This window comes from Schistocerca serialis, chromosome 3 (assembly GCF_023864345.2).
Source record: "Schistocerca serialis cubense isolate TAMUIC-IGC-003099 chromosome 3, iqSchSeri2.2, whole genome shotgun sequence".
Classification (NCBI taxonomy): domain Eukaryota; kingdom Metazoa; phylum Arthropoda; class Insecta; order Orthoptera; family Acrididae; genus Schistocerca; species Schistocerca serialis.
This window is the reverse complement of record NC_064640.1, coordinates 277,424,081-277,568,259: the sequence shown is the minus strand read 5'-3', so window position 1 is coordinate 277,568,259 and position 144,179 is coordinate 277,424,081. Positions and strand designations below refer to the sequence as shown.

Sequence of the window (144,179 nt, the reverse complement as noted above, 5' to 3'; positions counted from 1 at the left end):
AATGTGAGTTGGCAGGGGAGCGTGCTGAGATAGTCCATGCATTTGTGGTCTCGCTGTCTCCTGATGGCGAGGTGGTTAATGGAGCTGCGTAGCAAACAGGAGATCCCGGGTTCGAGTCCTGATTCGGCGCACATTTTCACTCGTCGCCGCTGATTCCGCTAAAGGCCCGATGCAGCTGATATCATTTCCTTCCCTTTCTCTCCCCTCCATCTTCAGTTTACATAATATGTATCACAGCTGAAGATTCCGAATGGTGCCTGTTCTTCCGGACATGTCCGAAAAAACAAACACCACGCATTCATATAAAAAATATGATATTGCAGTGCCTGTGTTGTCAAGGTGGCGCTGGGTTGGAATGTGAGTTGGCAGGGGAGCGTGCTGAGATAGTCCATGCATTTGTGGTCTCGCTGTCTCCTGATGGCGAGGTGGTTAATGGAGCTGCGTAGCAAACAGGAGATCCCGGGTTCGAGTCCTGATTCGGCGCACATTTTCACTCGTCGCCGCTGATTCCGCTAAAGGCCCGATGCAGCTGATATCATTTCCTTCCCTTTCTCTCCCCTCCATCTTCAGTTTACATAATATGTATCACAGCTGAAGATTCCGAATGGTGCCTGTTCTTCCGGACATGTCCGAAAAAACAAACACCACGCATTCATATAAAAAATATGATATTGCAGTGCCTGTGTTGTCAAGAATAACGATGCAATGTTCCTTCGGACGCAAGAACGACGGCATGGAAGTTTTCACTGTCGTCATTCCAATATACAGCTGATGGTTGTTCATATTCGCAATTGCAGATATGTTTCAAGTATTTCCCCACAGTACCTGTTCCTTCGCTCCGAAGGAGCATTGCATCGTTCTTCTTAACAACGCACTCACTCCGTCTCTAGGCCACAAGTGGCCCATCGGGACCATCCGACCGCCGTGTCATCCTCAGGTGAGGATGCGGATAGGAGGAGCGTGTGGTCAACACACCGCTCTCCCGGTCGTTATGATGGTTTTCTTTGACCGGAGCCGCTACTATTCGGCCGAGTAGCTCCTCAGTTGGCATCACGAGGCTGAGTGCACCCCGAAAAATGGCAACAGCGCATGGTGGCCCGGATGGTCACCCATCCAAGTGCCGGCCACGGCCGACAACGCTTAACTTCGGTGATCTGACGGGAACCGGTGTATCCACTGCGGCAAGGTCGTTGCCTCTTAACAACGCAGGCATTGCAATATCATATTGCAGAGGAAGGTAGTAGGCATCTTTGATCCGAATTTCAAACTTCTTCATCGCAATTGGAAACAAACATGGGTTTTCGTATAAGTGGTCGTTTAGTGGTGTTCCGCAGTGTATATTGTGAACAACAATGTTCCTATAAAACTTCTTTCGAGTATTCCCGAAGTTACCGTTGTATCTGTAGATTTCGTTCCGTTAAGAACAACGTGTTGAATTCTATCTGCTAGGAACTCCTGAAACTGGTCACAAATCAGGTACGATACTCGATCATCTCGTATTTCACGAAACTACAGTGCCCAACTATATCGAATGCCTCGCGAATGTGAAGGAAAACGGCATCAGTCTGAGCCTTTACCTATGGTGCTGTAATGTGTGAGTATAAAACATATTTCATTATTCTTCTACAGGTTGAGTCAGGACTATAATTATATGCTGTTGTCCGATGATCCATTTTTAAACTAGAATTACGTGAGCCTTTTCAATCGCTTGGTACCCTTCGTTCTCCCAGCGACCTACGATAAACTGCTGTTAGAATGGGAGCAAGGTTCTTCGCATAATCTGTATAGAATGTCATACGTATCTCATCGGGTCCAGATACCTTTCCACTGTTGGTCGATTTTAGTTGAGTTTGCTTTCCGCAGTCACTTATCTCAATATCTACCGTTTTGACGTTCGGCAGACTATACAACAAGTTAGTTGTATATCTGTTGTGCAAATTATGCAGATACTACGTGCCTATTGACCAGTTTACTTACTAGATTGATTACCAACGATCGTCCTCTCCTTTATGCTTCGTGCAATACAAGTTTTAAGAAAACATGCTAGTAGATTAAAATGGCTGCCCCACAATAGCGATATCTTGTAGAATCCTTTCCACAAAGAGCCGGCAGCCTCTAGTGAATGAAAGCGAGTATTGCACGCTGTTAGGAAGGTGTCTATTTTAGTTACTCGTTGGTACAAATTGCTTGGAGATAAGATGTAATGCTCTCAGTATGATGGAGTACTTGTCAGGTTCACAATTCCTATGCTAATACACGTATTCGTCTTGTATGGAAAATAAGATTCTTTCTACCTTTCGTTTTTAACCATTAATATGGAACAAAGAGAACATCATTGGCTGACTGCATTTTACGACGAATGTCACACATTTCTGTTACTTACCATCACTCGCTCAAATATTTTTTTGTCAAGTAAATCCGTTATTGGTCGTTTGCTGCAACATTCTTCGTTTTTCTTCTCCCAGACATAGTAAGATGGCGCAGAGGATAAGATACTGGTTTTGTATTCGACAAGAGCGTAGTACAAATCCTTTTTGGCTATCTTTGTTAACCTTTTTCATTGTTTTCCTACATAATTTAGGTTAAATGCTGGGATACTTAAAGACTACAGCCAATTTTCTTCCGTATTCTTTCCAATACCAGCTTGTGATCCATCTCTAAATGACACTGACTTTGTCAGGCTATAAAACTTTTAAATTTCTTTCCACTGAAGTGTTGTTGGCCATTTACTGAATATTTTATTTATCACATACTTAGCTGCTGGCATTAGCTGAAATAGGACTTCTCACAGAAAATACGCTTACATGTCAGGGAGTGTAACATACTCAATCGGATCTGATTCAAACACAATTTCCTTCAACTTCGGGATTAATGTGACGCCACTAGAGTTGCTAAACTCATACAACTATCTAGGTGTAACAATATGGTGGTGTATGTACCAGTCGTAGTCAAAGAAACCGGTTAACTCTGATTCGTCAGTATGATACTGACAAACTGTTATTTGTCTACGAAAGAGATTGTTTACAAAACACTTGTGTGTCCTATATTGGAATATCACTCAAGTGTGTGGGATCGATATCAGATCGAATGGATGGAGGACATCAAACATATACACTAGAGAACCAAACAAACTGGTCCACCTGGTATCGTGTAGAGCCCCCACGAGCACGCAACAGTGCCGCAACACGACGTGACAGTGACTCGACTAATGCCAGAAGCAGTGCAGAAGGGAGGTAACACCATGAATCCGGCAGGGCTTGTAACGCTACCGCCCTGCTCGGACGTACGTTAGCTCTATAAAGCCTGTACTGTAATAAGTTCACGGGCTTCACCTTATAAACAAGGATTTTAGTACATTAGTTGACCGCGTGTACCTAATAGAAGCAAGATCGGACTTATATTCAGTCAATAACTACAGTGATGCGTCAAGCAAATGTAAAGTATAATTACCCTTTAGCATAGACAAGAAGTACACACAGTAGATGCTAACTATAATTAATAATTCGGTCGCCAGCCTACTTAGGCAATGAGTAAGTTTTTCCTTGTACTAGTGGGTGCGTGTACAAGCATAGTAACACGTAGTAATGATGCGTTATATGGCAAAGTTTGGAACCAGAAAAATCCACTGAACTAAAGTTTTCTCCCTTTGTACTAATTTGGATGAACTACATTTACACAACACCACACAGCAGTGATTACTACGAACTACATTTTTGTATATTGATCAGACTGAAATCGGGCATAGATTGCCCTAGCGTTAGCAATCTCGAAAGTACACACACTATGTCACTATTAAGGATGGAAAAACACTAATACACTTAGGATTAATATAGACTTAGCTTTACTGGTCAGATCTGATCAACACTTTTCAAGGTTTGCAAGAATGGACAAGAGAAAGGGGGGGGGGGGGGGGCCCTGAAACTGTTATGGTCGTTATACTGAAACTATTAAGTACTGAAGGCAAATTAACACTCAAAATTATCAATCTATGGATAACTACTCTTTTGTCTTACTTCTGAATAATTTAAGTGTCATTATTTCTGTCTCAAATTAATTAAATAACATCGCTAACTCAATCCAAAAAAAACTCTCTTCCAATTTAGTCATGCTTTTGTTCTTTACCAACATTTGCAATAACACACAGCACTTTAGATTCCTTTATGGCATAGATTAATCTGCTGATAATTTTCATTAACACTAACATTAAACTTTCAGTTTAGGATACTCGGATTGCACAATACGAGGTAAGGACCCTGTCTAGGTCAATGATCAGGATCAGTAATGGCTAAGGCAATTCTGGTAAAAGTCACGTTATTATTGAACAGTTAGAAACAGTTTCGACACTGGTCCACACAGATACACTTCTAAAGATGAAATAAATGTTTGACCTGTGCAAGTCGGTGCGGTGGATGGCGGGCAGCGAGATAGCGGGCAGCACGGCACACATACAAGCACGGCTAAGGCTCACACAACATCGGCACTTTCCATCTTCTTAGCGTCGTAATCTTTTCAATTTTGTGCCTCAGAATATAGCCATGCCAAGTAGTCGTCGGAATCGGTTCATCCGAGGCTCAATGGAATCCACTTTTCCTGGATAGCCTCCTCGGTACAGTACGTGTACTTCCGACTGTTGCTCGCCTCCGACTGTTATACTGTGCCCGTTGTGCCGAACCGCGCCAGTGTGCGTTTTCCCGCCTCGCCTGCCTTCACCTTTTCCCGCTCCCCTACAGGTAGGGTATTCACCACAGGTTTTCTACTACACATATCCTAATGCATTACCTACGTATGGACCAAGTGTATAAATTACAATTTTCACATCTTGCAATAGTATTTAACATTAAATACACTTTCCTTAGATTACCACATTATTTGAAATCTAACATAAATAATAATATTCATTTCAAAAGTTGCTCACAGTCTCTTTAACATAACGATACGAACCGAAAAAAAAAAGTTCAAACCATTGCTTACATTAATTTATCTAAATTCATAAAGAAAAAAATTATTATATGTACAGTTGTCGTTACAGGCTGTCTATAAATCCGTAAGAGTACGAGGGGGTGGAGCTCTCTTCTGAACAGCTCCTTGCAAGGCATCCCCCACATATGATCAATAATGTTCATGTCTGGGGAATCTGGTACCCAGCGGAAGTGTTTAAACTCAGAAGAGTGTTCCTGTAGCCACTCTGTAGCAATTCTGGACGTATGGGGTGTCTCACTGTCCTGTCCTGCATCAGACAGGATGCTTACATACGTGTCACCTGTCAGAGTCGTATCTAGACATATCAGTGGTTCCATGTCACTCCAACTGCACAGCCCCACACCATTATAGATCCTCTAGCAACTTGTTGACATGCAGGTTTCATGGATTTATAAGGCTGTCTCCATACCCGTACACGTCCGTCCACTCGATATAATTTGAAACAAGATTCGTCCGACCAGGCAACATGTTTCCAGTCATCAACAGTCCAATGTCGGTGCTGATGAGCCCAGGCGAGGCGTAAAGCTTTGTGCCGTGCTGACATCAAGGGTACACGAGTGGGTCTTCGGCTCCGAAAGCCCATATCGATTATGTTTCGTTGAATGGATCGTACGCTGATACTCGCTGATGGCCCAGTATTGAACACTGCAGCAATTTGCGGATTGGTTGCACTTCTGTCGCGTTAGAGCAGGGCTTCCCAACCTTTTCATCTGGCGGACCCCTTCTACAGTCGAAAATCCATGGTGGACCCCTAGTCAGTCAAGGGCACAGTAACTTTAAATTTCAGAGCGAAACCCATGGGAACTGAAAGCTTCTTAATGCTAGTGCCATGTTCCCAATGACCCCCCTCCCCGAAGTATCAATAGTCTTTGGAGCTTCTTGTGATTGTTCTTCCTTTGGTCGTCCTCCCTCCTCCTTCATTTCAACTGGAAACTTGCCTTGTTGTGAAGGCGATGGAGAAGCCGCACCCTTCTTCAATGATCCCGACTAGAGCCACGGATCCATGTTAGAAGTAATAAACTGGTCATAAAACGACTTATCAAATAGGTAGTGGACTGACAAAGTAAGTTTAACATTTAACGATGCCTGGGGCCGCATACGTGCCATTGAGCGCTGTGATTGGTCGACAAAGCTCGCTCCGCGCATGAGTAAAAGGTTTCAGCGCATCTAGCGCCGTGAGCCGGGGCACAAACGACCCCCGAATTGTTGCGAAACAGTCAATCAGAGAAGCCGCATTCTCCGGCATTAAACTGTGTATGCGTTCTCACTTAGGAACCGCAAAGGCTGCTTGGGAATACGACCTGAAGTAAAAGTACACATGTTTCTCACACGAAAAAAAATAGTGATGAATTTGATTTTCACATTTTTATTCAATAATTTTACTCATTATTTTACACGATTTGGTGAAAGGTGGCCGCGGACCCCCTAGAAAGAGCCGTCGGACCCGTAAGGGGTCCGCGGACCGCATGTTGGGAAGGCCTGCGTTAGAGGATTCTCTTCAGTCGTCGTTGCTCCCGTTCTTGCAGGATCTTCTTCCGGCCGCAGCGATGTCGGAGATTTGATGTTTTATCGGATTCCTGATATTCACGGTACATACGTGAAATGGCCGTACGGGAAAATCCCCGCTTCATCGATACCTCGGAGATGCTGTGTCCCATCACTAGTGCGCCGACTATAACACCACTTCAAACTCACTTCAATCTAGATAACGTGCCATTGTAACAGCAGCAACCAATCTAACAACTATGTTGTTGTCTTATATAGGAGTCGCCGACCGCAGCGCCTATTCTGCCTGGTTACATATATCTGTATTTGAATACGATTGCCTGTGCTAGTTTCTTTGGCGCTTCGGTGTATAAACGAGCTGGCTTGTTTGACTGGAAGAAGAATATAACAGGAACGCTGAAAAATACATATCACAGGCAGACACTCGAGAAAAGCTGCCCAATACCCTGTGTAAAACTATGCAATTTATTCCTTGTTCTATGGATCATTTACGTGATTTCAGCTATGAATACTTGATTTTTTTTTTCTGCGTGCTAGTATGGGGGAACTGGTAGAACGAGTACAATCTGCATTATTGCCCGATCTCCCTCACACCCTCGCTATTCCCTCTCCTGAAACTCTTCCCCCATCCTGACCACTTCCCTTCCTCTACACCCTCCCCCGCCCCATACCCATCCCCCACCCTTCTAGACAAATTTTCCTACGTATAAAATGGCGGTATTTTCAAAATCCAAAATGAGAAATTGTCCTATTGCTGGAAGATACGAGTGCAGCCCAAATGTTTGCCAGATCATCAGACACTCCAGGATGGTGGAAATAGCTCACTTGTCCATTGTGGGAAATCCAAGATGATGGTCTTCATAATGTCATAGTCCAAGATGGTGGACTTGTGAGAATGAGAAAAGCCTGTATGCTCAACAGATTTTACCCACAACTTCAAGGTTTAGTGGACACTACTGGCTGACAACAGAATCAATTGTAACCTAGAGGAGTTCTTTAAGTAAAGCCACAGTCATAGGGGGACATAATTACAGCATTTTTTGCGGCTGTTTTTTGCGGCTGTGTTGCAATGCTATGTATGGTAGGTAGGCATGGTGTTATTTCTGAATAATTACCACGCTTTTGTTATAAACATTTGCGTCTGTGTCCTGCGTGCCACTCACAACTGTGTCTCATGTGGACAAGCACCAGCTGGTATGCACCGTGTCTGCCCACTCAAGCATGCCTCTGGGAAAGTTGTCACACGTGTGGCAGAGCGATCACCAGTAGCAGTATGTGCCCCACATTACAAGATGCAGTATTCGATCGCACCACCCTCACCTTCACGCCTCCTGTCAAACCGGTTTACCAGCATCCCAACCCAACTCACCTCCCCCATGGCCAGTGGTGTGCACCAGACTGTCGCACTATGTCTTCATAGTAATCTCACACATCATCCCTTGGTTGCAGTGGTGGGGGAATGGGGACGTTCAACAAACCTCGGCAATTAACTGTCTAGTTAAATCCATGGACAGGCCATCTGCAACTGGGAATTTTTGACTGACAGCGGAATTGTGTTACCTACAGACATGTAAGAAGAATGTAGTCTGAGAATTTTAGCCAGATACTTACGACAGCGGATGGTAACATTTGGTAGATTCCCCATCCCACTTGCCCAGTTAATTGTGGCCTCCTGTAACACAATACTGCGGGACCACCCATTCTGGCTGCAGACTTATCTGAATTAATTGGTGACCAAGATCTTATCAGGGCGTTGTGTACAAATATGCAAGTAACTCTTGAGAGGGTTATGAAGGTGATAGCAGTCTGAGGACCAGTGAGATGGCGCATTGTCATTCATAAAAAAGTCGTCGTTGTTTGCTGCAAATGGATGGTAACATTTGCTGGACATAACCCTTTTCCGTCAGCGATCGGTTCAGCTGGACCAGAGGACCCAGCCCATTCCATGTAAAGACAGCCCACAACGTAAAGGAGCCACCACCAGCTAGCACAATGCCTTGGCCAGCCTGTGTAGCCGAGCGGTTCTAGGCACTTCAGTCAGGAACAGCGCGACCACTACGGTCGCAGGTTCGAATCCTGCCTCAGGCATGGATGTGTGTGATGTCCTTAAGTTACTTAGGTTTAAGTAGTTCTAAGTTCTAGGGGACTGATGACCTCAGATGTTAAGTCCCATAGTGCTCAAGGCTGTTTGAACCATTTGAACAAGGCCTTGTTGACACATTAAGCCCATGGCTTTGTGGGGTCTGTACAACACTCGAACCTTACCATCAGCTCTTACCAACTGAAATCGGGGCTCATCTGACCAAGTCACGGTTTTGCAGTCATCTAGGGTCCAAAAGCCATGGTCACGAGCCCAGGGGAGGCGCTGCAGGTGATGTCCTGCTGTTAGCAAAGGCACTCGCGTCGGTCATCTGCTGCCATTGCCCATTAACGCCAAGTTTCGCCTCACTGTCCTAACTGATACGTTCGTCGTACGCCCCAGTTTGATTTCTGTGGTTATTTCACGCAGTGTTGCTTGTCTGTTAGCACTGACAACTCTACGCAAAGGCCGCTGCTCTCTCCCTTTAAGTGAAAGCTATCGGCCACTATGCAGTACTCGGTGAGAGGTAATGCCTGGAATTTAGTGTTCTTAGTACACTTCTGACACTGTGGATCTCGGAATATTGAATTCCCTAACGGTTTCCGAATTGTGAACATGGCCCTCCAACTTGCTCGGAATTCTGAGTATCTAATGGGCCAGTTGGCCAGAACTTGGCACAATATCCCTCAGGAGTACATCCAACAACTCTATCAGTCGATGCCAAGCCGAGAAACTACCTTCATAAGGGCCACTGGTGGAACAGTGTGATACTGTCTTGTTAAATTTCTGGACCTCCTTCTCTTGAATAAATCAGCCTGTTTTTCTGAATCTCTAAGCATTTATTTGTCTGTAGATATACGTCACATCTACCTATTTCCATCCTATTTGGATAGTTCCTTCGTAGTGAGTCTTTTTTTGTCTTATAGTGTATTTCTGTTTGACACTTAAATGTTGTCGTCTTTTTTGTCTGTTCTAGAAATACTGAGTAAGTCTCCAAAATCGTCCAGAACACAGGATGGGTAATATGTTATGGGCCACAACATCAGGGATAGCCAGATCCTGTCATCATCTAATGGTAATGTTCTGTCCAGCCCTCGGATGGATGAGCGTTTGGTGGCGCCCGAATCGCTGATCGAATCGCAGGTGCTAGATCAACCTTCTATAACAACGCCATTCTCATCCATGAAATCGCGGGAATGGGGTTCGCTGGTGGACGAGTGCATACATAAGCAATAATTCATAAAAGTTTTTCTGCAAGAATAGCTTACACTTGCATAGAACACAAGGAATGTTGTCTAACAAGTTGATGAGCCCATTACCAACCAAAATATGTTAGAATGAAATGAGGCAGCAGCAAATGACTTAGCCCAACCACAGTACGAAATACTCAGTGAAGAGATGAAGTCCATATAGTCCAAGGCATACATAGATAGTTGCTTAAGTAAGAACGAGTTCATGTAAGTACTGGGGCAACGTGCCTTCTGCCCAAAGTAACGTCATCCAAGATGGCGGCGATGATGTCATCATCTGAAATCAGTTGCTGACGTCATTCAAGATGGCGTCCATAACATCATCCAAGATGGCGGCCGTGACATCAGCTGATGACGCAAGTACCGTTAACCAAGATGGTAGGAAAGTGCCACAGCCCCCGGCCATGCCCCCCTGGTAAGAAGTTCAAGTTCCATCTGGACAATGCAACCTGTACTAACCTAAGACAATGCTGGGAAAGAAAGGTCACTTGAGTTACCTCCACTAACCTAAGTCATCCAACCGCCACCTCATTATAGGAGCTGGTGCAAAGTTTAAATTTTGGTGGGAAGATAGGTCAATTGAGCTATATCTACTAACCTAGAAAATAGCGGGTAACAAATGGCACTTGGGCTACCTCCACTAATTTAAGTCACCCGGCCGCCTCCTCATCCTAGGAAATACTGGGAAAAAGAATGGACGTGTGCTGGACATAAGTCTTTATCATTTTGCAAGTGCCAGTCTTTATTTAAACAATTAGAGACTCTACCACCATCCAGTGTGTTCGCCACAAGGTCCGGAGTCCAATTGACCTAGTACACAGTACTGCCACCAGAGGGCGCTGTCCTCCGTTCTGTGACATAATCAAAGATGGCGGTCATAACGTCAGCTGATGATGCAAGTAAAGTTATCAAAGATGGAGGGAAACAGTGTGTTTGCCACAATGTCCAGGCCTAGTACATAGTACCACCATCAGAGAGCAATGTCGTCCATTCCGTGATGTAGTCCAAGACGGTGGGGGAAAATGGTGAGAAACAGTGTGGTCAGCACAAGGTATGAACCTAGTACACACTACTATCACCAGAGGGCACTGTCGTCCGTTAGATGACATAACCCAAGACGACTGTCTGGAGGGGAAAATGACTCAGCCTGTGCTGGCCTGCTGGAGAGAAGAAGGAGTGTACTTTATTTATTTTGGAACAATTTATATAGGGATGGATTTGAGATAGTATATTTATCACACTGATTCAAAACACACACTCTGACATGCTTGGGGTCACGCCACCCAGCCCGCAGACCTGTGAACTAATCCTAAACAATTTTCTGCAGACACGCAAACAGCTCCTAAATTACCGAAAAAATTTCAGTACAGACATGCAAACTGGTCCTAAATAATGCAGTGCACTGATGTGCAGACACGAAATCAACTCGTAAACTGTCCAAACAACGCATCGCACAGACTACAGACCTGCTCGCAAAATAATGCAACAGACACTCGCTGACAACGCCTGCCACCCCTGTCCACTGGACTGCACAGGAGGCTAGTGACAGCCCCCGTGAAGTGACGTGACGTCAGCTGTCAAGCCACCCACAGGTGCCCGTTCGGGTCCTTCAAGCATGAGGCGGTGGCATCCCTTTCATACTTGACACCTGAGAAATTCCTCTCCAAATACTTGATCACCTAGGCGCCATTGCTGACGTGACCTCACACGAGTGAAGATCCATTTGCAGAGCGCAGACACTCCAAGGGCGTGTGTGCGTTGACTCCATCTGAATGGCTCCCCAAACATGCTTGCTAATTGTCAACTTTCGAAATCATGCATTGCACACCCAGTCACAAAATAATACAACAAACACCATAACAACGACTAAATCCTCAAACCATATTGCATGTCTAACGTTCACAGTGCTTAAACAGCAGGGAAAAAATCCAGCGCACAAACACTCAGCGCATGTAAAAAACGCTTCCGAACTATCATCAACTGCAGCTATCAGGGCGAGTCACCCCGAGCCAGTGCAGATGTTACATGTCTGTCTGTTTAATATGCACCAAGTGATCCTTGGCACCGCACGCACATGTGAACCTCCTCTCTACCTGTGGTCCAGGGAAAACCTAATTGCCTAGCGACTGCCCCTTGCAGACACTGCAGAAATATGTACCAGAATATCACAGGGTCCTTTGTTCCTCATGTTTCTAGTGGAACATGTGAACTGTCTCTAGCCATGCATGCATACCAAACATGACTCACGCTTCACAGTGGATTGTTCCTCCTGCTGTTAATGTATCACTCAGAAACGTTAAACGTTCACACAGCTAAAAGCCTGTGCATGCTTGCGAAAACATCCTTAATCATAAAAGCATTCTCCCTGTTTGGAAATAGATCACTGTCTAAGCATATAAAGGGGCGATTCAGAACAATTACACAAACAGAATTCGAAGCACTGTCATACAGAAGAGAAAAAAGTCATGAATTTTCGACATCCTACAGCTACAGGTGTGGAGATGTCCTAATGCAGCAGTGGCGGATGAGGGCGTCATCCCCGCCAAAGATGGATAGTATGCTTCAACATGTATTTGAACACTTGCTTTCTCCGAACTTTCCGCACATACCTTGCCTTCATCTTGTTCAAATCAGTTTACAGACGCTCCTACGTCCCAGCATAAAGGATGTCTTGTGAATGAATCTAGCATTATGATTGGCTCTTATCGAATTTAGCCACAGAATTACTGATGCCGCCGGTGTGGAAGCACCGTTCGCCTTGTTTCTTCCTTCTGCAGACGAGACTTTCAGTGGCAAAAAAACTATTTTACACAGATAGCCATATTGCCTCGACAATTAAATCTTGCTTGCTAGACTATCATATATGTTTCGCGATACTTCTCGATATCAAACACATATCAATATCGCTTGCATAGCAGTACTGCTCGCGCAGTATAATTCCAAAGATATAGACTGGAAATTATTTCTCTAGAAACCCGAAACTTCAGCTAGGTGGAGCATGCTGTAAACCACTGACTAACTAGAAACTTGTCACGTCTGTGAAGACATTTACTCGGAAACTCGGAAAAAAATAGAGAAACTGATATTTCCACTCATGAATACCGATGTTGGTGATGTAGCAGATCCCAAATCACGCCAATAATTTACAAAGTCAACTAAGGTGTTTCTCAGGTCTAGAGAATCGGCAAACGTTCCAGCGCAAACGCACCTTCATGTTCAAACTACTCAAATTTCCACGCGATTACGAAAGGTATTGTAACACCCCAAGAAACCCGAAAACCCAAATAAGAATGTCATGATAATTTAAAGTAGGGAACAGTGTTATCCTGACAGGTACAACAACTTTGACAATAATATAACACTTTAAAGTTTTGATGAACACCAATTTCATTAATTACTGAGTATGTCATGATATAAAGGTAGAAAGAAAGAAAGGTTATTTTTAATTAGCTATCAAACATCTCAGTAATAACTGCAAATCAGTAAGACAAAGTTAAGTCCAAACTAATATATCGGTCAGAGATAACATTTATTGTGAAAGAGAAATGTAAACACGGCGAAAAGGAAATTCAATTGGTCTACAATGATCCATCATGGTAATGTTAGTCTCTTGCTAGCTTGCTTGCTATCAAGTCGTGACTGAGCACCGTTTGTTATAGTACTACAAACGGAACGCTACGAGAGTGTTTCTATTAAAAAAAAGTACTATTGCGCGAAAGAGATGCGCGGACTTTGTTCTGAGTTATTCTGACTTGAGAACTTGAACTGAAGTGATAATCTGATAGTGTACACGAGTTAATGAACTTTAATTATTGGTGATATTATTGTTGGACTCAACCTTCATCAAAGTGAACAGTTGCAACGAAGAATGGACACAGTATCGAAGACTGCAATACCTGATTAGCCTTGAGCAGGAAACATTAATACGACCACACGAAGATAATACAAATACGCCGATTGTAAAAGTTGTCGTAATTGTCACGATCACCGAACTGAAAAAAATCGTAATTGATCTGATCCAGCCGGCCGGTGTGGCCAAGCGGTTCTAGGCGTGTCAGTTTGGAACCGCCAGACCGCTACGGTCGCAGGTTCGAATCCTGCCTCGGGCATGGATGTGTGTGATGTCCTTAGGTTAGTTAGGTTTAAGTAGTTCTATGTTCTAGGGGACTGATGACCTCAGATGTTAAGTCCCGCAGTGCTCAGGGCCATTTGAACCATTTTTGATCTGATCCATCGGTGTGTGTGTGTGTGTGGTGTGATGATTATAAACTAACTGCTAAGTAGGAACAATAAAAATTGTTCGTCAGTAATGGAAATCTTACATGCTGGCTCCATCATTAATTGAAGTGTGTGATAGTTGATGATCAAAATTAATTAACTGTGAATATTTTAATTGAAAGAGTGACTTGATGAACATTGAGCATTGAAAGGAGTGTTTTGCCGAAATATTACGACGCACGAAAGCAAGATAGCGTTGTAGATTATCTCTGGATTTGCGTCGTGCCGTAGTGAACAATACTGCGTAGCAACGTAATAACGACTACTGATACTGAACCCCAAATGAATTTTTCCTCGGTTCAGTGGTGGGAAACGACGCCGGTGATGAATGAGTCACTCAATACTGCAATAACTAACTAACCAGGCATAGCAAAACATCATAAAAGCATAACAACCAATGAAGATCAACCGTTCGCATTGCTGAAAAGACTGTGCGGACTCGCAAACGAACTTTCATACATTACGCGAGGAACAATTTTCCTTAGAGATTTTCAGGTTCGCCGGCCGGTGTGGCCGTGCGGTTCTAGGTGCTTCAGTCTGGAACCGCGTGACCGCTACGGTCGCAGGTTCGAATCCTGCCTCGGGCATGGATCTGTGTGATGTCCTTAGGTTAGTTAGGTTTAAGTAGTTCTAAGTTCTAGGGGACTGATGACCACAGATGTTAAGTCCCATAGTGCTCAGTGCCATTTGAACCAACCATTTTCAGGTTCCACGTTATCCAATGGGGACAACCATCTCTGCGCATCTCCATTCCACTGACTGAGCTGTAGCAGTAGTGGCTCAATATCAACAGCGACAGCAAAAGGGGAGAGGGGACGTCACACTATCCAACACATACTAAGTTTTAGTTCCCTATTCGATCGTCTAGGGGAGAACAGGGTTAACTCATCTACATTCCTGCACTCCAACAGACCTCTCCAGTCTGACAGCTCCTACCGTTAATGGGAAATGTGAATCTTCCCCCACAGGTCAACTACGCAGCGGGCTGAGCAAGCACAGGTAGAATCATCACCCAAAGAATTTGGACACATACATATTTTATCCCTGTAATTACAACTAAATGTTACCATCGCGATCTCAGTTGAATGACATTCGACAATGAGCGAAGTATCGGAAATACATCCTCCTGATGGCTATGGCTCTGGAAATAAAAATATCAGTACCATTCTTATGACTTGACATACTCTTCCCTTTGCTATCACGGTACTCGACGTCCAAGCCATACCTTTCTTTGCACATGTCTGAACACAAACACATACTTTATAAGCCTGATGCTCACGGCGAACCTATCACACACCCCCTACTACTAAGTATAATACTTCGTCAATAACTGATCACTGGCGATACGAAATAATACTGACCGAAAATCAACAATGGGTGGACATGTCTCATAAGTTTTTCCTGCGAGTGCTATCACAGTGTCTTAGAAAGAGAGGTTTAATCGTCTTACAAACTCCCAGATGTTAAAAAACCCGATCACAACAATTACTGTATGTTACTGTCAAAAACGGTCGTGGTTCTACATGTGCACGCAAGCATCAATGTTAAAAGCAATACTGGCTTTATAAATCGAGGTATGGCATTACCTCCGAACGAATGGGTTTTTCTAGACAAATACTGAGACGGTGATCATAGGAGTGTACAGTATCAGACCAACACCTCGTCGATGGTGCAACCTCATAATAAAATTACCGCATTTTGAAAGCGATTCAGCTAAGGAGCATAGCATGAAACCGGTATTTGCAACTCCCTCACGCCGCTAGATATTTCTCCAGTGTTTGTAATGCATTCTGTCTTGATGCAATGTCAGAGGGTCGATGATATGTCCACTGGGCTATAGGAAATGGTTGATTGAAAAGGATCACAAACAGTAGTAGATGGTGTGATGATTGAGGTCATAAGAAATCTACACAAGCTTTTCAGATCTCTAAAGCCACGCTATCCACTAGAAATGATGTCAGGGATTTGGAATCAAGTCTTTCCATTCAAGCACATGTCTGTGTTGGATCCTATGGAGAAGTCCATTGATGATTACAGCCACTATTGAATCATATTTCTAGCACTCACATATCTCGAAATGAGTCACGTTTTTCGAACCTATCTGCTACAGTAAAACTACCGCCTCGTTTTAGGTAGCCCCTATGCATCCTGCAACTGCCCCCGCAGACACTACGCTACCCTCCCTGCAGCTTTGCGCACGTTATCGTTCCAGTGTAAGTCAGAACTGAGTATGGAGCAGAGGAAACTATATCTACAACCTCCTGCAATCTGTGTAGAAACAGACGAAGCTTAGTTACTGCGATAGAACTGTGTTTTGACCATTTGACGGAAACTAAGCCTGCTCCTGCAACACGAAGTAGTATAAAAGACAGTATGCGAACTGGGGGAAGGTTGTGGATTTTGCTACTGCATCGTGATGCTTCTCCAAACTACATACAAATATTACAGATCCATGTCCCTTCACATCTATCTCCCCATCATGCTATAGACAGACGTGACATCCTGCAGTGGCTCACGGTGCCGGGCCCTGATAGCTGCAGTTGATGATAGTTTGTAAGCGTTTTTTACATGCACTGAGTGTTTGTGCACTGGATTTTTTCCCTGCTGTTTAAGCACTGTGAACGTTAGACATGCAATATGATTTGAGGATTTAGTCGTTGTTTTGGTGTTTGTTGTGTTATTTTGTGACTTGGTGTGCAATCCATGATTTCGAAAGTTGACAATTAGCAAGCGTGTTTGGGGAGCCTTTCAGATGGAGTCAACGCACACACGCCCTTGGAGTGTCTGCGCTCTGCAAATGGATCTTCACTCGTGTGAGGTCACGTCAGCAATGGCGCCTAGGTGATCAAGTATTTGGAGAGGAATTTCTCAGGTGTCAAGTATGAAAGGGATGCCACCGCCTCATGCTTGAAGGACCCGAACGGGCACCTGTGGGTGGCTTGACAGCTGACGTCACGTCACTTCACGGGGGCTGTCACTAGCCTCCTGTGCAGTCCAGTGGACAGGGGTGGCAGGCGTTGTCTGCGAGTGTCTGTTGCATTATTTTGCGAGCAGGTCTGTAGTCTGTGCGATGCGTTGTTTGGACAGTTTACGAGTTGATTTCGTGTCTGCACATCAGTGCACTGCATTATTTAGGAGCAGTTTGCATGTCTGTACTGAAATTTTTTCGGTAATTTAGGAGCTGTTTGCGTGTCTGCAGAATGTTGCTTAGGAGTAGTTTACATGTCTGTGGGCTGTGTGGCGTGACCCCAAGCATGTCAGAGTGTGTGTTTTGTATCAGTGTGATAAATATACTATCTCAAATCCATCCCTATATAAACTGTTCCAAAATAAACAAAGTACACTCCTTCCTCTCTCCAGCAGGCCAGCGCAGGCTGAGTCATTTTCCCCTCCAGACAGTCGTCTTGGGTTATGTCAGCTAATGGACGACAGTGCCCTCTGGTGATAGTAGTGTGTACTAGGTTCATACTTTGTGCTGATCATACTGTTTCCCGCCATTTTCCCCCACCATATTGCACTACATCACGGAATGGACGACATTGCTCTCTGATGGTGGTACTGTGTACTAGGCCCAGACGTTGTGGCAAACACACTGTTTCCCTCCATATTTGATAACAGTACTTGCATCATCAGCTGACGTCATGACCGCCATCATGGATTATGTCACGGAGCAGAAGACAGCGCCCTCTGGTGGCAGTACTGTGCACTAGGTCAGTTGGACTCCGGACCTCGTGGCGAACACACTGGATGGTGGTAGAGTCTCTAATTGTTTAAATAAAGACTGGCACTTGCAAAATGATAAAGACTTATGTCCAGCACACGTCCACTCCTTTTCCCAGTATCTCCTAGGATAAGGTGGTGGTCAGGTGACTTAAGTTAGTGGAGGTAGCTCAAGTGCCATTTGTTACCCGCTATTTTCTAGGTTAGTAGATATAGCTCAATTGACCTATCTTCACTGCTACGGTCGCAGGTTCGAATCCTGCCTCGCTCATGGATGTGTGTGATGTCCTTAGGTTAGTTAGGTTTAAGTAGTTCTAAGTTCTAGGGGACTGATGACCACAGATGTTAAGTCCCATAGTGCTCAGAGCCATTTGAACCATTTTGACCTATCTTCCCGCCAAAATTTAAACTTTGTGCCAGCTCCTATAATGAGGTGGCAGTTGGATGACTTAGGTTAGTGGAGGTAACCTGCCATTGTCTTAGGTTAGTAGAGGTTGCATTGTCCAGATGGAATTTGAACTTCTTGCCAGGGGGGGGGGGGGGGGCGTGGCAGGGGGCCATGGCACTTTCCTACCATCTTAGATAATGGTACTTGCGTCATCAGCTGATGTCACGGCCGCCATCTTGGATGACGTTATGGACGCCATCTTGAATGACGTCAGCAACTGACATCAGTTTATGACGTCATAGCCGCCATCTTGGCTAACGGTACATTGGACCAGAAAGCAGGTTGCCCCAATACTCATGTATATCTCAAAAAAGGAATTTAAGCTTGCATATGATTCTTGTCAGTCATTTACATACACAGTACTTGGTTTTTACCTAGGGACTTTGGAATCATCCTCACATGTCTCATGATAGAGGCTTGCATTAAGCCAGGTCCATCGATGTCACAATCCATGAAGCCAGGACCATTGACTCCAAGAGCATAAACATCACATAAGTCACTGTAAATAGATGTAACTTTTTCCAGCATGTATACGGATTGGTACTTCCTGAAGCACTAATTGTTGCTTAGTAGTATCAGTTCAACAATCTTCATGCATTCTCCAGCCCCTGGAACCAGTATCAGTGCAATTAACAATGCCAGAGCAGCAGCATCCATGAGCAGTGACATCTTGGTATACATGTATCATGATCTGTAATGTCAATAAAATCATTTGATCATGACTGTAAACAACCACAGAGACACACACAAACACCTATAAAATGTTTTCGCTATTTAAATGAAATTTCAGTGCAGCAGAATTGAGATGAGGACGGCTATGACCGCTATCGTCTTCATTACCATCTCCAGAGCTATTACAAGAATGTTTCATCTTTAAACTCTGATGAACAGTGACAAGGATCTAGCCTTTGAATCCCACTCTTATACAGTATAATTGTGTAGTGTGGAATAGAGGTCAGGAGATAGGTACACACATGCACACAATGGCCTTACAGGATCTCGGCCATCATTTTAACTCTGGACAGGTTGTGACTTTGAGAGCCATTACTGCCATCTTGGATCCACCATCTTGGATTGCCCACCATAGGCAGGTGGGATAAATTCACCATCTTGGACCTTCCATCTTGGTTAGCCCTGTGAGGGTGCTATAGTTTCCTGGCCATCACTTAATCCAGACAAGTCTGCAGCTAGTGAGTGTGCATTGAATGTCACCTCTCCATACTGTGAGTGCTTGCCTAAAATTCTCACATTACTTTATTCTAACATATCTCTAGGTAACACAATTAATTCCACTGTCAATCTAAAATTCCCAGATGCAGTCGGCATGTGTGGTCTTACAGATTTAACTTAAGATTCAACTGCTGAGGTGCTTCGAATTTCCCTGCTCCCCCACCATGAGACTCCCGCTGCAGCCGAGGCGTGCCGCCGGCTGTCAGTGAAGTGAGTTGGGTCAGGATATTGTAGAACCAATATGACAGGATGCACGAATGTGAGGGTGGCTCGATTGCGTGCCACATCTCGTAGGGTGACACACATAATGTCCCTGGCAATGGCTCTTGCCGCATGCATGCCAATTCTTCCAGTGGCCTGCATGGTCGAGCAGAGACAGCATGTCCACTATACCACGGCTAACGCTCGTCTATATAAGATGTGGTTCTGAGTGGTGGGCACAGTGTGGATTGAAATGTTTACAATAAAAGCGCTGTAATCGTTTAGAAATAACACCATAGCTTACTACTACTCCTAGCAGAGCAGCATGATCACATAAAAGCGCTGAAAATTTCCCCTACGACTACGGCCATAATTAAAGAACTCCTCTAGGTTACAATCAATCCTGCTGTTGTCCAGTAGTGTTACCTTGTCTTTAAACTTGTGGGTGAAATGTGGCAAGCATACTCCCAGGTCCACCATCTTGGATTGTGATGTCATAGAGGCTCTCATCTTGGATTTACCACCATGTGCAAGTGAGCTAGTTCCGCCATCTTATACTGTCCAGTGATTTGGCGAACATGGATATTGCACTTGTATCCTCCAGCAATAGGTCAACTGCTCATCCTGGATTTTGAATTTCCTGCCATTTTACATGTAAGACAGTTTGTCGAGAGGGGTAGGTAGAGGGGAAGATGTAGGGGTGGGGAGGAGTATGGGGTGAAGGAGATTTGACAACAATACATGCTAGACTCGTTCTGTCAATTTCCCCTTACTCGTGCTTGCCATTTGCAGATTACTACACGGTGCAACACGATTAAAGGGTCGCTTTTTTTAAACCCCGTAATTATCTCCCATTGCGACGCAAATGTCTGAAATTTTACCTACAACCTTCATCTGTAACTGTGCAAAAGTGTGGCGCTCTGCATTTCACCCCTCTTCTGATGCCTCTGTGATGGAGGTCAAAACTGCAACACCCAGCGCTGAAATCACCCCGTTTTCTTATGGTTGACCGAGGAAAACATTCTAGACACACTCCTGCTGAGAATCGTCAGCAAAAGTCATCAGGAGGTGCCATACAGGGCTTCAATGAAACCATCTCTTCCCCTGGGGTGGTTGATTCCCACAAATTCTGCAATCGAAAACGACAACTCGCAGTAAGATGAACAATAGAATGACATTCTTGACAACGTTTGTCTATGTTGACAGCCCTTCCCCCCCCCCCTCCTCCCCCTCCAGGACGATTGAATCCGTCTTTGAGTACCTCATGAGGCTGGAGCCCTATTGACCCTTTTGGAGTAGAGTGCGACCGTAGTTCGGGTATACAGGGTGGAATCACGTGGGATCGTTAAAAATCGTTAGACGAAATTTGAGCTCTATCCGAAGCAATAAAGGGTGTTTACGCTATTTTAACCCTCTTGTTTCCATCTCCCTGTGGCTTGACCAAAGGGAGGGGGGAGGGGGAGGGTTGCAGCATTGACACATGTGAATAAAACGGCAAACGGTATCTCTAAAACTCCCGCTTCGGTAACACCCTTGCTGCCGCACGTTCACCATTGCTGAGCACTTTAAAAATGTACCAAGATTGAGATTTCGATACCCATTCAGTTGAATGGTGCACTGCTGCTGCTTTAGTAGCTGCCTGCAAGCATGCAGAATCTAATGTATCGAAGGGGTTACCTGTCCTCTGGTGCTAGAGCAGAAGCGGAGCGCCACTCAGTTGAACTGGTGTCGAAATCTCTGTACTGGTACACTTTTAAAGTGCTCAACAAATGTGGGCTGGTGACACCTACTGTGCTGCCGAACTAAGAGGGCCTTGGAGTGACCCTGCGCTGTTTTATTCGCGCATGTGTCAGTGTTACACTCCCTGCCCCCGTGATCACGCTACAAGAGGGTACGAAACAGGAGGGCTGAATGAGTATAAACATCTTTTTCTGCGTCGGATCACGTCCAAATTTCGTCTAATGATTTTGGACGGTCCGGGTTGGTTCCATCCCGAATATCAGAGCAAAAATTGCGGTCGCGCTACGCTCCAGAAGGGCAGATCACGTTTAATGGGACTACATTCCCACGATATCGTTAGAGAAGGGTTGAACCGTCCCGGGGGTTTCAGCAGTGTCGAACGTTGCCAAGAACATCATCCTGTTGTTCATCACACAGCGCATTGTCGTGTTTGACCACGAAATGTGTGGTAAGCAACGCTCCAAGGGTAGGAGTGGTTTCATTGACGCCCTTGAAACCCTCTGAGGCTTTTCCGTGTCGATTCGGAGCAATGGTGTGTCTGAAAATCGCATGATTTCAACGCTGGGCGGCGCCGTTCTGACCTTCGTTACAAAGGCGTCTAAAGAAGGGGTAAAATGTGGGTAAGAGGGAGTGTGACGACCTTCCCATCGTCTGATACGTCCGCGGTGGCGTTGGGCGGAATTGTGGTGAAATTTGGTACCAATGTGACATCATTAACCCACCTAACACCTCACATAAACTTCTAAGCTCTGACCTTTTTTTCACACTTTTGTCACTGAGTAGGGCGCTATGCTTTTGCTCCATTACAGAGAAAGGCTTTGAGCCAAATTTCAAACTTACTCGTCGCAGTGAGAGACGTTTACGGGGTCTCAATAAAGTGACCCATTAATTACGTTGCACAGTGTAAATAGCACAGTAGACTGAATTTAATAAAAATGTACGCATTATTCTTTTAGATGGTTGGTTTAAAGAGTAAAGGGGCCAAACTGCACAGGTCATCGGTCAGTCTTTTAGACTACCCATGTTAGAAGTAAAACATATTTCAATTAAACTGCTAGTTTTAACTTAAAATTCGTGTATATAGTAGAATGAGTTGTCCAGAAGGAATGTTTCCAGTTTATATTTAAAATTTACTTTGCTAAATTTTATGAATTTGATACTGGTCCGCTTATAAGTGAAAATTTTTGCAACTACGAATTGTACACTGGCCAAAGGCACTGACAACTCTAGTGATGTTTAATGGAGGTTATTTTGGTTTGCTCTGGACATTACTATACTTTTGTGATAGTCATGGATTACTTATGAGGAATTTCTTTAGCGAATATGTGTCTCTGCTCGCTGTTGATGGCAAACTGCTGAATCTTACCTTCCGGACTGAGTGGTTTGTTAAAGCGTTCACTACGTGTCAAGTCACTCTAACGTAAAAAAGCGGCACTTGTCAGCTTAGTAGTGGTACAGCGAGCTCAGAAGGTCACGCGCTTGCATCAAGTATTTCCGCAAACTGGCTTGTAACGATGTCGCAAGCGTGAGCTCGGGGTCCTACACTCCAGCCATTTCACAAGACTTTGCAACCAACTTTTCCGCTCGAGCGCACTCGCTTTACGCTGTAGCAACCCGTATTCAGACGAATACCAGCGAAAGCAGCACCAACTCGGCCAGCTCCACTAGGTTTCTCTGTTGAGAACCCATTGCAGGAACAGTCCGATCAATGTAGTCCCCACAGATTCTCGATTGAATTTTAATCCGGGGTGTTCGGTGGTCAGGGGTGTACACTAAAATCATCCTGGTGCTCTTCGAACAACGCGCATACACTGCAAGCTGTGAGAGTGTCATCGTGCTGAGGGAAAACGCACTGCACACAGCGGTGAACATCGACCTCAAGCATAGATACCTACCTGTGTTGATCCATTGTGCCGTCCAAAATGACGAGTTCACCCAGAGTGAACCACGAAAACATTCCCCAGACCATAACGCTCACTCCTCCGGTCTGGGCCGGCCGGAGTGGCCGAGCGGTTCTATGCGCTTCAGTCTGGAACCGCGCGACCGCTACGTTCGCAGGTTCGAATCCTGCCTCGGGCATGGATGTGTGTGATGTCCTTAGGTTAGTTAGGTTTAAGTAGTTCTAAGTTCTAGGGGACTGATGACCTCAGATGTTAAGTCCCATAGCGGTTAAAGCCATTTCAAGTGCTCAGAGCCATTTGAACCTCCGGTCTGGATCCTTTCGACGATTGTTGCAGAGTGTTTGGCATAAAACGTGATTCATCTGAAAAGGCCATCTGCCGCCAATCAGTGGATGTCCGGTTGCAGTACTGGGTGCAAATTCCAGCCTTCGTCGCGGATGAGCAGCAATGCGTGAACTAGACTCCTGCTGTGGGGCCCCAGACGCAGCAGCAGTCATTGAAGAGCTATTGGTCGCCCCTTGGCTCGTCTGGGCGGTCGGTTGATCGATTGTTGAACGTCTATTCGCCCGTACACATCTCCGCAACCGTTGTGTTGTTCGACCCCTATCGTCTATGGCCCGTGGTGCGCCACAGTTGCCTCGGCGCTGGTTTTGGGTAGCGCCATTGTACCATGCGCGGTATGCTTTAACCATGGCTGCAAGCGAATGGCTTACAAACGTAGCAATTTCTGAAATGCTTCCACCCTTGGCCTGAAAGCCAATAATCATGCGCTTTTGGATGTCAGATAAATCGTTCCGTCTCCACATTATGACTATGACTGAATGTTTTTCCGCCCCCCCCCCCCCCCAAATCCCCCGAAACGTTTTATATACCCTCCACTGCTACTGCTGCCACCTGCTGTCAGTGAGTGGTCATTGTACTTTGACGTAGAACATAGCCGGTAGTCACATTAACATGGCTGTACAATGTATTTCCCAGTAACATGAAATAACTGGAAGGAAATACAGAAGAGAGCAGATACTTTAGCTACCTGTTTAGAGAAAAAAAAATGTACCATACGAATTTAACATGGTTGGCTGTCCCTAGAATTTTATTGCTTCGATTTAACTTAAATGGCCGAAGACGCGTCTCTGTTTCATAGTAAACGAAAGTTTCTCTTATCTTTATTTGACCTTCGGCGCTGTCTCACCTTAAAATTAACAAAAGTATCCTTTTCGCGTTTGAAGCCATTAGTCATCCGTTAGACTATTCTGTGTGTAAATAAAGTACAATCTTCTGTGATACATATCCATTTTGTTCTTGTATGTTTTCTAATGACGTTCACTCCCCTCCCGAGAGGTCGTTTTAGGCATTTCATGTATTTTGTATCCATTTTCAATCTATTCGCCTGGCTACATGTCCTTCTCATCTCAGCTGCGTTTTCATTCGTCATAATTACGCATTACTGTCCTGCCTGTGCCCCAATCCATTCTTACTGTCTCTATTGGCCATTTGCGCCTTACAAATTCGTATGTCTTATATTGGCGCTTTGAAGGAGGCCCAAGGGAAAACTGCAGAGTTGTCATTTTAAAATATCAAGCCATGAGTATTGAAAACGGACGTTAAAGATAGTTGCGATGTTATGCTCCGGCAAAGTGACGTAGTCAACCAGTGACTTTCAGAGTCTGTATGACATGCAAGTCATTGCGTGCAAGATAAGTGACGCTGCAACTTTTAGTATCTGTGGTGAGAGCGGATATAAGTTGGGTACATCGCTGATCTGCGACAGAGTTTTGTTTTGGGGGGAAGTGAGTAACGTGTGCGCGATATCGCGGCGGTGCTTTTAATGTAAAGGTTATGGAGTATGAAAATATTTAGTGTGGTATTCAAGCAGATAACTACCACTATGGAGAAATTATCTGGTGAAAGTTTAGTAGACTACATTATTAATAGTAATAAAGTAACAATTTTTAGCAAGACAACATGCCCTTTCTGCAAGCAGGTGGGTACTACATTAATTAAACATTGTTGTTCTCCATGTAGAATGTATGAGATTGTATGACCTGTAATTATTCTGTAAAATATAGAGAGACCATTCTTTGAAAACAAGTAACTATGCATCCTTTTACCCAGAAATTAAGAGCTGTAGGGCCTACTGACAGTGAAATGTTTTAATTAACGTTGTTAGTGGATTGCGTTGTACAAAGTTGCTGTCACTTTGTTATGTGTTACATTACGTTAAAAACATAAGAAATTTAACTACCATGCACCAGGTTGTTCCTTCTACGGCACACGAGTATCAGAAAATGAGGTGTAAAAAAGTGTTGTCTTTCTAAACAATTTGCCGTAAATATTGTTGTAGTTGAGAGGTAGCTTTTTTTTCCATCTCCGTGTGGCAGCTTTACAAGTTTTTATTTTAGTATAGCAATATTTATAATGCAGGGTATGGATACCAAATTCTAGCGACGTGAAAGTACAAGATATGATTGAGGATATTCATGTAGAGATTACCTTCGGTGTAGAGTCTGCAGTATATCGTGCATAATCACAAGTGTGTAACAGACTGATAATGCAATAATCCTAAGAAAAAAAGTACTTTTTCAAGATTTCTGAAGATAGAAATGCCCTTGTTTCATGAACAATAATTAGAATTTTGCGATTTAGGCCATGGACATGTAGAGGAAATTCAAATGAATGGTTGATCAAGCTTAGAACAATATGTAGTCTACACAATAGTTGAAGATGCTAGAAATCCTGCTTGATATACAAACAGTGTAATAAAGCTTTTTTATGATACAGTGTGTGCTGCAGATAAATCAAAGTATAAAACATATTGACAGAGGTTAAATGGAATGTCTTGGTCCACAAGAAAGATAATGCACAATACTGTTGCACTCCCTTTTAAAAAACCCTCCAAGATGTTCTGGTGAGGTATTGGCACAAACTTTTGTGTCCAAATGCTTGTAGCTGAAACAGTGCTTGAAAGTAGTATTGGGAAAACGGTACTTGGAATGCAAAAATCTGTCTTTGGATATTTTTTCATGTAGACAGTGCCATTATCCAGTTGCTGTACCATTGCAAAGGCTGCTGATATAGCAGTTAATACTAATAGCGTTGAAAAAGTGTATGGAATTTCAAAAACTTAAGCAGCGCCCATCCCACAGCACATTTGGAGGGTTTGTCATGTTCTATTCAGAATTTGTAATGTAATTAACTCCATTCATAACCACTGTTTACTGCAGATTGCTTGAACCATTTTTTGTTTCCAGCAATTGGAGAAGATAGGCCATCCATAAAAAGATGAGGTGGGGGCACAGTATTGATCCACCAATTGCTACTTCTATATCAATCACCTGCATTTGTCACACAGTATAAGTCTAGACATAACTAGCAGTTCTCATACTTCCCCAACGATGACTTCAAAAACTGAAAATGTTTAGTGCAGTACAAAATAGTGCTCAGTCCCTCCAGTGGATCTATTTAAAGCAAAAATATTGAGTGATGTAAAAGAACACCCAGTATACTCATTTGTAGTAGTAAAGCAATGACTACCTGACTGGCAACTGAGTACTATCACACTAGCAACAAAATTGAAATTTTATTATAGCATCTGCTGTGCAGTATTAGCCAAGCGGTCTAAGGCGCTGCAGTCATGGACTGTGCGGCAGGTCCCGGCGGAGGTTAGAGTCCTCCCTCAGGCATGGGTGTGTGTGTTTGTCCTTAGGATACTTTAGGTTAAGTAGTGAGTAAGCTTAGTGACTGATGACCCTAGCAGTTAAGTCCCATCAGATTTCACACACTTTTGAACATTTTTTTTTATTGTAGTGTCCATTTTACTGTTTTATTATTGTAGATTAATGCAATTCTAACACAGACCATCCAGAAGTAGCTACTCATTGGTAGAGTATTGGTAATACAGCCATAGAGTACCCATGCTCCTTGGACACAATTATCTAGCCGAACAGTACCAACATGACACAATCATTTTGGAACAGCTTGCTAGAAATGAAACATGATATTTTAAGTCATTATAGAGATAAAAGTGTAGCTACATTTGTAGTGGTAACCTAAGTTCCTTGATTAAGGCTAGGACTGTGTGTGTATGTTTTAGAACTGATAGAAAGTTACTTCCTACTCATGACTGACTGCAAAGTTTTAGTTTTACGAAATTGGAGGAGTTGTAATCTGGTACTAAATGACAAACTCCAGATGAATATGTACAAAAGCAGTTATTCAGTTGCTAAAAATCACCCTTGTTTATGTTGTAGAATGTTGCATCTTTCATGTTATAAAAGATAATATTGGGAAGCGGGGTTAAGACAGCTTAGTGGGAAGTTGTGCATCATTTAGGTCTGTCAGAGCCTAGCAAATGATCTAGCAAAAACTCATAGCTCTATACCATGCAAAGTCAGTGACATGATCCATTCCCTCATCTTTCATGAATAAACAACATGTCAACAGAAGCGTCCGATCCCACTCGTCAGCTTTGACCCGTGACGTAAGGGTGTTGTCGTGTGTGACGTCATGACGGCGCGGTTTGTGGGTGTGGCATGTTTGTAGATGTCGTCATGTTGTAGTTTGTTGTGCTCTCTGGTGGTATGTTCAGGGTTTTCGTTTGTGTGGTGTAATGGGCTCAGTTTGCTTCTGCTCATTATCCAGAATTGTTAGTGTGTTGGCTGTGTTTGTAGTGGAATTCGTTTCAGTGAGTTAACGATTTTGTGTGAAGGTTAATTTAGTGTTGTTCGCTGTACATCGTGTGGTAATTTTAGTAAAATTAATCGGTTCTTGTTTTTGTTCAGGAATGGATATGACTGATAAAATTAACAGTGCGCAGGTCAAGGGAGGTGTTCGATCTCAATGTGTGGCTGTGTCTGTTGATATTGGTATGGGGAGATGTTTTTGAGCTATATAGGCCAAAGGAAGTGTTTGATCCTAATTTTTGGGATCGGGAGCTGCTGTTGAGCTAATATAGGTCAAGGGAAGTGTCCGATTCCAGATGATATTGTGTTTAGTGGTATTTGGGGAGTTTTGTGAAGTCGGTTTTTTCATCGTTTTGTGTGTTTTGAATGGGGGTGGGTGTCTAAATTTGTTTATATTTAGTTTGCCCCCACCCAAAAACACCCCATTGTCCCGTTAGTGTCATTAGGCTTTTTGTGGAAAGTGTGTGTGTTTGTTTTTCGATGTATTTTCGTCCTCATAATGTGTACGTACCGTACCGACCTTATATGCGCCATATTGGAATCGTGGTCTATGGTCGTTTCTGCCATATTTGTGACCTCATAGGTCAGAACAGACGGGCGGGATCGGACGCTTCCGTATTTCCAAACTGAGAACAGTAAACTGCAAAAATATTGTATTCAGGATGTAAAAATTCATTCAGGCAGGAGGATCCTATTAATGTAACACCACACTCGCTCACAAATGACATATTAAAAGGTGGTGGTGCATATACAGTAATTTTCCTTCAACCATGCACTGTACAGTATACATGTGTGTGCTGAGAATACCCTAAGAGTCCACAGTAGACCCTACAAGGTGGATTGAATAATTTTGAAAAGCTGATTATTAGATACCACCCAGAATCTATCAGAACTGTGTTGCGACATACAAACTTTCACTAGAACTGGAAACTCCTTGAAAGGTGAATGTAGCATTTTATTGAACAATTATCCACATGTACAGATATACCCCAAGTAAGTTTTATAGGGCCATTGTTGATCATGTTGTGTATTAATGACTCGAGAAGGGATCATCATCATCCAGTTGAAATATACTGCTGGATTAAGGCTGCTTCTTGACATTTCCACCCATTACAGTCTTTTGTGATACACGTTCAATTTGCTATTGCATGCTTTCTAATGTCCTCTAACCAATTTCCATTAATCATCTTCCTGGTCTTTCTGATCTCATGAATCCAATGAATAACTTTTTTGGTCCATCTATTGTCCATTGCCTGTCTACATCTCACACACATCTCCATTTTATTTTCATTATGGTCATAATTATGTCCTCCGCTCCAGTCTGTTTCCTGATCTATTAATTTTGTTTTCCTATCTCTCCTTTGATTATTGAGCAATCGTCCATTTTTGAGTTGCTTGCACAGCCCAAACTGGCAGTAAACACTATAATAACCTAAGGTTCCAATTTCAAACACATTAGAGACATTCATGTACCATAAATTTAGTTTACCAAAATCTATACAGTCCATTTTTACTCTTCTGTTTATTTGTTTTGGAGTCCATCCAATTATTGTCTTACAGTATCCTGAAAAGAAAAACTCGACTGCCTCTATGCCCTTTGTTCTTAATTCAAACATTATTTTCATCCATTTTTAAGGCAACATTCAAAGATAAGTTTATTCATTAGGGTTTCATGTTCATCCACAGTAGTGGCAAAACTCTACAATGTCATCGCCCATTTGTAGGTGGTCAGATATGTTTCATTCAGTGTTTTCCCAGTTTAAGAGCCTGAAAACTTCCTGTGAGGTCACTGAAAACAAATTTGGTGGTACAGGTTTCACTAGCCTGACCATTATTCAAATTCTGAATTTCCCACTAGCCTGATGATGTCTGACAGAAGCTGTAGCAGTAATGTATACATTTTTTTTTTAAGTGTGCTAATATTTTTGAATCGGTACTTTACTTGTCAATGACTGCATGTACTGTTGTGTTGAAACTGAATCAAAAACTTCCTCAGTATCTCTGAATCCTAGTCAGAATGGTAATACATACCCATTGCTTCATTCTGAATCCACTTCATAAGCCAGCTTCCACTTTCCTTACTTGACGTCTTTTTTTTCTGTATGTCGGGGAAGGCACAGAGCATGAATTGAATTGATGCGGTTGGTCCATAGTAATGTTCACGCAATTTACAACAATAATAATTCCTTTGATCTACCACAGGTCATATGGAATCCCAACGGAACATCCTCCATAGCATAATACTGCCCCAGCCAGCCCGTGTTCATGTCTTAGTGCAGGTTTCGAGCAGCCATTTTATTGCATGACAATATATCTGGACATGAGTGTTGACAGTGTGATAAGAAATGTGATTCTTCTGGACAGGTGACATATTTCCATTGCTTCACAGTCTGACCTCGATGATCCAGTGTCCACTGCACCACAGCTATCGGAACTGTCTGCTTTGTTCAATCAACATGTAATTACAAAGAGGTAGTCTGGTTATCACTGTTAGCATTCAACCGCGATTCTTATACATATATTTTAACAATGCGTTTCAAGAGACAATGCTCCCATCATCAGGTTGTAAAATCTATGTCATGAAATTAAACGGACTAAAAAGACAAAATACCATCACAAATAGTTGGGAAGTCCATAGAATAAAACAGAATTAAAAGTATATTGGACTGTGGGTCCTCGTCTTACATTGAAGTTGTTGACACAAGTCGATGGCCGTCCCATAGCTACCAAATATGCTGTCGCACTGTGCCGGCTCGGGAGCTGTTGGGGACTGACGTGACTAGGTGTTGTGGCGTGGTTACAGCCATGTGCTTGACGGTAACGCTATGCTATTGTGCGCCTGATTTCCTTATTGCATTGGTCTGCTATTGTTAGCTTCTCACCACTCCGTCAGTGACATGCTACAAGTTTAAAGTCGCATACCTACCCTAAAAGAATTCTAAAAACCCGCTAAAAAATCTCATTTCTTTAAAATTATCTTGTGCATATAGAATATTGCTTTGTTTCTTTTCATGGATAGCTATCTCGAATTCCTCTAGTAAATCAAATTTCCTCCCTTTCTTTTCTACATGCAATATTTCTTCGTTGTCTTCTATGCTCTTAAGGGGATGGCTGTTTCATATATATGGTTCACAACAGCTGATTTGTCATAATTTCCTAACCTGAGCGCATCTTTATGTTCTTTATACCAGATCGCGAATGATCTTCCTGTCTGCCCTATATATCTTGCATCACAAGTTCTGCATTAAATCTTATAAACTCCCGATCTTTCAAACTTATTTCTCTTCTCGCCAATATTGTGCTTAAGGCTATACCTCACTAGGTTATTAGTCTGAAAAGCTATTTTAACATCGTATGGCTTAAAAATATTTGCTATCTTTTGTGAGACTGTTCCGTAGTATGGCATCATGATAATTTTCACTTTCTCTCCATCAGGTTTATTCTTTTTGCGCTTATTACTTTTCCATAAGAGTTTTTTAACCATATCTATTCTGTAACCGTTATTCATCGCTATTCTCTTAACGGTATTAATTTCAGTCTCCCTATCTTTTTCGCTCATAAGTACATTGACTGCCCTATGCACGAGACTACGGAAAGCAGCTTCTTTATAAGCCTGCGGGTGGCATGAATCATTCGGGATCACGGCATCAGTCGTAGTCCGTTTTCTATAAACGGAGAACTTTTTTACTATTTCCTCAATGTCCTCGGGGGAACCATCGACAAGTAACTGTTACTTGTCGATGGTTCCCGCAAGGACATTGAGAAAATAGTAAAAAAGTTAAACGGCGCACATAATAAAATAGAATTTACCGTGGAGTATGAAACTGACAATTGTTTACAGTTCTTGGACCTGAATATAAAAAAGCAGGACAACAAACATGCGTGCTCCGTGATCCCGACTGCCATGATCCCGAATGATTCATGCCACCCGCAGGCTTATAAAGAAGCTGCTTTCCGTAGTCTCGTGCATAGGGCAGTCAATATACCTATGAGCGAAAAAGGTAGGGAGACTGAAATTAATACCGTTAAGAGAATAGCGATGAATAATGGTTACAGAATAGATATGGTTAAAAAACTCTTATGGAAAAGTAATAAGCGCAAAAAGAATAAACCTGATGGAGAGAAAGTGAAAATTATCATGATGCCATACTACGGAACAGTCTCACAAAAGATAGCAAATATTTTTAAGCCATACGATGTTAAAATAGCTTTTCAGACTAATAACCTAGTGAGGTATAGCCTTAAGCACGATATTGGCGAGAAGAGAAATAAGTTTGAAAGATCGGGAGTGTATAAGATTCAGTGCAGAACTTGTGATGCAAAATATATAGGGCAGACAGGAAGATCATTTGCGATCTGGTATAAAGAACATAAAGATGCACTCAGGTTAGGAAATTATGACAAATCAGCTGTTGCGAACCATATATATGAAACAGACCATCCCCTTAAGAGGATAGAAGACAACGTAGAAATATTGCATGTAGATAAGAAAGGGAGGAAACTTGATTTACTAGAGGAATTCGAGATAGCTATCCATGAAAAGATACAAAGCAATATTCTAAATGCACAAGATAATTTTAAAGAAATGAGATTTTTTAGCGGGTTTTTAGAATTATTTTAGGGTAGGTATGCGACTTTAAACTTGTAGCATGTCACTGACGGAGTGGTGAGAAGCTAACAATAGCATAGTGTTACCGTCAAGCACATGGCTGTAACCACGCCACAACACCTAGGCACGTCAGTCCACAACAGCTCCCGAGCCGGCACAGTGTGACAGCATATTTGGTAGCTATGGGACGGCCATCGACTGGTGTCAACAACTTCAATGTAAGACGAGGACTCACAGTCCAATATACTTTTAATTCTGTTTTATTCTATGGACTTCCCAACTATTTGTGATGGTATTTTGTCTTTTTAGTCCGTTTAATTTCATGACATAGATTTTACAACCTGATGATGGGAGCATTGTCTCTTGAAACGCATTGTTAAAATATATGTATAAGAATCGCGGTTGAATGCTAACAGTGATAACCAGGATAACGACAGCTGCTACCTCAACTCCGTAATGGATTATATTAAAGAGGTAGTCTGTTGCAGAGCCCCATGTTCAAAAATATGTACTGAACGATGTGGTCAGAAACATTAATACCTGTACCACCATTGTACTATTTCATCAGATCTGCCACAGATTGCCTCTTAGCTTTCTTTACAGAACAAGGGATCTTCTGGCCACTTTCTCTGCCAAGGCACAGATGTCCAACATCTGGTTCCTACTCCTAGTGTAACTGTCCTTCAACTACTTTCCCTAGATAAAATAGTAGCATATGAACAGCTGAGCAACTTTTCCTTTCTGATATGCTTATTCCTAGGCTCCAGCCCATAACAATCTGCCATTTGTCAAAGTCACTTATATCAGCAGATATCCCCATTTGCAGACTGTATCATTGCTAGAATGATTCCCTTTTAATCTCTATTCTGCTTACAAACTTTTCTTACTACGTCATTTGGCTGCAATGCCACCAAAAGCCATTCATTCCCACAGAGGACAATGTTCATAATGTTTTCGCTCACCAATGTGTGTCAGCAGCAAGTTTTAGACAATAGTTCATAATTTATATATGAAACAAATAAAATTGCTGGTTTATTGCAGAGGTAATTTGGACTTCCACCCCAAAGGAATTCCTGGAGGTCACCTTTGCTGCTGGTATTTCTCTTGGACAGTGTTGTGTGCTATATTTTTAACGCTCATTCTATGAGCAGTTTTTATAGTAAAGCAGTTGTGACTTCACTAGTAAATCTTCTCGTCATGGGCTTCTTCTGTTGATGAGACTGGCAATACTGTTTCTAACAATGACATTGCAAGGTGAAGATGTTATAGACGTAATCAAAGTTAATGATGTAATTGTACTGCAACTAACAAATTATCTTTTATGACAGGTGAAATCATTGATGGAATCCTTAAGTGAACCTTACTTTGCATTTGAACTGGATCAAACCCAAGGTGAGTTTCAAGAATGGATATATTCTGACCTTATTTTCATTGCTGTTGTTGTTAAAATTACTGGATGTTGTGTTAGAGTGTGTAGTTGTTAACATTAAAAATTGTTTGCACTGTTTTGGAAAGGATTTATTTACGTGCAGCCTTTCAACGGAATAATAATACTTTATGCTGTGTGCATTTAATTGTTGTTTTCTACATTAATCTGAAGTTAGTGCACAATGCTATTATTATTACACTTTTTAATATCAACATTGTTTCTAGCTTCAAAATTCGTCAGGTACCTGTTTCTTGTAAACAACTTGGTGATGTACCTGTTACTGTAACACTTTGTAAGACCTAAAACACGATACAGGGATTAATTTTTCACTGCGACTTAACAATGCAGTCTGATAAAGCACTGTGTGAGCACTTCGAGAGGCAAGGGATCCACTGTGTACAACATGTCAAGGCCCCACTTACAAGAAGGTAGACACCAGTGCAGTCAGCCATGTTTTTGAGGAAGAATTGCTACCAGGAAAGATAAAAAATTACGAGGCGCATTTTTTAAGTAAGTACCGTTTTGAAATTTAAAAAAGACGTGCTAAGATATCTCGATTTTTATTTTTACATGGAAGCCTGTACCTTAATCTACGCACTGATGCCATTACAGTCTGATTCTTCCTTTTTACGATGGGTACTGAGTGTTTAAGATAATCGTGAATCCCGCCGACTGTGAAGTACGGGCTGTTACAAGATTTCTTAGTGCTAAAGGCCTAAAAGCAATCGATATTCATTGTGAAATCTGTGCAGATTACGGAGAAAACATTATGAATGATTGGCATGGTAAGAAAGTGGGTGAGAGAGCATTTAAAGACGGCCGCACAAATGTGCATGATGAACAACGGAGTGGGCGACCTTCTGTCGTTAAAGTTTTGTGCAGGAAGTTGACAATAAGGTGAGAGAAAACAGACTCTTTACGATTTCCTCCTTGTGGGATGACTATCCTAATGTTTCTTGTAGTGTTTTGTATGGCATTGTGACCGAGCACTTGAATTACCAAAAATTGTGCGCACATTGGGATCCGAAAATGTTGACGGATGTGCACAAAACCAAACGTTTAGACAGTGCATTGACTTTCCTTGAGCAATACCACAATGACGGTGATGATTTATTAAGCCAAACTGTTATGGAAGATGAAACGTGGGTGGCCTATGTCACACCAGAATCAAAGTAACAGTCCATGGAAGTTGAGCAAGGGCATCGTTTTGCTGCAAGACAATGCCCGTCCGCATGTGGTGAATCAGACCAAAGATCTCATCACATCTTTTCGATGGGAAACTCTAGATCATCCTCCATACAGTCCCAATCTTGCGCCCAGTGATTACCATCTGTTCCTGCGCTTGAAGAAATACCTGGGTGGCCAGCGTCTTCAAGACAATGACAAAGTCAAAACTGTGGTTATGCAGTGGTTAATAAGACAGGCGGCAGACTTCTATGAGGAGGGTATTCAAAAACTGGTACAACATTATGACAAGTGCCTCAGTATTGACAAAAATTATGTAGAAAAGTAGATTAAGGTACAGGGTTTCATGTAAAAATAAAATTGAGGTATCTTAGCGTGTCTTGTCTTGTCTTAAAAAAAAAACGGTACTTACTTAAAAAACACGCCTCGTATGTTGCTACTGCAATGTGGTGCTAATTTCTCCACTCTCAATGAGGCACTTTGAATGCCAGTGTTTCTGGCATTTGTCTTCTTGCTGTACATACACCCTAATTTATGGAGACTGTGGCCAGGCACTTTACAAAACTTCGCTATGTGCACGATCACCTGTCTGTGTCGCCATCCCTGATCGTTGAAATGTGTTAACCTACTCGATGAATGCAAAATCCAGGAGCTTATGGTCATAGATTTCCTCTTGTTTGGAAGTCTCGGTGATATCTATGTCTGTCACTAATGTGGACAGGTCATTAGCAGTACATCTTGTACTACTTCCTCACTATCAACGCCCGGTAGTTGGACAAATAAACTTGACCCGGTGGCATATAGGCCCTCCTCTCTAGCAGTTGCTGTTAACACTGTCTTTAGCAACCACTTCCTCATGTTTACTGGTGACAAGGCTCCTGCTCAGGAACCCTCTTCCTGGAAATCCACAAAAGAGAGACCTGACACCAGCCAGTGGTTCAAGGATCCATGGGCAGTGAGTCTCAGGGCTGCCGCTCTTCTTCCATTCTTACACCCACAGCAGACAAGCTCTGACAATAATTTTGGCCACTAAAAGAAGTGAAAGAGGAGAAGGCTACTCTGGTGACCCCAGAGTTGCCAGATCATGCTACACCATCAGACTCCGAACCCTTGTTTGTTGATGTTTTTCGTCCTCAACCTAGTAGATAGTGTCGGAAGTCCCATGCGGCTTTTCGCGGATGATGCTGTAGTATACAGAGAAGTTGCAGCATTAGAAAATTGTAGCGAAATGCAGGAAGATCTGCAGCGGATAGGCACTTGGTGCAGGGAGTGGCAACTGTCCCTTAACATAGACAAATGTAATGTATTGCGAATACATAGAAAGAAGGATCCTTTATTGTATGATTATATGATAGCGGAACAAACACTGGTAGCAGTTACTTCTGTAAAATATCTGGGAGTATGCGTGCGGAACGATTTGAAGTGGAATGATCATATAAAATTAATTGTTGGTAAGGCGGGTACCAGGTTGAGATTCATTGGGAGAGTGCTTAGAAAATGTAGTCCATCAACAAAGGAGGTGGCTTACAAAACACTCGTTCGACCTATACTTGAGTATTGCTAATAAGTGTGGGATCCGTACCAGATCGTTTGACGGAGGAGATAGAGAAGATCCAAAGAAGAGCGGCGCGTTTCGTCACAGGGTTATTTGGTAACCGTGATAGCGTTACGGAGATGTTTAATAAACTCAAGTGCAGACTCTGCAAGAGAGGCGCTCTGCATCGCGGTGTAGATTGCTCGCCACGTTTCGAGAGGGTGCGTTTCTGGATGAGGTATCGAATATATTGCTTCCCCCTACTTATACCTCCCGAGGAGATCACGAATGTAAAATTAGAGAGATTAGAGCTCGCACGGAGGCTCTCAGACAGTCGTTCTTCCCGCGAACCATACGGGACTGGAACAGGAAAGGGAGGTAATGACAGTGGCACGTAAAGTGCCCTCCACCACACACCGTTGGGTGGCTTGCGGAGTATAAATGTAGATGTAGATGATCCATTGGAAATGCGGTGGATACTACTGTCACCTGCCAGAGCTGCAACTACTAATTTCCTCTTGTTCTATGGTCTGTTTTTCTGCCCAAGAAACACAATTCACTGATGAATGTGCCCCAACTCTTCTACATTGCTGTATGTTCTGTCAGAACTGAACTGGCCCTGAGAGAGCATCTGGAAGAGTCTGTACAATGGCTTGCACAGATATTGTCAGTGAGCGAACTCGTTGGAAGCAGAGACAGTGCGAGTGCAAACAACCCCATTGATTACCATTTGTACCATTTATTTACCCCCAGGCAGGCCACTGTCCTTGAGATGACCACTGAAATCCAATAATTCTCTCCCCCCTCCCTGTCAGACACTTCCCCCACCATTAGCCGCCGCGCCAGCCGCACCAAAGAAAATTATATATATATATATGCATCAGAAAGTAATGAAAACAGAGTAAAAGAAGATGACCAGGGCAGCTGGCAAATGAGGTAATGTCAAGGGCTCCCAGATCCAGCATGCGGTGGTGCTGGATCTGGGAGCCCTTGACATTACCTCATTTGCCAGCTGCCCTGGTCATCTTCTTTTACTCTGTTTTCATTACTTTCTGATGCACTGACCTCTTTTTTTTTTTTCTGCAGTGTACTATTTTCTGTTTTAAGGGTGGCACTCCAATGAATATTGGGTGGTGTTCTGCTTTTCAACATTTTGATTATAATGGTTTTTTTTCAGGGGGGGGGGGGGGGGGACACTTGCCTGGCCCCATGCACCTCCTGATGTGATCATTTCTCTCACCTTATTTTATTATTGTCAGTTAACATGATGTCCATTAAATTTTTAGCCTTCTTGCTTTTAGTATTATGAATCTCCAAAATAGAAGGCATTCTTTATTTCTGTTTTCATCCTTAACCAGGTTGGTGGGGTCAGTTGTGGGTGGAGGTTCTCTCACCACATACCCTGATAATGAAGTTTTACTTTGTTTAGTTATTTCTCAGCTCTGTTATCATCATTGCTTCCAAGGCCTGTTTTACCACTCCTTCATACTTTTATAGTATAATAAAATTTCTGGCTGATGCCACTAACTCAAGATGAAATCTCTCATGACCTAGCTGTTTTAGTCTCTTAAGCTGCAACCAATCAGCCTTCTATGTATGGGCAGAAACTGAGCTAAACGATTCCTTGATGTTTTGTGTTAGAACAAATACCCATTTTTTTTATCACCAGTGACTCTTAATTATGTACGATTGATTTTCTTAATTTTGCTCATGATGAGCAAGGAGAGGGGGGGGGGGGGGTTGGGTAAGTAATCACTGCTACTATGTTTTGTTTTGTTTTTTTGAACTCTTACACAGGAATTTTGAACTTATACGTGACATCTGTTAATTCTGGAGTCAACTATTGACAGTCATATAATAGTGTTCGTAAAGTATGTATGAAAGCTTAGTGGGCTTCTTGAATGTGATGAATCAGTGACGTTAAAATTTTTGCCTTGCTTGATTTGTCATTCTCTCCATATGTGACACAAGTGTTCTGAGCCACCTACGTGGCCTTTGATTTTCTCTTGGACTGGAAAACAAGAATGCTTTAGGGGAACCATCATGCTGCTCCACATGACATACTGTATTCTTTGGTCCACAAATAACACAAGCTTTCATTAAAGCTGCTGAATTGAAGGCATATTTATGAGCATGGCACTCCAAATGGAGTTCAGTTGGGGAGAGGTCTGTTAAAATTGAAAGGAGACGGATTGTCTGGTCTGTGCTTGACTACGAAGAGAAATTCCTAATACTACCAATCTCCATGACTACCTGGGAGAAGCCCTCCGCCAGTTATGACTCCTCCACCTATAATCTCTACCAGAGTGATCCCATTCCAGAAGTCCAGCACCAACTCCAGTCCTTGTGCTTTCACTGAAAGAATTTCAGCCCTCATTGACCAACACCTCCATCTAATTGCCCCCCCCCCCCCCCCCCCAGGGGGTCCACAACTCTTTTGTGGATATGTGCGTGGCGAGCACAGGGCCCCAAGCTATTGCAGCCTTCTTTCTCTCCAGGGCTGCATTTCCTTCCCTTTCCCCTCCTTGCTCCTTTCCCGTTGCCCTCTCCTCTCCCTCTCTTTGTGTCCTTGCTTATGTTGGCCCCCGCTATCTTCCTGGTTCTGTAGGTTTTACAATCCAGCTTTGTTGCGTAATCATCTCCTCCTTTTGGCATTCCTTGGTCCCCCTCTGGGGTTTGACCTCCATTACAAAATTTCTCCTCCATAGTGTGAGCTATTTGGGGAAGAGCACTTTACCTATTGTCTCCGACGTGTGCCCTCGTAGTACATTCCACCTTTTCTTTCACGTCGTTGTCTGATGCTAGGGTGCATAGCCAGCACGGTAGCCAGCCCGTGTGGTGGGGTCGCTATGTACCCTTTTGGTTGAGCCCCCTGAACACACAGGGATCACACTTCTGATACCTGAGCTGTGACCACCTCATGCATGCCTTGGAGTGGTTGCTCGTCATGCTGGAGCATCGGAACTCCTGGCAATGGCCACCGTGCCAGACGGCCCTTGCTGTGGCTGGGTGGCGCCCGTGAGGAGAGCCCCTGATCGGAGGGCAGACGCTATGCAAATGAAACGCATACGGGTCCAGAACTCAGGCCGTTCTTCTGCAGCCGTCTCTCTGCGTGTAACTGATTCTTCAAGTGCTTCTTCTCTTGCCACTTCGGCCTTCCCTTACGTGGCTACCCCCTGGGAAGAGGGTCAGGCCCGTCGGCTAGGGGCGAAACCTTTCCTCCGTTATGTAGTTTGCACCAGGACTGATGGAGATACTTTCACCAATACCAAACCTTTATTCTTTGTGGAACACATTGAAGACAAGTTTGGCGAAGTGGACTCCTTGAGCAAGATGAGGTCGGGTTTGTTGCTGATCAAAACTGCTTCAGCTGCCCAATCTGCGGCCCTTCATGCCTGTACCCATCTTGACACAATTCCTGTGTCCATTACCCCCCACCAGTCTTTAAATATGGTACAAGGTGTGATTTTTCATCCTTCAAACTGATGAGGTACTTCGGGACAATCTCGGCTGGCGGGGTGTTCACTTTGTTCGGCGTGTCCAGAAGGGTCTTAAAGACAATCGCACTGATACTGGTGCCTTTATCCTGGCCTTTGTAGGGGATACCCTCCCTGAGAAAGTTAAGATTATGGTTTATCGATGTGATGTGAAGCCGTACAGCCCATCTCCTATGAGATGTTCTAAGTGCTTGCGTTTTGGACACGTCTTCCCGCTGTTCACAGGCCCCTCTCTGTGGTGACTGTGGACGTCCACTCCATGAGGGGAGTCCCTGTGTTCCCCCTCCTGTGTGTGTAAATTGTCATGGTAGTCATTCTCCACGTTCACCAGATTGCCCAGTATATAAGAAGGAAAAGAAGATACAGGAGTATAAGTCCCTCAATTGTTTAACCTACACAGAGGCCCGTAAGAAATATACACGTCTTCACCCTGTGTCCATGACATCTAGTTACGCCTTGGTTACATCTTCACCCCTTCCTGCCCCTTCCTTACCCCCATCCCAGATTCCTCTCCTCCCCCCCTCCCCTGCGGCTCCCACACCTTCTCCTCTGGGCGCTGCTCCCCCTCCCCAGCTAGAGAAGTGTCCCACTCCTTCGGTGTCTGCCGGTCAAGGGCGCCTCTCCTGGGATGCCCCTTTCCGGCACCTTCCAGGCCAAAGGTCTGCTGCCGCGCGACGACCGCGAGAGCCGTGGTCTGTCGGCCCCCAGGTCGCCCGGTTTCTTTCTGTTCCTGATCTTGCTGCAGCTGGCGCCTTTATGCCACACAGCCCTCCTCGATCTCAGCCTGAAAAGAAGAAGAAACATAAGTCCCGGGACAAAGAGCCTCTGGTGTCACCAGATGTCCCTTCCCCGACTTCACAACCGGATTCTGACCTGTCGTTCATGGGTGTTGCCCCCTCCTTGTCGGTGACGGGTGGGGACCCGGCGGTATGAGTGGCTTTAGCGTGTTCAGCCCCCATTTAAATCATCGTTCTGTGGTTCTGCAATGGAATTGTAATGGATATATCGTCACCTTCCGGAATTGAAATCCCTTCTTTCGTCTTACTCTGCAGCTTGTGTGGTTCTCCAGGAATCTCATTTTACTGATTCTCACTCACCGGCCCTCCGTGGGTTCCGTGTTTTCTGTGGAAATCGGGTCGGACCCCTGCGGGCTTCTGGTGGTGTTTGTACGTTGGTCCGTACAGACATTGCTAGCACGTGGATTCCTCTTCAAACTACATTGGAAGTGGTTGCTGTTAGGGTCCACCTAGACTCTGCGGTCACAGTTTTCAATCTTTATCTCCCTCCTGGCAGGACTCTTACACCTGCTGCCTTAACTGCCCTTCTTCAGCAACTTCCTCCTCCCTTCCTCCTCCTTCGGGATTTTAATGCTCATCATCCCTTGTGGGGCAGTGCCTTTCCATCTAGACGAGGTCTTCTTATAGACCAGTTTATTACAGACCACGACTTGTGCCTTCTTAATGATGGCTCCCCTACTCATTTCAGTGCCGGTCATGATACCTTTTCTGCCATTGATCTTTCTCTTTCTTCTCCCTCTCTCCTCCCTTCATTACACTGGTCGCCACACGACGAGCTTAGTGATAGTGACCATTTCCTGTTGATTATCTCGCTCCCTTCCCGCTCCCTGATGGACAGGTTACCTCGTTGGTCTTCCCAACGTGCCGATTGGCCTCTATACACTGCACAGGTCGTGTTTTCTCTCTCTTTGTCGGGTTGTATTGATGACGTCCTATGTGACGTGTCTGACGCGATTGTTCGCGCTGCTAACATTGCTGTCCCGCGATCATTTGGACCATTTTGTCGCCTGCAAGTCCCATGGTGGAGTACGGCCATAGCCATTGCCATCCGTGATTGCCGTCGAGCTTTGCAACACTTTAAGAGGCACCCATCCGTAGCCAGCCTTTCTACCTTTAAGCGCCTTCGCGCTAAAGCCCGTTATTTAATTAAACAGAGCAAACGGATATGTTGGGAACGATTCGTTTCTTCCCTTGGTTCCACTGTCCCTCTGTCACGGGTATGGGCTACACTTCGCTCTCTCCAAGGTTGCCATCGGCAGTCCACCCTCCCAGGCCTTCACCTCCCAGATGGCATTTGTACGGACCCATTAGTTCTCGCAGAACATCTTGCGACCCATTTTGCAGTGGCATCAGCGTCGGCCTCCTATCCAGCTGCTTTCCTTCATCAAAAACAGCAGGCTGAAGCTGTCACCTTATGTTTCACCACTTGTGAGTCAGAATCTTACAACGAACCTTTCACTGAATGGGAATTTGTTTCTGCTCTATCTTCTTCTCATGATACGGCCCCTGGCCCAGATTCCATTCATAACCAGCTGCTTCAACATCTCAGTGCTCCACAACGGCACCATCTTCTTCGGGTGTTTAACCGTATCTGGCTCCAGGGTGACTTCCCTTCTCAGTGGAGGGATAGCATTGTGGTTCCTGTCCTTAAGCCTGGTCAGAACCCCCTATCTGTTGACAGCTATCGGCCAATCAGTTTGACCAATGTTGGTTGTAAGTTACTTGAACGGCTGGTAGCCCGTCGGCTCACTTGGGTCCTCGAATCTCGGGATCTATTGTCCCCTTACCAGTGTGGCTTTCGAGAGGGACGATCTCCAATCGATCATTTGCTTCGCTTGGAATCCGCAGTTCGGCAGGCTTTTTCCCAGCGCCGCCATTTGGTTGCAGTGTTTTTTGACCTTCGCAAGGCCTATGACACGGCCTGGCGCCATCACATCTTACTAACCCTTCATCAGTGGGGTCTTCGGGGCCCACTCCCGATTTTTATCCGCCAGTTCCTGATCCATCGGTCATTCAGAGTTCGAGTTGGTACTGCTTTTAGTTCTCCACGGACCCAGGAGACGGGCATCCCACAGGGTTCTGTCTTGAGTGTCCTTCTTTTCCTCATTGCTATCGATGGACTTTTGGCCTCTGTCGGTCCCTTGGTCGCCCCTGCCCTGTATGTGGATGATTTCTGCATTTGGGTTAGTTCCTCCTCGATGCCATCTGCAGAACGGCAGCTCCAGGTGGCTATACGGCGTGCCTCTGCATGGACCCTCTCACACGGGTTTCAGTTCTCTCCTTTAAAATCGCGGGTGGTCCACTTCTGTCGCCGTACTACGGTCCACCCTGATCCAGAGCTCTATCTCGCTGCACAAAGATTGCCTGTGGTTCCACAGTTTCGTTTCCTAGGTCTTCTTTTCGACAACAAGCTCACTTGGCTGCCCCATATCAGACTCCTGAAGGTAGGATGTTTCCGAAAACTCAATGTCCTTCGCTTCCTTGCCCACTCCTCTTGGGGTGCGGACCGTTCCCTCCTCCTCCGTCTTTATCGTGCTCTAGTTCTGTCACGTTTGGACTATGGTTGTCAAGTTTATGGTTCAGCTGCTCCTTCCACGCTGCACGTGCTGGATCCAGTCCACCATCGTGGTATCCGTTTGGCCACCGGTGCATTCCCTACGAGCCCTGTTGATAGTCTCTTGGTTGAAGCTGGGATCCCCCCCCTTTCTGTTCGGCGGTCCCAGCTTCTGGTGTCTTATGCCCTTACTATCCGTTCTTCTCCCGCTCATCCTTCCTATTCTATCCTATTCCCAGACCATGGACGTCGCCCGCCTGACTCCCGCCCTCGGGCGGGTTTACCGGTTGGGCTGCGCCTTGCGTCTCTTACCCGTGATTTTCGGCTTCCTTCTTTGTCCTGTCTTCCTCGCTCCCTCCCCTCCACCCCTCCTTGGTTAGTTCCTCGGCCTCGAATTCGGATGGATCTCCGCCGCGGTCCGAAAGATTCCATCCCCCCGGTGGTGTTCCGTTCCTTTTTCCGCCAAATTTTATGGGAGTTTCGGGATGCTGTTGTTTTTTACACTGATGGCTCTAAATCTGCTGATCATGTTGGGTATGCCTTCACGTCCTTTGTTGGAACGGAAAATCATCTACTGCCACCCTCATGTGGGGTGTTTACTGCGGAATTGATGGCAATTTCCCGGGCCCTTACCTTTATTAAACAATCCCAACACAACCGCGTTTTGTTATGTACGGACTCGTTGAGTGGCCTTGTTGCTATTGACCGGTGTTTTTCGCGCCATCCCTTGGTCTCTGCCATCCATGACCATCTCGCTGATCTTCACCGTGCTGCTTGTTCCATTGATTTCCTATGGGTCCCGGGCCATGTGGGTATCCCGGGTAATGAGCTCGCTGATCGTTTGGCTGGGGGAGCAGTTACTTACCCCCCGTTTTCTGTAACCCCTCCTGCAGCGGATTTACGGCTTCACATCAAATCCCACTTTGCACAGTCATGGGCCAATTCTTGGGAGGCTACTCCACTGTCTAATAAACTTCGTGCCATTAAGGTGAATCCAGGCCCATGGCGTTCTTCCTTTAGCCTCTCCCGCAAGGACTCGACCACACTGTGTCGTCTCCGCATTGGCCATAGCAGGCTGACCCATGGTTTCCTTTTGCGTGATGAGCCACCCCCGCTATGTGGTTGTGGAGCCTTCCAGTCAGTGGCCCACATTTTGGTTGAATGCCCCCTTCTTTTGGCTCTGCGTGCTAAGTACAGACTCCCCCACACTTTACCTTTGATGTTGGCTGACGATTCCCGGATGGTCTCTCTGGTTCTAGGTTTCCTCCGGGAGAGTGGTTTTTATTCTCAGTTTTAAAGTTTTTAATCTCCCTCTGGTGTTGGGGCGGGGCGGTGAGTGTTTGGGTGTCTCCCACTGTAGGCAGTGTTCAGAGATTCCCGATTCACCTCCCTGACCGGAATCCTCTTTTCTTTCCCTTTTACTCTGTTTTTACCCCTTCTTTTTAAGGCTTGGTTAGTTTTTCTATTCCCATCCGTACTTTCTGCATTGTAGCAGTTGTACCTTTTAAGACACAGGTGGTCTTGCCTATGCTGCTTCAGCATAGTGTTGGGTCCGTTCTCTTGCCAACTTCCTTCATTTGTTTTTACTAATGACAACGTGACTGCCCTTTTACGTTTCCCCTTTTTCTGTTTTATTTTTCTGACTATACTGAGATGTCCCGTTAGCAGAATGGAGTCTATTTGAAACAAGGGACTGATGACCTTGCTGTTTGGTCCCTTTAACCTCAAACAACCAACCAACCAACCATTTTGCAGTGGCCTCAGCATCAGCCTCCTATCCAGCTGCTTTCCTTCACCTGAAACAGCGGGCTGAAGCTTACACCTTATGTTTTACCCCTTGTGAGTCAGAATCTTACAACGAACCTTTTACTGAATGGGAATTTCTTTCTTCACTTTCTTCTTATGATACGGCCCCCGGCCCAGATTCCATTCATAACCAACGGCTTAAACATCTCAGTGCTCCACAACGGCAACATCCTCTTCAGGTGTTTAACCGTATCTGGCTCCAGGGTGACTTCCCTTCTCAGTGGAGGGATAACATCGTGGTTCCTGTCCTTAAGCCTGGTAAGAACCCCCTATCTGTTGACAGCTATCGGCCAATTAGTTTGACCAATGTTGTTTGTAAGTTACTTGAATGGATGGTAGCCCGTCGTCTCAATTGGGTCCTCGAATCTTGGGATCTGTTGTCCCCTTACCAGTGTGGCTTTCGAGAGGGACGGTCTCCAATCGATCATTTACTTCGCTTGGAATCCGCAGTTCGGCAGGCTTTTTCTCAGGGCCGCCATTTGTTAGCAGTGTTTTTTGACCTTCGCAAGGCCTATGACACGGCCTGGCGCCATCACATCTTACTTACCCTTCATCAGTGGGGTATTCGGGGCCCACTCCTGATTTTTATCCGCCAGTTCCTGTTCCATCAGTCATTCAGAGTTCGAGTTGGTACTGTTTTTAGTTCTCCGCGGACCCAGGAGACGGGCATCCCACAGGGTTCTGTCTTGAGTGTCCTTCTTTTCCTCATTGCTATCGATGGACTTGTGGCTTCTGTCGGTCCTTTGGTCGCCCCTGCCCTGTATGTGGATGATTTCTGCATTTGGGTTAGTTCCTCTTCGATGGCATCTGCAGAGCGGCAGCTCCAGGGAGCTATACGGCGTGCCTCTGCATGGACCCTCTCACATGGGTTCCAATTTTCTCCTCTAAAATCGCGGGTGGTCCACTTCTGTCGCCGTACTACGATCCACCCTGATCCAGAGCTCTATCTCTATGCCCACCAATTGCCTGTGGTCCCACAGTTTCATTTCCTGGGTCTTCTTTTTGACAACAAGCTCACTTGGCTGCCCCATATCAGACATCTGAAGGTAGGATGTTTCCGTAAACTCAATGTCCTTCGCTTCCTTGCCCACTCCTCTTGGTGTGCGGACCGTTCCCTCCTTCTCCGTCTTTATTGTGCTCTAGTTCTGTCTCGCTTGGACTATGGTTGTCAAGTTTATGGTTCAGCTGCTCCTTCCACACTGCACGTGCTGGATCCAGTCCACCATCGTGGTATCCGTTTGACCACCGGTGCTTTCCCTACTAGCCCTGTTGATAGTCTCCTGGTTGAAGCTGGGATCCCCCCTTTTCTGTTCGGCGGTCCCAGCTTCTGGTGTCTTATGCACTCACTATCCGTTCCTCTCCCACTCATCCTTCCTATTCTATCCTGTTCCCAGACCATGGACGTCGCCCACCCGACTCCCGCTCTCGGGCGGGTTTACCGGTTGGGCTCTGCCTTGCGTCTCTTTGCCGTGATTTTCAGCTTCCTTCTTTGTCCTGCCTTCCTCGCTCCCTCCCTTCCATCCCCCCTTGGTTAGTTCGTCGGCCTCGAATTCGGATGGATCTCCACCGAGGTCCAAAAGATTCCATCCCCCCGGTGGTGTTCCGTTCCTTTTTCTGCCAAATTTTATGGGACTTTCGGGATGCTGTTGTTTTTTTACACTGATGGCTCTAAATGTGCTGATCATGTGGGGTATGCCTTCACGTCCTCTGTCGGAGCGGAAAATCATCTGCTGCCACCTACATGTGGGGTGTTTACTGCGGAATTGATGGCAATTTCCCAGGCCCTTACCTTTATTAAACAGTCCCAACACAACTGCGTTTTGTTATGTACGGACTCAATGAGTGGCCTTCTTGCTATTGACCAGTGTTTTCGGCGCCATCCTTTGGTCTCTGCCGTCCATGACCATCTCGCTGATATTCACCGTGCTGCTTGTTCCATTGACTTCCTTCGGGTCCCTGGCCATGTGGGTATCCCGGGTAATGAGCTCGCTGATTGTTTGGTTGGGGGAGCAGTCACTTACCCCCGTTTTCTGTAACCCCTCCTGCTGCGGATTTACGGCTTCACATCAAATCCCACTTCGCACAGTCATGGGCCAATTCTTGGGAGGCTACTCCCCTGTCTAATAAACTTCGTGCGATTAAGGTGACACCAGGCCCGTGGCATTCTTCCTTTCGCCTCTCCCGAAAGGACTCGACCACACTGTGTCGTCTCCGCATTGGCCATAGCAGGCTGACCCATGGTTTTCTTTTGCGTGATGTGCCACCCCCACTTTGTGGTTGTGGAGCCTTCCAGTCGCTAGCCCACATTTTGGTTGAATGCCCCCTTCTTTTGGCTCTGCATGCTAAATACAGACTCCCCCACACTTTACCTTTGATGTTGGCTGACGATTCCCGGATGGTCTCTCTGGGTCTCGGTTTCCTCCGGGAAATTGGTTTTTATTCTCAGTTTTAAGGTTTTTAATCTCTCTCTGGTATTGGGGCAGGGCGGTGAGTGTTTAGGTGTCTCCCACTGTAAGCAGTGTTCGGAGATTCCCGATTCACCTCCCTGACCGAAATCCTCTTTTCTTCCCCTTTTGCTCAGTTTTTACCCTTTTTTTTTTAAGGCTTGGTTAGTCTCCTATTCCCATACGTACTTTCTACATTCTAGCGGTTGTACCTTTTAAGTCACAGGTGGCCTTGCCGATGCTGCTTCAGCATAGCGTTGGATTCGTTCTCTTGCTGACTTCCCTCGTTTTGTTTTTACCATTGACAACATGACTGCCCCTTTACGTTTTTAGCCTTTTCCTTTTTATTGTTCTGACTTTCCTGAGATGTCACATTAGCGGAATGGACCACATTTGAAACAAGGGACTGATGACCTTGCTGTTTGGTCCCTTAAACCTCAAACAACCAACCAACCATCCATCTAATTGCCTGTAATCTAGTCTCCCACATCAAAGACACCACCCAGTTCCTTTAGACTCTACACCATCTCCAGCCCTTTACCTTCTGGATCCCTACTTGTCACTGTTGACGTCACCTCCCTATACACCAACGTCCCTCATGCCCATGGTCTTACTGCTGTTGAACATTACCTTTCCCAATGTCCTTCAGACACCACACCCACTGCTTCATTCCTCATACACCTTACTAATTTTATCCTAACCCACAACTACTTCTCATTTGAAGGGAAGGTATATAAACAAATCTGCAGTACTGCCATCGGCACCTACATGACACCCTTCTATGCCACCGAGCGAGGTGGTGCATGGTTAGACACTGGACTCGCATTCGGGAGGACGACGGTTCAATCCCATGTCCGGCCATCCTGATTTAGGTTTTCCGTGATTTCCCTAAATCGCTTCAGGCAAATGCCAGGATGGTTCCTTTGAAAGGGCACGGCTGACTCCCTTCCCCATCCTTCCCTAATCTGATGAGACCGATAACCTCGCTGTCTGCTCTCCTTCCCCAAAACAACCCAACCCAACAACCCTTCTATGCCAACCTTTATGTGCCATCTAGAGAAGACCTTCCTAGCCTCCCAAAACACCAAACCCTGTCATTGTTTCTTCACAATCTTAACACTCTCTCTTCCATCCACATCACGTGGTCCTCCTCAACCCAGTGTGCCACCCTTCTAGATGTTGACCACCTCCTTTCTGATGGCTCCATCCGCACCTCATGAGGGGCATCCTACCTGAGATACTTCCCACCCCTCCTAAAGTGGTGTTCCATTGCCCATCCAACCTCCACAACATCCTAGGCCACTCCAGATTCCAACCCCTTGCCACAAGGATCATATCCCTGTGGAAGATCCAGGTGCAAAAACTGCCCAATCCATGCACCCAGCACTTCCTGTTCCAGTCCTGTCACAAGTTTATCCTACCCCATCAGGGGCCAGAGCACTTGTGAAAGCAGCCATTTCATTTACAAGCTCTGCTGCAATCATTGCACAGCTTTTTATATTGGTATGACTACCAACCAACTGTCCATCAGGAGGGATGGCCACTGCCAAACTGTGGCCAAGAGCAAAGTAAACCACCATGTGGCACAACATGCAGCTGAATGTAACACACTTGATTTCAATGGCTGTGTCACTACCTGAGCCATCTGGATCCTTCCCTCCACCACCAGCTTTTTTGATCTGCGCAGAAGGGAGTTATCCTTACAACATATTCTTCGCTCCCGTAGTTATCCCGTCCTCAACCTATGGTAACATACTGTACACGCACCATCCACCCAAGTTTCCAACTTCTCTGTCCTATCATCTCCTCCCCATTCTCCTCTTCCACACTGTTTAGTTGCAGCTCTCTGCAAGAGCATCTGCCTGTTTCTCCCCGCTCTTCTCCGTTTTTGCTCCTTTTTTCCCCATCACCCTGCCCCACAACCTCCCGACACTGCACCTGTTGGCAGTCTCGTCCCTGCACACTCCACCAAATGGGTTTCATCCTCTCCCCATCCCCAACCCCCTTTCCCTTCCCCTTCCCCACCCGTTTGGTCCCTTCAACCCCAATCAATCAACCAACCAACCCTTCACCACTCCGTCCAGATTTCTGCTTGAATACCATGGATAGTTGCATTCCAGGCAGAGTTGCTGGAGCTGTCAGTCATGTGTACTTCCTAGCGTGTGTGAATAGTGTGTGTCTCTCTTTTTTACTGATGACGGCTGTGGTTGAAAGCTTCAGGGAAGTGTCTTTTAGTTGTGCCTCTCTGCAACTTGACGTGTCTTCTTTATGGTATGTAGCAATCTGTCTTTTCCTCCATTGTTGATATTCCTCCTTAGAGTTTCTAGTGTTTGATTTAATGCTACCAATAGACATACTTGATTAGAAAGTACTAATCCTAGGTTTTGGAATGTGTATGTTACTTGTTCAGTGAGGAAAAGAGGACTGTTTAGGGATGGGAGGGCACAGGGGCAGGCCACTCAGACCCTAGGTGGAAATGGAACCACCTGTTGTGAGGACAAGGGGAGACAATCTGTATTGTAGAGAAGGTTATTGATGATGCTTTTCTGGAGGTGAGAAATCTACAGTACATGTAGTGGGTGCAAACTTTGGAGCTTTACATAATAAGGTTTGTAGTATACAGCAGCATATGAAGTTGCAGTCGCATGTGCTGAGCTCAACTGGAGCGGTAGTAAGAAGCCACTGTGGCACATCAGTTGTGCTTCAGATTTGGAGTGAGTAAGCTGTGCTACAGAAGTAAATGTTATGTGAATAGTTTACATTTCTTTCATGATCTTTATTTTTCTCAGAGTTAGTAATATATTTTATCCTCTGTTATATTTAAAAATTGTGTGTATAATGTCAGAAGGTTCTTAGAATGTTTCAGAGCAGAAAGAACTGAGGAAGAACCGGTGGCTTTGTGGACATGAATATGTGAATGTTTTGCTATTTTGTATATTAAAGTTGTGTGGCTTTTGTTACATTAACTTTGTGTCGATTTTTATATGCATTGACAATTCTGAATCTGCTTCTGATCCCTCCGTTAGGATTAGTCACTATCTGACACTGAAATGATCGATGCTCTTGGGTATACAATGACACAGGCAGAAAGCAAGTTGTCCCAGAGCTTTGTTGTAATATGTGATGAATTGTAGGCTGTGAAGCACTTGTCTGTCTCACATTGAGTGCTCCGTCACAACTTTCCCTTTTGTAAAAGTTCCGGGTTAATCTCACAGATATTGATTTTCCAAGCAAATGTCAGGAAAACTACATGGAATTCTCAGAGACTTGATGAGATTCTGCTTCAAATGATAAGTTTTTAATTTGCTACACAAGGGAAGGTAAAGTAGTGTGTTGTGTTGTATAATCTGTTGATCATTTGCAGCTGGTAATGTCCCCTTGCTGACCTTAGGCATCTTCAGTATTGCTGAGGGGTTCTTGGGCTGCTATGCCCATTTCCCATTGCTTAATTGCAAGTCCACCCTGAATGTCAGAATTGGTTTCAAAACTATGATGGCATTGTTCTCACTTAAAGATGGGTTTATTAATTAAATTCCATCTTTTTGTAAATATAGCTCTATTTGAATACTTGTTCATCAGTTTCATGTTTTTACTGCTTATAGTAAAAACTTGCATTTTAACACTTCAGAGACCAAGCCCGAGCATAGCTCGGGCCACAACTTTATGGTAAAAAAACTGTCAAAGTATAAGTAGGGCCACAATTTTCTTGACACACGAGCCACCTATCACTCGAAAACAGGACTAGTTTCATATGAGAACAATGTATGGACATCTTGCTAGCTGTCCCTTGACTGGTTCTTCGATTATTAATTTGTAGAATTATTTCAAAAGAAACATAAGCATCTCTTAACAGCTACTGTCACAAATGACTAAGCCAATATGATCACATTGAAGTAATTTTGTGTGTGTTTTCATTATATTTCACAGTTTGCTGTAATTCTGCTACAAATACATCATGTTTTTGCTGTGTGAACAAGACATTTTGTAAGCTCAAGAGAGAGAAATTGCTAAATAACTCGCCTCAGACTCTTTTCTTGGGAGGAATATTGTACTTCCCCTCATCATTATTTTAAAATCTGTAATCTGTCGAAGAACTAAAGTAAATATGAAAAATAAATTGTGAAGCATGCTCCTTTTTTTAGTATGTGTTACTCTTGAAGATGCATCAATTCCATGAGTATGTGGTGTGTGTTCTTTCGTTCATGTCCGGAAGAACAGACAGCATCTTTGATCCTGCAGCCTTATATGATTATGATCCAAAGGAAATAAAGACATTAGGTGTTAGTGTGCATTGAAATACATCAATGAGGAAAGTTGAAAACTTGTGCCAGACTGGGACTCGAATCTGCATTTTTCTGTTTCTTGCAAATGATTGCCCTTGATTGCCTCGGTCATTCAGACATTGTCCCTGACCAAATCAAATTTCTGACTTATCCGCACACAACTGACGCGGTGCCCCTGTCCATTATTCTCATTATTCGCAGCGATGCGCTGATTCCTGTAAGAGTTAGAGCTTGCTTGTGCATCTGCACTGAAGGGATTGTTGGGCTGTTTCACACTAACTGTATATATGTGGTGTCTGAGGATAATGGTCATGGGCACTATGTGCTTAATGTGTGGATAAGTTTGAAATTTGAGCGGGTCAGGAGCCATGTCCGAATGGCTGATGCGGTTGAAGCGACTATTTGGGAGAAACTGAAAAATCCAGGTTTGAGTCCCAGTCCAACACAAGTTTCAACTTTCCTCATTGATGTATTTCAGTGCCCACTAGCAAGCAGTATCATTATTTGTTTTGGATCGTAATCATAGTAATTGATGTATCGTCAGAAGTAATACATACCAAAAGAAGGATCAACCTTCAGGATTTATTTTTCATATGTACATAAGAGAAAATTAGTACCTCGAACAACTGTTTTGGATTTGCAGATTCTTATTTATCTGCAGTATTTGATAAACAGATTCAGAAACGCAATAAATTCTCTTGAGGATGAAAATTAATCATCTCTAGCAGTGATCATTAATGAATAAAATGCATTTCATGTTGAGAGAATAATTGAAGAGAGCTGTAGCATATTTAGGAATAGTATCAAAAATCATTGAAACTCTTACGTGGTTCTTAATTTTGAACCTGACAGGCCAGAATAGTTATTAAACGTAACTACTAATGAAATTTAGTGATAACACTTTAATCTAGGTACAAGGTAGCAGTCTTGCAATTTATTTTGCCTGACAATGATGACATTTTTAACAACAACAACAACAAAAGGAAAAGATGACTCAAAGTAAAAAAAATCCCGTCAATGGCATTGTCATGGAGATAGTTTTTTCTGTGCACAAATGTTTCCTATTGGAAAAACCACATAAACATGCGCCTAAAGGGATTTAGGGAAACAATGGGAAAGCTCAGTCTTGATTATTGGTCAGAGCTTAGAACTTTGCTCCTCAAGTACTAGTGCAGTGTCAACTGCTAAACCACTTCACTTGGTTTTTGCCAGAAGTAAGTCAAGAACCAATTTCCTTAAGATAGATTCCACAGCTGTTATGAACTGGTTAAGATAATTATGGTTTCGACAGGACTGAGAACATTATGTCAAAAAATTAAATTTTTTCATCTCTTAATGTAGTTTTGACCTTGAGACGATTTTTAAGTGATACATGTACATCAAAACCCATTCTGCACACAGAGTTTTTAAAATTGCCATACATATACACTGATGAACAACTTGATATGCCAAGAAGGTACCAAATACATCAGCTACCATACTTACACTAAATAGAACAAAGAATGTAACTTCAACTTGCATTGAAGCACACGAAGTCATTTCTTTCTGTACATCAGTATATTTTGATTCATGCTTTGTTCTGTTTAATATGGTTAATTGTAGCTGATTCATTTGACAGCTTCTTGGTTTATAAACTTATTTGTCGATTTATACATTTGGCGGATTTAAAGGCTGTTTGTGTACAGAAAAGCTTTGAGGTATGTGTTTTCAAGTGTGTGTATTTCACTTGAAAATGGCTTCTGATGTTGAAAATCACCAGTTGTGATGCCTCAGTTACTTTTAATTTTTGACTTCGCTTACTCATCTGTAGAGGCATCCGTCCAGAATATTTTGGCTGAGAAAACAGAACAGAGAATGGTTCCAAATTAGGTTGCCAGAGGAATGCATTTTGGAGTGTGCAGTGATGTTCTGGCAGCACATGTGAAAATTGCGAGAATGACTGGTAGTAATTGGATGTGGATTAAGTGACTTCTCTGCTGAACCATAGTTTGAACATTTAATTATGTATGAGAGCAAGGATTGTGGGCACAAACGGTATGAAATTTCTTTGCAGTAAGTGAACCAGTCACTTAAAAAAAGGGCAGCAGCATAAATGAATCTACTAGAAAAGTGAGCCAGTATGAAACTTCGTTCCACAATAACAATGTTCCTACTGGCAACATACTGAAACATAAATACTACATGTGGAATTTAAGAAAACAATTCTGCTAATTTTTTTATATCTCACATTTCTACATCTACATCTACATCTACATCTATACTCCGCGAGCCACCTTACGGTGTGTGGCGGAGGGTACTTATTGTACCACTATCTGATCCCCCCTTCCCTGTTCCATTCACGAATTGTGCGTGGAAAGAACGACTGCTTGTAAGTCTCCGTATTTGCTCTAATTTCTCGGATCTTTTCGTTGTGATCATTACGCGAGATATATGTGGGCGGTAGTAATATGTTGCCCATCTCTTCCCGGAATGTGCTCTCTCGTAATTTCGATAATAAACCTCTCCGTATTGCGTAACGCCTTTCTTGAAGTGTCCGCCACTGGAGCTTGTTCAGCATCTCCGTAACACTCTCGCGCTGACTAAATGTCCCCATGACGAATCGCGCTGCTTTTCGCTGGATCATGTCTATCTCTTCTATTAATCCAACCTGGTAAGGGTCCCATACTGATGAGCAATACTCAAGAATCGGACGAACAAGCGTTTTGTAAGCTACTTCTTTCGTCGATGAGTCACATTTTCTTAGAATTCTTCCTATGAATCTCAACCTGGCGCCTGCTTTTCCCACTATTTGTTTTATGTGATCATTCCACTTCAGATCGCTCCGGATAGTAACTCCTAAGTATTTTACGATCGTTACCGCTTCCAATGATTTACCACCTATGTCATAATCGTACTGGAATGGATTTCTGCCCCTATGTATGCGCATTATATTACATTTATCTACGTTTAGGGAAAGCTGCCAGCTGTCGCACCATGCATTAATCCTCTGCAGGTCCTCCTGGAGTACGTACGAGTCTTCTGATGTTGCTACTTTCTTGTAGACAACCGTGTCATCTGCAAATAGCCTCACGGAGCTACCGATGTTGTCAACTAAGTCATTTATGTATATTGTAAACAATAAAGGTCCTATCACGCTTCCCTGCGGTACTCCCGAAATTACCTCTACATCTGCAGATTTTGAACCGTTAAGAATGACATGTTGTGTTCTTTCTTCTAGGAAATCCTGAATCCAATCACAAACCTGGTCCGATATTCCGTAAGCTCGTATTTTTTTCACTAAACGTAAGTGCGGAACCGTATCAAATGCCTTCCTGAAGTCCAGGAATACGGCATCAATCTGCTCGCCAGTGTCTACGGCACTGTGAATTTCTTGGGCAAATAGGGCGAGCTGAGTTTCACATGATCTTTGTTTGCGGAATCCATGTTGGTTATGATGAAGGAGATTTGTATTATCTAAGAACGTCATAATACGAGAACACAAAACATGTTCCATTATTCTACAACAGATTGACGTAAGCGAAATAGGCCTATAATTATTCGCATCTGATTTATGACCCTTCTTGAAAATGGGAACGACCTGCGCTTTCTTCCAGTCGCTAGGTACTTTACGTTCTTCCAGCGATCTACGATAAATTGCTGATAGAAAGGGGGCAAGTTCTTTAGCATAATCACTGTAGAATCTTAAGGGTATCTCGTCTGGTCCGGATGCTTTTCCGCTACTAAGTGATAGCAGTTGTTTTTCAATTCCGATATCGTTTATTTCAATATTTTCCATTTTGGCGTCCGTGCGACGGCTGAAGTCAGGGACCGTGTTACGATTTTCCGCAGTGAAACAGTTTCGGAACACTGAATTCAGTATTTCTGCCTTTCTTCGGTCGTCCTCTGTTTCGGTTCCATCGTGGTCAACGAGTGACTGAATAGGGGATTTAGATCCGCTTACCGATTTTACATATGACCAAAACTTTTTAGGGTTCTTGTTTAGATTGTTTGCCAATGTTTTATGTTCGAATTCGTTGAATGCTTCTCTCATTGCTCTCTTTACGCTCTTTTTCGCTTCGTTCAGCTTTTCCTTATCAGCTATGATTCGACTACTCTTAAACCTATGATGAAGCTTTCTTTGTTTCCGTAGTACCTTTCGTACATGATTGTTATACCACGGTGGATCTTTCCCCTCGCTTTGGACCTTAGTCGGTACGAACTTATCTAAGGCGTACTGGACGATGTTTCTGAATTTTTTCCATTTTTGTTCCACATCCTCTTCCTCAGAAATGAACGTTTGATGGTGGTCACTCAGATATTCTGCGATTTGTGCCCTATCACTCTTGTTAAGCAAATATATTTTCCTTCCTTTCTTGGCATTTCTTATTACACTTGTAGTCATTGATGCAACCACTGACTTATGATCACTGATACCCTCTTCTACATTCACGGAGTCGAAAAGTTCCGGTCTATTTGTTGCTATGAGGTCTAAAACGTTAGCTTCACGAGTTGGTTCTCTAACTATCTGCTCGAAGTAATTCTCGGACAAGGCAGTCAGGATAATTTGGCTCTGTCTTACCTCTTATTGCTTCCAAAAGACAGAGATACCTCTTGTAGAGGCATAATTTTAAGTTGCTACATCTGGTGACCTCATATTCCTAGTAGGTAGCTGACAGTGTTTGATCAACAACAAATGGCTGTGAATTTCTTGTATGTGTTCTTAAGTTAGAAATCTTAAAATCATTGAACACATTTTTCACAAAGAAAGTCTCACTTTATCTACATGTATTTTTCTGCAGATGGACCAGCCCTTCAGAATATTTTGGCTGAGAAAACGCAGCAGAGAACAGTCCCAAATGTATTTATAAGAGGAATGCATGTTGGAGGGTGCAGCGATGTTCTAACTGCATACAGAACTGGGGCTTTGAGAGAGATGCTTGATGGCACCTATGAAAAGTGCGAGTATGACATGGTGGTAATTGGAGGTGGATCAGGTGGCATCGCTGCAGCCAAGGTTTGTCAAAACTCATTTATCTTAATGCATTTTATCAGTACATTTATTTCAGACTTTTTATACAACATTAAACAATTGAAAAAGTTTTTGTGTTGAGATCTTTGTGTTATAGCAAGAAAATCTTATGAATGTGTAATAAATTTTTTTCGCCAGCTCTAATACCTTGCACACTCTCGGTGTCAGTGTGCGTGTGCATGCGCACGCACCACGCGTCCTCAAGGGTTGGGGTAAAAGTCATTGCTGAACAGCATGCATACATCAAAATAGCCATTCTCCAAGGGGGACATATGGGAGGATTTTTCACAGTGAATTGGTAGAAGCCCTTGGGAATAATGCCCTCCAGTGCTGTACAGTAGCATCGTGGGTAGGAATGTTTCAGCAAGTATATGTGGCAATGGTGATCAGCAGTGCTCGGCTTGACCTGTGAGGGTGCGGACTGACATGGCATGTGCAGTCATTGAACAGCTCCTGGAAAAAGGCATATGACAAATGCTACTGGAGTTAGAGGGGCAAGATGCATTGAGAAACAAATCATCCACAGGGTATTGCAGGCAAAGCTGCAACTGCACAAAATCGCATCTCGGTGGGCACTGCGTGAACTGATGGACATTCAGTGGTGGATATAATATGCTCTGACCATCTAGTATGCCAGTAATGGGATAGCAGCCACTTCCTGTCATAAAAAGTTTCCATATGTAAATTTTGGATCAAGGTGTACGAACCAGGACTCAAATGCCATTCCGTGGAAAGGCCAGTTGCTGGATGACTAAGGCGGCAGAAATTCTGTCATAATACTACCCTGTGAAATTGATGGTGATTATTGTGTCTGATGTCAAGGGGGTTATTGTATGCCAATTCATTCTATATGGCAGAACAGTAAGTGCAGACTGCTTCAGGGACTATCTGATGTGACAGTATGACTTGGCATTCAGGAGGAACATCCGGATAGTGGGCAGTGCACTCCTGTTGCACGACAACAAAAAACCACATAAGGCAGAGTGTGTATGGTGGCAACTGCGATGCTGGGGATGAGAAGAATTGGAGCACCAGCCATACTAGTCTAACCTTTTGATCAATGACTTTGATCTCATACGAAAGTTAGAGCAGCCTATAAGTACTAACAAGGGAACCTCCCCATCGCACCCCCCTCAGATTTAGTTATAAGTTGGCACAGTGGATAGGCCTTGAAAAACTGAACACAGATCAATTGAGAAAACAGGAAGAAGTTGTGTGGAACTGTGAAAAAATAAGCAAAATATACAAACTGAGTAGTTCAAGGGAAGATAGGCAACATTAAGGACGATAGGAATGCAGGAGCGCCGTGGTCTCGTGGTAACGTGAGCAGCTGCAGAACGAAAGGTCCTAGGTTCAAATCTTCTATCGAGTGAAAAGTTTAATTTTTTATTTTCAGTTTATGTGACAAACTCTTATGTTTTCATCACTTTTTTGGGAGTGATTATCACATCCACAAGAAAACCTAAATCGGGCAAGGTAGAAGAATCTTTTACCCATTCGCCAAGTGTACAAGTTAGGTGGGTCGACAATATATTCCTGTCATGTGATGCACATGCTGTCACCAGTGTCGTATAGAATATATCAGATGTGTTTTCCTGTGGAGGAATCGGTTGACCTATGACCTTGCGACAAATGTTTTCTGTTCCCATTGGAGAGGCACGTCCTTTCGTCTACTAATCGCACGGTTTTGCGATGCGGTCGCAAAACACAGACACTAAACTTATTACAGTGAACAGAGATATCAATGAACGAACGGACAGATAATAACTGTTGTTGTTGTTGTGGTCTTCAGTCCTGAGACTGGTTTGATGCAGCTCTCCATGCTACTCTATCCTGTGCAAGCTTTTTCATCTCCCAGTACCTACTGCAACCTACATCCTTCTCAATCTGCTTAGTGTATTCATCTCTTGGTCTCCCTCTACGATTTTTACCCTCCACGCTGCCCTCCAATACTAAATTGGTGATCCCTTGATGCCTCAGAACATGTCCTACCAACCGATCCCTTCTTCTGGTCAAGTTGTGCCACAAACTTCTCTTCTCCCCAATCCTATTCAATACTTCCTCATTAGTTATGTGATCTACCCATCTGATCTTCAGCATTCTTCTGTAGCACCACATTTCGAAAGCTTCTATTCTCTTCTTGTCCAAACTATTTATCGTCCATGTTTCACTTCCATACATGGCTACACTCCATACGAATACTTTCAGAAATGACTTCCTGACACTTAAATCTATAATAACTATGCAAAAATAAAGTAAGTAAAATTTTCAGTCGAGGGAAGACTTGAACCAAGGACCTCTTGTTTTCCAGCTGCTCACGCTACCACGGGACCACGGCGCTCCTAATCTCTCATAGTCCATTATGGTGCTTATGTGGGCCATTGACTACTCAGTTTGTATATTTTGCTTATTTTTTCACAGTTCCACATAACTTCTTCCTGTTTTCTCAATTGATCTGTGTTCAGTTTATCAAGGCCTATCCACTGTGCCAACTTATAACTAAATCTGAGGGGGGTGCGATGGGGAGGTTCCCTTGTAAGCAGTTTGTGACCCTATCACTCTTGTAAATACGTAGCATCTAGTTTTGTTTTTATGGTATGCTATCTCATAATTTCCTCCTAAATAACCACACACAATATATTTGCGTAAATAAATTGCTTTTATTTCCAAAAGTAGGAGATTCAGTGACATTAGATAAAAGCAAACTTAAACATTAATGAATGAGAATGTCTGTAACATGACAAAGATAACAACACAAAATATGTCTCTGTGTTCACATGCTACTTTTGTGCCCAAGTACACAAAGATGTATCACTGCCATGCAGGCTGCCACCTGACGAAAGCAGTCTTCTTGACATGGTAATATGTGTGTATGGCAGTGGCTCTTGATGATAGTATAAGAGGCATTCGAATGAATCCTTGGTCACTAGTGTAAAGTAATGGTAATGATTTTGTTAACTTAAAAATGTAGTTATACACTGTAGACATACTCAAAAAAGTCTCCAAAACTGTATGCACATTTATCCCATTGCGACACTAGCCAGTCGATTTCATCCTTGAAGAAGCTAGTAGGCTACTGTCTTATCCAGGCCTGGACCCAGTCACACACTTCGTCGTCCATTGTGAATCGATGTCCACGAATAGCTTGTTTTAGAGGTCCAAACACATGAAAGTCACACAGTGAAAGGTCAGGACTGTACGGTGGATGTTCCAGCAGTTTCCCACTGAAACTGCTGCAATGTCGTTTTCACCACATTGGCCATGTGTGGGTGGGAATTATCATGCAAGAGGATAATGCCACAACACTTAAACGACTCAATCTTTACTCACCATACACAGCCTTCATCTGTCAATACGTTTCACGGCCTCCAACTCCCTCTGACACCAAAAATCGTATCACTCCTCATTGTTCCTGCTTACTCTCCTGCATGTTCGGTAGTGGACAAATACTTGTGTGACCACCTTTCCTTCAGTGTGAAACCACACTGGTGCTATGCAACATCAAATGGTGCGCACGTGTCCATCTCTCTACCAATAGATGGTGCCACCATACCCGCGGGTACGTGGTACCACCTTATGTGTAAGGCAAAGGTAGACACACTGACCAGGTTTCATTTGAATGAACCTCATATATAAATACTGCATTTTTATTCCAGATACTCTGATCATCTGAGTAACTGCACAGTGCTTACACTTTGCAGAATATCGGCCGAAACCCTTATGATATCAGTATACCTCTAGAGTGTCTTTTCGCTGTTGCAGTTCACGTAGTGGTGATGTTATATTGAACTGATTGTGGTTTTGACTATTGGCATCTTATCATCATTACTTTGTGTGCAACTGCTTTGTCAGCAATTCCGCTGTGGCTCCTAAATCTCAAATTTTGTCAGAAATACTCAATGGATGTTGTGGCATGACTGCCACGCAATGTGGAGTTGTGGCCTCGGGTGATTTTGGCCAGCAGCAGTCAGTTTCATCTGGTAGGTCTCACAATGTCATGACAATTGTTGCGGGCAGTTTGACTGTTACGCAGACTCTGTCTGTAGCCCACAGTAATTCGGTGGGTGAACTATCATCGTATACTGCCAATGCCATCCGTACTTGTTGGTAGTGTTGCTGACAAACATGTAGCAACAAATTTTCACACGCTACAGAGCTGCCTACTGGCGGCTGCAATGTTGTTGTTTGTTGGTGCATACTGCATATTGTCAAGGTGAAGTACTCATGGTCATTAATCACCTTTTGCTGCTGGAGTATGTTCTCCATTACTGCAGATAATGTTTGCCATTGGAAAGGCTTAAATGGAGGTGCTCATAATGGCTCCACTAGAGAATCCTTTGTTACACTTGGCTGCCACATTGGAAGATTTATCTGAGCTTACAGATTCGTTAAGTCTGGACAAAAGTATCCAGTGTACTGTGATGTGTGGGTGTTAACAAGAGATATTGCAAGCTCCAAAGCCTTTGTCATTCTGAAGTTTGTTAATTTCATCAGTGACCTCATGAAACCGCTTACTGTTTTGCCCATTTTCCGCACGTGTCTTGAACTGCTTGCCACCTATGCCGAAAGATATGAACGTTTTTAAGTGGGATCACCAAGTATGTCACCTTGTAATTTCCACATGAATAATTGTATGTAGTTCTGGTATATACAGAAGTTACTTTTATAAATGAAAGTAGAACACACAGTGATATTAGATAACTTAAACCCTCAAGCCTGAGAACTTCTATAATGCAGCAAAGATAACAACACAAAACATATTGAGAGAGTTCACATGTACATCTCCTACTCTTCCTATGTGCAAGTACACAAAAACATATCACTGCCACAGGTAATTCGTACATTCTTTGGATATAAGGAACAAGGAGTATGTCTATCTATTTATTTATCATAGTATTGGCAAATCCTACCAACATATAGATGTACATAATGATGAGTGAGAACAGGAAATTCTGCTAGTGCCTTGCAACTGGTGTGATGCACATAGGTGTAAGGTTCTGACATAATGGAGCTCCGGCTCACTTTGCACATTTCTCACAAACAATGCAATCATTCCCTAAAAAAGATAGGAATTAAAGATTTCTTTTTTTACTTTTTGAGGACACTGCCAATCTTGCATCTGTTTTTGAGCTGATTATGAGACCATTTGCCATTTCAGCTGAAAGTGTCCCTTGCGTTAAAACTGTCAATGAGTTCTACTTGGTTTTTTTTCTTACTCGGGAAGAGTTTCCTTGTCCTGATAATGAGGTTACAAATATGAAATCAATGTTTTGGTCAACATATGTGTGTGAAAAGCTTTTTCCGATTATGAAACTAAATAACTCAAGATTATGAGGCAACCTGAGTGATGAGAGTCTGTGAAATTGTCTGCATCTGCCAACAGTTAGTACCAGATAAAAAATTTTATTAAGTCTTCAGCATGGCAAAAATAACTAATTAATACAGAAAATTTGTTTTTCTTGTGACCTATGTTGCTGAGAAATGTGAAATAGGAAACATGAAACAAAGCTGCTTGCAAGCCATTAAGTGTTCCTTACATAAGTGCACTTTCATCTAAATGTAGCACGTTTGCAGTTTCCCCTCCTCCACTTCCCCCTCCCCCCTCCACTGGTCAGAGAGTGTTGAATGGTAGTGGAGCTAGTGTGCAGCCAGGTAACAGAGCTCCACAAGCTTGCAAAAGCACAGCACAAGTGCAGAATTCTTGGGAGTCCCTAATTTAAAAAAATATATAGTTGCAAAATTTCTCTTGACATGTCATCTCTTACCCAGTAGTTTAGTTCAGTAACACTGTGTTGAGGATGCTGCGTGCACAAACAGATCCACAGATGCCAAAACCAGTAATTCACATTTTAAATTGTATGTAGTCTTGCTAGACAGTAAACCATTTTTAATAACACAATTTACCATAAAGTCTGGCGCAGTAAGATCTGTGATTTAATTTGAAAGGAGCACAGGTATTTCAAATATTTAATAAGTGTCAAGAGTGCCCGTGCTGAATTCTCCAAGCCTATATAATTTCCATTAATTTATTGTAGAATTTAAAAATGGTTGTGTGGACCCATATGATATCTTTTTAATTTACAATAATCAAAACTATATTAAAAAAAAGTATTGTTACAGTGACCACTGAAGATGGTTTAAAATAAAACAAAATGTGTCTGGTCCATATAAGACTTTTATTACAGTTGCTAAAGACAGCAATTGAGCTATATAGCTTGTACAATAACTCATGTATTGAAACTGGCCCCAATTGTTTTATGCCACATGTTGTGCAAGACACAGCTTGTTCTTTACCTTTAGGAGATATTGAAGTAATTAATGTCATGTGATTTGGGCTAAAGACGTATTAGCTACACAACTCTGTACTTTGTCCTGAATAAGGAGACATAGTCAGGAATAGTAGTGTAAGTTGTACTAAAAGAAAGTGTGATATTACCATTTTAGCCACACTAATATAAAGATGAAACACATTGGATACCCTAAGTCATTTTAAATGGTTCTGGGTATTGAAACAAAATTTATAATCAATGATACTGCACAGAGGGGCAGTACTGATGACACTTATCTTTTGTGACTGCTTGAAATACAATCGAATCAAATAAGACTGATTCTTTCAAGCAATATTTGCTGTCATTCTTTGCATGAATTGTATGTGTAGATTTTGTAGGAATCTCTTAGCTGTGCAAACTATTGCTATTCTGTAAATCAAAAGCAGAAATTTAATATCTCACTGTCTTTATATTTTCGTTCTCTGTTGGGTTAAGCTTATGTGAATTGGGGTTTGTTTTGTTGATTGATAGGTTATTTTTTTTTTATATAGATGTGAGCAGTCACAAGTGTTCAGTTAATAACATATGTATTAAAAAAATTATCTATCATTCAAAATCAAAGGTTTCCTCAAAATATGAAGTCCTTACAAAAAGGCTGGGTATCAAATGAAAGTATCTCACACAGGAGAAATCTGTCTGTTTGTTACACAGAAGGTACTGGAGAAGCTTCAGAACTATTTAATCTTTCAAGGAGACCACATGTGAATCAGATTTTTGTAATGTTATTACTTATGGAGTTCATAACTCAAATATCAGTCTTCCAGAAAAGTTTTATATGACTCGCAGAAATTATTCAGAAAATTATCTTGATGTTTTCTGAGTGCATTTAACGTACTAAATACAGAACAGATTTTTTGATGGGCCACATGGCTCTGGTAGAGTGTTATCCTGGCATGTGAGTGGCCCTGCTTCAATTCTCAACCAATGGAAAGTTTTAAACAAAAGTACATGTTCTATGAGCATTTCCATGAAGTGTAAAATACGTGAAGATGACAAAAATTAATTATTAATTTTTTTTATTTACAAAATCTTTATTCGTATTATTTTATAAATGATCATTAATTAAGGTTTTATATTTGCAATGAACATTGGAATATTGTGAACGGTATGTGATTAGAAAGAAGAGTACATGCATTTCTTATAAAACATGACAATTAGGTGTATGACAATTGGCATATATTTGAAGAATCTTTTACTTAAATCGTGTAGGTACTCGAACTTAACTGAAGGGGGGAGGGGAGACCGAAACGAGTCTCAAACTGGTGATCCAGCGATTATCGGTCTCATGTGCTCAGGTTTTTTTTTTACATTTCACAGAAATGGTCATAGAACATGCACCTTTGATTAATAATTTGCATTGGCTAGGAATGGAATCCAGGTAGCTCATGTGTCAGGCGAGTATTCTACCACAGTGCCATGTGGCCCATCAAGAAATCAATCTGCCTTTAATGAATTAAAGGCACTCGAAATACTTATGTCAATTTTCTAGTTTTTTTTTTTTTTTTCTTTAAATTGCTTTGGGGGATTGGTGTTTGGGTTCTGAACTTCACTTTCCATAAATACAGTAGGACCTTGATAATCAAGGAGACTTGGGGATCTGTCAATGCTGGATTATGAAATTTTCTGGATCATCAAGGCCATTTTTAAAAACCTGCTTTAAGAAAAATAGTTTTAACATACAAAAACAAGTAACTGTTATTTATGGGACACAACAGGAGAGATTACAATGCAGAAATTATTACTTGTTTGTAAGAGCAAAATTTAATTAAGTCGAATACTGGACTGCACTATTAAATCAGTTTAGTGCTCATAGTTTTAGAAAAGTTCAGTGTAAGTAAATGATTTATGTAGCCCAGCTACAAAATAAAATAAGAGTCATTGATTTGAAAAGATCAATGAGCTTATTAATAAAAACTATTACCAAGAATTTGGTGCAGTGTAATTGGAATCAGTGTCTCTAGGAGTAGCACACATATCTGACATTGCCAAGGGCATGAAATATATCTGGTTGGTAGCTAAGACTGATGATTTAACAGAAATTTTGTTCTGAGCCCTCTGGAACATTGCAGAATGCTAACTTGTTTTTTAGATTGAGCTATTTTCTGACTAAAATTATTTTTTCTGATGTGCAGATTCATAACTACAGAAGCGTTGTATTGTTGGTCACTCTCAGCAAATTACACAAAAGTGCTTTAGGCTTCTCAGCCCAAGAGATGGGAACTGTGGGTGTTGGTACTTCGTCACTCCAGTTTCTGGTGCCATTTGTGGGTTGAAAACACTTTGTAATACCTCATCATCAGTCAGCTCTTCTTTGATAGCTAAATCTTTCAATTTTGATTCACTTACCAACTTCTGCTGAAACTGCACTCGCTTCATTAGTGGATGCTGAATTCAGCCCTCGTACAATTTCGGAGCGATTGCTTGTCAATTTGTTATTTACATCGTTTTCCATCTCGGCTGTTTCGACCAATTATGCCAAAGTTTTCACCTGGCCTAACAATGCAACTTCTTATCTTGGTATGAATGTAATTGCTCAGTGAGGCAGAAACTTTTTACAGACCAGGCACCGCTCCGAATAGTTCCAATGTTTGTTGAAGGTGTCTGACTGTACTACCAACAACACTAAGCTAAAATTACAGGAAAATTTAAGTTGTGTGCCATACTATCAGGTATGCTGCATTATCAAACGCTGAATTATTGCAGTCTTACTGCATACAAAATTACAAAAATTCAATTGTTGTGTGGTCTGCTCGTTAGTATTAAACTTCACAGAGAGGGTGTGGTGGTGGTGGTGGTGGTGGTGGTGGTGGTGGTGGTGGTGGTGGTGGTGGTGGTGGTACATCATGAATGGAAAGCTGGGTTAACACGTAACACTAGGTGCTTTTTTCGCAATCGAGGCGGGTTTTTAGTTTATTAATATATTAACCAATGATTGCTGATGCGCTGCAATGTTGAAGGTTCTTGGATGGAAATCCATTATGTGCAATTTATCTGGTAGGTGGTGGGTACAGAATATTATAAATTGTAAACATATTATTGGTAGTGTGTTTTACAATCTTCATCTCTTAGGTAAAAGTAGTTGTATGGAATGAAATAACTTCATCCACTTACGTTTAGAAACAAATAAAATCAGAAAGACTGAAAAGTTGTCTCGTTACTGGTTGTGATTTGATGTTAATGTAATCAAACTGTGCAGATGACTATCCAGTGGTTACCAGAAGAATGGTTGTTGAAATAATAAAATACAGTACATCCTAGGTCAGTGAAAATAGGCAACTCCTGTGCATTTCTAAATCACACAAAACTTTAGAGCATTGTGGTGCAGTGGTAAGACACAGTGGGTTTCCTAAATCACTTTAGGCAAATGCAGGGATGGTCCCTTTTACAAAAGGACACAATCAGTTTTCTTCCCTATCCTTCCTTAAATTGTCTTTGTGTTCAGTCTCTAATGACCCCAAGATTGTTCAACCCTAATTCTCCATTTTTCAAAGAAAATTGAAACATGTCTAGTTTAACCATTTGTGAGCTAAGTATATTAACTGCATATCCTTTACTAATAAAAGTGATAATACACTCAAATTCAGAGTAATTTCATATACAAACCGTTTTTGTCACAAAAATTTTACTACTAGACAACCTGTGATTCCCCGTGTTTAGTTGCAAAATAAAATGACAGTTTTCTTCACACAAATACTATCTGTCCTATCTATATCACAAAAAACACGAAAAAACACCTCTACACCCCTGCAGTATCTTGAAAGAGAATGTGAACCTTGCTTTTTTAAAGGTTACATAGTGAAGACAGACAGAATGTTTAGGAAGACATGGCTGAGAGAGTAATGAGGAGATGACTCAGTGAAATGTTTGTATGAAAGTCGATATTTGCTTAAAATATTTTTCATAGTAAGAGCTCCTCTGACTCTTAATTGTGAATTACCTATTCTTTGGCTTGATACATTCCCACTGATTGAAATTTTATATCTGTAATAAGTGATTTCATTGCTCCATATTATGTACCACAATTTTAGAATGTTTTGTGTCAACAGGAGGCTGCAGCGCTTGGACGGAAAGTAGCAGTATGTGATTTTGTTAAACCTTCACCCATGGGAACAACATGGGGTCTTGGAGGTACATGTGTTAATGTGGGTTGTATCCCCAAAAAGCTTATGCATAGAGCAGCCCTTCTTGGACATGACATAAAAGAAGGCCCAGCATTTGGTTGGAGAGTGTCTACAGACAGTGAGTTGGTTATTTTATACCATTTTTCTTCATTTGAAATACATGTTGCATGGAGCATTCTGGAGGTGGCCGTTATCCTGTAATGGATATCAAGTGGGTGGTGGTGGTGGTGGTGGTGGTGGTGGTGGTGGTGGTGGTGGTGGTGGTGGTGGTTGTTTTTTTATTTTTATTTAATTGTAGTAAGGAAATTGAGATCTGAACTGTTGTCTATTAATTGCTACATAACTAGTGTCATGCTGTTAATTCTCTCTGTAATAAAGGGGAGTTTAATGGTGATAGCGAGAGGAGGCAATGGTAGAGGTGTGAAGCAGACATTTTTTTGTGCCAATGGGGAAAGGGGAGGTGTCAGCATCACAAAAAATGTGTATTAGATCGTAAAGAAAATGTTTGATAAGGTGTATAAAGTATTGAGTCAAGCATTGCTTCACATTTCAGTGTGCTGATAATTTCACAGTGCAACACCTGTTGAAACTGAAGCATTTAGTTCACAAAATCAATTGATACATTTTCACAGATTACACATTTTACCCCAAAACCACATACAATCTTTCTCAATGTGTTCCTTCAGCTCACCAGTGGTCAGATTCATGCTTAAGTATATGTTAATTCTATGAAGGAACAATAGTACTCCCTGCTAGTAGCCATACATATTCTGAAAAAATCTTCCTCTCCAGCAAACTTGTCATTTGTGATAAACATGCCTGAGTGCTTAGTCACTTCAGCACACAGTCAGCTTTGCCATGAAATTATCCAAGCATCATGTTTCACAAGCATATTTCCTGTGCTTTCTAAGACACCTCCAGAACTTCTGGTTAATTGCAGAAGGTGTAAAAAGTTTTGTCACAGAAATGTATTTTGGCCCGTAGTGTATCAACCAAGTTCTGCGCTGCCTCCCATAGAAAACTTGCCATAAAAATTGTTCTGCCACTACATACACAATCTGCTTATCAGTAAACTGCATTGTCTCAGAAGCTCCTGTTTAATTACCTCTGCCTTATTTGTCACATGTCAAAGAAACAAGATTTCATCTTGGTGCATTGTCAGCTCATATGGAAACTTGTTCCGCAGACTCTGTAATCAGAGAAGTGCCAGTAAGAGCTGGGTCATCCTCATACCACAGTGTGAGCGTGTGGCTAGCTAGTTGTGTGCTAGTAATCCCTTTTAGAGAGAAAGTAAAGGACTAAAGCTACTGATGGTAATCGGCTCTCACCAAGTCAAATTTTATAACCCACTGTAGTAATGTGGATGTTTATGCATCTTGTTGGCTCTCACCAATTTTTTTTTTTAATTTACAAAGAATCCTTTATTGATGGAAAAACTGCAATGAAAGTAAGCATCCAAATACATGTACCTTGCATATAATTTTCTATAGAAGATTAGAGTAAGCAAATAATGCTTTCAAATGAAGTTCCCACTATATTTAATTTGTATTTCATGTTTAAATTATTTACATATTATACACAAGAAACTAGTTCATTCATGATAGTACTTTTTCCATTTAAAAGAAGTTACACTATCAGTACTGAGTACTAATGATTCAAAGACTTGCCTTTGGATTGAACTGTGTAAGCTTATCAGTGTGGAATTAATGTCCTTCATTCTGGGAAAAAAGTTCCTCCAACAGTTAAACTGACCCTAACATAAACATAATTGTGGATGCAGCTTTGTGAAGTCAATGAAATTTGGACCAAGGAAAATCATTATTGGAACCTGTAATAATGTTGTTACACTTGTTGTGCAACTGTTTGTTTCTGTATAGGTCTTAGTTCTAACTGCAGTTGTTTCCATGCCAACGACAAAGGGAAGTGAATATATATTTAACATCACATGTATTTTGTGAAAGCCGTGGAAATGGCATCTTGAAATATGACTAGATTGTTTTAATGTTTCTGTACCTTTCATAACATAGATCTGCTCATATTGTTAAAGATGATGACTGGGAGCAAATAATGCTCTGGACACAAGCACATTTTGCTGTTTAGAATATACACTAAGAATAACACCTTTGTAGCAAGTTAAAATAATGTGCTGAAGAGCATCCACAAAAATTTAAGACTTCCAAATCTGATTTCCATTTGATATACAGTTTCAACTTGTCTCACAAATGTTAAGAAAATGTTTTTATTTAAAACTGGTCTACTCCACAAAAGGAGATCACTGTTGTTCGAAATTGAAATATTTTTAACTGTGACACCAGATTCAAAATATCAAGTGTTCCATAGTATCAGTGGTACAGGCCACACATGAAAGCCATTGATTTTTCAGTTTTGTTACCATTAATGTCTGTTGATAAATCTTTCTCTTTAAAATTCAGAGATACCTTTCAGATCATTCCTTGGCTAGGACAGTGTATTTAACAGTAATATGGTAAATCTTCATAACAGCTTTGCAGGCATTTCTGAAAGACTTTTTCTGGAAACGTTTCAGTCCATATCTACAAATAAATCTTGTTTCAGGAGCTACTGTACTCATTGCTTCTCCCACACTGACACTCGTTTCATATAAATTCTGTTGATGGAGAATGTAGTGTGTTGCAAAGATCTCTTGTGGAATATCTCTTGCTTAAAAAAAAAAAAAAAAAAAAAACCACACACACACAATGTCTTATCTATTCACAGTAGTCGCTCTGTCCCTAGAAAAGAGGGCTTTTCATTGTAGACCCCACATTTTCCATACTATTACACACAAAGAATATCTGCCCCTGTTTACCTCTTTGCATTTCTTTTGATAAGCTCGGGTACCTTTGGTTGTGTATGGCTCGCACCAGTGACACACACACACACACACACACACACACACACACACACACTCTCTCTCTCTCTCTCTCTCTCTCTCTCTCTCTCTGCAGCACCCCACACATAACACACTTTTAACGGTGTATTTGTTCTCTTCTTATTGTAACAGTTTTACTTATAGATCTTTTTTATTTTATGTGACTCTGTGAAATTATTGCATATTGTTTTATTTACATGTGATTGGAAACAGTCTGAAAAAGGTTGTAGGTGTGTTGCAGGGTAGGTTGTGCTGAGAAATAATTGTTCAGGTAAAAATTTCATATGTTGCGCTGTTTTTGAACTCAATTAGCATTGAAGGTAGTGAATCAGGTTGTTGCATATGCACATTAAAGTGGCTTGCCAGGTACATCTAGTGTCAGTTGGTCTCACAGTGTAGATGTCAGTGCACGAGAAAGCTCAGCCTTCAGCTCAGGTTTGATCCTTACTATCATCTGATGTCCAAGTTTTGAATCACTCTCTTGTTTGTTTTTTAGGAAACCAAAGAAAGAACAAATTTGGCAACATCATTTCTGGTGGGCCACTTGAATTTTTGTATGTAACGGTGTGATAGCTTAACTTCAGTGCTAATTAACTCTGAAATGATGCAGAGTATAGAATTTTTTTCTTAACAATTATTTCTCAGCACAACCTACCCTGTAACACCCTTACAAGCTTTCACTGTTTGTGACCACCCTCTATTCATTACAACACTTACTTGTAACCGTTTCAAATGCCAGGGTGCTTCTCACTTGAATAAACAAATAAGAACAAATCTTTGTAGTAATGTGGTAGCCCCGTAGCAGCATTTGAGGCTCTTAAATTTCTCTGAAATAAGTAGGGTTTGTGTCCCCACAACACCATTTTTTATGTTTTATTGTTTGTTGATGTGTTGCAAGCATAACATGAAATAGCAAAGGTATGCTGAACACACAACATTTTGCCACTGACAGATTTATGACAAACAGTCATTTACTGCCAAGATGTTTCAGCATATGCTGTTAATGAGAGCATGTTGCTTTCAGTGCACATGAAGGGGCAGCCAGGTGCATTGTTCAGCTCACTGTACCCAGAAGTGGCACAAGCGGTGGTATACTACGTGGGTAAATGGCTGGCTTTAAGGGTTGTGCTCAGGAAAGGTGTAGACACCTCAGCAAAACAGCCTGTATTAGGTGACACCTGTGTGAAACATCGATTTTTGAACACTGTCCACCTCAAGAATGACGAATTTCTGTGGATGCTGTTACAGAGACCTTCTCTTATGATCAGACTGTATAGGCTTGCCTTTGCTAAAGTGAAGTGAATGATATCAGATGGGACAGAGATACTTAATTTGTGGTCATCTCAGTACAGATCAGTATGTGCAGATCCTGAAAATATTATGGTGCCAAGTGTGAGGATCCTCCGTCCCAGTGGAGTAATCCATTTCCAGAACTACTACTCACTGGTTCACACAAGTCGAATCATTCGGCAATGATTTTCATGTCAGGCTGCCATCGACCCGATTGGCTGGCGTTTTAGAGCACTGGACTTAACTCCAATTGAAAATTTGTTGGCGCAAATGAAGCACCACGAGAACTTAAGAGTGGCCACATGCACACCTGACCAACTGTGGGACCTAGTGTTGGGTACATGGGAGAGTCTTGTGGATGATATGACGTATTTCCAGAGGCTGGCCACCTCTGTGCCTCATTGGATGAGATAGATAATTGATGCCAATGGTGGGTGGACCTCATCCCTGATGTGAAACTTCCCTTGTCTCACATTACTCCACTTCGTATTACACATTTGATATAATTGTACATTTGTTAACTGGAAATCCACATTAAGTCATTGCCTTTTATATTTTATTCATTGATTTTTCTGCTGCTTAACACTTAATGACTGTAAATTTTACACGAAGTGCAAGCAAGTCATTTGGAATCAAAATAGAAATTATGTCCTAATATAAGAAAGTCAGAGAAAACACTTAATATAAACTAATATAGAAACAGGTAAACCCTAAAATAATAATATTCTCTTCCTTTCTGCATCTGCAACATTTTCTGCATTTGTTATGTAAAAGAAGTGCCAGCATGGCATACAAAAGCTCTTTCAAGTTAACATTCTTCTGTAGTCGAAGGATAGCATTCCAATCACTGTTCCCATTTCTCTCTGTTAGTGTTCAAAATATGCATTCAGTATATCCTCCTTCAGACTGCACATTTGAAGCATTGGCCTCAACTGAACGTGTATCAGACTGTGAATGACTGAAAGATTGTTTTCTGTGTTTGTCTTGTTCCATTTCTTTGAATTGTTTCAAATGTTCCCTGCATGGAGACGATGTTAGCGACTTAAGTGATTCAGAACATGCTGATTTTACTATATCAGGTGGCTCATGATGTGGATTGTTTGGCTGGATACCATTTGGACTCACATTTACTCTGTTGTTTCAGTCTTGTATGTCAAACTCTTGGTGTATTACAAAGGCATTCTCTCTAAGTATATGCCTGTTACATGGTAAGAGTCCCATTTTCCAGAGGCTGTTCATAGCATTTTCCATTGTTGTTGCTCTCAAGTAGGCTGTAATCAATGAAGAGGCTACTATTTGACCTGGGTTATTTGCCGACCAACTTCCTATTTCTTGGGGTAGTGCATTTTAAACAGTCCCATGTGTTCCATGCAAGAGGCTGCATTTTATGCGTGAAGTGGTGTGATAAACACATGATATGGACACAGTTTTCTCTTGTTACGTCTCAGACGCAGGTTGATATTATGCCCATCAGCTATTAGCACAACAGCATCATCACCAGGTGGCTTCACAAACTCCATAGAAATTTTAAACTACTTACAAGTAAACCTACCCAAGAGATACACTGTGAATTTGATCACTTTTGAATATGTTTTAGTTGTAAGGTACCTCTTACTTGCATGTAAGAGTGCATTTTACTTTATTTCCAGTTTTGTTATTCCACATAAGTCAAGTGAATGTATCAGTGTGCACAGAGTAAGGAGCGAGTGGTAGGTTCCCACACTGGCTAGCAGAGGCAATTGGCAATCTGGCACTTTCAGAGCCAGTGGATGAGGTGCTGATGCAGAACCTGCTCATGATATCAGCAAAGAGATTTATAGGGAAAGTACATTTATTCTGGCACAAATCAAGTAGTTATTAATGAATATTTGTTAACAAAACTTATCTTTTACTACTTAGACATTAGGAGGGGTCTAAGGGTCATAAATACCGTATTTCAGTAATTTTACGAAGCCAGGAAACATTGATATTAATAAGTAAATGAATAACTTTGGCATAGCCAAAGATGTAGGATCTTATACCAACTATACTGACTGTACCCTTAAGTTACAGACTGTGCGCAGTAGGATGCCTTTCCATCTAGTCATGCAGTAGACCATACTGTCGTACTGTTAATAGTTAGCTTATAATCAGTGTGAAAAAGTTAATTTTACCATGTTTCTTAAATACATGCATCATAATGGCATCCCATGTACAAATTATTTGCTCCCCTGCCCCCCCCCCCCCTCCCCCCACCCCCCCAAAAAAACCTTCATTCCAGTTCATTACGTAAAACATGTTGCACTTTCAGAATACGACAGTGCTACAATGTCTCTGCAAGGGAACATAAAACTAAGAGAATATCTCCACATAACTGTTGGGAAGAATTCGTATGCAGCGGCTCACTAAGTCAATTCAAGGATGGACTGCCTTAATTATCGCAAAACTCGGGTGGGAAAGCATGGCCAGTTATACTGTATGCCACTTATACCACCACCCAAGGACCAAGTGTGGTGGTGCAGTGGTTAGCACACTGGACTCGCATTGGGGAGGACGATGGTTCAATCCCGCGTCTGGCCATCCTGAGTTAGGTTTTCCGTGATTTCCCTAAATCGCTCCAGGCAAATGCCGGGATGGTTCCTTTGAAAGGGCACGGCAGACTTTGTTCCCCGTCCTTCCCTAATCCAATGAGACCGATGACCTCACTGTCTGGTCTCCTCCCACAAACAACCCAACCCCCCCTCCCCCTACCCCCCACACCACCACCACCACCACCACCACCACCACCTAAGGACTCACCAGCTAAACGGAGACATTTCTGGAGGTGGGGGGATTCTTGTATAGTGTAGAGCAAACTAAGACTCGTTACTTTATATACACCCATTCAGACGTTTATGGGGTGAAACACCACCTTAAAAAAGTTTAGTTTAATATTTCTGAATGGATATTGTTGAACCAGTAACAGATATTTTTTAAAAATTCAAGTAAAAGTTCTGTTGTTTTAATGTTTGTTACAGTGGTGCACCCAAAGTTGCCATAAAAGTCTTCCCTCTTTTTTCCCCCGAAATCCTCTCCCTTTCCCTATTTCGTTTCTTGTTTTGACATTTGACTAGTAGCAAAACATATAGCATGATTAATACCAAAATCAGTCATATGTGATGAAGTATTTCAAAGATGAATTTGTCAGAAATAAGCTAAAAATCTCTGTATCACTATATGAACATGTGATGAGTGTGCTTCAGTGCCAGTTGTCATTTAATGTTGTTTAATAAGTCTCTCCCATGTGAATAGATTCTAAATGCATATTCTGCGTATATTGTTCTATATACATATTTTCTTCTAATTTTATGAAATATAAAATATCTTGTGTTGTTTTCTTTTGCATGCAGTGTAATATATATTTTTATGTTGCAGCCTTTTCAGATTTAATTATGTCATTTATTTGTGTGAAGTGCATCTTTGGAATACCACTTCATTATTTATGATTGAACTTGGGATTAATGATGCTATACGTCTTGCCATTTGAGAAACGTTGAAATGAAAACAAAGTAGTGGGTGGAGGGTAAGATTTTGAAAAAAAAAATACTTTTTGGAAATATGTGGTAAGGTCGTATGGGACCAAACTGCAGAGATCATTGGTGCCTAAGCCTACACATTACTTAGTGTAATTAAACTAACTTACGCTATGGACAAAACACACACACACACACACACACACACACACACACACACACACACACACACACACACACACACACACTCTCTCTCTCTCTCTCTCTCTCTCTCTCTCTCTCTCTCTCTCTCTCTCTCTCTCTCTCTTTTTTAAAGTTACTCGCTCTCATCAGTCCATACATGTAGGCTAATCTCAGGAACTGTTGTAGGGATTTTGATCCAGTTTTGACTAATACATACTCTTAAAAAGATGCTATTTCCACCTAGTGAATTGTTGGTTTAGTGGTAGAGCAGGTGGCTGGGAACCAAAAAGTTATGGGATCAAATCCCACGTATATCACTTTTTTTCACTTTGCCGGTTAACTTAGCATTCATCTCTGTGATGATGTGGGGATAAAATACAATGACAATTTCAAGCTACCAATTTCCAGTCCCTCAAATCAGCAGTCGCAATTCACACACTTAATTTACTGCAAATTCTTCGAACAACAGGCACTGTGTTAGGGAACTTTGAAGTATCTGTGATGTGAGACTTACAATTTGAAATAATCAAATATGTTTAAACAATAGTTTCCTTTGCATCATTAGACAAAAATGTAGTGTTCTATTTTTTTATACTTCATGTAAAATGTTTTCCAATAAACTACTTCAGCAACTTTGCTTCATTTACACACAGTACATTCTTTCAGCAGTGCAGATGATGACTCAGCTTTCTGCCTCCCTTGAACTGAACCTGGAGGTGGACATAATTCTTTGCGTGGGAGGGTGAAGAAGTCCGTCATTAAGACGTCATAATAAAGAATTAAGACAATGAGTCTCAACAATGCATCAAAGTGCGTACTAAGCATCACAAGAGGAGTGCCGTAACATGAGCTAAACATGTACATCTTGCATGGTTGTTCTTATTTTTTCTTTTATTGGTGCCATCTTGGCCAACCTCCTAATACATATTGAATCACTCACACCCACATACGCCCACGATTCACATTCAGTATATACATTGGTTGTAAGCTTATTACTTACATTATGATATGCTCCCATCATTGTCATGAGATGTCATTCCAAATGCAAATTCAATATGGAACTCTTAACATTTATACCTCCAAACAACTTTCCTGCCATGCGCCGCTTACATCGTGTAAGTTATATGAAAGTGATGATGGTATTCACTGAAATTTATTCGTAACTCTGCACAATGGCATGCAGACAAGATATGCTATACCACACAACTCGTCTGGCCATACATACTTAGGGCTACCCATACAAAGCCAGGTCAGGTCACTATTATAGCTATATTTAGTCATTTGAACCAGTATGAAATCCCAACATGTAGGGAACCACTTAATCTGTATCATTGCAAACTAAAATAAGTAATGTTTCTAGTTAAAATAAGTAACTGACCCATGTGCCAGTGACTTTTGAAATATCACGTGCATCCCAAGCAGGAACGATTGAGTTTTGTCTCCAGTATGAATTTTGTAGCATTGTGCTGAGCAAACCCATAGTACCTCGTTAGTGATGTGTTGCCCACAAATTATCATTTATATGTGCAACTGTTAGGAACTCGATATTTCCAGGTTGATCATTACTTCCGTAAAGTTGTAGACGCCAACAGAACCCCTGCTCCCATGAGCTCACAACTCTGCTGTGAGCATGTGATTGTTGAATGCTAGACTCTTGTCTTTAGCTGTACCGTTTCCCTTTTCATGTTGCAGATTTAATCTCTTGATGTTGTGTATATTGCCCCAGCCAGAAATGACTGGGTACAGACGTGGTGAATCTGGGAACTCTGAGCAGAGAACAGATAAACATTACCAGTGCACTGGAACCACAGAATCTGGGTACTCTTCAGCAACCATTATTAGCAGTGGTGGTGGAACACTGTGTGTCACAGGGAGTGGGCATCTTGGCTTAATTGTCCAGTTCACAAGGAAGATATAAATCTCTTTAAAAAAATCTCAACCTCTAGGTGGGCTGGTTGCTGGGGACTGAATGGCCCCATCAGTCTCTAAGAAATTCGGACAGATATGACCCTAAATCGTTGCCCTCCCTAGGAACATCTTGGGGTAATTGTAGGGCTTCACAATGACAGGATCCATATTCGCCACATTACTTAGTGGGCAGCGGAACTGATGGGTACTCCTCTCTGGAAACAAAGCCTCTGTTTTTTGTTGAGCACCTCAAGGATAAGTTTGGAGACGTGACAGCGCTGTCCAAAATGCGCAGTGGGATGGTTTTGATTCAGGCGGCATCCCCAAACCAATCCTGGGTGTTGCACGCCTGTGACAAGCTGGGTGATATTCCTGTTTCGTTCACCCCCCATAAAGGCCTCAATGAGGTCCGGGGAATTAGTTTTCATCGCGACCTCCTGCTGCAGTCAAATGATGAGCTTCGTACCAATTTAGAATGGTTTCATCCAGCACGTTTACAGGGGACCCAAAGACAATAGGGTTGCTACCAGTGCCTTCATCTTGGCCTTTGAGGGTGATTCATTACCTGAAAAGGTGATGGTGTACCGATGTGACATCAAACCCTATGTCCCTCCCCCAATGCAGTGCTTTTTAAGTGCTGGAAATTCGGGCACATGTCGTCCCGGTGCAATTCCAGCACCACATGTAGAGACTGCAGACGTTCACTGCATCCGAATACTCCATGTGTGCCTCCTCCCACCTGTGTGAACTGTGGAAAGCATCACTCCCCTGCTTGCTGGACTGCCCCATACTCCAAAAGGAGTGGAAAATTATGGAGTAAAAGACCTGGGAAAGGCTGCTTACCGCAAGGCTAAACTCAAATATGAAAGACTAAACACTGTTCCCCTGCTATCTTCTTATGCTGCTGCCACAATAGCGTCGCCATCGATGAAGCCATTACGCTCGTCATCTAAGGTTACTCCAGTGGGCTCCCAGGGCTGCCCATCTTCCTCCCCCCTCCAGTTGGCTGGGGGCAAGTCTTTTTCTGTTGTTCCCAAAGCTTCTACTTTGGGAGCATTGCCCCCCCCTCCCCCCCCCCCCCAAAAAAATATCTGGGACATTGCTCCCCCCCCCCCAGCCAGAGAAGCAGCAGCCTCCTCCGGCTCCAGAAGGGGTCCCTTGGGACTCTACTTTCCATGGTCTCCTCTCCCCCACTGGACCATCGGACACCAGCAAGTGGCTGAAAGTCACCGGCTGCTGGCTGAAGGGCTTCAAGGTCTTCCTCTGTCACCCCTCCCAGCAAGCTCCCAAGGAGCGGCAAGGTGGAAAAACTTCAAAGAAGTAGTCCTATAAGAAAATAAAGCATCCAGTGTCCTCCGCAGCAGCACTCCCCCATGGCTCTGCATCCAAGAATGGTGTGGAGATTCTGGTGTTCCCTGACACCTCGGATGCAATGTTACTAGATGCCAACACTTAACAAGTGGCGACAGGTGATGCTGAGGCCTAATTTGCCTCCTTGGTCACTCCATGCCTCCCCAGAGGACTGCGGCATTTTTTTTTCCATCTGGCTGAGTTATGTCAACTTTTAAGCAGTACACTTGCTTCCTGTATTGTCCTTCAGGAGACCGCCCTTCATCGCTATCAGGGGTACTACAAAAACCATCCTGACTGTGACAGGCCGTCAGGTTGAGTATGCATCTTCGTCCTTACCTCTGTCTGTAGTGAACCTGTGCCCCGTCAAACACCTTTAGAAGTTGTGGCAGTCAGGGTGAGGACAATGCAGGAAATTACAGTCTGCAACATCTACCTCCCTCCAGATGGTGACGCACAGCCCCATGTTTTGCTTGCACTCATTTTGCAACTCCCCCCACCTTTTCTCCTTTTGGGTGATTTTAATGCCCATAACCCTTTGTGGGGTGGAGCCAAGGTTCCTGGCTGTGGCAAAGATGTTGAGGACCTGCTAACTCACCCTGACCTTTGCCTTGTAAATACAGGTGGCCCCACACATTTCAGTGTGGCCCTTGACGCATATTCGGCCATTGATCTCTCAGTTTGCAGTCCTGGCCTTCTCCCATCTATCCACTGGAGAGCATATGATGACTTGTGTGGTAGTGGCCACTTTCCACTCTTCCTGTCCCTACCCCAGTGTCCCTCATCTCGACACTTGCCCAGGTGGGTTCTTCCCAAGGCTGACTGGGACACCGTCAGATCCACTACCAACATTGAGTATCCGCTGAATGCCACCATCGATGAAGTGATCCATATCATCACTAATACCATTGTTGCCACAGCTGAATCAGTAATCCCTTGTTCCTCCAGTTGGCTCTGGCAGAAGTCAGTGCCTTGGTGGTCGCCGGCAATCACTGCAGCAATTAGAGACTGTAGATGGGCCCTCCTACGTCATAAGCACCACCCCTCCCTGGAGAACCTTATTGCCTTCAAACAGCTCTGTGCCCAGGTTCGCCTCCTAATCAAATGAAGGAAGTAGGAGTGTTGGGAACACTACGTCTCCACCATTGGAACACGAACTACTTCTCCCAGGTTTGGACCAAGCTCCACTGACTTTACAGCTGTCAGAACTCAGCAGGTGTACCTGGAATTTCCAAAAATGGAGCTGTATCTGCCGATCCAGACGTAATTCCAGAACATCTTGCTGAACATTATGCTCGCATCTCTGCGAATTACCACCCCCACCTTTCGTCTCCTCAAACAGAGGGTGGAGTGACAAACACCTCGCTTTTACTCCACACCACCCTGAGCCTTATAATGCTCCCTTCAGTAAGTGGGAATTTCTCAGTGCCTGTGACAACTGTCCTGACATATCCCGACCCAGATCGCATCCTTTTGCAAATGCTGCAACATCAGTCAGCGGATTCCCAATGCCACCTCCTTGCTATCTTCAACCGTATTTGGAGTTAGGGCGAATTCCCATCACAATGGTGAGAAAGTATCATCGTTCCAGTGCTAAATCCCAGGAAGAACCCACTAGATGTTAACAGCTATTGTCCCATCAGCCTCACCAATGTTCTGTGCCAGCTGCTTGAACGTATGGTGAGCCGGTGGTTGTGTTGGCACCTTGAGTCTCGGGACATTCTGGCTCTGTCCCACAGCGGTTTTTGACAAGGACGCTTTACGATTGACAACTTGGTGTATCTGGAGTCTGCCATTCAATCAGACTTTTCCTGCCGGCAACACCTTATTGCCATCTTTTTCGACCTTACAAAGGCCTATGACACCACTTGGGGACACCACATCCTCGCTACTCTGCATGAGTGGACTCTCCAGGGTCCACTCCAGGTTTTTATACAGAACTTTTTGTTGCACCGCACTTTCAGATTTCGCCTCAGTGCTTCCCACAGTGCACTCAATATACAAGAGAGTGGGGTCCCGCAGGGGTCTGTCCTGAGTGTCCCACTCTTTTTAATTGCCGTCAATGGTCTTGCATTAGCAGTAGGATAGTCAGTCCTCCCCTCCTATACACTGACAATTTTTGTGTTTTGTTCTGCTCCTCTTCTACTGTTGCATCTGAACGCCGGCCATAGGAAAGTGAAATCCATCCCCATCCACAACTTTATCTCGATGACCAACTAGCAGATATAGTGGAGACTTACTGCTTTTTGGGACTGGTCTTAGACGCCCACTTAACTTGGTTTCCCCATCTTCGTCAGCTTAAGGATAAGTGTTGGTGGCACCTTAATCTTATTTGATGCCTGAACCACACTGACTGGGGTGCTGATCGTCCTACGCTATTGAAGTTGTACCAAGTCCTCGTACAGTCCGGTATTGATTATGGAAGCATGGTGTATGGTTCAGCGTCGCCCTCCGCACTGGGTCTGCTGGACCCTATCCACCACTGTGGAGTTCGCCTCATGATGGGAGCCTTCCGATTGAGTCCCATGAACAGCCTCCTTGTGCAAGTTGGTGTTCCTCCATTATGGGTCCAGCGGCAACTATTGCTCACAAATTATGCCACCCACATACATAGTTCACCTCGCTATCCAAATTGCCGTCTCCTTTTCGTGAACATGGCAATCCATGTCCCACAATGGGGGCCCAGAATTGGGAATCCCTTCGCCGTCTGTGTCTGATCACTTCTTAATGAATTCGACATTTTCCCCTTACCACCTTTCCTGCAGGCCCACTTCCATACACCTCCATGGTCTATACCTTGGCCACAGCTTCGGCTAGACCTATTGCAAGGCCCCAAAGGCTCAGTTCCACCTGAGGCCATCCGCCGGCAATTTCTCTCTCTTCTTGGCAAGTTTGAGGGCTCAGAAATAATCTACACAGATGGATCAGTGGTACACAGTCTTGTTGGCTTTGCTTACACTCACGTTGGCCATACTGAACAGCGCTCCTTGCCGGATGACTGCAGCGTTTCCACTGCAGAGTTGGTTGCCATCTATCACGCTTTTGATCATATCCGCTCCTGCTCCATTGAGTCCTTCATCATTTGTAGTGACTCCTTAAGCAGCCTACAATCTCTTGACCTGTGCTTCCTTCGACATCCTTTAGTACTGTTAATCAAAGAATCTATGCCCTCTGCAACAGTGGATGCTCAGTGACCTTCATTTGGACCCCAGGACATGTCAGGTTACTGGGCAATGAACGCTGACTGCCTGGCCAAACAGGCCACCAGTAAACCATCTGTGGAGATTAACATGCCGGAGTCTGACTTGCGATCGGTCTTCTGCCGCAAAGTTTTCGCGATGCGGGATACTGAATGGCGCACCCTGAGTACACCAGATAAACTTCGTTCTATCAAGGAGACAACGAATGTGTGGCGGTCATCCATGCGAGCCACTCACAGGGAATCTGTTGTCCTTTGCCAGTTCCGCATTGGCCATACATGGCTACCTCCTCCGTCACGAGGACCCACCTCGGTGTCGCTGTGGCTCCCATATGACTGTCATCCACATCTTGGTGGACTGGCCAATTTTAGCCACTCTGTGGCAGACTTTCAGCCTTCTCAGCACCCTACCTTCAGTGTTGGGAGACGCCGCCTCAACAGCAGATTTAGTTTTACGTTTTATTCATGAGAGGTTTTTTTATATCATCTAGTGGTGGGCGTTTGGCTGCGTCTCCAAGGCCTCCACCCTCCTTCCATTTTAACTCTGTCACCCTTTCTTTGCATTTGTTTGTCCTGGTGTTCATCTTTTCCTTACATGTATTCATCTCGCCTTGTCTCTTTGGGGTGGACATTTTAGTGTGTTGGAGAGTGGCTGACTCATCGTCTTTTATTCTTGTGATCAGCCAGCCCAGACCATCTGCTCTATGGTTTTAATATACCTTTTTCTATTTTTCCTTGTGGTGTATGTTTTCCCCCTTTTTTGTTCATTCCAGTCGTTTTCTTTTTAGGTGTGGTTCCCCATTTCTTCTTCCTCTTTTGCTTTCCCACATGTAATTTGGTTGTTTTACCTTCAGCCTTGTTTGGATCAGGAAAAAGGGAGTGATGACACTGAAGTCTTGTCCCTTTACACCCCAAACCATCCATCCATCCATCCATCAAGGTGAGCTTGAGGTGTGTGATTTTAAAAGGGGAAGGGGGGGGGGGGTCTGTGGGACATCTGTTGCACCAGTTGTACCTGTTGTTGTAGACTTGACAAGGTATACAGAACTCTGCCTGAGTGTGCATGTATTTGACTTTTTCTACTCAGAGACCGTGATATGTAAAGTCAAAATTAAATACATCTACATGATTACTCTGCAATTCATATTTAAGTGCTTGGCAGAGGGTTCATCGAACCACAATCATATTATCTCTCTACCATTCCACTCCCGAACAGCGCGCGGGAAAAACGAACACCTAAACCTTTCTGTTCGAGCTCTGATTTCTCTTATTTTATTTTGTTGATCATTCCTACGTATGTAGGTTGGGCTCAACAAAATATTTTCGCATTCGGAAGAGAAAGTTGGTGACTGAAATTTCGTAAATAGATCTCGCCGTGATGAAAAACTTCTTTGCTTTAATGACTTCCATCCCAACTCGCGTATCATATCTGCCACACTCTCTCCCCTATTATGTGATAATACAAAACGAGCTGCCCTTTTTTTGCTCTGTTTCGATGTCCTCCGTCAATCCCACCTGGTAAGGATATTCTAACAGAGGAAGAACGAGTGTAGTGTAAGCTGTCTCTTTCGTGGACTTGTTGCATCTTCTAAGTGTCCTGCCAATGAAACGCAACCTTTGGCTCGCCTTCCCCACAATATTATCTATGTGGACCACAGACTCATTTACTACAGCAAGACAGGATTGTTATCAAGAGAAAACTTTTTGAAAGGTCTTGAGAACCATAACAGGATACTAATGGTCTGGAATGCTCTTAAAGATAGATAATGCATCATTTGGAAAAATGTCCCAATTTTAGATCTAGAGAAGTTTTGAGGGGCCTACTGGGAATTTGTTATCTGAAGGCAATGAAATAGAATAACGATGTCTCAGTGGGCTATCACCTGCCTTAAAAATAACATACAAAGGGAATATTTCAATTTTAGCATAGGTGTTGTAACATGAAAAAGATTTTGTGTATGTCCCAACATCAGAATTGGAGGGGGAGTGAGAATGAAAATGAGTATCAGATGTAAACATCGTCATGAAAATGGAAAAAAATTGAGAATTGAAAAACAGCAGGTGGTGGTCTTACTTTTCACAAGTCTGTCATACATTAAAGGGTGATTTATATGTCTTAAGATAGACTCTACATCCTGAGCCCCATTCATTGTTAAAATTGTAAAAAAAAAAAAAAATGACACACAATTGAATTTGAAGGCAAAGCAACCCATGAAAAATTTGGATGAGCTGAAGACGTCATACACATCCCCTCCCATTTTGCCACAGTTACTCTCATTACCATCCATTGTGGATGTGCTTGCCTCTCAATGTCGCCCAAGTAGGATTTTCTTCTATATCATTATTTTCTGTGAATAAACTGTTTCCATATTAAGTTTGAGCAGATATTCTGATAGAGCTACTAAAATTGCTGCCATTTAAAGCTGCCATGTATCAACTGCACAGAACTGCTGCTGTTTTGAGCATGCAGGAAACCGCATTTGCGACTCGACAGCTGTGCAGTCACAATTCACTTTCAGTACACACTTAAGCCAGTAGCAGCACTCGTAGCAAGCAGTCATTGCACTAACAGTATCTTGATTTGCACACCCATAAAGCGTTTGACTTCATGGGACTCGGGCAAGGGAAATTTGCTCATGCAAAGCAGTGTAGTCCCCAGTGTTTACCATATTGTTTTTATCTTGAAGTTGACTGTTACAAAGGTAAAATTTCCATAAATGTTACTTGTGCGTACACATCTGCCTTCAAAGCAATGCCCACAGTTGCCAGTGAGGTATTTAGGAGACCTTCCCTAATGAAGCAAATAGTAACATCATGTGAAATGGTTCAAATGGCTCTGAGCACTATGGGACTTAACATCAGAGGTCATCAGTCACCTAGAACTTAGAACTACTTAAACCTAACTAACCTAAGGACATCACACACATCCATGCTTGAGGCAGGATTCGAACCTGCGACCATAGAGGTCGTGCAGTTCCAGACTGAACCGCCTAGAACCACTCGGCCATGTCGACTGGCTAACATCATGTGAAGAAAAATCATCTGGTGCAGAATCACATCAAATAACAACAGTGTGTCCAGTGTCCATCTCAATCCATACCCCCTTCTCAGATACAAGAAATCCTTGTAGGTAGAGGAAATCATGCACTGGGCAGACAAGACTCAAAAACAATAAAGAGAAATTTCTTGCATTGGACGGGTATAATTCTTAAATGGAGCTCAACGTGCATACCAGAGAATCAGAAAGATGGATGTAAATAGCTCTGCGTAGGAAGACCGTTACGTGGTGATCGTGTTAGCTATTAATTAGCTCCGCTGCTCTGCCCACAGACGGGCCATTCAAAAAGACCAACTGCCTTGGTCAGTGGTGTCATTTGGGTGTGGTACAGGGGCAGGGTGGTCCACACACCACTCTCATGGTTGTTGTTGGTGTTACAGACCCTTGAGCTGCTCCTTCTCATTTAAGTAGCTCCTCATTTGGCATCATGAGACTGGGTGGACCCCGATGGAGTCTTCCCACCGAGGAAAAACTTCTGACATTACCGGGAATTGAATCCAGGTCCTTTGAATGACAGTCATCTGCACTGACTACTTGGCTATAGAAAAGGACTTACGCAGTACATAAACATTTTCTGCGGCAAGTTAAAACATTAATTCAATTTTACATGAACTTAAGGGCTATACACAGAACACAAGTGTTGCCTGTCAGGATACTAGACAAAGACTAGGTCTAACAATTTCCAAAGGCTGAATTAAAGTTTCAGTTGATTTGTATAGTAGAAAATATCCATTTGTTGTCCGTACATGATGTTTGCATGGAAGCTATTCATGAACTGTCTTTTTACAAATGTTTCCGAAGGCAAGTTTGTACTTCAGTTCACCTTTTACAATCTGAAGTAATCACTCGTAGCATGAACATGCTGCTCGTGTCAAGACTAGCTGTAGACTGTCTCATGAGCTGTGCCAACTATTTTGCACCTCCCTGCTCAGGGTACTCCTGTGGTTTGTAGATCTATTCCACCAGTCATTTATAACATTAAATAGAATCTCTAATTAAGCTTTCCATATGAATTTAGAGTGACTGAAATTATTAGAAAGCTGTGAATGTGGATAAGGTTCTCAGTATTGTAAAAAAAAAAAAAAAAAAAAAAAAAAAAAAAAAAAAAAAAACTTGTAAAACATTTATTAATCATTCAGTGCAGATAATCAGTTATGTGCCTTGGAACCAAGCCTGGTATGTGAATTGCTGCTCCAACATGACCTGGCTTGGATTTCATGCTACCAGATCATCTATTATTGATGATGACGTGGTAGACTATTCTTGCATTCTCACAAACTTATAGCAATGTGAGCCTTCGTATAATGTACGACAAAACTGGACAGAAATGTGCCATAAGTGCCACCCACTCTGTGCCATAACAACGGTACAATAAAGGTATCCAACAGAAAAAGTTACTCAGAACATCCAAGACACTATTCAACAGATAAAAAACCAAGGCAAAGTGGTATTACTCTACTGGGTACCAGGATACAGGGGAGCAACACAGTCAATGACTAGGCCAAGGATACTTCTGTGAAGAAGTAAGACCACACACTGTAACATTCCCGAGCGCGCTGTAACCTGGCTGGTGAGTAGGAGGATTATGTATCATTTAAAAAAGATAAAAGAAGCTGCTGGAAGTTAAATTGACAACCTGACCGTGTTGAAGCTCTTGCCAACTACACTACTGGAAGGAAGTGGATCCTAGGTCAAGGATAGGACAGTGCCCACGGACACACAGTTTTCTCCACTGAAATGATCGTATCTTGTGTGAAAGTTGTGAAGTATCGTGTTCTGTGCAACATACTGCAACTGTGTGTTTTGTCTGATTACGAGAGGGAACCCTCTGTTTCTGGGTTTGCCCTGTATTTTAGATGATAAATGGACAAGTGTAGCACCTGTTTTAAAATTTTGGGAAGCATCAGGCCTAGGCTTCCATATAGTGTTAAGATTAAGACTGAGATTTTTAATGTACTTTAGAATTATCTGACATTTTGCTATTATTTATTTATTTTATTACTCACTGTCCAGCACATCTAGCTGTGAAAAAAAAAATTGTATTACATTCATGCAGCTAATGCTTATTTCATTAAGTGTAATTTTATGTCAAGACTGTTTTATTTTTATGAAACAGAGGAGAGATGGGCTTTAGTAATCCAGTTGTTATGTTCACTAATTATGTATCCAACTACTCACCTATTTTGGTAACAATGAGGTGGATATTTTAAGTGTAGTACAGTTTACACCTCCCCAAAAGACTGGACAATTTTCATTTTACTATCATAAGTAGGTTGGTCAATTTAATTTTTTTTGCTAGGGACTATCCACATACACCAATGTCAGAATTTTGTTATTGCACATTACTCTTTCCCTTTCGTAAAGGATTGCCTGTCATTACTCATAGCATCTTTTCTTCCTCACTGTTGGCTTCCCAACAGGGGATGGGAATGCTGTGGAATGACTCCAACATCTTTGACTCCAGCAGGAAGGGAGTAGTAGTGGGGCTATTCTCCATGCAGCTCTGGCCCAAAGTTACTGCCCTCTGCGTCCTTATTAGCATTGATTTTGCCACACAGTCTCAAAATAATAATAATAATAATAAACCCCGTGGAGGCCCGGGAAAAGAATAGGCCTTCAGTATGTTCTGCCAGTCATAAAAGGTGACGAAAAGAACAAACCACCAATAGGGCTAACCCCCCCCCCCCCCCCCCTCTTTTAGTGTGATTAGTTGATTCAGGACAGAACTAATGAAGCCTCGGAGAACTGCTGTCATGGTCAGGGACAACGCTTGAACCCTATGCCCGTCCACAATGGTAACGACACTGCTAGCCACACGGAAAATGATTTAAATCCAAATAGAGGTGTTTTGCAGGATATGCTTCCTGCAACCACTCTAGAAGGAAAACAAAGACAGAGGATGAGATGGTCAGATGAAGTTAACCGCCACCTCATGTTCTGTTATTACCAAGCAACAAACTTAGGAACCAACACAACTGGATACAGATCACAAGTGTACACAAAATTTATTACCAGATACCGAGAATTAAAATTTTTAACAGAACGACGACTAGCTGATCAGATCCGTGTAATAATAAAAAATAACAGGATACCCCAGTCAGAATTAGAAAACATCAAACAACAAGTACAACAAATACTGAAACAAAATAATGTGCGATCAGAAGAAGAAGAAGAAGAAAATAATACAGTAATGGACTCAAACATCCCAGAGCAAACAAACAAAGAACACCACGCATCAATTAAACAATCAGAGGAAAACGAAATCTTAAGACAGCCACCAGAACAAGCACAAATAGAACATGAAGTGACACACATGTTAGGAAGAAAAATTTCAGCTAACATACATAGAATACAAAGACACAAATACAGACATTAGACCATTCTTGCATAGACCACCAAATAACCCACAAGTCGAAACAACAACAACAACCACGACGACGACGACGACGACGACGACGACGACGACGACGACGACGACGACGACGACTACTACTACTACTACTACTACTACTACTACTACTATCAACACAATTATACACAAGAAAATAAATGAAAATACAACTATGGAAGAGTTAAAGCTACTGGTTTATATAGGAGCACTCACTACACTAAATATACACACTAGGCAGAGATCAGAACAAACCAACACACAGAAGAAACCCACAAAACCAGCATGGCAACACAGGCTACAGATCAGAATAGAAAAACTGACAAAAGGCATCGGACAGCTAACATAATTTATAAGAAATGAAATATCAGACAAAAAACGAAAAAGGTTAGGTAAAATCTCGCAACAAGAAGCGATAGAGCAATTAGATGAAAAGAAGCAGACATTACAAGCATTGGCCAAATGACTTAGAAGATACAAAAAAAGTGAAAATAGAAGGAAACAAAACCAAACATTCAACACAAACCAAAAGAAATTGTATTAGACAATAGGTAACACACACATTAAAATAGACAACCCACCAAACATAACAGACATGGAACACTTCTGGAGCAACATATGGTCAAACCTGGTACAACATACCAGGCATGCACAGTGGATACAAGCAGAAACACACATACAAGATGATACCACAAATGCCTGAAGTGATAATTTTGCAACATGAAGTCACCTGAGCAATTAATTCTATGCGCAATTGGAAAGCCTCTGGAAAAGATAAAATAGCAAATTTCTGGCTAAAGAAGTTCACCTCAACACATTCACATCTAACTAAATTATTTAACAGTTACATTGCAGACCCATACACATTCCCTGATACGCTTACACATGGAATAACTTATCTGAAACCTAAAGATCAAGCAGACACAGCAAGCCCAGCAAAATATCGCCCCATAACATGCCTACCAACAATATACAAAATTATAAATGAAGAACAAAAAGGCTGTTGCAAAGTAGCACGAGGATGTAAAGAGCAGCTGATAATAGATGCAGAGGTGACATATCAAGCTAAAACTAAACAAAGGTCGCTACACTACGCATACATTGATTACCGAAAAGCTTTTGATAGTGTACCCCACACATGGTTACTACAAATATTGGAAATATACAAAGTAGATCCTAAATTGATACAGTTCCTAAACATAGTAATGAAAAATTGGAAAACCACACTTAATATTCAAACAAATTCAAATAATATCACATCACAGCCAATACAGATTAAGCGTGGAATATACCAAGGAGACTCATTAAGTCCTTTCTGGTTCTGCCTTACTCTGAACCCACTATCCAACTTGCTAAATAATACAAATTATGGATACAATATTACTGGAACATACCAACACAAAATCACACATTTGGTATACATGGATGATCTAAAACTACTGGCAGCAACAAATCAACAACTCAACCAATTACTAAGGATAACAGAAGTATTCAGCAATGATATAAATATGGCTTTTGGAACAGACAAATGTAAGAAAAATAGCATAGTCGAGGGAAAACACACTAAACAAGAAGATTACATATTGGATAACCACAGCGACTGCATAGAAGCGATGGAAAAAACAGATCCCCAACAACTAAATTTATATGGTTCTTCTGTTTCTTGTTATTTCGATGTTTCATATCAATATTTAACAAAGTTGACTGGATCAAGTAGCACACCAATAATTTAGTATTTTATCAGCTTATGGGCACTGTAGTTCAAAAGGTCAGTGCTAAACCCAATGATGATTTAGGCCTCCTTTTGTATCCAGATAAGAAGTCACCTTTCCTAGACTCATCTGTTTGCCTGGTGGCACGAAGTAAATAGTTATGGTATAGGATTGGTGTTGTCATAAACTTATTGTGGTCGGCAATGCCTCATAAATCGTACAAGCATCTCTTTACTGGATTTCCTGATTTACAGTCTGTTGTGCCTAAATTAACATTAGCTTCGCAAAATATGTTGGGATGTTTGTTGTTGTTGTTTTAGGCTGAAATCAAAGTTGTGTAGTTATGTTGCTATTTCTTTTGTCCAGTAGTATGTGTCCTAGAATGGTCTTTATGTGTAGGAACTTCAGAAAGTAAGTTACACATGTCGTCTCGCACCAAGGCCATTGCACAACAAGAGTGGCACGTTGCCAGAAGAGAGTACATGTTCCAGGTTTCCTGCAGACAGTTCTGCTGTGGTACGGATAAACTGATGCATCTCAGTGTGTGAGTGAAATAGCATTGCAAATCGAAATGTGCTCCAAAGTATGTGGAACAGTAAAATTCTTGTGGGCAAAACATCTAAATTGCATGCTGATTCACTGAAAAATTCTGGCAGTGTATGAACCATATGCAATGTCAAGTACAGCAGTGGTGAAGGGGTGTCAACAATTTGTTCATGACAGCAGAGATGTGGGTAATGTTGATCAGAAGGTCTAAACTTGCACCATGTGATTTCCATATTTCTGGTGATTTCCATCTTTCTGGCAAACTGAAAGAACATTTGATGGAAAGAAATTTTCCAATGATGAGAACAATGAGACAACAGCTCTCGAGTGGCTTAGTGACAAAGAAGTGGGCTTCTGTTGTAGAGGAAATGAATGATTGGTAGAATGTTCTAAGCATTTTTTATGGAGATTTGGTGAATAGGTTGAAAAGTAATGTCGTGTATCTGTGTCACTTTGAAGTGAAGTGCAGCATTCAGTAAAAGTTACTTGGCCTGTAATAATAATGTGTAAATTACTTTTTGAAGTCCCTCACAATTGCACTGAGTGTCTTGTGACAGCAATGTAAGTAACCTAATAGTGGTGGTGGTGACTGAAAATTATCTGGCTATGCTTTAACAATTATGCTGTTCAGTAATCTATTCCCTCCGCCTCCCCCACTCGTGTCCCTGTCTTAATCCATAAAATTGAACAGGCTGGAGGCTATACCAGAATATTGTGCTGTTGATGGTCACGAATGAAAAAAAAAAAGCCACAATTCCAGCTGTCTGAAAATTTTATACCAGTTGCGCCACAAGCCTGTAGGCCTGTGAGGTTTCTGTTTTAAAATAGTTTTGAACATCTGTGGTTTTTTCCCCTTGTAAAAATGTTTTGCAATAAAATGTATTAGGTATAAGGTTTCTAAGGAAATGGAGACATTAAGAAACTTGACTTATGTTTATGTTCTTAATTATATCTCGATTTTGAAACTTAGACTGTGGTCTTTGTCATAATTTTGTGACTATACTGCGGAGCAGCAATAATTTGTGGCTAGGAGAATCAGATTAGTTCTCCTACCACTCGTCTTCCCTTTGTTCCAAGTGCCAAAGTGAAGCCTTTGTTGTAGTGTGGCTTGGTTTGTGATAGGTGCACGCTGTTGTCAGTCCCATTTCCACAACAGATGCCATCCAAGAATCATTGTAGAAAGTAAAGACTACCAAATGAACCCTTATTGTTAACAGTGTTAATGTGGCAACACTGTGCTGGGTTCAAGCTGCTGACAGCATGGCTGGGCAATAGTTTGCCAGGGTCAACTCAATGAGCACGGTCCAAGGGCTTCCAGCATGTGACAACTGAAGTGTGAAATGAGAACACTAGTGGGGGAAGTCTGAAAAAAAAGGTAGAGAGGGTTACTTCTATACTTGCCCCTCCAGCTGCCAGTTGTGCTGTTCTTCAGTATAGTGTTAACCATCTACAACAGGAGACATTGTCAGAATTTATGAAGGCAGGTATTTACTCTGATGTAGATGGGCCTGAAAAATGGAAATTTGGACCATGGAGAATATTTGAACTGTTGTGCCTAAACAAATGTACATTTCAGCTATTTGTTTCATTTTTAACTGCAATTTTTTTTAAAGCAGTAAACATCAGATTGAATATTCAACCCACTAGCCTGTGATGATACATCCAACCCACTAGCCCAGGCTGTTCCAACTGAGCTCCAAGGAGCCGGAGCACTCACTGCGGCAGTTCGGAGCCCACATGGAGGGGGGAAAGCGAACTCCCTGCCCCCTGGCCGCATGCAGCCACAACTGACGCAATAATCCATGTTCAATGACAGCTATGACTAGCCGCGGGAGCCTTGTACCTCTATTGGAGGATACCTTTCTATTCATTGAGAGGGATGGTCGTCCGCAGTGACTTACTTCTGCGAAGAGGTGCAATATAGATCTACATTATACACGTCTTCACGCAGCGCACTACGTTCGAGTAGAAGGCGTTGCACGCAGAGAACTGGTAGCTAGGCTTAGGAACGACATACCAAGAGACATAAGTTTAAAAACCGTTTCGTAATACGGAGGGTATCAAAACGTGCATCATAGTTGGTGTTCTGTAATGCGTTTATAATTTTCAGGTGAATGAGAGCGGAGAAAACACTACTGAATCTGCAGTTTGAGCAAGCTACTGGGTAGCTCACATCATTGCGACGAGTAGCAAGCCATTTTCGGTGGGACCACTCCTAAAATCGTGCTTGGTAGCAGTTGCAGAATGTTTGTTTCCAAGGGAGGTGCAGGCAATTGAAGGGGTTTGCGTTTCGAAGCAAACAATGCCTCGTCAAATCCTGGACATGGCAGCGGATTTAGAGACACAGCTCAGGAAAAAGGCGGAGAGCTTTGTTGCATTTTCGCTAGCGCTTGACGAAACCACCGACATATCAGACTGCTCAGCTTGCAGTCTTTGTGCGTGGTGTCGACATGGAGCTGCAAGTAACTGAAGAACTCTTGGATTTGGTACCACTCGATTACACCGCAACAGGACGTGACATTTTTGAAGCTGTTTGTGAATCAGTGGACAATATGAATTTGCCGTGGGATAAGCTCCATTCTATAGTGACAGATGGTGCACCACAAATGATTGGGCGTCACCAAGGTTTTGCTTCTCGTTTGAAAAATAAACTCAGGGACGAGTTCGGGAAAGACATTTTGACTCTTCATTGTTTATTCACCAAGAGGTACTGTGTGCTGAAACAGTAGAGCTAGGTGGCGTAATGAAAGATGTCGTGAAGTGTGTGAATTTTGTGCGGCGTCATGGTATGAATCATCGCCAATTCAAAGGATTCCTGAAAGATGTGGAAGTGGAGTATGGGGATATACCTTACCACAGTACAGTTCGTTGGCTGAGTCTGGGAAAAGTTCTTGATGTTTTCTTTGCCATTTGTGAGGAAATATCCCTTTTTCTCGAAATGAAAGGGGAAGAAATGTGTTGTCTCAAAGGTATAAAATGGATATCAGACCTGGCGTTCCTAGCTGACATAACTATGCATCTGAATAATTTAAATCTGTAATTGCAGGGCAAAGGGCAGCTAATCGTTGACATGCACTACCAGATCAAAGCATTCATGGAAAAGTTACGTTTATTTGAGAGGCAGATAAGTAATGGACATTTAACGTTCTTCAATCATCTTGCTTCTTTAAATCTACCTGAAGGTACTACTTTTGGCGATTACCGAGCAAAGTTAAAGCTGCTCATCACGTCGTTTGAAAGATGATTTGGAGACCTCACTAATTTGGAAACGGAACTTAAGGTGTTCAGCACTCCTTTTTCAGTTTCCCCCGATCACTTGTCATCCTCACTTCAATTGGAGATTATTGATTTGCAAAGTTCAACTTTGTTGAAAGACAGGTACTACAACACGTTGGATTTGTCACGATGGTATCGTTCATTACAGCAAAAAACCTTTCCCAAGCTTCACAACAATGCTGCTCAGATCATGTGCATGTTTGGATCTACGTATTGTTGTGAGCAGCTTTTCTCAACAATGAAGAGAGTAAAAAGTAAGGAACGATCGTTTCTTCAGGATGCAACAATGAAGGCCATCCTCAGCATTAACACTGCAAACACTTTGACGCCTGATATTTCCGATCTTGTAATGAATAGAAAATGTCAAGCTACAGAGGCCCAATAAATTTAGTATGCAATTTCTTGTAAAACAGTTGTTTCTTATTTATTTCCTGAACATCATATTTCCTGGTGTAGCATGTCACCACGTCTTAGCAGCTAAGAGTATGAGGTTGTCGATCTTGTAAGATGCAGCTGGCACATCAAAACGCTCGCCTTGCCGCCTGCTTCAGCCAGCCGTGCCATGTGCCGGCCCACTTGAATGGTCACAGCGAGCGACACGGCTCCCTGGAGCAGGGAGCGCTCTGCGGCTCACAACGGAGCCAACGAGCTGGAACAGCCTGCACTAGCCTACATCCCACTAAAAGAGATGAAGCATTCATTAATCAGAAAATGATGCCGTAGACCAGGGTCTAGTCTGAAAGTACGAATAGCATGAAAATAATTACAGCTATAAAAGCCTGCATTGTATCAGTTTGCATTGTGGCTATAGTGTATTAAGGTTCTTAACACCCAATGTTAAAACTCATTAGTCTCTAATGGAAATCATTTAAAACTTTTCTATGGCCAGGAATAAGTGCATTCATTTACAATGTTGTTGAACTCTGAAATTTTACAAATGAGGTTTATTAGTTATTAAGTGTGGCCCAGGATATGGAAACATGTTTTATCTCGTCAAAACAGCTGTTAATCAATCACATTTCCTTTGAGTAAGAACTATTTTCATGAACTAGTAGAAGAAATATATCATTACAGAGGCTCTAATTACTTTTAAAATCTTATGACTTCAGTGGTATGTGTTGTTTTTGCAGTAACCCACGATTGGGGAAAACTCGTGGAAGAAGTCCAGAACTACATCAAGTCTCTGAATTTTAACTATCGAAAAGAATTAAGAACTAATAAAATCACATACCATAATGCATATGCTGAATTTGAGGATGCTCATCGTATCAAGGTAAAATTGCTTATTTTCACTTTGCATCTTATCTCCTGTACTTCATGAATCTACCTTAATATTGTTGTGAAACTTTGTATGTAGAAAGAAACGTATCCAGAATTTTATATAAATCACTGATCCATATAGCTTAGTATCTTCATATGTTTTGTATAAGGTTCACTCTGAAAGTTGAGAAACTGTTATGTGACTGTTCATCTTTAGAAACCGTATGTGAAAAAAACCTCACCCTGGTGTTCTAAATGCTATTCCATCCATTAAAACCAATTGATGTAGGCTTTGTGGTTGGCTGCTTTTGGGAGACCCTTTTAGTAGACATCATAATCAAATAACGTCTTTCACTGTTGAGGCAGGAAGGAATTGCATGCACCCAAATAATGTGTTTGGAATGTTAGAAAAAGTGTCTTGACCTGAGGCTCCTCAAACAGGAACTTCATTTACAGCATGTGGTGCACTAGTGTGCTGTCATGGTGGAGAAGAATCTCGTGCATACCTGATTTTGGAAGTTTCTCCTTAACATACACTCCTGGAAATGGAAAAAAGAACACATTGACACCGGTGTGTCAGACCCACCATACTTGCTCCGGACACTGCAAGAGGGCTGTACAAGCAATGATCACACGCACGGCACAGCGGACACACCAGGAACCGCGGTGTTGGCCGTCGAATGGCGCTAGCTGCGCAGCATTTGTGCACCGCCGCCGTCAGTGTCAGCCAGTTTGCCGTGGCATACGGAGCTCCATCGCAGTCTTTAACACTGGTAGCATGCCGCGACAGTGTGGACGTGAACCGTATGTGCAGTTGACGGACTTTGAGCGAGGGCGTATAGTGGGCATGCGGGAGGCCGGGTGGACGTACCGCCGAATTGCTCAACACGTGGGGCGTGAGGTCTCCACAGTACATCGATGTTGTCGCCAGTGGTCGGCGGAAGGTGCACGTGCCCGTCGACCTGGGACCGGACCGCAGCGACGCACGGATGCACGCCAAGACCGTAGGATCCTACGCAGTGCCGTAGGGGACCGCACCGCCACTTCCCAGCAAATTAGGGACACTGTTGCTCCTGGGGTATCGGCGAGGACCATTCGCAACCGTCTCCATGAAGCTGGGCTACGGTCCCGCACACCGTTAGGTCGTCTTCCGCTCACGCCCCAACATCGTGCAGCCCGCCTCCAGTGGTGTCGCGACAGGCGTGAATGGAGGGACGAATGGAGACGTGTCGTCTTCAGCGATGAGAGTCACTTCTGCCTTGGTGCCAATGATGGTCGTATGCGTGTTTGGCGCCGTGCAGGTGAGCGCCACAATCAGGACTGCATACGACCGAGGCACACAGGGCCAACACCCGGCATCATGGTGTGGGGAGCGATCTCCTACACTGGCCGTACACCACTGGTGATCGTCGAGGGGACACTGAATACTGCACGGTACATCCAAACCGTCATCGAACCCATCGTTCTACCATTCCTAGACCGGCAAGGGAACTTGCTGTTCCAACAGGACAATGCACGTCCGCATGTATCCCGTGCCACCCAACGTGCTCTAGAAGGTGTAAGTCAACTACCCTGGCCAGCAAGATCTCCGGATCTGTCCCCCATTGAGCATGTTTGGGACTGGATGAAGCGTCGTCTCACGCGGTCTGCACGTCCAGCACGAACGCTGGTCCAACTGAGGCGCCAGGTGGAAATGGCATGGCAAGCCGTTCCACAGGACTACATCCAGCATCTCTACGATTGTCTCCATGGGAGAATAGCAGCCTGCATTGCTGCGAAAGGTGGATGTACACTGTACTAGTGCCGACATTGTGCATGCTCTGTTGCCTGTGTCTATGTGCCTGTGGTTCTGTCAGTGTGATCATGTGATGTATCTGACCCCAGGAATGTGTCAATAAAGTTTCCCCTTCCTGGGACAATGAATTCACGGTGTTCTTATTTCAATTTCCAGGAGTGTATTTGAAGAACTTCTACAGACCAACTTCAAAATACCAATAAGAATCACTCTCTTCCTTAAAGACTTAAATGAAAAAAGGGCCATCTTCACTCATACAGACTTAAACCTCATGGATATGCACTTTCTTAATGGTTTTTGAAGGTATATTAAGTGCCGATGCCTGACATGACTGTGTTATCTGTGAACAAAGCCAGTGGTGTCGCGAGTGGAGCACTGTATAAACATCAAGAACATAAGCCAGAAAGTTAGTGCCCAAAGCAGGTAGGTGAGATTTAACTGAGCTCTTGTGACATAATATACTGTACTGGGTGTGACCGTTCACCTAGAACCAAGCTTTGCTAGCAGAGACCCGGTAGTCACATGTCTGGTGGCACCTGACTGTCTCAAACTGTAATGCCTCCACTATCATTCTTGATTACTAGTGGGGATATTAAACCCCTCCCTCTGAAATAGGAACATAGGGTCGGTGAGTCAGGAAAGTCGAGAGATAGCACTGTCTATAAGTGGATTTGAGACTATTGACTAAAGGCTTATCCTGGCAAAAGGCCTGGTAAAGGGCTGTGGGGGCAGTGGAGGTGTCAACATGTCCACTGCATGAGAGTGTTCCTTTGCCAACAGGGAGCATTTCCATCACCTTGATTTCTGAACTATAAACCCTCACCCACTTGTGTGTGAGTAAGGATGCAGACGTGCAGGTAATTCCTCAGTGCAGGAGGCGCAGTTCTTTTTGGAGGCAACTTCGTTGTTTGGTCTGGGGGTCTGAGCCAGAGGCAAGGGCACAGGTGCCGATTGCAACTTGCTGTAGTCAAAGTTGATTGCGGTGTTGGGAAACACAAATGTGCATGGCCCTCGACGTCAAACAGCTTGCAGTCTCTGTGGCATACGATTACCTCTTCAGTCCACCCTGGACACTGGCTGAATGTGCACTACTGGTCATTAAAGTTGCTACACCAAGAAGAAATGCAGATGATAAACGGGTATTGATTGGACAAATATATTATACTAGAACTAACATGTGATTCCATTTTCACGCAATTTGGGTGCATAGATCCTGACAAATCAGTACCCAGAACAACCACCTCTGGCCGTAATAACAGCCTTGATACGGCTGGACATTGAGTTAAACAGAGCCTGGATGGCGTGTACAGGTACAGCTGCCCATGCAGCTTCAACACGATACCACAGTTCATCAAGAGTAGTGACTGGCGTATTGTGACGAGCCTGTTGCTCGGCCACCATTGACCAGACATTTTCAATTGGTGAGAGACCTGGAGAATGTGCTGGCCAGGGCAGCGGTCGAACATTTTCTGTATCCAGAAAGGCCCGCACAGGACCTGCAACATGCGGTCGTGCATTATCCTGCTGAAATATAGGGTTTCGTAGGGATCAAATGAAGGGTAGAGCCACGGGCCGTAACACATCTGAAATGTAACGTCCACTGTTCAAAGTGCTGTCAATGCGAACAAGGGGTGACCGAGACATTAACCAATGGCACCCCATACCATCACGCCGGGTGATACGCCAGTATGGCGATGACGAATATACGCTTCCAATGTGCGTTCACCGCAATGTCGCGAAACACGGATGTGACCATCATGATGCTGTAAACAGAACCTGGATTCATCCGAAAAAATGTTGTTTTGCCATTCGTGCACCCAGGTTCATCATTGAGTACACCATCGCAGGCACTCCTGTCTGTGATGCAGCATCGAGGGTAACGGCAGCCATGGTCTCCAAGCTGATAGTTCGTGCTGCTGCAAACGTCGTCCAACTGTTCGTGCAGATGGTTGTTGTCTTGCAACGTCCCCATCTGTTGACTCAGGGATCGAGACGTGGCTGCACGATCCGTTACAGCCATGCAGATAAGGTGCCTGTCATCTCAACTGCTAGTGATACGAGGCTGTTGGGATCGGGCACGGCGTTCCGCATTACCCTCCTGAACCCACAGATTCCATAGTCTGCTAACAGTTATTGGATCTTAACCAAAGCGAGCAACAATGTCGTGATACGATAAACCGCAATCGCGGTAGGCTACAATCCAACCTTTATCAAAGTCGGAAACGTGATGGTATGCATTTCTCCTCCTTAAACGAGGCATCACAACAATGTTTCACCAGGCAACGCTGGTCAACTGCTGTTTGTGTATGAGAAATCGGTTGGAAACTTTCCTCATGCCAGCACGTTGTAGGTGTCGCCACCGGCGCCAACCTTGTGTGAATGCTCTGAAAAGCTAATCATTTGCATATAACAGCATCTTCTTCCGGTCAGTTAAATTTCGCGTCTGTAGCATTGTCATCTTCGTGGTATAGCAATTTTAATGGCCAGTAGTGTATAAAACCAGACACAAGAGCCTCATGCCTATGTGGGGCACACTGCAAGGGGCACAGGAAGTGTAACGGCATGCGATGTCTGTGTCCATGCAGGATTTAGCTGGATTGGCCCTGTTAACAGTGGTGGACCTACATGTCACGAGGAAGCTGTTCAAGTCATCCTATGTCGACGACATTTGCAAGGCCTTCTGCATCTGTGTTATGAGGGTACAGACTGTCCACTCAGCCTATGCCTTTGAGGTGGAGTGATAGAGGCGGTGATCCAATGGTTGACACTGTTGCATTGACAAAAGGCCTTGAACTGAATCGATGTAGATTAGGACCCATTGTCAGGCACCAGGCACTCAATAGCAAAAATCCTCTCAAGGGCATGATTGTACAGTGGTGTTGGTGAAAGGCATGCACACCACAAATGAGAAGTTACAGAGTGTGTCCACCACTATCAGCCACATAGTGCCCTGAAATGGCCTCACTAAATAGACATAGACTCTCTCCCAAAGGTGGTAAGGGTAGAACCACAGTGAAAAATGTTCAGGTGGGGATGCTTGATTGAGGGAGCAGGCATGATGGGAGTGAATGCGCATTTAATATCAGCATCAATGCTGGGCTAGTAAATGTTGGATGTGCCCCACTTCAACAACCTCACCCCCCCCCCCCACCTCCCCCCTTCCCTCCACCGTCATGCACATCATCCCCCAGTGTGATGCATGAAGGAGCTGGGGAGGATGCAGGGGCGCTCCGGAGGTGGAATGATGACTCGGCATTCAGTCTTACGTGGCCAGTGTTAAGACAACCTGCATGATGTTGAGCTGATAGTACAGAGTGAAATAATTGTGAAAACCAGGGTCCACTTGGCAAGAAACATGCTTTGACCACTTCTGGACCACTGACAAACCCTTGTGCGGGACTGGGTCATAAGATGACACTATGCTTAACTTTTGCATCATCAATGAGAATTCATCCAAGGTTGTTGCAGCAGTTGGTACAATGCAAAACAAACTGTTTTCTGGCAGTTGAATTCCGTTTTGTGGCCAAGAGGAAGGCAGTACATAGCGTCTGCATTGACATGTTGGACAGTAGAGCAGCAATGGGTTTCCTAATGATACCTCCTTGAAAACAATGCCCAGCACTGCAGATTGTGCCATCTTATCCAGGAGCTTAGACCAATGCCCAAGGGTGGTCAGTCAACAGGTCTTATTTCCTGCCGTACAAATATACATAAAACTTCTTGTCTCCATAAATGATCTCTAAAGCCGCCTCCTCAGTTTGGTAGTAGGTGAGCTGATAGCATTTAACATTTAGAGGTAAATGCAGCTGGGCGACAACCACTGCAGTACCGTACTTGGACACAGTCAAGTGGAGCTAATGGCATAACTGCCATATTTAAAACTAGCAACTGACGGGAAGCATAAGCAAGAGGCAGTTGAAGGTACTTATCCTTTAAATCTGTCTTCAAATAATACTGACTGCTTGCCAATTTAGGCAGTAACTCTTCTGTGTGAGGCAGGGATGGACTTAATAATAGACTTAAAATCACCACAAATACATTATGACCAGTTCGGTTTTTAATGGCCACCATAGACATTGCTCTCTCACTGGTGAAGACCAGAGTAATGTGCCTTGGTCCTGGAGCCGTGCGATTTCTGCCTGAACAGCCTTATGAACTGCAAAAAGAAATGGATGACCTTGGCAATATTTAGGCTTTGCAGAAGGCTTCAGAGAGATGTGAGCCATTGAAGTATGTGCACACCCAAGTGATAATTAAAAAATCTCCCTATACATCGTACACAGTGCGTCAAGATCAGAAAAAGGGACCGTGGTTGACACTAGGTTAACGTTGTTCTTTTACTGTCGACCCAAAACTGGTAAAGGCATATAAGCCGAAAATGTTAGTAGTGCACCACTAAGTGGGTTAGTATATGTTCAATGTTTTTGTAGTTAGCCACCAGTGACAGTTATTCAGTGGTCCTGTGGCAGTAAAAGAGTATGCGGCACTGAGCCCATTGCAGTGTGGAGGTAAACTGAGCCAGCTGTGTGTGTTCTCGATTAAAAACACGGCAGTGCTGGTGTCCAGCTGGAATTCGATGGACTGACAAATTAGTGTTATGTCCAATGTGATCTTCCATGGCAGCATTGAAACTGATGGCTCCGCAGCCATTGTCCTCGTACCACAGCTGAGCATGCAGCCAGTGTGCCACTCGTTGACACAGGACAGCCAGGTGACCACTTCTGCTGCAGCCCCAGCAGTCCATCACACGATCCACGCATCAACTTCATGTATGCCTGTTACTGCAGTCAGGACCAGACTGAAACTTCTTTGACTTGTGCAATATACATATCAGTGTCAAAGGAGGGCGGGCAAATCTGCCCATTTAAGATTACAAAGAAGGTCAACCAACATTGAGGAGGGAGCAGAAGAATAGATATACTTAAGTCTCTCGAGATGCCGTTAATCTGGTTGCCCTCAAACTTAGGTGGGACTTGGAGGCAGAATTAGAAGAAGAGGAGACAGAATCATCAAATGACACTGTTTGCAATGTGACTAACAATTTGGGAAACCTGAATTTCATTCGTAAGTCTGCTGAGCTGCTGCAGCGACCCCAAAAGATGTAGCAATTTTAAGCACTTTACCAATACTAGGATTGGACTTGGCCAAAGCTTTAGCTGTGACCTTCCTGTCAGGGATAACACACACACTGACATCTCAAATCAATGATTCCATGTACAAAGCTTTACATTCTGGCATCTGAAATTGCACTTGGATGGGAGGCCCTGCAACTCAGCAGCCCAAGCTGCGTAAGACTTTGTGTTTTGTCACACTGATTAAACTGGAACCTAGCAGCAAGGCAAATCTGATTTGGATAACAGAGCAGAGAGGTCACTGGAAGACAGTTCACTAGGCTCTGAGAGTGGTTGCAGTTTCTAAATAATTACGTATAAACAAATACAGGAAGACGAAAGCAAAGCACTGTGCTAGCTACTAGAAATGCTATAAGCAAATTAATACAGTTCAGAATGGTGGAGGTAGACGTCCCAGCTCTCTGCAGACTTGTATAACGCTGCGAACAGTGGTGGTGGTCTAGTTACGGCCTGTCGATTAATGTGCGAGTTGTAGCTGACAAACAAGCTGCAGGAGAATGACCTGCTGTTCTTTGTGCTGTTGCCCTTGACACACAACTGTTGCTGTTGGAGTGACAGCTGTTGCTGCAAAAGTTTTATAAACTCGAGATCCATAACATAAGAGCTGGAAGTGAACACATTGCCGTAGACACAATAGGCTAAGAATTTGTTGCCATTAAAGTGTCCACGTGTAATACAAACTTGTGATCCCGTGAACAAAGCCAAGGTTGTTGTGAGCATAGCACTGTATAAACAAGAAGAATGTAAACCAGGAATCCACATCCAAAGCAAGGTCAAAATCCGAATAGCAGCTGGGTGAGATTTAACCCAGCTCGTGCTGTGTCCTACACTACACTACACTACACTACACTAGACTGGGCTGTGGCCACTCACATGAAACCGAGCTGCTATTGGCCAAGACCATGTGACCTGATGGTCGCGCCTCTGGTGGCACCTGACTGGTTCTAACTGCAGTGCCTCCACTCCACCATTGATAACGTCCACTGCCAGGGATATTAAAATGTGTACCTTTTATCTGCTGCTTTTTTAAAATATTCATGTTGGGAAGCATGAATGATTGATTTTGAACTTTATGGTCAGTACCACCATAAAAATTAATGATAGTGTATACATTTACTTCACACAGTCTCAATCTGTCCAATGTGTCGAACACATGTCTGTAGAGTTTTAATTCACTTTTACTGATGTTCTGCATGTGCATTGACAACCAATCACCAGTGTTGGACTGCAAAACTTTGCTGATAAACTATCAGTCACATTTGTAACAGTTATCAGTAAATGTCTTGTCACATAATTTTGATACTGAAGGGATGTTTACAGTGAAATAGTTAGTGCCGAAGTTTGTCAATTGCTTCTTGATTTCGTACTTTTCATAATTGTAGCCATCCTGTGTCAGCAACGAGATTGAGAAAGAAATGTATAAATTATTTCTTGCTGATGGTATAAAAGACTAATAATTTCTCACTAAAAAGTGTACATTCAAAATTTGTACCATATAAGTTCTTAATCTTTCATGTATCGGTGGTTTTAGTTATGTAATTGGGATTGGAATAATGAAAGTACTTCTTGATGAATATTTTACTCTGTTTTAAAACATCGTACTAGATTAAAACTGTTTGTCAGACTGGGACTCAAACCCAGTATCTCACCTTTCGAGGACAATTCTCTTACTGAGCTATCGAGGCATGGCTCATGACTTATCCTCAGAACTTTACTTCTGCTAGTTCTGCTTGTACCTGTCTCCTGCTTTCCGCACTCTTGAGAAGCAATGAGGACGAGTGTTAGAGGTGAAGCTGTAAAGACAGGTCTTGAGTTGTGACTATGTACACAGCTGGTAAGTATGTAGCCCATGAAAATACAAGGTTTTTGGGTTTGAGTCCTGATCCGTCCACAATTTTAATCTGCCAGGAAGTAATTGAAAGTATTGTTATTAATTAATTGTGTCTAGTTTTCTACTATACTAAGATGTTACTAGAAAATGAAGTAATGATTTAATTTGATATTTATCATTTGTGGTGTAAAGAAGCATTGGAATTAATATTGCTGGTTCTAAAAAGTGATATTAATGGACACCTATTTGTGTAAAAATTGTTTATAATCAAAACAGCTTTATTTTATGAACAGTGGAATGAATAAATATATCTGCTCATCATGAAGTGGGTATATTATTCAACACACAAGGTACAAAGACAACATGGGATGTGTGCATGCAGAGTAAAAGGAAGAAGAGTGAAAGTTTATAAGCAGTGTTATCATGTTCCATTTATTGTTTATTTGCCTCTTTCCTGCTAAACATCTACTATGCAGTAATAGTTGCCTGTATTCATTCCACTGTTTTGTATTACACCTAGGCTTTCTCAGGATCTTTAAAACAAGGTGGTGGTAAATTTGATTTCAGATGCAAAATATTAAAAACGAAGTCTCAACTCTCACGGCTCAAAATTTTGTAATAGCTGTTGGTGGCCGTCCACATTATCCTAATATTCCTGGTGCGAAGGAGTATGCTATAACATCTGATGATGTTTTCTCTTTGAATTACAATCCTGGAAAGACAGTAATAGTTGGTGCCTCGTACATCGCACTTGAGTGTTGCTGGCTTCTTAGCCGGATTTGGTCTGGATGTAACCGTACTGGTGAGAATACATAATTCCTTTTCTAACTAGAAACCCATTTAGTAACAACTAGTAAGTTACTTTTAACTATGTAAAAACTTAAAATTTCAAAGTATATTTTCTGTTGTGTGAGCTTCTTTTATATGCAGGTATGTGAGTGACGAAAAAGTAAATTAAGGGTTAACTTCAGCATTGTTTCAGAAATATCCAAAACAGCTCATTTTCACACACAGGTACGATCCATACTGCTGAGAGGCTTTGATCAACAAATGGCTGAAATGATTGGGAGCCACATGGAATCCCAAGGAGTAAAATTTATCAGGGGGTGTGTCCCTACTGGCATTGAAAAGATTGAAGACGGTGCTCCACCAGTTTTAAAGGTATCACAGTGTTCCACACTTGCTTGATCTTTTATAAGGTAGTGTCATCAGGAAATAGCATTTTATTGACTTTGTAAGTGGTTCTTCCTTAGTGTGTGTAAAAGAGCAAGGCGGGATCATCCTACTTATTCTTGTACCGCTTGTGATGCCATTATAATTGTCCCTTTTTCTGATCTCATTTTCGGTAGTGGTGCATGTATATATTTAGTTATTTTATATAATTTCTTATTCTCACTGCACATTGCATTGTGCCTCATTCAACATTTTCAGTTGAAGCTGTGAAGCCCTCCCAGATTAAGTTCAGCAACGGCTCAACAAGTACAACTGCCATTAAAAATATATCTTGTGTCCCTTTTTCTCCTCTCCATGCCCCCCCCCCCTCCTCTCCCTCCTTTCCCATCTGTTTTGCCCAGCATTAGTGCTTTGTGTATTATATAGAAAAGCATTTGAGTGGAAACAGTCTTATTTGCTGAAAACTGGTAGAGTAATTATTGTCATGGGGGCAGTTGGAAGTAAGGAGACCGATTTACAGGTAGTTAAAGAACTATGACTAGTGGAGATGGAGGCTGAGAGACTTGTAAGAATAACAGAAGTTGGAGATTCCCAGAACAGAACAAATGGGAAGATAGGTATTTGTTCAACGGAGTGGAAACAGATAAAAGAATCACATAATTGATATGATGTGAAAGTGCACGGGTTCCATTTTTGTCTGCTTTTCATTAATGTCATCACATACCAAAATTATTTCCATCTTTGGATCAGCAATGCCTAATTAGAATGTACTACTTCCAAAGAATTAATTTCTCTCTGTTCACTAGCTGCACTGTAACTTATTGTCTGGTATATGGAAGATGATATTTATTTCACCACACATTTGTGCTTCTCCATGTACAAATCATTATTCTTTACAGGTTCATGCAGTAAAAGGTGAAAAACAAGAATCAGTTGAGATAGTGTGTAATACTGTTCTGTTTGCAACTGGACGGAATGCATGCACTAGCAACATGGGCTTAGATAAGATTGGAATAGCACTGAATAAGTCGTGAGTATTTGTAGCAATTTCCATAACAGATAATACCAAACTTTCAGCAGTAATAGCTAGAGAAGATGTGCCAAGTTCCCTCTTGTTGCCTGGGCTTGGATTTTGACAAGATTTTTGAAGTATAATTAATTATTGTATAACTATTTACATTATTTTGTATTCTGGCATAACATGTTTTGTGTATATTTTGCAGGAATGGAAAAATTTTAGTTGATGAGTATGAACGCACATCAGTCGACAATATATTTGCAATTGGAGATGTAATTGATGGAAAACCAGAGTTAACACCAGTTGCCATTCAAGCTGGGAAGTTATTGAGTAAGGTATGTTTGTTGTACTTGACAGCTCAGGAGCAAACAAACAGTGTAATTATAGGTCATTATGGCGTAAAGTACTTTTTTTTAAGTCGTCAGTCTTCTGCCTGGTTTGATGCGACCTGCCACAAATTTCTCTCCTGTACCAACCTCTTCATCTCAGAGTAGCACTTGCTGGATACGTTCCAATCTCTGTCTTCCTTTACAGTTCCCCTTTACAGTCTCCCCCCCCCCCCCCCCCCCCCCCCCCCCCCCCCCCCCCCCCTCTCACCTCACCTCTCTCTCTCTCTCTCTCTCTCTCTCTCTCTCTCTCTCTCTCTCTCTCTCTCTCTCTCTCTCTCTCTCTCTCTACAGCTCCTTCTAGTACCATGGAAGCTATTCTATTCCCTGATGTCTTAACATATGTCCTATCATCCTAACCCTTCTCCTTGTCAGTGTTTCCCACCTATTCCTTTCCTCCCCAACTCTGCAGAGACACTCCTCATTCCTTACCTTATCAGTCCACCTGATTTTCAGCATTCATCTGTAGCACCACCTCTCAAACACTTTGATTCTCTTTTGTTCTGGTTTTCCCACAGTCCATGTTTCATATCCATACAATGCTGTTCTCCAAATATACATTCTCAGAAATTTCTTCCTTAAATCAAGGCCTATGTTTGATGTTAGTAGACTTCTCTTGGCCAGGAATGTCCTTTTTGCCCATGTTAGTCTGCTTTTGATGTCCTCCTTGCTCTATCTGTCATTGATTATTTTGCTGCCTGGTTGGCAGAATTCCTTGACTTCGTCTACTTCATGACCACTAATTCTGATGTTAAGCTTCAAGCTGTTATCATTTCTGTTACTTCTCATTACTTTCATCTTTCTTTGATTTACTCTCAAACCTTATTCTGTTCTCACTAGACTGTTCATTCCATTCAGCAGGTCCTGTAATTCTTCTTCACCTTCACTCAGGAGGTCAACAGCGAATCATATCATTGATATCCTTTCACCTTGAATTTTGATTCCACTCCTGAACGTCCCTTTTATTGCCATCATTGCTTCTTCAGCCTACAGATTGAACAGTAGGGGCAAAAGACTACTCCCTGTCTCTCACTCTTTTCAAACCGAGCACTTCATTCTTGGTCATCCACTCTTATTATTCCCTTTTGGCTCTTGTACATACTGTATATTACCCGTCTCTTCCCATAGCTTACCCCTATTTTTCTCAGAATTTGCAACTTCTTGCACAATCTTACGTTATTGAACGCTTTTTCCATGTTGACAAATCCTATGAACGTGTCTTGATTTTCCTTTTGTCATGCTTCCATTATCAACCACATCATCAGAATTGCTTCTCTTCCGTCTGTACCTTTCCTAAAGCCAAGCTAATCGTCTTAGACACGCTCAATTTTCTTTTCCATTCTTCTGTATAATATTCTTTTAAGCAACTTGGATGCTTGCATTGTTAAGCTGATTGTGCGATAATTTTCACACTTGTCAACTCTTGCAGTCTTCGGAACTGTGTGGATGATATTTTTCCAGAAGTCAGATGGTGTGTTGTCAGAGTCATACATTCTACACACCAACTGGAATAGTTGTTTTGTTGCCACTTTACCCAATGATTTTAAGAATTCTGATGGAATGCTAGTTTTCCCTTCTGGCTTATTTGATATTAAGTTCTCCAGAGCTCTCTTAAATTCTGAATCTAATACTGGATCCCCCCATCTCTTCTAACTCAACTCCTGTTTCTTCTTCTGTCATATTAAACAAACCTTCCCCCCTCATGGATGTGTTCACTGTATTCTTTCCATATAACTGCTCTCTCCTCTGCATTTAACAGTGGAATTCCCATTGCACTTTAATGTTACCACTCTTGCTTTTAATTTCACTGAAGGTTGTTTAGACTTTCCTATATGTTGAGTCAGTCCTTCCGACAATCATTTCTTTTTCGATTTCTTCACATTTTTCATGAAGTCGTTTCATCTTAGCTTCCCTGCACTTCCTATTTATTTAATTCTGTATTCCTGAATTTAGCTGAACATTTTTGTACTTCCTTCTTTCCTCCTTCATCTGAAGTATTTCTTCTGTTGCTGTGGTTTCTTTGTAGTTACCTTCTTTGTATCTATGTTTTCCTTTCCAGCTTTTGTGATTGCCCTTTTTAGAGATGTCCAGTCCTCTTCAACTGTACTGCCTACTGAGCTATTCCTCATTGTTTATAGCCTTAGAGAACTTAAAGCGTATCTTGTCATTCCTTAGCACTTCAATATCCAACTACGTTGTATATTGATTCTTCCTGACTAATCTCTTAAACTTAAGCCTGCTCTTCATCACTACTACCTACTCTTCTTCACTGCTACATTGTGATCTGAGTCTGAATCTGCTCCTGGGTACGCCTTGCAATCCAGTATCTGATTTTGGAATCTCTGCCTGACCATAATGTAATCTAACTGAAATCTTCCCATATAACCCAGCCTTTTCCAAGTATATCTCCTCTTCTTGTGATTATTGAAGTACCATATTACTGCCCTAATGTTGCAATCACATTGCTATGCATTGACATTTGTTGTAATGTAGTAAGAAAATGTCTTATCTGATGAAGATGTGTTAAATTACATTGGTCAACTCCAGTGAAGTAAACCTATTTCTGTCAAGTGTTAGGGCATATAAGTTTCAGATCTTTAGAAAACAGTGGTAGGTAAGTTACATGCAGTTATGCAGGTGCTAATGTTCAAATGAAAATTTGAGAACGAGCATTGTCTGGCCATTTTACAATCAGTATTTGACATACAGGAACTAATTAACTGGGTGTTAGGCTTAGTATGACAAGTGGTGCAGTATAAAGGTCCAAAATATTTTGTCATTTACGCTGATGTCACTATTTGGTAGACTAGAAATATTTTGATTTGAACTTTATATGATTCTGTGAACATTTGCTTAGTCAGCACAGCTTTTAAGACATTTGTTTCATAGCTTTTGTGTACTGGAGATCAAACGTTTTCCACATTTTGGTTCAACTGTCCCCCATGTGCACTTTGCAGACATTAACCATTAAAAAAGGAAAAAAAGGTACTATAATTAAAATTCTCTTACTGCTGTAACTACATCTACACAAAGTGTACTGAAAGGAACAGGGTTCATATCCCTGTTGGGCCATCCTGAATTAAGTTTTCCGTGCTTGTCCAAAGCCAACACACGTCAGCTGATTTGATTATCTAGGTGTCAGCCATTATCAACCCCCATCCAACAGAGCAAGTTTTTAATTTCTAATCACCATATTGGAGAAGCATTCACTTCAGACAGTCCATTCTACTCAAAGACATTACAAAGAGATTTTTTTTTAACTGTTTCCAGCTTCTGTCAAAACATTTATAAAGGAAGCATTCCGTGCATTATGACATATTACTTTCTGTGTGGAGATTTGAGACCTGCAGAAGCTAAACATCAAATTCTTCAGTTATGAATTGCAGTTATGGATCTTTATGGCACTGGAAAACTGGTAGAATTTAAATTATTTAGTGACAAATGTAACCACTCACCAAATACTGGAGATGAAGAATTGTAGACAGGTAGACAAACAAGACTGAAAAAGATTACAGTGTATCCCCTATGTTACGTTTTTGTGCAGTCCAAACTTAAAAAACACAAAATTGACAAAAATGCAGAATCGAGGAAAATGTTAAAATCCCACAGAATACAAGCAAAAACACATGTAATTAGCATATATGATTAAAAATCACAATCCTCTCCAATACTTTGTATAAAGTCTGTCTGAGTGAAGGAAATTAAATGTACAATACAACATTTATACAATAATTTGTGGAAATATATTTCATCAGTTATTAAAAAATCAGATATATAACAGCAAGTACAACTTGTCAAAAAATTGAAATTCATATCTGGGTATGAGGTAAATGAGCATATTTTCCAAAATGCTACAATCACAAATTATATTTTGCAAAAACAGACATAGTGTCTGATGGTATAACTGCAATCAGTGGTTTTACAATGTTACTTATAATCCATCTTGATTGCATAAAATGTTTATTCACATGACCGGTTTAGAGGCCTCTAAACCATCTTCAGATCTGTAATTTCAGTTACAGGAGTAACCCGTCCGCACACAGCAACCTTCACATACTGCGTCACATGTGCTTAAATACCTACAAACAGTGCTCCTCTGTCAAGCCTCAGGGAGGGATTGCTGGCAAGAGATAGTTTTTCCTTCAAAAGTATGTGTGATGTTTTACGAACAGCTACAGTCAGTTTGTCACCCTTGCACCAATGCTACATCTGAGCAAGCACATCATTCATCTTTTCCCCAAGTCTTGCCCTGGAGTCCGCAGTCACAACTACTCGGATGTCATCTGCATATGCAACAGCATCTTCCAGTTGCATGTGCCCTGTTTAACAGTTGTATTAGGTGTTCAGTCGTAAGATCCCAGAACAATGGACTGCTTATGGAGCCTTGAGGAAAGCGCTTGGTAACCTTTTTGAGTATCTTGCTCTGCTGTGCAATGTGCTAGATACTACATCTGCTACACTGATCTACAAAGCTCTCGTACAGACGTTTGGGGACATCGAGATCTTGGAGGTGTGTAAATATCCCAGGCCACCAAAGATTATTGAATGTGCCTGCAGCGTGATTGCGTACTTGGCTGTTGAATTTTCTAAAACTATGAAGAACTCTGTTACCTGCATCATATATACAGTTCCCTTGTCTGGATCCATATTGACACTCATGTAGACCAAAGAGCTCCCTGTGCAGTTGCAACTGGTCACAGAGCAGATGCTCCCAAACTTTGGCCAAGACATGTAACAAGAAATAGGTCTATAGCTTTTTGGTGATGCCGGGTCTTTATCCTTTCCCTTTTTAATCCTGATGTGCTAGCTGCCTTCCATATCACCAGACTCCTACCTATTCGTGACACTTCATTTAGTAATGCTGTCAAATATGGCACTGTCAGTGGACCTACTAACCGCATGACCTTGGGGTAAATGCCATCCGGGCCAGGTACTTTTGCAGTTTCGAACTTGGAAATTGTGATAGCACTTTCTTCTTGAGCAAAAGGTGTCACCCAACATCCGATTGTCATACTTATTATCTAGTCCACTTGTTGTGCATGTATTTCAGCATCTGTGTTAGTGTTTCATCATATAGTAGGGCTGTTAGCAGATTTTCTGCTAACTCCTTCGATCCAGCTGTCATTAAGCCATCCTCTCTACGAATTGTGTACATGAGAGTAGGTTCCTTAACCTTTTCAGTCAGTAGCTTATACGGTCTTCCCCATATGTCAAATTGCAGTTGCCTTCATAGAAACTTCTCCCAGCATGTCCTTTTAATTTCCTGAAGCAATGTTTTGTAGTGCATCTTAATTTCCCTGTATTAATGGAGCCCCACAGTGTGCTCAAATTGCCCTAAAGCATGTCTATAAGCTTTTCATCTTAATCTTACCCTTCTCAGCATGAAAAGTTTTGGGCTCTAAGGGATTGTAGCCTGACTTTTTATGATTTTCTTAGGGATATAAATGTCCTGTGCTCTTTGCAAGAGTTCAGTTAGTAGCTGCTCACTCAAGTTGATATGTACCAGAAGTGGCTGAGGGGAATGCTGCAACACAGGCAACTAAGCCATCTCAATCCGTTTTCCTGATATTTAACCCAGTCGTGCTTTCCTCTGCTTGGGTCCCTCTATTATTGACAGTTTCCCATTAGATGACAATTGCATTATACCTGCTCGTCGCTCGAATGTGCTCAGCTGGTTTACTGAATTTAAAACGGTGAGGTCCAGTTCCTGTACTGCGTCCTGTGTTATCTTACCTTGTTTGTCTGTTGCCTATGTGCCACTGAGAGGATTTTGCATTCGCATCTATTTTCACAAGGAGAGAAGCACCTTGTCCATATAGAGCTAGCACCTCGTGTTTATCTACACAAGGTACAATGGGATGACAATACTGCATGTATAGACTTACTACAATCCACTTCATCTGCGTGTCCTTCACTTCTGCTGTGACCATGTGCATGTCACACATTTGTCCCCCCTTAGTCACAGTTAATTTCCTACTTGTAATCTCAATGGCAGACATTTCCTACTGGTAATCATAATGGCAGACATTGCCTCATCATGGCCAGTAACTCGTAACATATCCACAGATAAATGTAGGAGTGTATTGTTTCTGCAGTATGGTTCTTGCAGACAGAGTATATCAACACTCAACTTGTCAGTTAGCTTTTGTATTTCAGTTGTAGCCAGTTTACTTCACACACCATTTATCTGTAGTATCTTCATCCTTTTATGTGTTTAGAGTGTCAAAGAAAACACATCCATATGCTTTTACAAAATCCACATATTTTAGATGGATCCATAGTCTGTTATAGCTGTTTCATCTTCTAGCAGCATTGGGTAAGTTGCACAGTCTTTCCCAGGTGTCACTCATTTTTTGTTACTGTTGCAACAAAGGATGTAGACAGGTTTCTCTTTGATCTCTGTCCACCTCACAAGAGACAGCTTCAATGCCCAGACAGAGATGCAAACACTCGCCCACCACAGCAGCCTCAGCCTGACTGTACCCAGCAGCCCCTAGCCAGGTGGAAAGAGGTTGGAGGGGGGGGGGGGGAGGCAGGCACCTGCACTATCACGACACTTCGCAAGATGATGAGTACTTCAACAATGACAACCGGCTTTAAACCAGAGAGCTTTTCATCAGTACAATATTCTTGTTGAACTCATGATGGTATTTTTCCTGTCTCATATTCCACCATACCAGGTGGAACAGTTTTGTCATACAACTTTATTTGTTGAATTATTATATTTGCCATTGACTGTATTGTTTATTACAATATCCATAATTGCCATTTTGACCTTAGGCCATTTTAAAGTGGTTACAGGTGCTGAAAACACAGCTGTAATTATTATTAATAAAAATGTGAGAACATTGCTCATATCAACCTTGAACACGCACTTGTTATGCTGACTATTGCTGCTTTTTTGGCATCTGTAATTGCTTGAAAATAATCTAAGGTTGAAATTGCAATACTGGGTAATGTAATAAACAGTTGTGTATATGAAATCATTTAAAAAAGTTTTGTCGCAGTATGTTCCCTCAAGGATCTAAATAAATTTGAGGGAATGTAGTCTACTCCAGGTGCCTTGTTTCAACTTCAGTCTTCCAGTGGTCTGTCAAATTCTTCTTGCAGTATTAGATCTCCCATGTCCGCCCTCTTCCCTTTCCATAATATTGGCTTAAAGTTCATTTCATTTGTGTAACCCTTCTATCTATTCCTTCTATCAATCAGGCTTCATTTCTTTGCTTAGTATTTGCTTGGCACCTTCCCATAGCCATCCATGTTTGTACATTATTTGCATTTCTCCTCCAACCATTCCTGCTTCATCATTTTACAGTTTCTATCAATCTAATTATTTACACATCTGTGTTCCCTTTTACCTGCTTTACTCACTTTGTTCTTTTAATATATTTTCTCCTTTTGTTATCCAGTGATTTCTAATACGCATTTCCTTTTTGTCTGTTTGATCATCTGTTGCCTCCACAATTTCATCTCTCAGGGCCATCCATTTGTCTTCTGTTGTACTCCTATCCCCCCATTTCAGTTATTAATTACATAAAGCTCTCTTTGACCCTCTAAATAACCTGTGGTTCATTTAATTTATGTTTATCCTTTGTTCTCAGTTTTCCACCTTCATGGAATTTTTGTAATTTTTATCCACAGTTAATTACTACTTAATTATGGCCAGAGTCCACATCTGCCCCTAGAAATGTTTTGTGGTTTAAAATGTGGTTTATAAATCTGTCCTATCATTACATAATTCATCTGAAACCTTCCAGTACTCAGTTTCCTCCACATATATGACCTTTCATGATTCTGAATCCAGTGTTGCAGAGAGGTAAATTATGCTCTGTGCAAAATTATGCTAGGCGGCTTACCCTTTCCTTAACTATCTGAATAATTTCTTTTATCTCGTAGTACATTATTTCAATCTCATCATAGCGAGCATATAAACCTGCACTGCTGTGATGATTGACTCATTTCTATAAGGGCTATAATAATGTGTTCATTATAGTGTTCATAAGAGCTTACTTATTACTTTCTTATTTATTATAAGACATACTCCTGCACTACCCACCTCTGATTTTGTTTCGGTAACCCAGTATTAACCTGTCCAGAAACCCTTTTCTTCATGCCACCTTACTTCACTAATTCCCACGTTAAAATACTTTTCTCTTTTTTAATTCTGTAACTTTTGTATTTTATTAATGTAGAACACCAAACTTGTTTTTCCTGATGACAACAACTTAGAGTAGTCCATGCCAGGATAACCAAATGAAGGGACTGTTCTAAATATGGAATGTTTTACCCATGGAAATGCCATCACCATTAAGCTGTACAGTAGAGCTCTGCATGCCTTCAGGGTATATAATTGCTCTAGTTTTCCCTTGCTTTCAGGTGTTCACAGTACGAACATAGCAAGTCCACATCAGCTTGTGTGAAAAGGCCAGATTATTCAATCAATGAGGCTATAGCCACTGCAGCTACTAAGAAGGCTGCTGCTGTATTTAGAAACTATGTTAGTCTGCCACTTGTAGATATTCGTGCAATGGATGTTGCAGCTACTCTACAGCTATTTATATCTAGGAGGCATGCAAGCTACCGTATTGTGACAGTGTCTAGGTTTTTTGAGGAGATCATTGTCAGTGAAGTTAAAAAATATCCCTCAGAGCTCTGAATCAGGTTTCTCTCTATTCCCAGAAATCTCATCACTCAAACACATGAATAAATCTTGCACATAAATGGCCTGTTTCTTCCCGATATTGACAATATTGAGGTTAATTTCAGCATCCCAACTAAGATGACACCACACACACACACACACACACACACACACACACACACACACACACATATTTCTATTTTTATGCATGGTTGGGTTTGTGGAAGGGCCTGCCATGAGACAGGTAACCAGAAAAGCTTGTATGAATATAGTAATAAGAACCAGTATCATCACTACCTTTTTTTCTTATCATTGGTGAGTTTCTTGACATACTGTACTAGTGGTAATTGTGCCAAAAAAAAAAAAAAACAGCAGGTCCTTCTTGAGCACCATCTGCCTTGTTATTTATCATTTCTTCAGAGAAAACTGAGAATCTAATAAACAAACATTGTTTTGTTATTTTCAGAGATTGTTCAGTGGAGAAATGACAAAGATGGACTACACATTTGTCCCAACAACAGTATTTACTCCACTGGAATATGGTTGTGTGGGTTTCTCAGAAGAACATGCTATTGATGAATATGACAAAGAAAATATTGAAGTGTATCACACTCACTTCAATGCAGTAGAAAATGCCCTATCAAATAGGGATGAAGGCAAACCATACATTAAAATAATATGCTTGAAGAGTGATGAGGTAATTTTACAGTTTAGTTTCTGTATTTAAAGTTTTTAGTTCCACTGCAGGGAAATTCATTTGAGAAACAGACACACACATTTAAAAGTGGAAAAACTGTTCCTAGCCTTTGACACTATTAACTTCGTCCTTATGGAGAAAAGGAGGATAGATTGTATTGGGTTAGAAAGAATAGCCAGGTTACTTTCACCTCAGGATAAAAGTAACTGTAGTTACCTGTTCCTACTTCCTTATCATTCCTTCTCAAGGAAAGATTTGATACTTCTGGAAGAAAGGAATATTTTTTTATTTGTTAAATATGTCTATCAAAAGTACTGAACTGGATTTATGCCTACTGGAGCAAAGTAATGGTCAGCCATTCTCTCTCTTTGTAAATTTTAAAGTTACTAGTACATTCATAGTAATTAATGTGAATATCTCACCATGTTTATTTAGTCACAATAGCCTGTGATTTGATGCAAGGATACCTCTCTGGAATAAAATGTTCAAAAAAAAAAATCTTTAAAAGTTCGAGTCATTCAAATACATACTGGACATTTTTCCGTAGTACAAAGTACCTAAGCAGATGTGTTCATTGTTTACAGTCTATATCTAATATATTTAATACTTCTACTAAGATTTACATAAAATATTGGAAAGGCAACCACTTACCTGGTGCATAGTGCACAGAAACATGTAATAGGAAACAGTTAACACTAGCTATCAAGCTTTTGCTCTTTTTCTAGTAAGAGTACACACATATACAGCCCCAAACACTTACATGCTCACAGTAGCAGCAAGACTGATTATTACTGTTGCTTATCAAAAGCAGGTGCCTTGGTTGATGGTGTAGGGAGGGAGTAGGGAAGGATGCACGAGGCAAGTAGGGATTAGCAGGGTAGCATGAGGCAGGTTTATAGCCAGATGACTCAGTGGCTGCACAACAAGACAAAAGGAGTTCAGAGGGTAGAGCAAATAAGTGAAAGGGAAAGGGGGAGGGGGGATGTAGGAAAGGAGGGGAATGGTGATGGTGATGAGAGAGTCAGGGAGGGTTGGGTGTGTTGGGGAGGGGGGGAAGACAGAGGCAATATGTGATCTGGATGGGGAAGGAGTGATGTGGACAAAAGAGAGAAGGATAAGATAAGTTGAGGCAATGGGGAAAAAGTTGTGGAGATTTAGGCCAAGGGAACTGAGATAGTGCAGGAAATGCTGGAGAGACAAGTCCCACCTGCATAGTTCAGAGAAACTTTTGGTCGATTGGAGTACCCAGATGGCCTGTCTAGTGAAGTGGCTGTTGTAGTTATACCTTGGTTTTGTGCTGTGCAGCATGTTTGACAACTGGATGGTCAAGTTTGCAGTTTGACACAGTTTGATGGTGCCCATTCATTTCATAGGAGTGAAAAGTTGTTGCACCCACTTAGAATGCTGTACAGTAATTGCAGCATAACTGCCTTTTATTGAGTAGGAGATGTCTGTGACTGGACTGTGGTAGGAGGTGGTGGATGGATGTGTGGGACAGGTCTTGCATTTGGTATGATCATGAGGAAGTGACTCTTGGGGGTGCAGAATTAGGAGCAGGATTTTAGTAGGGAAGAACAAAGACACTGTAGGTTGGGTGGGTGACAGAACAGCACTTTGGGTTATGTGGGTAAGATACCCCTCATCTTGGGTCACGATGAGTCATCAAAGCCCTGATGAAGGATGTGGTTGAGCTTTCCAAGGCCAGGGTGATAATGGGTGATTAGAGGGGTGCAAGTTGGTGGCTGGTTAACAGGATTACTGGTGCCATATAAGAAGATGGCAGAGGAGATCTGTTTATGGATGAGCAGGATAGGATATTGTCTGCCAATACAGGCTCTGGTAACGTTATCAGCATATTTTGACAACTTCTGCTTTCCACTGCAGATGCAGCGTCCATCTGTGGTTAGGCTGTTTGGAAGAGATTTTCTGCTGGGAACAGGTGACAGCTATCAGGGTACTGTTGATGGTTGGTGCACTTGATATGAATAGACGTATTTATAGAACCATCTGAGAGGTGGAGATAAACATATAGGAAGGTGGCTCGTTGATTTGAGAAGGACGAGGTGAAGCGGATTTGGAAGTCAGTGTTAAGGTTATGGAGGAAGGAGCAAAGGTTGTCCCTGCCACAAGTCCATATCACAAAAATTTAATCATTGAAACTGAACCAGACAATAGGTTTTAGGTGTTGACTGGAAAGGAAGGTTTCCTCCAGGTGGCCCATAAATAAGTTGGCGTAGGATGGAGTTGTCTGAGTGCCCATGGCAGCACCACAGATTTGTTTACAGATTTGACTTTGAAAGTGAAATTGTGGGCCAGGATGTAGTTGGCTAGGAGTATTAGGAAAGATGTTGTGGGTTTGGCAACAGGAGGACTTGGGGAAAGATAGTGTTCCAGGGCAGCAAGACAGTGGGCATTCAGGAATGTTGGTGTATAAGAACATCGCATCCAAAGTGACCAACAAGGAGTCTGATGATAACGGGGCAGAAACTACGGAAATGTGGTGAAAGAAGTGAAGAGTATCTTGAATGTTGAATGGGAAGTTAAAGCGAGTGGCTTGTAGGTGTTGGTCAACAAAGGCAGAGGTTCATTCAGTGGGAGCATTGCACCCAGCTGCAATGGGACAACCAGTGGGAAGACCTGTGTTGTTGGATTTGAGGAGTTTGGGGAGTAGGTATAAGGTAAGAGTGAGGGGGGGGGGGGGGGTTGTTGGTGTGAGGAGGGAGATGGATTCAGGTGCCAGGTTTTGGGATGGACTTACAGCTTTGAAAAGCTGCTGGAGATCTTTTTGGACTTCTGGGATGGGATCATGGTTGTAAGGTGTGTATGCAAAGGTTTCAGAAAGCTGACGGAGACCCTCCGCCACATAGGCTCCAGCACTGTGGTCACAAATTGTAGTGACTTTCTCTGTAGGAAGTATGATAAGGTCTGGGTTGGTTTTCAGCTTATGGATAGCTGTGTCTTCCACATGAGTGATGTTGAACTCACTGAGAAGGGATGTAGAAAAGAAAGGTGAGACATGGTTAGAAGTGAGGAATTCTTGAAAGATGAGGGAATGACTGGGTGAAAAGGAGGAGGATCATGGTTGCAGGGAGGTTGGAACTTTTTTAAACAGTTTCGATTGGCTGTTGTCAGTGGGATGTGGGACGAAGAAATGTTTCCACTGCAGAGAAGGGATAAAGGAAAGAAGTTCTTTTACATGTCCAGCATGGGTAAATTCAAGTTTTTGGCTGAAGATGAGTCCTTTAGAAAGTACTGAGACTTCCGTAGGGTCAGAGTTTTGGCAGAAAGATTGACAACAGTGTTACAGGATGTGTGTTAAGGAGTTGTGGAGTTGTCTGTTGGATGGAGGAAATTTGTGATATGAAAGATGAAGTAAGTCAGCAAGGAATGGTTGGGGAGCTTTTAGGTGTTTGGGGGGGGGGGGGGGGAGGGGGAGAGGATTGGATCAGAGTGTGCTTCGCTGTATCAGCGCCTTAGTCATTTACAGTACCCTTAACATGTAGCAAACTTGATGACCTTTTCTAATACCTTCTCACTGTTCTTACTTATCCATCAATGACCTTAATGTGATCGGCTCACTAAAGGCTGTTCTGGATGGGAAACAACTAAAGAATAGTAGGCCACATCAATAAACAATTGTGCATATCTGTGTTTACTTTTTATTTTGAGAAAACTAATTAGGAAAATAACATACTCTTTTGATATTACCAGCCAACAATACAACAGAGAAAATGTTTATATTGAATGACCGATGTATTTCAAAATGATTGTTTTTGGTTATACCTGCTTGTAATGGAATATTTTTTTAATGTATTTTTGTTTGTATTTGCAGAATCGAATTATTGGCTTCCACATATTGGGACCAAATGCTGGTGAAATTACTCAGGGCTTCGGACTTGGTTTGAAACTTGGTGCAAAGCTGAAAGATTTACATAATCTTGTGGGGATTCATCCAACCTGCGCTGAAGTAAATTTTTATTTTTACTTTACATTAACTTTGCAATTCAGATATAGTTGTCTAGTGTTGGATAGCAGCTGAAAGAGTTTCATGGCTCTTAAATGGTATGCAGTAGTTCACACAGATGTGTACTAAGACAGCATTGCTCGATATTGTGATTGCTTGATGGTACACAAAAAGAAAGCCAAATGTAAATTATGAATGTTAAAATGAAATAGTAGAATGAAGAAAAGCTGATAAACGTTTACCTGTAGACTTCCACTAATAAAGGTGCATCACATGACTGCGGTTCTACAGTTAAAATAAGCAATGACTATGATCTGTTAAATTGTGGGAGAGGTATGAAGAGAGAAAATAAGTGAAAGCTATAGTAGAGGGGTGACTAATGTACTACACAGTGCAAAGTGTGAGAGGGAATACTAGTAAAGCAACATCTGAAATTAAATACCCAGTTGAATGAAAATGTAAAGAAATCATACTGCTGTCAGTGCCTTAGACCTCCTGTTCTACTCATAGTTGTCAATTGCTCAAAGTTCACAAATTCAGCAACAGGCTAAAAACCATTTTTGCCAGGCTTTTGCTGTCCTTTCAGTAAACTGATTGATTTCAGCAGTACCAAAATTGTGTAATTTTCTGCACTATTAACACATTTGCTCTATTGCTTGGATTTTTTTCATGAATTTTTTCTGTTCTTAAACAGACAAATCATTACCACCCACAAACTGAAGATTGTTCATATAAGATCTGTACATGCCTTTATATGTTTCAGTTAAGTGATTTAAGAACTGTTTCTAAGGCCGCAGGAAATTGCCTCAGTGTGATGGAGTCAACTAGTTGCACTCCTCCTCATCCCCCCACCTCCACCCCAATACTAAAATATCTATGCCCTTGGCATAATCTAAACTTCTATACAAAAGTTAGAATAGTGGCGAAAGCAGAAAGGATCGAAAAATACTGTGACACCAACAGTTTGCTTGCAAATAGAAATTATGTTTTATTTATAAGAAAGAAATATTTCTTCAGTTGGGCACATTATTTAAAGATGATGATAAATCAGTGGATTAGAAGTGTTATGCTTGTCATGTTTGCACTTTTATTTCCTTGAAATATAATGCCACCAACAGCATTTTTATCCTGTATCACATTGTAGAATCCTCCAATACCTTGAAACACATTCTCAGCACCATAGCACGTTTCACAGTGTGGAATGTCATAACTTTGTGAACTGTCAATAGATGCAGGCAGGTACAAATGGAGGTTAAAATACCATTTCTTGCCAAGAACATATTGTCAAGCAACTAAATCCTACTATCATCAGCCACTAAAAAGTTCATTCAAAAATAACCACTTCACAGCAGAACTAACATCATGCCTTATCTGCATGACGTTCAGTGGTGTCTGCAAGATATTTGGCTGCAGAGCTTACAACTGCATTAGTTCTTATAGTTTCCTCATAAACTGTGTATCAAAAGTCCGGTGCCGTTTATGTGTATGCAAGACAGTCAATAATGTGTCCCTGTTCACAGAAGTTAAGAGATGGTGGGTCTATTTTTATGGGATAAGCAGCTTAGAAATTTGGCCTTGAATAAATTGAGTGCTGTGCTCTTAACTGGATAATGTTGCTTCAGTCTGCACAATACTTTTCTTCAAACATTCATCTGGAAGAGAAGGTGGTATTCAATGCAGTTTTAAGAAATTTATGCAAAGAGACCAGTCTTGTAATAGAGTGGTCCTGAAATGGGGCAGCATTAAGTTTTATAGGTGTATGGAGCATCACATCTTCATTCTTGGTTGCAAGCATTCTGTAACAGCCACAGCTATATGGATGAGGTTCTACAACTTGCATGTGACTTCCTAGAAGTGCTAGTAGTCCATATTTAACATTTTGTGACCAATAATTCCTGTCCACTGAGGAAGAAACAAATTGCAGTAAGTCAGATGCCAGCACAAAATCTTTCTGACCTTCACATAATTCTTTCATATGAGTGTAGTTGATTGTCATCAGTTCAACAACAATATAAAATAGTATGTGCAACATCATTGCCAAGCATGTGTGGCAGCTAACAGTAACCATATACCCCTTTTTTTTTTTTCAGAAGAATTATCCAGTTTTGTTAATTGTTTGAAATTTGTGACTTTGTTCACAAAACTTCCCTGAGTATATGTTTTGGACACTAGTGTATGCGCTCATAGGTAGCAAATTGCGCCTAGTACACATCCACTGCGGCGCTCGGGTCCACAGCACAGTTGCAACACCTGAGGATGGGCTTATGAGAGCCCAAAACCAGTCGTGATAATAAAACAAGTTTACAACTGAAGTAGTATTTTCAACCTCTAGTCTTCCGATTAAGCTTTACATTGTTCTGTAACTTTTACACCATCTTGGTCAGGAACTAAATCCTCATTCCATGCATAAATGTAGTTATAATTTTTTGTTTCTACAGTGTACTTCATGACAAATTCATGAAAAGGAGTCAGTAACTGTCACAATGTACGTAAATCTAGCTAGTAACTTTGAACTGATTTCATCATTTTGTAGCTTATTCTGCAGCTTACATGTGGTTCTTGTTGCAGTACCCAATTTTAAATCCAGCTGGTTCCCTAATGAGGTCATTTTGTAGATAATTGCGGAAGCTACGCAACGAGCACATCTCTCCCTATTAAAAAGAAATGTTTTCTGTCATTTTCAGATGGTGCTTATGCAAGTGTTGGATGCTTTACCTACTACTATTGGCAATATTTGATGAATGTATTTATTCTTGCAGTATAGTACGGTCCTTTATATTTTGTTATACAAACTGTGCTAAGGAGGATTTGAAGGCCATGAATGTGATCTTCCTGTTGCTCGTAATAGTGTTCTGATTGACAAGATGCAACTCCTATGTAGTACAAATTCTTTTGCGTATAAAATGGAAAATTTGACTGAAAAATTACTAAGATACGAAAAGTTCTGCAGGTTCGCAGGAGAGCTTCTGTAAAGTTTGGAAGGGAGGAGATGAGGTACTGGCAGAAATGGAGCTGTGAGGACTGGGCATGAGTAGTGATTGGGTAGCTCAGATAGTAGAGCACTTGCCTGCGAAAGGCAAAGGTCCAGAGTTCGAGTCCCGGTCCGGCACATAGTTTTAATCTGCCAGGAAGTTTCAGATAAGCACACACTCTGCTGCAGAGTGAAAATCTCATCATATGAAAAGGTTGTCTACGCAGGTCACATTGAGTGACCTGCCCTTCCTTTTTAACCTTCCCCATTCTCCTCTCTGAAGAACGAACTACTAGTTCTGAAAGCTAGGATAGTGTCTCTTATTTTTGTATGTGCCTGTCAGCAGTGCTGATACTACGTCTCATGAAAGTCGGTCCTGGTGAGTGATTCTTTCATGATTTTATACATTTCGTAATACTGCAGGTAGATTGGAGATGGGACCACTTGGTAGCTGCAACCAATAAATACACCGCCTATCCACCTATTCCCTTTTCATACTTTGAGTGTTTACATGGTTTTGATTGTTCAGCAAATTCAATCAGCATCATTATCTTCTTTATTCTGTTTTTTGTGAAAATTTACTGTATTTCATCCTCTAGATTCCTGCAATCCCTTCAGTGATTTCCACTAAAAGAATAAATATATCATTTCTCGTATTAAAATCTTAAGTTTCTTCATCCTCCAACACTTAAGATACTTTTTTGTTCTATTTGATTCTGTTTCAATTCTACAGGTCATTTAATTTGAATGTGTATTACAGACTACTTTTTTCAACAATGTGTGTAGTTCTTATTTTTATGCCTTGCTGTCCTGTTTTTAGTAAATATTTTGAACTGATTGAAAACTAAGCTATCTTGCATAATCTTTTATTTTATTATGTCTACCTTGTTTAATTAAAAACCAAAGTTAGTCTCTACAATCTCTAGTTCCTGCTCAGTATGATGGCATTAGTATAAGCATAAATATGAGAAATGGACACCCCCCCCCCCCCCCAATTGAAACATGAGGTGGAAAAATAATATTAAAAATGTGTGATGTTGATGAAATCAAGTGGAGATAAATGCCATGACAGGAGAGACAGTGCAGAGTCCAATTGTTTACCAGTCATTCGATGCCAACTGTGAGCAAACATTACCTAAGCCAGTGATAGGTAAATGTGAAAGGACAATTGTGTGAAGAACTCTTGGAAACTATCCACAGAGTATAAAACAAATGATGATATGTGTACAATTAGCAGTAGGCTTACATTGACTATGTTTTCTGGGCCAAGAAATAGTGGATTACTAGAAAATATTTCTGACTTTATAGTGACCTGCATACACTAGAGATCTGAAGCTTTTTTTATTGTAGTTTCGATAATGAGTTTCTAGCTTTCAGGTACACGGACTGTCCATTTCATTACCCAGAAATACAATAAAATGTGTTTTCATAAAACCTTGGTATGGAACCTAAATCAGTGACAGTCTCAATGCATCCCCCCAGGGGGTCCACAACTCTTTTGTGGACACGTGCGTAGCGAGCACGGGACCCCGAGCTAATGTGGCCCTCCTTCCTTTCCGGGCTGCATACCTTCCCTTCCCTTTCCGCATCTCTCCCCGTCCCCCATCTTCGCCCCCCCCCCCTCACCTCTGGCTCTTTCCTTCCCTTTCTCCCCCTCTGGGAGTATGGTTTGTGCCTACGTCCGGAGACGGACGCTCGAAACTGTTCCAAATTCCTTGCTTTCTAGACTTGCAAGTCCTCGTCCTTCCTCTGTCCTTCTCTTTTCCTTCCCTCTTCTCCTTGCCCTTTTCTCCGCTGCGGCATTTGAGACCCCCTCTTCTTTCCTTTCCCTTTCTCTTTTTTCCTCCCTGTGCGTGTCTGAAGGCCGACCCACGCACTTCCATGCGTAGCCGGTGACGGGGTAACGCGTAATTCCCCGCCCCGGGTAGACAGGTTAGACAGGTAGGACACATACGTACCCCTGGTAACAGCCAGGCCCAGGGAGGGGTGATTACCTGAGCTGATACCTTCCGAAAGTGCCGATTGGTCCCTCCGTCCGTTTGTCGGGAGGTGTGACCTGAGGTGTGAACAATCACCTAAGGCGGGTGTGCCCTTGGTGAGGGCCCCCACAAGGGAGGAGCGCGCCATCGGAGACGCCGGTAATCATGGGGGATTCTTCCGCAATGGTTTCCTCACCTTCCACTATGTCTGCTCACAAACGTAAGTTCACTGAGTCTCAGCCACAGACGGTTCTTCCATCGTTGCCACAGTTCCTTGTTATTTATCGGTCTGACAAAGGTCACGACTTTTCCACGGTCAACCCTTTCATTATTCAGAAAGGTGTCGACGCAATTGCGGGTCCTGTAAAGTCTTGTTCCAGATTACGGAATGGCACCCTGTTGTTAGAAACACACAGTGCCCTCCAGGCTCAAAAATTGCTGCGTACTTCTCTGCTCCACACCTTCCCTGTCCGGGTGGAACCGCACCGTACCTTAAATTCCTCACGTGGAGTCGTTTATACACGCTCCCTCGATGGATTGTCTGACGAAGAAATTCAGCACTACCTGTCTGACCAGGGCGTCACGGCTGTTCATAGGGTTATGAAAAGGGTTGACTCGAACATCATTCCAACCCGCACTGTCTTCTTGACATTTGACAAAGTTCAACTCCCATCAAAAATCAAAGCAGGCTATGAGATAATTTCCGTTCGCCCTTATGTCCCAAACCCTACGTGTTGCTATCGATGTCAGCGGTTCAATCACACCAGCCAGTCCTGTTCCAATCCGGCCAAATGTGTTACGTGTGGCAAGGATGCCCATGAGGGTGCTTGTCCACCTCCATCCCCTCGCTGCATCAACTGTATGGGTGACCACGCTGCTTCCTCTCGAGATTGACCCGTTTTTAAGGACGAAAAGCTCATCCAGGAAATAAGAGTGAAGGAAAAGGTGTCGACCTTTGCTGCTCGAAAGTTACTCGCCAGTCGACAGCCCACCGTGCCTCAGAAAGGAAAATACAGCACTGTCCTTGCTTCTCCTCGGCCAACAAAGGAGGCGGCCACGCAGACTTGCGACCTCACATTTAGTACCACGGTCGTCAGATCGGCCAGCGCAAAGATCGCCCGTTCAACCTCACCACTTTCGCCTGCCCACTCTATGGCTCTCCCTTCGTCGGGTTCTGCTAAATCTCGAGCCCAAAAGTCAGACGCCAAGTCTTCGAAAAAAGAGCATTCTCGTGAAGAGTTTTTACGTACTGCAACTTCACAACCATCGGTTCCTCCATCATCTAAACATCCTACTTCCAAGAAGGCTACGAAGAAACACAGTCCTCTCCTTCTCCGCCAAGGCGTGTCCCATCTACAGCACCACCTGGCGGAAATCGCCCTCGGCCATCTTCTGTGTCGCCGAGGCGCACTGCTGGTGGCCGGTCAACTGGCCGATCGTTGGTGGCAGGAGCTGCTCCTGACCAACCTATGGATCAAGATCTTCTGCCTTCGACTGAATGCCATTCCATGCTGTCGGTCGCCAGCTCTGAGCAGTCGTTGAGTTGACAGCACCCTTGGTCACGTTCCTCCATTTTCTGTTCACCCTATGTCCATTATCCACTGGAATATCCGCGGCATTCGTGCCAATCGGGATGAATTGTCGATCCTCTTACGATCCTACTCGCCGGTCATCTTCTGTCTTCAGGAAACAAAGCTGCGTCCCCATGACCGCTTTGTTCTCCCTCATTTTCAGTCCGTCCGATATGACCTCCCCTCTGTTGAAGGCACTCCAGCCCATGGAGGACTCATGATTCTGCTCCATGATACTCTCCATTATCACCCAATCCCCTTAAACAGTTCCTTCCAAGCTGTCGCCGTCCGTCTTTCCCTTTCTGGATACATGTTCTCTCTTTGTACGGTATACATTCCATCGTCTACACCAATGGCACGAGCTGATCTCCTTCATCTTCTTGGTCAGCTTCCACCCCCATATTTGCTGGTTGGGGACTTCAATGCCCACCACCCGCTTTGGGGATCTCCACATCCTTGTCCACGTGGCTCACTATTGCTAGACGTCTTCCGCCAAGCGGATCTAGTCTGCCTCAACACTGGGGTCCCCACATTTTTGTCTGCCTCCACGGCAAATTTATCTCATTTGGACCTTGCGGTCGGTACTGTTCCGCTAGCTCGGCACTTCGAATGGTTCACCCTTGATGATACACACTCGAGTGACCACTTTCCATGTGTTCTTAGACTGCAACCTCAACTGCCATATATGCGCTCGCGACGCTGGAAGTTTGCCCAAGCCGATTGGACACTTTTTTCATCTCTAGCGACATTCAATGACCGTCGCTTTCCCAGCGTCGACGATGAGGTCACACATGTTACCGACGTTATTCTCACGGCTGCGGAATGTTCAATACCACGCACCTCCGAATTGCCCCGGCGCCCCCCAGTTCCTTGGTGGAACGAGGCATGCCGTGACGCAATATGTGAGCAGCGACGTGCTCTTCGCATTTTCCGTCACCATCCAACTTTGGCCAACTGTATCCGATATAAGCAGCTCCGTGCGCGATGCCGTCACGTCATCCGCGATACCAAGAAGGCAAGCTGGAAATTCTTTATTAGCTCATTTAACACCTTCACTCCCTCCTCGGAAGTTTGGAGTCGGTTTCGACGGTTCTCAGGCGCGCCTAGTTTCTCCCCGGTCTCTGGGCTCACTGTCGCGCATGATACCTTAGTGGACCCCGTCGCAATTTCTAACTCATTGGGTCAGCACTTTGCTGAGATTTCGAGCTCTTCAAATTACCCGCCAGCGTTTCTCCCGAAGAAACGTGCAGTGGAAGTGCGACATCTTGCTTTCTCCTCTCAAAATCACGAAAGCTACAATACTGTTTTCTCCATGCGGGAACTCCGACATGCCCTCTCTTCTTCTCGCTCCTCCGCCCCAGGACCGGATGGTATCCATGTCCAAATGTTGCTGCATTTATCAACCCATAGCCTGCGTTACCTCCTTCGCCTTTATAATCGAATTTGGACCGACAGTACCTTTCCCAGGCGATGGCGGGAAGCTATTGTCATTCCCGTTCCGAAACCTGGAAAGGACAAACATCTCCCCTCTAGCTATCGCCCCATTTCTCTTAAGAGTAGTGTCTGTAAGATTTTGGAACGTATGGTGAATTACCGTTTAGCTTGGTGGCTGGAATCCTGCAGTCTTTTAACACCAGCCCAATGCGGATTCCGAAAGCATCGTTCTGCCGTTGACCATCTTGTTGCTCTCTCCACTTATATCATGAACAATTTTCTCTGGAAACGCCAAACGGTAGCAATATTTTTTGATCTGGAGAGAGCATACGATACCTGTTGGAGGACAGGCATCCTCCGCACACTGTTCTCTTGGGGCTTTCGAGGCTGGCTGCCCCTTTTTCTTCGCGAATTTATGGCAGAGCGCACATTTTGGGTGCGGGTGAACACTACTCTCTCCCGTACTTTCTCCCAAGAAAACGGGGTACCCCAGGGCTCCGTGCTGAGTGTTGTACTGTTTGCCATCGCCATTAATCCAATTATGGATTGTCTCCTTCCTGATGTCTCGGGCTCCCTCTTTGTGGACGATTTTGCGATCTACTACAGCTCTCAACGGACCAGCCTTCTTGAAAGACGTCTTCAAGGATGTCTCGATCGCCTCCACTCGTGGAGCATCGAAACCGGCTTCCGTTTCTCACCCAGTAAGACCGTTTGTGTTAATTTTTGGCGACGTAAGGAGTTTCTTCCACCCTCCTTACATCTAGGTCCTGTCAACCTTCCGTTTTCCGACGTCGCTAAATTCTTGGGTCTTATGTTTGACAGAAAACTGTGCTGGTCCTCCCACGTTTCCTATCTTTCGGCTCACTGTCTGCGTTCCCTTAACACCCTCCGTGTCCTGAATGGTACCTCCTGGGGAGCGGACCGAGTGGTCCTTCTCCGCCTCTATATCGCCTTAGTGCACTCGAAATTGGATTATGGAAGAAGCATAGTCTACTCCTCTGCTCGGCCGTCTATTCTTCGGCGTCTCGACTCTATCCACCACCGTGGATTACGTTTAGTGTCTGGAGCTTTTTACACCAGCCCTGTGGAAAGCCTTTATGCTGAGACTGCTGAACCTCCGCTGTCCAATCGGCGGGCAGTCCTTCTGAGTCGTTATGCTAGCCATCTGTCTTCCATGCCTGCTAATCCAGCCCATGACCTTTTTTTCGACGCCTCCTTTGATGTTCGGTATGCAGGCCGCTCCTCCTCCCTACTACCCCCGGGAGTCCGCTTCCATCAACTGCTCCATTCTCTTTCCTTCCGCTTTCCTAAAACCTTCTTGACAACTTGGGGTACAGCACCGCCTTGGCTCCGTCCCCGGATCGACTTGCTCAGAGACCTATGTCAATTTCCCAAGGATGGTACCCCTACTCTTGTTTACCGTCGGGCATTTGCTGCTCTATGTGCACAAATGATGGAAGCCACATTTATTTACACCGACGGCTCGAAAACATCGTTAGGTGTAGGGAGTGCCTATATTGTTGGCGACACCTCAAATCACTTTCGGCTTCCCGACCAGTGTTCGGTTTATACTGCGGAGCTTTACGCTGTTCTCCAGGCTGTCCACTACATCCGCCGCCATCAGCGGATACAGTACGTAATCTGCTCAGATTCTCTCAGCTCTCTCCTAAGTCTCCAAGCTCTTTACCCTGTGCACCCTCTGGTCCACCGGATTCAGGACTGTCTGCGCTTGCTCCACCTGGGGGGCGTCTCAGTGGCGTTCCTCTGGCTCCCGGGACACGCTGGTATCTGTGGGAATGAGGTGGCCGATATAGCGGCCAAGGCTGCAGTCTCTCTTCCTCAGCCAGCTATTCAGTCTCTTCCTTTTACCGATCTACGGAGCGGTTTATGTCGCCAAGTTGCTCATTTATGGCATGCGCATTGGTCAACACTTCCCCATAATAAATTGTGGGAAGTGAAAGCCCTTCCTTGCGCTTGGACCTCTTCCTCCTGCACGCGTCTTCGGGAGGAGGTAATTTTAGCTAGACTCCGGATAGGGCACTGTCTTTTTAGTCATCGACATCTTTTAAGCGGTGATCCTCCCCCACTCTGTCCCCACTGCTCTCAGCTGTGGACGGTCAGACACCTTTTAATTGAATGCCCCTATTTTAATCCGTTACGCTCCCGTCTACAGCTATCGCCTGATCTATCGTCGATTTTAGCAGATGACACGCGCTCAGCTGACCGCGTTCTACAGTTTATTAGTGACAGTGAAATGACGTCAGTCATTTGAAGCTTTTTTTGGGGACAACCAACCCCTTTCTATAGTGGATTTTTAAGCATTCCTTCTGCCTTTAGTTTCTCAAATTTTATGACTTTGTTCCCATTGCTGCTGATTTTAAATTTCGTTTTTTTTTCATGTTTTCTACGTCACGGGCTGGGCGCTAATGACCATAGAAGTTTTGCGCCCTAAAACCACAAACAAAAAAAAAAAGTCTCAATGCATGAAATATATTGATAAAGAATGATTTAAAATAGTTCTAAAACTAAGTGGTTCTTTAAGACAGTATTAAAATTTGCATAAGAAAATGAGCAAATGCGGTAGCAGGATGATATTTATAAAGTAAAAAATTGGTTTATACTGAGCCTGTAAAATCAGCTGGGAGGAGAGGATGGATTGACAAGAAGATTTTGATAAAATTGTTGTTTTTCATTTAAATTTAGGTGATAGTTGTGACAGTTTTTTTAATAGTTTGTTGCAAGACCATCTGGAGGTGTTGTTTACTGCATTACGCAATTGAAAAGTGCATTTGTGCATTCTTATTACTAAAAGAATGAAAAAGAAATAATTGTTGGATTTTTAATAATTAGTTGAATGTTATTGTAAATTTACTTAGTGTTCATTTTTAAAGCCTGATAAAAACATAAGTTGACTATCATTTTTCCTCTCCACTAGTTTCCTTAAAAAAATTAAAATGATATGTTCAGGTATAAATGATAATATTGGTTTGTGACTGAAATATGACAATATTGGCAGAATTTTTGAATTGTTATGATTGTGAAACCTTTACCACTAAATTATGTCACTCTTTTTAATAATTTGTGCAGTATTGTCACTTTCTAATTTTTCTTTTACTTTCTTTCTCCCAGGTTGCTACAACGCTGTCAATCACCAAATCATCTGGGAAGAGTGTCGACAAGACGTCATGCTGAAGTTAAAGATGCTGCCACATAGTAATGTGGCTGTTAAATACAGTTCACTTAACCTTGTGGCAGCATTTTCTCTGAAGAATTTCCCATGGGCTAAATGATGAGAATGATGGCATTGTCATAAACCTCACTGGTGGACATTGCTTGATGAATATCATTAAGGGAACCCACAGGATGTTCTTCTAGAAGACAATATAATAAAGTATTAAATATGGTTCAGTGGTCATAATGAAAGCTTGTATAATTTCTTGAAATTACTTGTTAAAAAAGTTTATTAAATTGTGCCTTGACATTTTTGCACTTTCTGTAAAAAGATAGTACAAATAGGAAGTATGAAATGCAGAGACCTCATGGCTGTGAAAATAATAGGATTAACACAAACTGATGCAAAAATTTGTGGAACTTCCATTTAAATCATAAGTATAGATTAGAATTGGCACTTTAAAGATTGTTACCTAATGTAATTTCTGATTTTGCTGTGACTACTGTAATTTTGATGTGTTAGATTGATTACTTTACGTTAACATTGTTAAACTTTCATATTTTCAGATGAAATAAAAAGTTCTGAGACTATAACTGATGACACGATCATTTTTATATATATGGTGACTTTCCAATGGGTATGGAAATGTTACATGCAGAAAGATAAACTACTGACAAAATTCTTCTTTGATTCAGTACCACAACTGTGCTTAGTCACAAAAGTACAGTTGTATGGAGTATCAAACAATACTTGTGATTGTACATACTTCAGCCGTAAAGGGGACCACTCAGCAAAAAGAAGTGTTGAGTCGTCAACAGGGACACACAAAAACGAAAGAAAGACACCTAGTCTCTAGAATAAATCTTTATCTGGGCTGGATGGAGAGTCGCATGATCTATAATACCCTTGTACACACACCACACAGTCTGCAACCGGAATTGCAGCCTCTGATGTGTAGTGCACACCTTACCCATTTGAAGGGCCTTACACATCTCAACACTATGGGACAAGTCCAGAAACTCGCATCCTAGTTTGTCACTGAATCTCAGAAGTCTCTGGTTCAAGCCTTCCCTTTGATTCAGAGCCAAGGGGCCACAACCTGTTCTGGGGACAACGGTGCACATTGTGAGCTTCGTTGAAACTCTGTGAGCAAGGCTGGTGTTCTGAACCTTCTCTGCCAGTCACTAGACACAACCAAGTATAACTTTGGAGCCCAGATGACAGCCATGGTGTGTCCCAACATGCACCACAGTCCGCAGTTGGTTACACCCTGTTCCCTCACTGACTGATAGAATTATATGTTTAGTTACTTCTTGTCAGAACAGGTGACCAAAAACATCAGAAGTAAAATTACTGTTGTGTAAAATGCCCATGAAAAGCATGTACATTGCCTTATTTCTACCAGTAAAGCAAAATCTCAAACTAGCAATGGTGTGTGTGTGTGTCACTTTTTATAGTATGCATGGATTCTTTGACTTCGTCTCATAAACACTCTGTCTAATATTTGATAGCTCTTCTCTATGTCTGGACTGAACCTGCAAGGGTAAACATTCAGCAAGTGTTCTGCACTGTCAGTGACAGCTTGGTGGAGTGTTCTCCCCCCCAACCCTAAAGAAAGAAATTTCAAAGCTAGTTTTCAGGAGCAGTTCATCAGTGAGAGACAAAGATGGTAATCTGTTGGAGTCTTGTTACAGAAACAACAATTACACACCAAAAAATTTCCAGTGAGAACTCAAAAATTCACAGTTTTATGTTAGAGATTAAAAAGTTAAATTACACAGTTCTAGTGGTTAATGACTAACAGGTATTAAAAGTAGCACAATAACTGTTTATTTTGGATAATTTCATTCACCATTGCACAACAGAATGATGATCTAGGCAAATGTAGCTGCAACCAGTAAACTCTGATATGGACACCACATATACCAGAGAAGCTTTTTGGAGGGCTTAAAATTCTTAGATTGGATTTGCAGTGCATTTTCCCTTTAATTATTAACTTCATGTGAACTGCAATTTTCACACTCCTAATAAAAGGCACAAAAATAATTCATATGTAGACTTCATTAACTTGTGTTAATATCAGGGTGAGGTTCCTATATTTTTGTGAAATTTTATTCAACAATTAGTGAAAGAAGACAAAGTCAATCTAAAGATAAATGAAAACATTAGCCACTTTTTTGAAGTATCTGATTAAGTAGTTTTGAGGATTGGGATCCTCTCTTAGAAACCTAAGAAAGAATGCTAAGTGTAAAGAGGTTTCCATTCCCAAAACTGCACACAAGTTTTTGCAATTTGACAATTACCAATGCAGGTAGTGCTACCTTTTATTCATCTCTTAATTGTTCGTCTTGCAGCATGCAAAGCAGATTGAAAAGAACAAAACCTAACGAGATGCATTAGAACATAGAAATGCACAAATGGCAGCAAGAAAGAAACGAAGACCGAGCCGAGATTGATTACTGCCCCTTCTGCGGGCAAAATCTGTCTATTTTTCCTAACTGAGAGTGATTCCCAGTAGGAGTACAATAGCTTCTTAATTGTCCTTCCGAAACAAAAAAAAAAAACTGTTCATCACAGTTTATAATTACAAATTAACTCTGGCTTCTGCAGTTCCAATGCGACTCGCTATTATAGCTGTCTGTGTGTTGCAGCTGGTGCCCCTGGGCACCAAAGCACTGTAGACACTAAACATACAAACAGGAAGAAATTGCAGACTTGAACCTACTATCAAATTCTGGGTGTACCTTGATGTCTTCAATCAGTACTTTGTTAGGATAGTGAAAAATACTGTAAGTGAAATTCCAGACTCAGGCTTAGATCTTACTGCTCATATAAAAAATGTAAGCTGTTGCACCATTAAAAATGGGAAGTAAGTACACACTAAGGACATTGTGAAAATAGTGAATTCATATAAGTGATCAGAATACATGTATCTATGGCATGTCCTCCACAATCCTAAAGAAAATTATTCTGCCACAGTAATCAACAAATGTTTTTCCTTCAGTGTCTTCCCGGAATCCCTGAAACTGCCATGGACAGTATTGGTCTATAAAAAAGGTGACCCGTGTGAAGTATCCAGTTTTTGACAAATTTCAATAAACACCATTTTAGCTTAAGCTTAAGTTATGGAGTCTGTAATGGAACAGTAGATATTAAGTTACTTTGAAGACAATAATCTCATCCAGGATACACAGCATTTGTTTTGCAATGGAAAGGCAACAGTTACAGCAGGACTGGAATTAATTGCAAAGATAAGGCAGTGGTTTGAAGAAAAAGAAAGTGTGGCAAAGACATTCTGTGACATCAGCAAAGCATTTGACTGCATCTTGTACAAAATAGTGTCTAGTATACTAAAATGTCATGGTATTGAAGGTGGTTTCTAGCAACTTTTCAATCTTATCTTGAAAACCACGGGCAGGTAGTGTCAGTTAATGAATCACTCTCCCAGGAACGAAAATTAGAGCATGGTTTACCCCAAGAATCTGTCATAGAACCTCTCCTGTTCCTGATAGGTATATGTCAATGATAGAAATTGTAATAATCACAGCTTACAATATGTCAGTGATAGAAGTTGTAATAATCACAGCTTGCAGTCTGCAAACCTTTTTGCCAAGCATACATACTGTTCTACAAAACTTGGGGAGAACTGAAGGACGTTTGTAACTTCCTCCCACAATACTTTGGCACAGAGTCTACTGGCCATCTTCAGGTGATACTGGCGAAAACACATTGAGCTATGGTATTTAGGGCCCCACCGGCACATACATGGTGGATTCACTTGGCATTGTGCGTGCGCTGCTTGAGTGCATTCGATTCTGCTGCACCGCGTGCCCTCTGTAGTGAAAACTCACCGCATCAATATCAATTCGATTGTCTTCCCACCATTCCATCACAGAACTATGCTGGCTACAGAGGACATGAAGTTTTTCAATGACTGGATTCCATGCTGAATTCAATAGAAAACTGCCGTCTTGATTAATAAGAGATTCACTGTCAGACAGTCGTATTTCCAAGGATTCATTAATAATAGAACTCCGAAAGTTTGATGTATGGGCCACAATTTTTGTCTCACTGTAAAATTCATTATTACCAGTAGAAATAAAGTGTTTGGTGAGGGCAGACTGAAGAAGGTCAGTATTTTGCTGATGTTCTACAATGCGATCCTGCACAGTACGCTTCGTTTGCCCTATATAAGATTTGCTGCATTCGTATGGAATCCTGTAAATACCTGCCTTGCACAGCTCTAGGTCATCTTTGACAGATCCCAACAGCGATGAAATTTTTGCAGGAGGGCGAAAGATTGCTTTCACTTTATATTTTCCTAGTATTCTGCATGTTTGTGCTGAAATATTACCAATATATGGTAAATAGGCAGTCATTATAAGGCCTCTACCTCTTCTTTGCCCTGTCATTTACAGGTCTGCAGTGCTCTCTCCACTTTCTGGGACAAATATCTATTCCTCAGAAATACAGTCTGCAGGTGCTCCAGTTCTGTTTGCAAAGAATCGGTGTCAGAGGTGAAGCGGGCTCGGTGATTCAATGTCTTAAAAACACCCATCGTTTGTGCTGGATGGTGACAACTAGCGGCTTGCAAGTAAAGGTCTGTGAGCGTGGGCTTTCTGTATACTGAATGACCAAGTGTGTCATCACACTTAGGTCACACCAAGACATCTAAAATGTGAAAGGATTCGTTTCAGTGGGCGTGTCAAAGGACATGTATTATCTTCATTTAGAATTGGCAGCAAGACTGTCTATGTTGTCTTGGGACTGGGTGGATGGTGTGACGGCCAAAGCAAATTGGAGCCATGTCAAGGCTACGACGAGGCAAATGCCCAAGTTCGACCGACTTTCGCCTCAGATGCTGGACGAAGTTCCTACTCAACGATCCGTTATTAACTTGACAGGGAAACCTATAGATGACGCGACCATGTCTGCATTAGCAAGAGGTCTCAATTTTGCTCCTACGCCGTTTCACCACCAGTAGTGGGCTTTGTCAGTTCCATCGAAGAAGCTGTGCACCATCTTGCTATGCATGAAGCTGAGGAAGTGCGCCAGGAGTCGTGTGTGTTGACAAGAGCTACACTGCTGAAGAGCAACATCTCGCCCACGGAGAGGGCAGCCCTCTGGAACTTTCGAGCAGACCCGGATGCAGTGGTACTTAAATCGGACAAAGGTAATACTGTTGCTTTAATGCTATGGGAGGACTATATTAAAAAGATCAATGTTTTACTAAGCAACTCAACATGTCACAAAATTGATTAGGATCCTACTGCCCGAGTGGCGCAGAAAACAGCAGAACTTCTGACTAACAGTTCCTTACCAAAGGAGGTAAATAAGAAACTGACACCAAATAGTTCAGTTCCACATAGGCTGTATGAATTGTCTAAGATCCACAAGGATAACATGCCATTATGTCCAGTTGTGGGTAGTATTGGAGCAGCCATCTATGACTTAGCAAAGTACTTGGTGTTTTTGCTCAAACCAGTGGTAGGAAAATGTCCACACTACATAAATAATTCCGATGATTTTATCAGCAGACTTAAGGGGCTCCAGAAAGGCTCAAAATCATGAAAAGTTCAATTTTTACTTTTTTGCGTTTTCTGAATCTGCAGACTATTACCTTTTAATAGATATATAATTTATTCAATTCCGAAGACTACAACTATTTTTAAATTTTTTTTGAAATGTGTTCGACATGGGCGTGACCCACTGTGGCGCTGTTAAACTGCTGTCAAATGGTGTTATTATTAACGTCCGTGTTCATCAGGTACATTTTAGTGATGTGAGATAAAGTATGTGTTGTGGCTAACCTGTGATGGTTCAATATATATCGCTGGTGTGATTGTCGATTATTTCATGTTTATTTACTCTGTCGTTATCTCGAAAATATTCGTAATTAATTCTGTTTCTTGAGTCTCTGTTTTGTTGAAGTATAATAATGAGTAAAAGTAAAGTTATTAGAAATCCTCTGAAGGCTTTTAAGAAAAGGAGAAATGTTGGAAAGCCAAAGGTATGTGTTATTACTGTAAACAATAAAGACGATAACCAAGTGAGTGAACCTAACCTCTCAAGTACACCTGCCCATAGCAGTCAAAGTGGGAAAGAAAATACTTCACAGAAGAAGCTTGGTTCAATGAGTGAAAACTATGAATGTTTTATGGGCGAATCGGATGTGAATGAAATATTTGATATGTCGGTTCTCAAAGGAATTTTTTCAAACTGTGTAAGATGTATTCATTGTAGTGAAGTTGGTCTGGAACTCTCCATAATAAAGCACGTAGGACTTGCTAGTGAAATACAACTGAAATGTGATAAGTGTTCATACATGACCACCTTTTGGAACAGTGTTGCAGTAACTGCAACTGAAGAAAATGGTAGCAAAATCTACGAACACAACAATGAGTGATGCTTGCTTTAGACAAGGAACGCCTTCGGGCTGCAGACAGGGCTGTAAAGAGTCTAGAAATACAAGCAAGAGTAAACAGGAGGAGGAACAAGAGGAAGCTGGAGGAGGAGTTTGCAGAGGATGAAGATAATTCATCCTATGGACCTGGAATGCACTAAAAAGTTAATCCAATCTTTGTCGCTCGATTCCCAAAACTTTTATTTTCTCATACTAATTACATGTTTTCTAAGGATCTTCCAAACATATTTGTTTCAAACTTTCAGTAAATGTTACACAGTACCTTCTGCATAATTTAACACAGCCTTTTTCCAAAAAACTGTATATTTTTGAATATATAAATAAAAAATTGCAAAAAAATGTGAATTTTCATTACAATTGAAAAAAAATCATCTTTAATAACTGAACTAAAATTTTGTAAAATCCCTGTGTTAAGTTGTAACCCATATTCCAATAAATAATCTGTAAAAAGTTCAACTTCCTACCTCAAATACTTTGTGAGGAAAGATGTAATTTATAAGCGTTATTTTAACATTGCAAGTATAGGGCGTTCCGGAGCCCCTTAAGTTATTGCAGCTGCAAAGAAATGACTTGGTCATTTTTGATGTAGTTTCACTTTTTACATATGCACCTCTTTTGAACTCACTGAATCTCATTGGCAATAGGTTTAGAGGTGACATTACAGTGCTGTTTGAGCACACCCTCTCCTCTACATATTTTTTTATTTAACAATGAGTTTTATGAGCAATCAGACAGTGTTGCCGTGGGGAGTTCTTTGTCTCACCTGGTGGACAATCTTTTGAGGAATGAGCACTCACCTCAGCCACTTTTAAACCAACAGTATTTTGGTGATATGTTGACGATACTTTCGTAGTTTGGCCTCATGGTTTGAATCGCCTGCGAGAGTTCCTACATCTGAACCCCACACATAAAAACATAAAATTTTAAAATTTACTATGGAGTCGGAGAAGGAGGGTTGCCTGCCATTTTTAGATGCTTTAGTGCGACACAAGAGTGATGACACACTTGGTCATTCAATAAATAGAAAGCCCACTCACTCAGACCTTTACCTGCAAACCGCTGCCGGCCGGAGTGGCCGTGCCGTTCTAGGCGCTACAGTCTGGAACGGGGCGACCGCTGCAGTCGCAGGTTTGAATCCTGCCTCGGGCATGGATGTGTGTGATGTCCTTAGGTTAGTTAGGTTTAATTAGTTCTAAGTTCTAGGCGACTGATGACCTCAGAAGTTAAGTCGCATGGTGGTCAGTGCCATTTGAACCATTTGCAAACCGCTAGTTGCCACCATCAGGCGCAAAAAATGAGTGTTTCGAAGACTTTGATTCACCGAGCATACTTCATCTCTGACACTGATAGCTTGCAAACGGGACTGGATCACCTGCAGACTGTATTTCTGTAGAATGGGTATTTGTACCAGCAAGCGGAGAGAGCCCTTCAGACTTGTAAACGACAAAGCAAAGAAGAAGAAGAAGAGGCCTTATAATGAATGCCTATTTACCATATATTGGCAATATTTCAGTGCAAATAGTCAAAATACTAAAAAAATGTAAACTGAAAGCAATCTTACACCCTCCTGCAAAAATTTTGTCATTGTTGGGATCTGTCAAAGATGACTAGAACCGTGCAAGGCAGGTGTTTACAGGATTCCATGGGAATGCGGCAAATCTTATTTAGGGGAAATGATGCGTATTGTGCAGGATCACATTATAGAACATCAGCAGCATACTTGTCTCCTTCAGCCTTGTAAGTCTGCCATTAACGAACACTGTATTTCCACTGGCCATGTAATGAATTGCAGTGACACAAAAATTGTGGCCCATACGTTTAACTTTTGTAGTTATATTATGAGTCCATGGAAACATGACTGTCTGACAGTGAGTCTCTTATTAATCGAGACAGTGGTTTTCGATTGATTTCAGCATGGAACCCAGTCATTGAAAAACTTCGTGTCCTCTGTAGTTCTTTAGTGTTTCCAGGATTCAGTGCGAATGCACCAGGTCTTATTTAGGGCAAACGACGCGTACTGTGCAGGATCTCATTGTAGAACATCAGCAGCATACTTGCCTCCTTCAGCCTTGTAACTCTGCCATTGCCGAAAACTGTATTTCCACTGATCATGTAATGAATTACAGTGAGACAAAAATTATGGCCCGTACGTCTAACTTTTGTAGTTATATTATGAATCCGTGGAAGTACAACTGTCTGACAGTCAGTTTCTTATGAATCGATATAGCGGTTTCCAGTTGAATTCAGTACGGAATCCACACATCAGTTATGGGGTTTAGGAATGATGGCCATTTTTAGTCAGTATGTGTTTTTATGCATCATCTGGGCGAAAGGAAGTCAAGGGTCTTTCAACATGAGACAATAAATACATGACACCCACAACAGAACACATGTAGAAGTATCAAGCTGTCAACTGTCTGGAACACAAGAAAGTTTCCAAAGCTGCCCAAAAATTTTCAACAAATTGCCTTTTGAGTGCAATGTCTGCCACCAGGAATATTCAGAAGGAAAGTTTCACAGGATTTGAAACGGTACCCATTATACTCTGTTGGGGAATTCTGCAGTAGTGATTAAAGTGACTGGGCAAAGTAATATTGTTTTTTGTGTTTTGTATATCCTTGGTATAAATAATTTCTTTTATGTTATGTGATAAAAATTGTTATAAATGACTTCTTTATATGTAATATGATAAAGAATGAAATTCTCAAATGGTCTGTCTAGTCACAACTGGTAAATGACACAGACCTAGTAGTAAAATAATTAGTATTATCCCTGATATCATATCTCTGAAGTAGCCATGACCTCAGAAGTGTTCATACACTTACCACATCATGTTGCTCCAGGTAATCAATATAGGTTATCTTGGAAATATGAGTACACAGGCTTATGGTTTACTGAATGGGAACTCCATAATAGTAGGTGATGTATTCACATGAGAACCAGTAACCTGTGTGTTGATGCATTAGCCGTTTTGACTTAGACTACCACAATATCTAGTTTTTGAAACCCATTTGATATCTGAAGATGTGGCTCCCACTGTTTTATAAATACACTAGCTCAGTACCCAGCATTACCTGTGTATGTATTTATTCCATTCTTCTATTACTCCATCTCCTCTTTTTCCCCCTTTCTCTGTCCATATCCTCGAACCCCTGTCCATATGCTCCTTCTCCCCTATCAATCTCCTTCCCCTCCCCCTCTCTTTGTCCATCTCCTCCACTCCCCTCTCTCTGTCCATCTTCTCCACCCTCTTCTCTCTGTCCATCTCCTCCTCTCCCCTTTCTCTGACCATCTTCTCCTCTTCTATTTTTGTGCCCATTTGTCCTCTTCCCTTTCTCTGCCCATCTCCTTGTTTTCCGTACTTGTATCCATGTCCTCCTCCCACCTCAATAGGGCACACACTTTTGAAGATGGACGGAAAATGCATTTAATGTTACTACGAGCCAGGATTCTGCCAATTTTGTTCGATATTTGCCAGCGTACAGCAGATACGCCATTGTGTTCTCCTCCTCGTCGTTATCTGGCTGCTGGACTTGTACTTTCTGACTGAAAGCAAGTCAGCTTTGTCTCTTGTTGCATCCATTCTTCTTGAAAACGTGCTTAAGGTGGTAGGCTATCTTCATCTGATATTGTACTGGCCCTGTGTACCAGTGTATGTAGCTCACCCTCACACTGTAATATCACATTACCAAACCGACTACACACTGCTGGACGCCCGACAACAGTACAAACAGTTGATTCACGAGGAAAGCCTAAAATCAAACATCAGATTCCTCTATGGGGAGGAAATGCATCAGAGACTAAAGAAGATGGATAAACTTCACGACAGGAGAGACCGTCTGCTCACTTTGAGATATGTGGACCAATCTCGATGCAGTACTGCTACCAAACAAGTCTCCAAGTCTGACATCTGGCAGCAAGAGAACAACCGCCGCAAGGTGAGCAACAATTATGAAACATAATCAACCTCATGGGGAAATACATTGATGATGCGGCAAAATCAGTTCTGAAAAAAGGACTCAACTACACACTAACACCGACTGCTATACATGTTGCAGATTTCATCAATGGTATAGAAAAAGTAATTTCCACACTCCCTAGCGACAATGTGAAAGAGGTAAGTCGGAAAACGTTCCGCGCGCTCACTAGTTTTTTTTTTTTTTTTTTTTTTACTTTATTGTTATTTGAAAACCTGTACAATTCAGGTAGGCTGGCAGCGGCACACTACGCCGCTCTTCAGCCATAGCGTTTTACAAGAGTATAAAACATGGTGAATGACAATGAACAAAGTGACGGGCAAAAGAGAGAGGTCACAGAGACATAAAAAAAAAAAAAAAAAAAAAAAAACACGGAGTCGTTCACATGTGACGATAACAACACGGAAAACACGTCGGCACGGCGCACAAAACACTGGTGAGTCCGACGGCACAAGTGAACGTAGGAGTGGGATGGCGGACACCAAAAACACTATATGACGTCACACACACGAAGCACAAAAGGCGACGATCTCCGGCGCGCGAATGTTCACTATACGTGTGCGAGTCCGGGGACCTGCCAAGAGAGGAGGAGGAGGAAGGGGAGTGGGAGAGCGAGAGGGGAGAGCAGAGATGCCACGGGCAGGGGAGATAGGGGGGAGGGAGGAAGGGGGAGAGGAAGCCCGGGGGAAGAGGGGGAAGGGAGGGGACAGGGAGATGGAAAAAGAAGGGAAGAGAAGAGAAGGGAGGGAGGGTGCCGAAAGGAAAGGACACGGGAAGTGGGGGGTGGGGCAGGGTCAAAGTTGATAGGAGGGGTAGATGGAGGGGACGAGGACATCATCAGGGAGAGGGAGCTGGCGGAAGCAACCTTGGGAGAGGGTATGGAGGGTGGAGAGATGGAGACCGGGTGGGACGTGCGAATACAGGCGCGGCAGCGGGCGGGGGTGGGAGAGGAGCGAGGAAATGAGCGGGTGAGGAGGATCAAGTTTACGTGAGGTGTACAGGATACGTATCCTTTCAAGGAAAAGGAGGAGGTGGGGGAAGGGGATGAGATCATACAGGATCCGTGTGGGGGAGGGGAGACGGATGCGATAGGCAAGGCGGAGAGCATGGCGTTCAAGGATTTGGAGGGATTTATAGAAGGTAGGGGGGGCGGAGATCCAGGCTGGATGGGCGTAACAAAGGATAGGGCGGATGATGGATTTATAGGTGTGGAGGATTGTGGAGGGGTCCAGACCCCACGTGCGGCCGGAAAGGAGCTTGAGGAGACGGAGTCGGGAACGTGCCTTGGCTTGGATTGTCTGGAGATGGGGAGTCCAGGAGAGGCGACGGTCGAGGGTGACGCCAAGGTACTTAAGGGTGGGAGTGAGGGCGATAGGACGGCCATAGACGGTGAGATAGAAATCAAGGAGGCGGAAGGAAGGGGTGGTTTTGCCTACAATGATCGCCTGGCGCTCACTAGAGTCACAGTCTAATATATATAGTCGCGACACTCTCGCTGATTTTTGTTTTACACCGCGACAACAGTGCCCCAAGCGGTGGAGAAGCTACGCTGCTGAATACGGCATTCAGTAAATGTAAACAGTATCGTTTATATTAATTTTTAACATGGTTTTTACGAAAGGCAGCGTATGTAGTGCAATCAGTTGCAGTAATAATAGGAAGAAGACACCACATTTGTCATTCTTCAGTTTTCCTAAGGACCCTGAGAGGTATGAAACATCACATTAGAGCGCTCTTTGTTTACGATTTTTATCAAAACTGTATTGAATTACTGAATTTGTTTTTCTTTTTTAGGAGCAAGAAATGGTTAATAAATAGTAGAAGACAGGACCTGCTGCAAAAAGATGTCCTTTATTTGCACAATAAAGTGAAGTTTTCTGCATTACATTTCGAGTCAAACCAGTTCATGAGCGCGGAAAAGAAGACATTGGTATGGAATGCAGTTCCTACGCTATTTGACGTGCCGAATAAGCCACAACTAGTGACTGTGAAGAGAAAGTTGCCATACGAACCTGAAAGTGTTACTGCAAAAACAATAAGACTGTCTCCTGACACAAAAGAAGCAGCTAGCACAAGTGTCCCTACACGAGAGGCACATAAAATCACTAACAACGGAATCTGCAACACAGACATTTTTTGAAGGTGAAATGCTTAGATTACGTGAAATTATTCGCGTGCTGGAAAATCGTGTGAAATGTAAAAACGTGCAAATCATTAGACTTTGTACAAAATAACTACGTGGCAAGGAAAGTGCCCATTGTAAGAATAAACTGCAACCACAACGTCACAGGACACAAGTACAAAAGGACAAGCTCATTTTAAAAAGTATCGGTTCCAAGTACTTGAAAAAAGATGCTCTCGATTTAGTGATAAGCCAAATCAGTATACCACTGAATGGAAAACGTGGTGGGAGATGGAAAGATGAAACTAAATTATTTGCACTTAATTTGTTGTATTATAGTACTCAGGCATACAGTTCTTTATCACACTGTTTTAGCCTTCCATCAGTACATACCTTACAAAGGTATGTGGAAGGTATACAATTAAATTGTGGGATAAATAATAACATATTTCGTCTGTTAAAGCAGAAAGTGCAGCAGTTACCAGAAACTGATACAATTGTTAATTTGTCTATGGATGAGATGTCACTAATGGAAAATTTGATGTATGACAGCTCTAGGGATTGTGTTATTGGATTTGAAGACATGGGTTTCATATGTACATCTGTGGTCGCCAATACTGCGTTAGTTATAATGATTTGTTGAGCGCCCATGAACCCCAACACACACAGTTATAATGATTAATGGCATATTCTCAAATTTTAAACAGCCATTAGTATATTATTTCTCCAAAG

At 42.5% G+C, this 144,179-nt stretch overlaps 1 protein-coding gene and 1 pseudogene across 1 annotated transcript; one reads left to right on the top strand and one right to left on the bottom strand.

Moving 5' to 3' along the window:
- Positions 1–1,077: 1,077 nt before the first annotated feature.
- On the bottom strand, positions 1,078–1,195 carry LOC126471877 (5S ribosomal RNA; annotated as a pseudogene).
- Positions 1,196–25,088: 23,893 nt separating this feature from the next.
- LOC126470062 (thioredoxin reductase 1, cytoplasmic-like) lies at positions 25,089–131,517 on the top strand. The gene is given in 13 exon segments (XM_050097564.1): positions 25,089–25,315; positions 33,951–34,014; positions 56,930–57,144; positions 67,535–67,727; positions 95,031–95,173; positions 104,486–104,677; positions 104,679–104,720; positions 104,933–105,079; positions 105,991–106,121; positions 106,315–106,444; positions 115,603–115,833; positions 119,666–119,800; positions 130,882–131,517. Coding segments are annotated over 13 exon segments (1,824 nt in total). The 5' UTR covers positions 25,089–25,177; the 3' UTR covers positions 130,945–131,517.
- The last annotated feature ends 12,662 nt before the right edge of the window (positions 131,518–144,179 follow it).